Genomic DNA, 144179 nt, shown 5'->3' with positions numbered 1-144179 from the left:
TCTTTTTCCCCATTTCTTGAATCTGATTAATTGCTATGTAATCAGGTTATGGCACATTACTATGAAGTAACTTGTTTGAATACCTCTAGCAGACCTGCTAACCAAAAGGATGGGGCTTGGGAAAGGTCAGGGCTTGGAAAAGGTCAGGGCTTTAAGGGCTCACTGTCTAAATAGCCCTGGAGCAGAAATGTAAAGGTTGGGGCAACTGAGAGGCTGTGGAGCTCAATACTGATCATTGCCATTGACCACGAGGCCTCCTCTGCCTGTTCAAAATATAAAAATAAAGGCTACTGAGCCTGCCTTCATGTCCAGAAGGGTCTACAAACCCTTCTTGGACTTCAAGGGTGCTGACCTTCAGCCACACACGCTGGAAACCTACTTTGTGTTGAGTTTTCCAACTCTCCCTGGCTCACCATATAATATCTGCTCTGCACTGGGCAATTCTGTGAGAAATTCCCCATGAGAAGCTGGCCTGGTATATGATGTACACTTATGTGACTGTACACCTTGCACCATTCCAGACAACCCCTATAATATAGATTAAGTGAAAAAGAACCCCACAAAGTATTTATAAAAATATGTATTTAGTATATAATATTCGCTAACACATAGAAATATCTCCTACCCGGAGATATGCACCACGCACACAGTACTTTAGCAAAGAAACATAGTAAATAGCATGAAATACACAGTGCCCCTAGGGGGGGACCAAACCATATACTAAGAAAGTGGTATAAGAACCACGGCTCAGGTCAAGACAATGTCAAGAGGACGTAGAATTGCTGGGGACCCAAGGAACCACCCAAGGTGAGTAGAGAGGGATCCCATGGAGAGCGTGTGCAATGTAGGAACACGACCGCATGCTTCGTACAACTCTCCGTGTAAGACTCGGTTGGATTTTCAAAGATTAAGGACCCTTTCCAGTGGTCCCTGAAGATACTCCGTGGAAGACAGAAGGTTGGAGAGTCACCCCACCCGTGGATACCCTAGTACCCAGGTTACCTACACCAGGGAAGCCTGGTGCATACGTGTGAATTGGTGTCGGAAACCGCAGCCGAACCCAATCGAGGACTTCAGGAAAGTGCCGCTGCTGGGGAAGGTGAAAGTGTCCGGTATAAACCAAAGGTCGGTGTCCATCAGAAGCACCAAAAAGCCTTGGCAACTGCAAACAACGTGGAAAGCGAAGAAGGTGCAGTGTTGGGACCAGCAAGGTACACTAAACCCTATCTGGGAGGTGGTCACACCTCTCTGTGACAGGATATCTATTGTTCTGCCTTCCCTGCTTGAGCTTGGCTCAGCAGCAGGAGGGCAGATTTGTGTCTCTGGTCAGCAGTAGCCACGTTGTGCTGTCCGGGTCTAGAAGACTGGTACCAGGAGCACTGACGGCCTCCCGGAGGAACTTTACAGTGCATGGAATCATATCTCCCACACCCTTTACAGTGTGGTGTATGATTCCAACATGTTTGATACCAAAAATGATAGGGTACGTTACAGCCAGATTTGAGATGGTCATCACGTAATGACGCAGTGCCCCTCTATATGTAATATGGCTGTCTCACTTACAACCCGAGAGAATGGACTCCGTAGACTACGGGGTTGTTCTGCTCATGCAGGGGAACCCTCACACTTAGAACCAAGCACTCTGAGTTCAGGATTGAAAGGCCTGCTTTAGGGATGACTTATAGGTTTAAGTGCAGTGACTCTAGATATAGGTCAACCTATATCTTTTGCAAGTGGTGCTAGCACCAGATTACCCAGGCTGCAATGGCAGGTATGTAGTTACAAACTGAGTGGTCTCCCATGGGTGGCATAATATATGCTTCAGCCCATGGAGGACCCTGGTGTACCTATGCCCTGGGTACCTTTAGTACCATATACTAGGGACTGATAAGTGTACATCAGTGTCCAATCTGGAATGTACCTAAGTACTTAACAAACCAATTTAGGGGAGAAAGCACAGAGACTGGGGTCCTGATTTGCAGGATCCCAGTCATACTAGTCAGCAACAGCATTACATCAATCAAAACGTGGGGGTAATCATAAAAGCATATCCTACTTTCGTATGGAGGGCAATCTGTTTCAAGAGATAGTCTTCATTCTCTGTCCATGCGTAGCTCTTGGTGAGTCTTAGCAATTCCTGGTCCCTCCATGAGCCCAGGGCATTTCCGCACACCTGCAGCCCATCCAGTGACTCTTCTGAAGGTCGATCTGCTTTGGTCTCTGTGGATTTGACTGAGCGATTTGTGAGTGCCTATATCCTTCTCTGGACAGTAAGCAGTCTCCTAGGTTCCTCTCATCCCTGCCCTCAGAGTCTATTTAGGGGTGGCAGCCCCAGCCCCACCAGCCTGTCCAAAGCCAGGGTGATGATGACGCTCCAGTACTTGGTATGAAATGTGGTCCATAGATGCTGCAGGTATAGCAGTCCACACTAAGTGACCCTCATATGGAGCAGCCTTACTCACAAGTTAAACAGTCTGTAATAGGTGCATTGTCCCTGTTTGCTCCATGATTCACTTTTAAGCAGGTGGGCCGAGCGCAAACAGGGACAGAATGCATTATTACAAACAATGCACTGCCCCCAAGGCAGCTGCTAACTCACAGATGCCCTAAGGCAGCAAATTCAGTGAAATATGGAGTGACTGATTACAAGTTGCTCAGTGTTTCACAGTTCAGGCGGCATTCGCCTTCACTTTAAAGAGGGGTCAGAGATCCTCCTGTAGGCTGGTGAGGTAAGTGACTGCACCCATCTGCAGTCGGGTATCTTGGGGTGTATGGGTCTCCCTTTGCCCCTCCAGGGTACTGTCCTCAGGGGGCGCACTAACAGTGGACCATCCTGTTGTAGCGTGTGGTCAGTACACCTCCCAAGGGCATGCTTGCCTCTGCACCCACATCCATAAAGAGCGCAGACATCGAGTCAAAGTCCTTCCCTTATTTGCATGGGGTCAAGCCCCCATGCAAGCCCCCTTGCATGATGAATGCCCTCTGAAGATAGCTCTGCCACTACATGTGCACCTGTGCTATCGGCATTACAGAAGGAGCCGCACAAGTGTCAGCAGTCATTCTATAATACCATAGTGCCCAGGGGTCCACACAAAGCTGGCGCACATGCCCGTTGCACTTCCGGGCACTGTGTGTAATGGGCTCCAGGTATCAATGAATTACTGTTTTATATATCAATACTATGGGGAGGTTAAAGCTATGCTGCTGATGTTCTGAATCGGCTGAAGAGTTCAGTCTTAGAGATACTATCTAAAATGTCACGTCACAGGAAACAAGGAGTCCTGGGCCCTAAGTAAAGATGCTTTTTGCAACAAAAATGCGACTCATGGAATCTGTTCCTTTTGTATAGTGATTTCTGGAGAACACGATGTACTTGGCAGTGAGTAAAGATGCCGCTGAATTCTCTATGTACAGTACAAACACGATCTAAAAGACATTGCTAGGTCAAGCGATGGCACACACCTGGGAACGTCTGTTTCCATGCAGGCCTTCCTTGGCGGCAGTGGAATAATACTCCTGCTGCTGCTGTGCCAGCTGTTTTGACATTCTTTGGATGGGTGCCAGGTGCACTGACTCCCAGTGGCACGTACTCCTGCAGCAGCTGTCTGTGACAATATGGAGGTAAATAGGACCAATGAAGACATTTCCCAAATGCACTCAATCATCTAAGAACACAATGCACATAATAGAATTATGAGTTTTGTGTCTAACACCGCACTATCGCAGTCTCCCACGTACATTTCGTCAGGTCAAACCCAGCTAGGGAAAAATGCGCTTATTTTAAGCTTTTAGGAAAAACACCCTTAGCTTACTGTGTCATGTACAATGAACAAACGCGTCATTGGATGCTATTTATCGGTTTTGGGTTTCATTTCGCGCAATAAATATCGTGTGAAAACTGGCCCACTCTTAATGAGGGCCAAAGAGGGAAGTGTAGTTTTCCTATTTTGACTCCACCTCTACTTACCTTGACAATATGTTGTCAGTCGATGTTGCGGAATAGATCAAAGGGCAGGTCAATATTAAAAACTCAATATTGTAGCAAACACCATCTGCATCAGGGTTAATCTATTAGTCTTTTGAGTGGAAACGGGATCACCCCAAACATTGCTAATTACTGTTTTCTGGTTTAGCAAGAATTTGTGTTGATTCTCTGCCCTGGCCCCTATCATTGTCGGTTGTGGCAATTAGGCCCTGTAAGGTCTTGTTCTTGCCAAGTCAAAGATGGTCATCAGGGAAATGTTATTGCTCCTTTGGTGAACCCATATATAAAGTTGGCCTCCTGGTGAAGAAAATGATACCTTGGGCTGGATGTCTTGTCTCTGGGCCTGGTAGGAATACACACAGGTCGAATCGCAGACCTACTAGCGGGTACATAGGATGGGCAACAGCTGCCAGAACCAGACCTTCTAACTCCGATGACTTGCGCAAAGTGGGAAACACCAGCAAGTCACCACTAAGGGCAGCTTACAAAGGTGAGAGAGCTCAGGGCGTCCAGGGGGTTCCTAGCATACCGCACAGAGAGAGTAGGGCCTAGGTAACCACTATGGCCCTCAATTAGGGCTGCAAGCCTCATGTGTTCACGACAGGAATTCTTGGCACAGCCCAACATTTCAGCAGACCCAGATCCAGGGCAGGAGGAATTATCCACACAACTGCTTGCATGTCCTAGTTGTTGTCTCACAGGCCACAGATCTACTTCCACAGAACAATTAATTAATAACTGAATGAATCTTTATTGTTCAGTTAATTAAAACTTACAATTAAACAAGTTAAAACATTGTCTAATTGTAATAAAAACCATTAAAAAAGTAATAAAAGGCCAACTTGCCTTGATGTTTTTGGCTCCTCAGTGCCATAGTCAATGCCCCCGTCAGCAGGTCCTTTGATTGCAAGAAAGTGCCTAGTGCGCTACCAAGCTACAATATAAAGGAAAAGAGCAGACGGAGTGCAGGTATCTGAATGTGAGAGTTGAGCCCATGGTATTAGGATTCTCACTAAGTAAAGTGCAAGATGCATTTTGCAGATGTCCAGATAATAAGTAAAAAGTTAAACAAAGTGCAATCAATGAATTGGCGATGGAGCTCACTATATTAAATGCTACTTGCTTTTACCGATTGCCAAGTGGGTGAGCAAAAACAAACAAGCGCCATCAGAGCATTTAGTGATTACAATGATATAAGTGAATGAAAAAAAATTACGCAGAGCACCAACTCCTCCCCTTAACAACAGGCTACTACTCCATGTCGGCAGGTGTGAATTCCAATCCTGAGGAGGCGGTGTTTCACAAGTCTCTTTTGCTCTGCTTTCAATGCAGAACAGGTGCAAACAATATGGCAAATGTATTCCCTTGTATATTGCCACAGCCAACATGCAGTCACTGTGGATTGTCTCAGCCCCAGGGGCTAGAAAAGGACATTCCGTGCATTCACCACCAATTAGGGAGGAGCTGCTCCTGCCCGAGGTGGAAGAAAAGAAGTGATGCTGCTTCTCCAGAGTGTATAAGTATAAAGGGCTTGAGTGTGTGAGGTGTGGTTATAAGTTTTCCAAAGCAATTAAGAATGTACAGGGCTCTCTGGGGAGTCATTGATGTGTACATGGTTATGCTTGCCATGCTGTGCCTTTTGTCAGAGACCCTTTCAGAGGGCAAGAGGGCAGGCAGGGGTCACTGTTTCCAACCTAGGGGGTTGAGGCCTTCTACTCCTCATGTCCTGGGGCCGACCCACTATGGACCCTAAGCAACTCAGCTAAGTACCCCTTCTGAACTTGACTCGCAGTTTCTCCATGAAAATTAGTTATGGATAATAAGGGATGTTTTTTCTTCATTACGCAACAAAATGAAAGCAGTAATGATACTGGGTATGCTTCCAGGTAAACAAATGATATGTTGTGATAAATGTTGTATGATAATGTTTTATCATAATATGACTTGCACCACTATGGCATGACCGTGCGGAATACTTAACCCAGCGATGTACTGTATTACAATCCTCTAATAAAAATGTGTTTACATTTTTTTTTTAAAAACTTGACTCGCAGTGGTAGATATAAACGAGCAGTCTAAGGCTCCTTCGGGGGAAGGCATGGATATAGATTAGTGAACAGGGCTCATAAATTAAAAAGTGTGCACCATTATTCCCGACAGCCCCTCCTGGCATATGGGTTGCTGCACCACTGCCGTGCAAGGATTCATCCCTTACCGCATGGCAGTCCTTACCACTGTAGCCACTCCTGGTATACGGGATCACCACTTGTATCTCCCAGGCTTTGGCCGTGATCTCAAGGCTGTCTTTTCCACAGCACCTGCTCCTGGCTTCATGGGGTCACCGAAACAGTGCAGCACAGTCTTCCACCCTTAACCCATAGCAATCTTTTTAGAAAGCTGTCTTCACGGCTGTCCTCTCCTGCCATATGAGAGTTGCCAACTCAGTCCTGCACATGGACAACAACACAATTGCTGCAGCAACCTTCTCCTCACACCTCACAACAGGAGTCCACTCAACATGGTTCACCACTGGACCTCGCTCCTTCCAAGGCTCTCCTTTTCTTAACAGGGCACACTGGGCTTGGCAAGTAGGCAGGAGCTGTTGCTATAGCCTCTAGTGCAGGTGCCCTTGATTTCCTTGGATAATGTCCCCTCACCCAGAAGGAAGACCAGCTGGCCTTGGCTCCAGTCCTGGTCAGAGGCAGAAGTCTTACAGAGTTTTGCCCCTCACACAGCCTATATGGTGGCTTGGCAGATGACAGTTTTTGGGGTCTCCACCTCCCTTTGTTATAGTCCATTTCCAGACACTAACATTGATTTAGGGTCTGAGTCTTTGAATGTTGGGATTCTGCTTCTTCTGAAGTACATACTTCTCCTCTCCCTCTTCCTCTTAATAAGCTGCATGTCACAGCATATATATATATATATATATATATATATAAATATATATATATATATATATATATATATATATATATATATATATATATATATATATATATATATATATATATATATATATATATAATATATATATATATATATATATATATATATATATATATATATCCACAAAAACGAAGCGCCACAACACCGGTTTCTGGAAAGAGGCTTTATTTGATTGGCGCAGGGAACAGCATGTAAGAGGCACCTGATGCGTTTCGGCCAATTGCCTTTCTCAAAGGTGTTGCCCCATCAGTGCAGTGTCCCAGGTGTAGCTTGTCTCAAGATCACGTGTTCCACACCTACCACACTACAATTCCCATGATTCATCTGGGATAGTAGCGTAATGTTGCTGCAAAAGAAATGATGTTTTTTTCTGCTTTGCCAGTCCCGATATGATGTTGCAGGTAAGTGTGGCAGGTGGAAATAGACTGGTGCACAAAGTGAACCTGCTGTTTCCCTCGTAATGCCCATAAGCGCTGTGTCCAGAACCTGCCCTGGATAGGCGTCTGCCTTCCTCAGCTCCCTTTCTCTCCTTACTGCAAAATCACCGGAAATCCTTAGGCTTGCAGGTCAGGTGAGCGGGTCATGTCCCCCATCAAAATTCACAGAAAGAGGGCTGTCGTCGGGGTCCCCCAACCCTGCAGGGCGGTCGTGACTACAACGGGAGACAGCAATTCCCGTCAATAATATCCACAAAAACGAAGCGCCACAACACCGGTTTCTGTGAATTTTGATGGGGACATGACCCGCTCACCTGACCTGCAAGCCTAAGGATTTCCGGCGATTGTGCAGTAAGGAGAGAAAGGGAGCTGAGGAAGGCAGACGCCTATCCAGGGCAGGTTCTGGACACAGCGCTTATGGGCATTACGAGGGAAACAGCAGGTTCACTTTGTGCACCAGTCTTTTCCCACCTGCCACACTTACCTGCAACATCATATCGGGACTGGCAAAGCAGAAAAAAACATCATTTCGTTTGCAGCAACATTACGCTACTATCCCAGATGAATCATGGGAATTGTAGTGTGGTAGGTGTGGAACACGTGATCTTGAGACAAGCTACACCTGGGACACTGCACTGATGGGGCAACACCTTTGGGAAAGGCAATTGGCCGATACGCGTCAGGTGCCTCTTACATGCTGTTCCCTGCGCCAATCAAATAAAGCCTCTTTCCAGAAACCGGTGTTGTGGCGCTTCGTTTTTGTGGATATTATTGATGGGAATTGCTGTCTCCCGTTGTAGTCACGACCGCCCTGCAGGGTTGGGGGTCCCCGACGACAGCCCTCTTTCTGTGAATTTTGATGGGGGACATGACCTGCTCACCTGACCTGCAAGCCTAAGGATTTCCGGCGATTGTGCAGTAAGGAGAGAAAGGGAGCTGAGGAAGGCAGACGCCTATCCAGGGCAGGTTCTGGACACAGCGCTTATGGGCATTACGAGGGAAACAGCAGGTTCACTTTGTGCACCAGTCTTTTCCCACCTGCCACACTTACCTGCAACATCATATCGGGACTGGCAAAGCAGAAAAAAACATCATTTCGTTTGCAGCAACATTACGCTACTATCCCAGATGAATCATGGGCATTGTAGTTTGGTAGGTGTGGAACACGTGATCTTGAGACAAGCTACACCTGGGACACTGCACTGATGGGGCAACACCTTTGAGAAAGGCAATTGGCCGAAACGCGTCAGGTGCCTCTTACATGCTGTTCCCTGCGCCAATCAAATAAAGCCTCTTTCCAGAAACCGGTGTTGTGGCGCTTCGTTTTTGTGGATATTATTGACGGGAATTGCTGTCTCCCGTTGTAGTCACGACCGCCCTGCAGGGTTGGGGGTCCCCGACGACAGGCCTCTTTCTGTGAATTTTGATGGGGGACATGACCCGCTCACCTGACCTGCAAGGCTAAGGATTTCCGGCGATTGTGCAGTTAGGAGAGAAAGGGAGCTGAGGAAGGCAGACGCCTATCCAGGGCAGGTTCTGGACACAGCGCTTATGGGCATTACGAGGGAAACAGCAGGTTCACTTTGTGCACCAGTCTTTTCCCACCTGCCACACTTACCTGCAACATCATATCGGGACTGGCAAAGCAGGAAAAAACATCATTTCGTTTGCAGCAACATTACGTTACTATCCCAGATGAATCATGGGAATTGTAGTGTGGTAGGTGTGGAACACGTGATCTTGAGACAAGCTACACCTGGGACACTGCACTGATGGGGCAACACCTTTGAGAAAGGCAATTGGCCGAAACGCGTCAGGTGCCTCTTACATGCTGTTCCCTGCGCCAATCAAATAAAGCCTCTTTCCAGAAACCGGTGTTGTGGCGCTTCGTTTTTGTGGATATTATTGACGGGAATTGCTGTCTCCCGTTGTAGTCACGACCGCCCTGCAGGGTTGGGGGTCCCCGACGACAGGCCTCTTTCTGTGAATTTTGATGGGGGACATGACCCGCTCACCTGACCTGCAAGGCTAAGGATTTCCGGCGATTGTGCAGTTAGGAGAGAAAGGGAGCTGAGGAAGGCAGACGCCTATCCAGGGCAGGTTCTGGACACAGCGCTTATGGGCATTACGAGGGAAACAGCAGGTTCACTTTGTGCACCAGTCTTTTCCCACCTGCCACACTTACCTGCAACATCATATCGGGACTGGCAAAGCAGGAAAAAACATCATTTCGTTTGCAGCAACATTACGTTACTATCCCAGATGAATCATGGGAATTGTAGTGTGGTAGGTGTGGAACACGTGATCTTGAGACAAGCTACACCTGGGACACTGCACTGATGGGGCAACACCTTTGAGAAAGGCAATTGGCCGAAACGCGTCAGGTGCCTCTTACATGCTGTTCCCTGGCCCACTCAAATATAGCCTCTTTCCAGAAACCGGTGTTGTAGCGCTTCGTGTTTGTGGATATTATTGACGGGAATTGCTGTCTCCCGTTGTAGTCACGACCGCCCTGCAGGGTTGGGGGTCCCCGACGACAGCCCTCTTTCTGTGAATTTTGATGGGGGCCATGACCCGCTCACCTGACCTGCAAGCCTAAGGATTTCCGGTGATTGTGCAGTAAGGAGAGAAAGGGAGCTGAGGAAGGCAGACGCCTATCCAGGGCAGGTTCTGGACACAGCGCTTATGGGCATTACGAGGGAAACAGCAGGTTCACTTTGTGCACCAGTCTTTTCCCACCTGCCACACTTACCTGCAACATCATATCGGGACTGGCAAAGCAGAAAAAAACATCATTTTGTTTGCAGCAACATTACGCTACTATCCCAGATGAATCATGGGAATTGTAGTGTGGTAGGTGTGGAACACGTGATCTTGAGACAAGCTACACCTGGGACACTGCACTGATGGGGCAACACCTTTGAGAAAGGCAATTGGCCGAAACGCGTCAGGTGCCTCTTACATGCTGTTCCCTGCGCCAATCAAATAAAGCCTCTTTCCAGAAACCGGTGTTGTTGTGCTTCGTTTTTGTTGATATTATTGACGGGAATTGCTGTCTCCCGTTGTAGTCACGACCGCCCTGCAGGGTTGGGGGTCCCCGACGACAGCCCTCTTTCTGTGAATTTTGATGGGGGACATGACCCGCTCACCTGACCTGCAAGCCTAAGGATTTCCGGCGATTGTGCAGTAAGGAGAGAAAGGGAGCTGAGGAAGGCAGACGCCTATCCAGGGCAGGTTCTGGACACAGCGCTTATGGGCATTACGAGGGAAACAGCAGGTTCACTTTGTGCACCAGTCTTTTCCCACCTGCCACACTTACCTGCAACATCATATCGGGACTGGCAAAGCAGAAAAAAACATCATTTCGTTTGCAGCAACATTACGCTACTATCCCAGATGAATCATGGGAATTGTAGTGTGGTAGGTGTGGAACACGTGATCTTGAGACAAGCTACACCTGGGACACTGCACTGATGGGGCAACACCTTTGGGAAAGGCAATTGGCCGAAACGCGTCAGGTGCCTCTTACATGCTGTTCCCTGCGCCAATCAAATAAAGCCTCTTTCCAGAAACCGGTGTTGTGGCGCTTCGTTTTTGTGGATATTATTGATGGGAATTGCTGTCTCCCGTTGTAGTCACGACCGCCCTGCAGGGTTGGGGGTCCCCGACGACAGCCCTCTTTCTGTGAATTTTGATGGGGGACATGACCTGCTCACCTGACCTGCAAGCCTAAGGATTTCCGGCGATTGTGCAGTAAGGAGAGAAAGGGAGCTGAGGAAGGCAGACGCCTATCCAGGGCAGGTTCTGGACACAGCGCTTATGGGCATTACGAGGGAAACAGCAGGTTCACTTTGTGCACCAGTCTTTTCCCACCTGCCACACTTACCTGCAACATCATATCGGGACTGGCAAAGCAGAAAAAAACATCATTTCGTTTGCAGCAACATTACGCTACTATCCCAGATGAATCATGGGCATTGTAGTTTGGTAGGTGTGGAACACGTGATCTTGAGACAAGCTACACCTGGGACACTGCACTGATGGGGCAACACCTTTGAGAAAGGCAATTGGCCGAAACGCGTCAGGTGCCTCTTACATGCTGTTCCCTGCGCCAATCAAATAAAGCCTCTTTCCAGAAACCGGTGTTGTGGCGCTTCGTTTTTGTGGATATTATTGACGGGAATTGCTGTCTCCCGTTGTAGTCACGACCGCCCTGCAGGGTTGGGGGTCCCCGACGACAGGCCTCTTTCTGTGAATTTTGATGGGGGACATGACCCGCTCACCTGACCTGCAAGCCTAAGGATTTCCGGCGATTGTGCAGTAAGGAGAGAAAGGGAGCTGAGGAAGGCAGACGCCTATCCAGGGCAGGTTCTGGACACAGCGCTTATGGGCATTACGAGGGAAACAGCAGGTTCACTTTGTGCACCAGTCTTTTCCCACCTGCCACACTTACCTGCAACATCATATCGGGACTGGCAAAGCAGAAAAAAACATCATTTCGTTTGCAGCAACATTACGCTACTATCCCAGATGAATCATGGGAATTATAGTGTGGTAGGTGTGGAACACGTGATCTTGAGACAAGCTACACCTGGGACACTGCACTGATGGGGCAACACCTTTGAGAAAGGCAATTGGCCGAAACGCGTCAGGTGCCTCTTACATGCTGTTCCCTGCGCCAATCAAATAAAGCCTCTTTCCAGAAACCGGTGTTGTGGCGCTTCGTTTCTGTGGATATTATTGACGGGAATTGCTGTCTCCCGTTGTTGTCACGACCGCCCTGCAGGGTTGGGGGTCCCCGACGACAGCCCTCTTTCTGTGAATATATATATATTCACAGAATATATATATATTCTGTGAATTATCTACTGGCGGTCGCCAGTAGATAGTTATAGTTAGGACCGTGTTTCCATAGGAAATCCGCAACATTCTATTTGGAATAACTTTGGCGCCGGTTGACGAATCCTCGCGAAATTTTCAAAATAGGTGGGGCGCTCCGCTCCGCTCCTACCCTGAAAGTCTCGGGGGAATTCGTCAAGCGGGTGCTGAGAAAAAAGGGGGGTCCCAAAACGCGTTTTCCCCATGCATTTTCCCATAGGACCTTTAGTCCGAGCTACAGCCCGAACGGCTGAACAGAATTACTTGAAATTTGGCAGAGAGGTAGTCCTCAGGTCAGAGATGTGCCTTTTGCAGGTCTGGTGTAAATCTGTTCAGTAGGTCCTGAGAAAATAGCATTTAAATCAATATATATATCTGTAAGCGCGCTCCGTGCGCTTACGGTAAGCTTACCGTACGCGTACGGTGCCGTGCGAGAGCTCATTTCTGATTGGTGGTTACATGACTGTAAACATTCGAATCGGTCGAAATCAGAAAGTGTCGGCCGCCATTTTCTGTCTCTCGCACTGAAAAACAAAGGTGGATAACGTGAAAAGGGGGCAACGAAGAGAGTTGCAGACCCCCTAGCGTTTGTCAGGGGGTCCACGAAGGACCAAAAAGTACGAAAAATATATTTAATAATTTTTAAAAAAAATCGCGGAGTGCGCGTACGGTAAGCTTACCGTACGCGCAAGGCAAAAACAAAAAAAAAGAATAAAAAAAAAAAAAAAAGAAATAACAATCACATTTATTAAATAAATTGAAGGACCCGCAAGGGAGAAAAAAAAATTGTTACTGTGTAAAAAAAGGCGAGGCGCGCACGGTTTGAACTGCGCAACGTGGGCGCTCGGTGCGCAAAGCGCAGCGAGTGCCCACAGCGCGCGCACCGTGCGCGAAGCGCACCGTGCGCGCAGGGTGTGTGCACGGTGAAAAACCAGAAAAAAAAATAAAAAATAAATACATAACTTAGCATTTAAAAAACCGTACAAATTCACTGAAAAAACCATAGGTTTCACACACGTTATAGTTAGGAATTAGCATTTAAAAAACCTTGCAAATTCACTTAAAAAACCATAGGTTTCACACATGTTATAGTTAGCTGTACATTTCACTCGTAAAAAACCAATGAAATTCCACGTTATAGTTAGATCAGGTAACTATAACTTGCGTGACCGCAATGCACAATGTGTCATTTCAGATGTCATCATTGATGTGAAAAGTGATGTCACTGACCATGTCATGAGTGATGTAATATGTGACGTCATCAGCAGTTTATTGTGGGCGCGCAAGTTATAGTTACCTGATCTAACTATAACGTGGAATTTCATTGGTTTTTTACGAGTGAAATGTACAGCTAACTATAACATGTGTGAAACCTATGGTTTTTTAAGTGAATTTGCAAGGTTTTTTAAATGCTAATTCCTAACTATAACGTGTGTGAAACCTATGGTTTTTTCAGTGAATATATATATATATTCACAGAATATATATATAAATAGTTAGGAATTAGCATTTAAAAAACCTTTGAAATTCACTGAAAAAACAATAGGTTTTAGGGGTGTTATAGTTAGCTGGACATTTCACTCGAACAAAACCATTGAAATTCCTCCGATATAGTTAGTTGTACTAACTCCATCTCGCTCGCCTGCAAATCCACTGCTGATGATGTCACATATTACATCATTCATGACATGGTCAGTGACATCACTGATGACATCTCAAATGACATCACTGATGACATCATCCACGTGACAATCAGATACACCTCATCATACGCTAGTATAACCTTTTATCACTCACTGTAAAATACAGAGTGCCAGATTTAAAACCATTGACACACCAATACAACTTTCTAAACACCCACTCAGTGATTCCTAGATCTATACACACATCTAATCACTTACCTATAGATTCACTCATACATGCTGTCAATGATCAATAGAACACTATCAAATAAACTTATACACCTATATCGACATTACACACCAGCACACATCCTAATCACTTATGAAGACATCGTACTCACTTATGCACTATACACTTATAAAAACACCACTTAATCTATTCATATAGATAATAACTCATACTTAGTGTGTTATAAAAACACTATTACAAGTATACAGTTATCCATACAGTCACTCATACAATCACTGAGTCTTATGTATACTTATTTATATACAACAACTGACACACACACTGGCTTTTATTTTTCGAGTGTGTTGGACATGTACCATTGAGACATATATTGGCTCATCACCACACCCATAAAGATATTCACTCACCCAAACAACTGTTATAACATGTAGTTTTAACTTCATATACCTACTGAATCAACTATTCACACATCTTTGGGCAGTCACACACCCCCCACCGAACCACACACACATTCACTCTCCCATACAAATACTCAGTTAACTAATCAATAAATAATATAGACTTTCACGTAGCTAGTAACCAACTGGTGCAGCAGTTTACACAACAACTGACAAAGTGATGAAGATATTCACACAGTTTAGTCACTATCCAATATATTTAGTGAGACACTATAAATTAGTCAAGTAAACAGTCAATCACACTGCTAGTAAATCCTCCATCCAGATATTTACATTTATATATCCACTCATTCTTCAATGCAAATTGCTATATATATATATAATACATATTTAAATAACGAACCAAACCACATTCACTGGATGATGTCATCAGTGATGTCATTTGAGATGTCATCAGTGATGTCACTGACCATTTCATGAATGATGTAATATGTGACATCATCAGCAGTGGATTGCGGGCGCGCGAGATGTAGTTAGTACAACTAACTATATCGGAGGAATTTCAATGGTTTTGTTCGAGTGAAATGTCCAGCTAACTATAACACCCCTAAAACCTATTGTTTTTCCAGTGAATTTCTAAGGTTTTTTAAATGCTAATTCCTAACTATATCAGGCCTGAAACCTATGGTTTTTTCAGTGAATTTCAAAGGTTTTGTAAATGACAATTTTTAATGTATTATTTGTTATATTGATTTTTTTTATACTGATTTACTACATTTTTTAAACTATTTATTTTTAGATATTTTTTATTTTACTTACATTATAATTACATTATACATTACAATACAAAATAATACTTTCTCAGAATGAATTACTTTAGTTTAAATACTTTGCAAATAGGAAATAGACTTTTAAGTACAGTAGTTACAGTTGTTGCAATGGGCAACACAATTTCAAACAATGCAACATTGAGCTCAATGTGAATTTCTAGTCAAAGGCAATTAGTTACTTTATGGATTACTTTTCTAACCACAGGACTGGATCCTAGATTCAGTCCTTGGACATCTCCTGTAAACAGTTGAGTAAAAGCGTTTTGGTTACAGTAGTGATTTTTAAGGAATATTATTGTATTTTAAAGGTTGACACTTAGAAATGTTTTCACATAAAATCACCAATGTTATCCTACGGCAGAAAATTCACTTAGCAGGTAAGTAGTGCTATTGTTACTTTTACATACTCAGTGGTGGATCCTGGATCCAGCACTGGTGAATCTCCTGTAAACAGTTGAAAGAATGTGTTTAAGTCATACAGACGATTTTTTAGGAATATTTTTAGTTTGTGAAAATAGACACAGAAACTTTTCTGGTGAAAACCACACAATGGATTCCTATGGAAGGAAATACAAGTTACTGGTAAGTATGCTTAGAATTACTTTTCAGGGTCAGTGCTGGCCTAAAAGATGCAGCACTGGGTTCTCTCCTGATAACAGGTGAGTAAATCGGAATTCGTAGTTCGTCTGATTTTAGAGGAATATTTTTACGTTTCAAAAATCGAAACAAACTTTTCTGGTGAAAACTACACAATGGATTCCTATGGAAGGAAATACAAGTTACTGGTAAGTACGCTTAGAAATACTTTCCAGGGTCAGTGCTGGGCTAAAAGATGCAGCACTGGGTTCTCTCCTGATAACAGGTGAGTAAATCGGAACTCGTAGTTCGGCTGATTTTAGAGGAATATTTGTACGTTTCAAAAATGGACACTTGGAAACTTTTCTGGTGAAAACCACACAATGGATTCCTATGGAAGGAAATACAAGTTACTGGTAAGTATGCTTAGAATAACTTTTCAGGGTCATTGCCGGGCTAAAAGATGCAGCACTGGGTTCTCTCCTGATAACAGGTGAGTAAATCGGAATTCGTAGTTCGGCTGATTTTAGAGAAATATTTTTACGTTTCAAAAATCGACAGAAACTTTTCTGGTGAAAACCACACAATGGATTCCTATGGAAGGAAATACAAGTTACTGGTAAGTATGCTTAGAATTACTTTTCAGGGTGAGTGCTGGGCTAAAAGATGCAGCACTGGGTTCTCTCCTGATAACAAGTGAGTTAATCGGAATTCGTAGTTCAGCTGATTTTAGAGGAATATTTTTACATTTCAAAAATCGACTGAAACTTTTCTGGTGAAAACCACACAATGGATTCCTATGGAAGGAAATACAAGTTACTGGTAAGTACGCTTAGAATTACTTTTCAGGGTCAGTGCTGGTCTAAAAGATGCAGCACTGGGTTCTCTCCTGATAACAGGTGAGTAAATCGGAATTCGTATTTCGACTGCTTTTAGAGGAATATTTGTATGTTTCAAAAATGGACACTAAGAAACTTTGCTGCTGAAAACCACACAATGGATTCCTATGGAAGGAAATACTAGTTACTGGTAAGTACGCTTAGAATTACTTTTCACGGTCAGTGCTGGGCTAAAAGATGCAGCACTGGGTTCTCTCCTGATAAAAGGTGAGTAAATCGGAATTCGTAGTTCGGCTAATTTTAGAGGAATATTTTTACGTTTCAAAAATGGACACAGAAACTTTTCTGGTGAAAACCACACAATGGATTCCTATGGAAGGAAATACAAGTTACTGGTAAGTACGCTTAGAATTACTTTTCAGTGTCAGTGCTGGGCTAAAAGGTGCAGCACTGGGTTCTCTCCTGATAACAGGTGAGTAAATCGGAATTCGTAGTTCGGTTGATTTTAGAGGAATATTTGTACAATGGTGAAGGAAGGGGGCAGGGCCTGAGGTGACATGTGCAAACATGCCCTGTGGTGCGTTTTAAGTTGGAGAATTAATTACCCTTCAATCCTGCGGTCCCCTCTGGGCCAACTAGCCCACCAGGTACCTCCAGTATGCGCCAGGGAGCTGCGTTGCAGAGAGGTGTATAGAGGCCACGCCCCTTTTCACAACACTCTGCAATGCAGCTCCGAGGCACTTACTGGAGGTACCTGATGGGCTAGTTGGCCCCTAGGGTCCTCTGGATTGAAGAGGAATTAATTCCCCAACTTAAAACGCGCCACAGGGCGTGTTTGCACACATATCACCTCAGACCCCGGCCCCTACCTTCACCACTGTGCAAACGCGCCCCGTGGCATGTTTTAAGTTGGGGGATTAAGTCCCCTTGAATCCTGAGGTCCCCTGGCGGCCAACTAGCCCACCAGGTACCTCCAGTATGCGCCAGGGAGCTGCGTTGCAGGGAGTTGTTCAGAGGCCACACCCCTTTTTACAACACTCTGCAACGCAGCTCCGTGGCACTTAGTGGAGGTACCTGGTGGGCTAATTGGCCGCTAGGGGACCTCTGGATTGAAGAGGAATGAATTCCCCAACTTAAAACGCGCCACAGGGCATGTTTGCACACATATCACCTCAGGCCCCGCCCCCTACCTTCACCACTGTGCAAACGCACCCCGTGGCGTGTTTTAAGTTGGGGGATTAAGTCCCCTTGAATCCTGAGGTCCCCTGGCGGCCAACTAGCCCACCAGGTACCTCCAGTAAGCACCACGGAGCTGCGCTGCAGAGAGGTGTAAAAATGGGCATGGCCTCATTACACCTCTCTGCAACGCAGCCCCCTGGCGCATACTAGAGGTTCCTGGTGGGCTAGTTGACCCCAGGGACCCCCAGTATTCAAGGGGAATTTGTTCCCTCTCTGCAAACGCGCCAGGGGGCGCGTTTGCAGAGTGTTGCAAGGAGGGGGCGTGGCCTCCGGCCCGATCCCGTCTGTTTTTTAAATTTTTGTTTTTTAGAAGGGGGGCTGTGTAGCCCCCCCTTCTTTTTCTAATTTATTGGCCCAGGCGACCCCATCCGCCAGGGCCTGCCCCCAATTTTTTTTTTTTTTTTTTTAAATCGGGAAGGGGGCCGCGTGGCCCTCCTCCCGAGGCCATAATTTGCACCAAGCACCCCATCCCCCGGGCCATGGCCCTTTTTTAAAAAAAGTTTTATTTTGGAGGGGGCTGCCATGCCTCCCTCCTGTGGCCACCTATGGCCCAGAGGACCCCATCCCCCGGGCCGTTTTTTTTTTGGCATTTAAAAAAAAAAATGAGGAGGGTAGCCGCGTGGCCCCCCACCTGGGCTACTACTAGCCCCTGGGACCCCATCCCCCGGGGCTAGCTCTCTTCGTTGGGGGCCGTGGGGGGGTCCCCAATCCCCCCACGGTCCCAGCCGGTTCCCCACATCCTGCGGGAGCCGGCATTGCTTTTCCACATGGGGAGCAGCTAACATGCTGCTCCCCATGTGGGAAAGCAATCTGCTTCGCTTCATTGAAGCGAGAGCAGGTTTCCCTGCTCTCGCTTCAATGAAGCAAAGCAGTTTGCAATGGCAGAGTGGGAGCCGCGAGGCTCCCGCCCTGCCATTGCAAACAGCAGTGTCCCGGGGTGGGCACCCCGGGACACTGCAGGAGTCGGCCCTGTGGGGTGGCAGTCCCCAGGGCCTATACAAGGCTCCAGGAGGGGGGCCGCACGGCCCCCCTCCCACATTTTGAAGTTGCCTCGGGGGTGGCAGTCCCCGGGGCTGGGGGGGCCTGAGAGCCCCCCCACACCAAATTTTTTCAAGCCCCGAAGGGTGACGGTCCCAGGGCTGGCCACCCATTTTAAAGAAGCCCCAAAGGGTGGTGGTCCCCGGGGCTGGGGGGGCCGTGAGCCCCCCGCCTATATTATGTTAGAGCCCCGGGGGGTGGTGGTCCCCGGGGCAGTGTGGAGGGGATTGGAACCCCCCCACACTTAAATTTTCATTATGCCCCCAGGATTTGGCCCCCCGGGGGCCAATTACCAAAGAAGCGCGGGAGCCCGCGCTTCATTTTTTTAAAATATTCGGCCGAAATTTGCGCTGGGTGCGCAAATCTTGCCGATTTTTCTTTTTGTAAAAGCTTTTTTTGGCCCTGGGGGTCCTTGTGGGACCCCCTGAGCAGGCCTAGGGGGTCAGAGTGTTTCTACCCTGCCCCCTTTTCGCGTTTTGCAATGTTTTTTGGGGGGTTTCTTGTGCCTCGGTTCTACCGAGGCACAAGATGGCTGCCAACACTTCCTGATTCAGAGTGTTGGCAGCCAATTAAAATTTAGCTCGTGATCTGGAGGGTGCGCGGATCCTCCGAGGCCATAGATATATATGTACTTTTAACTGTAATTTTCTCAGGAACTACTGAACGGATTTACACCATTTAAGCAAAAGGCACGGGTCTGAACTGAGTGTCGTAAATTGGCTGCGATTAAATTAGCGTTAGCAGAATCCATCTGGTATTTAGAGGCTATCCTGTACATTTTATGGAATCCATTTTGTATTTCTGGCAGCCATTTTGTTTACCCTTGTGCTCTGTTTAAAGGACTGGCTATACTTAGACTCTGCTACCCTGCACATGCGCAGGAATATCTAACTGTCCATACATCTGTTTTTAGTCTGTAACTATCAGGTTGTTTCTACCAGAGTCAGCAACTGCTAGCTCCTCCTTTACTGTCGACTGTGCATTTCTGTATGACCATCTATGTATGTAACTCTTCTCATGTATGCTTGTACCGCCCTCTTTCTGAGCCCCTGTGTGGGTATAAAAGACCCATGGTTCTTCTACTCTGTGTGCTACCTTCATTCAGCACCACAGGGTGCTGGGTGAATGTGGTTCCACTTCATGAAGGTTTATTAAACTTTGTATTTTCTATTCCAGTTTCTGTGCCAACTTCTTCCCAATAGTCTGAGGACTCTGTGCAGAGAGGGGTGAACCCCTTGCACTGGTAGGCCTAGCTGAGGTCTCTTTCAACAAATTGGCGCCTCAACGTGGGACTCATCGGTGACTCGGATGCCCAAAGGATTGGTTGCGACAAAGGATTGGAATCTCGCCCTGGACGCGATCGCTGCCCGATGAGACCCGAGTCTTGGCAACCACGGCGTTTTTCCTTTCCTTTTGATCTGACCATCCAGGTGGTGCCGGTCCTCGACTGAGATCTCTTCTGTTGATTCGCCGTGCAGTGACCATTTGGTCAATTTTAGAACTTGGCAGTTGGAACCTGGACACCAAGTGATTGGTAAGTGTCTGTGGCGCTTGCTGTTGGTTTTGATGCCTGGGATTGGTAAGGTAGTTTAGTAACGCTTACTGTGGCTTTTGGATTTGGAGATTTGTGTTGGCCAACTTGGTTTGTTATGATATATTGATATATGGGTTGCAATCTATATAGGCAGGTAATGAGGAGAATTTTCTCTATCTGAATTGATTTGAACGGCACATCGTACTAAAGGTACCTTAAGTGCTACTTTGATTATAATACTGCATATACTGCACTATTTTTGGCATGCCTGTTTTTAGCACACTTCATTGGAGGTGTAGCTCTGGTAGTGGTACCAATTTGAATTTGAAACTAGATGAAGCACAACCAGGCCCCCGGAGGGGACGCCTAATAGGGATATGTATATTAAGTATGGTTTTTTCTTCTATAATGTACAGCGCATTATGGAATAAATACACTCGTAAGGATCCTGAGTTGCGTTGGCCTATGTATGGGTCATTTGATTTACGAAAGATTGAGTATGTGGAACAATGTATGTTTCAGCAAAAGACTAGGCAAAGAGATGTTTGATTGTGTACGAATGTGGGAGAAAAGGTGCGTGAATGAATGAATGTGTTGCTTTCTTGGATGTACCATTTCTTTTGTATATAATTAGCCGGCTCCCCTAGAGGGGATACTTAACTAGGTTTAGGTATAAAAAAGTATTTATTCTTTGTTGATTAGTACCCAGAGGAACTAAATATGTACATAGAAAGGATCCTGGTCTGTGCACTTAGTAACATTCATAAGTGGTGATATGCAGAGCGTTTTTTTCTTGGTGTTCTGCCAGCCAAATCTAGTGAATATGACTTGTAACTAGTATTTACAAATGGTTTGGTTTAAGTACAGTCTGTGGGCTGTCTTTTGTTTCTGTCTTAAGTGTTGATCTGTGGGTTAAATGTGTGTTTAAATGTTGTGGTGTGGTAAATTGTGTTTTAGATGTTGCTAGCACTGGAAAAAGCGTGTGATTGAATGACTGTGAATATGTGAAAAAATTCTGAGAAGTGAAATTGTTAAGGAGTAAGTTTAATTTAGGTCTCCTCACCATCAATGAGTCGCAAAAGGAAATTGAGAGGGGTGTAGCTAGAGAAAGAGCAACCTCTGTGATTTGATGACACCCTTAATGTACAAAAGTATTAATGAAGAGTAATTAGGGACCGGTTAAAAGTTTAGCTTGAGAAAAATTGTGGGTATTTCGAATTTGCAAATTGTTCCTATGCAGCTTTGTGTTCTTGGTGGTTCAGTGAGCCAATGTGCTGGGTCCAGATGGTTGTAGGTTCTGATTCAAGCTGAACCTGCTAATCTGAGAATTGAAAATAAAATTATGACCCCCTGAAAAGAAATTGTATATCAAAATTAATTTTTCCATAGGGTAAATTATTGCAGTTTAGGAAGGCTTTTTGTCTTTGACAGCTTCAGGGCTGTGCGAGGCAGATTTTGACCTTGCAGCCTCTAAGGTGGGGGCTAGAAATAGGAGCGAGTGAACCAGGAGGTGAAATCACTGCTTAGAAAGCTTCTCTGACATGAAAATGTGTAATGCTTGCAGCAGGAGAGCCTTGGAAAGAGGTGGGGGCCAGGAATGCTCGTGGTGGCTGCGCTGAGGGGCTATTTTTAGCTTCTCTGATAAGACAGGGCAGCTGAGAAACGAAACTCAAGGAGCCTTCCTTGTTCCTATTTTGTGCAAGACCAGTTAGAATTTCCAGGGAAAACTGTTTTTATTTCTTTTTAAAACGTTTGCATTAATCCTAGACAAAAAGTAAAATGATGCTCTTGCTTGAAATTTTAAGGGCTATATGCCTATATAAAAACGATTTTCCAATTAAGAATACATTTTCACAGTGGAAATTGTGGCCCAAAGCTAACATGAAATATCAGTTAAGTAATTTTACTTTTAGAAAGTTAAAATTAAGATGACCTGTGTGTCAGAAGCGACACAGTCAGTTCAGCTGACAGCTGGTCATCATAAAGATGTCATAAAGATGACCTACTGTCAGATGGGGGTGAGTAAAGCAAGGAAATCAGTTTTTGATTTTAAGCCTGACAAATTAAGCAGGCCAGAATATTCGACTCTGAGCTGTAGGCTCAGTAATTGCGCATCACTGCTCATTTATACATGTTATTGTAATTTGTCTATGCTTTCTGTGCTTGGTATACTGATGGCTTGGCATATGTATTTTTATTTTATATATGTTTTGTTTTTGTGTCGTATTGACAATTCTATTTTAATACTAGTACAAGTTCTCATGTGCGGTAAGGAGATGGTCGTGACGACGTCTATCTTTGCGCAGCAGTTGGCTGGAACTTGTTCAAAATTACTAAATTCCACAGATATGATATTATCATTATCATGCTGTCAAAATGGCAGACAACACGTTATCAGTGTATGTCTAATTGGTATGGGAGATGAATAAAAAAAGAAAGTTATGCAAGACTAAAATATGTGTCACCTGTGGTTAAGCCATGACTGCCCTTCTCTTATAGACAGGCAGCCGTCGGTCATATGTTTCCAGATTGGATATTATGGAACCATTATGATTTGTAGCCCCTGCAAAAAGGTGACCTGAATTTTTCTAAATATCGCACTAGCTAAATCCTGTTTTGTTTCCTTGGAAGTATATAAGTATGCCTTTGATTCCTTAAAGGAAATCAGGTTTCCTTTTTCATATTCTTTGTATGGGGATAAAAGGCCTCAAACAAAAAAAAAAACCGAAATTGTGTGTTTTACAATAGATTAAATTCAGATACAAAATGTCACAGCATTTATCCTTCTGTATTAGGTATTAAAAGGCATTCACATTATACAGAACGACAGATTTGTGTTGGCTTGAAAGGTTGACTTGAAAGGCGTGTGAATTCGACGCCTTTACGTGTCAAGCAGCTGTGTTAGCAAGAATTTTTCTATTTCTGACTCCGGCCACAGAAAACAGCTGAAATTACTACCCCTTAAAAACACGGAGTAAACATCCTGCATTTCAGACTACTGTTTTAAAGGTTAGAAATGTAGTTTCATTTTTTTCGATAAACAGAGGACAGATTGACAGTAGGGATTTCTTTTGTTAATGCCTTTTAATAAGGATAAGAGTGGGTTTTGATGTTCAATAATAAATGTGGCGCAGACTTAAGATGATTATATTAAAAATGTTATTTACCACAGGTGCATTAAATTCGTTTTTTACTATTCATAATGCCTAATCATGATGCTGTGACCTCCTAGCATCCAAATTGAATTTAAGCCATGCTATACAGCAATAGGGGGTCGCTTTCATGTGAAATGTCATTTTACCCAGGCGTACAAAACTTATTTTTATAAGGGTATACATTATACATTTCTGATGCCACATCTCTGGGATATGTAGAGGACATTCTGGGGATGACTATTATGCAAAAACATTGTAGGATATTAATTTTTAAGTGCCCTACACATCAAAGTTGAAATTGAGTAAAATTCACTATTTAAATGAGGTTTTTTCAGTCAGAACACCTTATAAACTGCCTTAGGCTCTAGTAAATGCACATATGTACGCATAGACTTAATAGCTGACATCTATACTGCTAAGACAAGCACTCGGCACACTGCTTATACATATAACTATATACAAAAATTGGCAGAAGTTATTAAGCTTACCTCTGAATTGCTGGTAGACACGATTGGAGTGGGTTGCCTTCGGTCTCTAGGGTCACTTTGACTTGAGAGCACCGCATGACAATCTTGCATACAAGATGGAACAGCTGCATAGGTTAAAGGCCAAACTCCTACATTTAGAAGCCTGGCAGGGCTCAGCGCAATATGTGTTTTGACATTTCGACATTTGAAAGACGAAATGGCAGGGCAGGGAAAGAAAGAGGTTTTTGCTCACCTTTTTTTTGGGCAAAAGCAAGTTTTTGTGCACTCAATGAACATAGTATAATGGTACATGTGACCTCTCTTTAAAAGACAATGTCTCAGCCATATATATATAGCAGTAATGCTTTTAGGGCTGAATTCAGGAAGCAATGGGATTTGGTTTGAATTCACACGGCCTCATGTCACACTACTACATTTGCTAAGGGAATATGTTCTTTAGCTAAGCTCAATGTGCTATTCAGCTCCTCAGAGTTTGTTTATGCCCAGTTGCTATAAATTGGGGTTGATAGTGTTGACAGAATGAAACCTATTATAGGTTTCCTACTGTCAAAAATGGGGGAGGAGGCTAGCTCCTCTACAAATTAAGGGTAGGCAAATGTATGTGTTGTCTCTCTTTTTCTTAATTTCTTTTGAGTCTGTCTAAACTGTCTGTGAAATAGCCATGAGACATTTAATTGGCTATTCAGTAGTACTGTTTCAAACATTATTAGCATTAATAAAATGAATAAATATATTTTGCTATCCTGTCTGAGGGAATTATTAGAGAATGAGTAGTCTAGATTGCTGCTTCCTTATTTGATCTTTAAGGGGAACTAGCTATGGGTAGTTTTTGTCCTAAAATTCTCAGGTGACAACACCACTATTGTTTGTTATTCTCATGCTACATACAGTTTTGCAAGGGCATTGCTAGTTTTTATTAGCTAGTCTGTGTACAAAATCTGACAGTCCTTACTAGAACTGATGTTGAATCGTTTGGATTGTGAAAAAGTAGAATGCAGGGAAGATGCCCATGTGATCCTTAGCAAACATTTTTAAGGAAAATATTGTTTTATAGGAGTCTGTTAGTCACAAGATGTTCCGCTGGAGAACATGTACCCATTATGTTGAAGTTTTTAGTTCTTTATGTAATAGGAATCCTTGTTAAATTAGCAGTGTTAGATTTTCCTGTTGTTCCTATAACATGAGAGCATGGTCCTAAGTATACAATGTAGGCGCTTTTATGAAGAGAAATCATTTTAGAAGTGTCTGCAGTCCTGTACAAGTAATGCAAAGTCTATGAATAAAAGTGTATAACGTTTCCTTTTTCTTGAGGGTCTTTAGATGATTAAGATAGGAATATACAGATGTAAGGATTTGGAGTATGTCTGTATTGTTTTTCTCTTTTCCTCAGAATTTGGTAAATGAACACAGACTTCCTTGACTGCTTGGGATTGGGTGACGTATTATTCTTGTTAGTTCACCAAAGAGTTCCTTTTATACTTGCCAATAGGTCCAGGCTGTTGTTTTTTTTACTCTCACATAGATGAAAGTGGTTCCAGGGTGCCTTGTTAATATATGGGGCGTCCCTAGACTAGGAAGTATTCTGAGACTATCCTCTCTGTTGATAGATTATTTCTGTGCCTTGTCTAAAGACCTTTTTGTTCTGTCCACCAATAGATATTTGCTGCTTTACAACCATTGCCAGAGGGGCGCGGACATCAGATCCAGCTTGAGGAGTCAGCACCAGTCCAGCTTGAAGTCAAAGTGAAGGTAACCAGCACAGGCATTGCTGGCAACCAGGACCTCACTGAAGGTAGAAGGCCGGAAGCACTGGGATGAGTGTACCCCTGCCACTATCTTGGGCGAAAGACGGGGTCACAAATCAGAAAGGAGAAATCGTGGATCAAGCTTTTGATGCCCAGCCGAGAGTCACAGACCGACCAGGAAGGCGAGAAAGTTTTTGCTTGAGGTAACCCCCTTTGAAACAAGGGTTGCTTCAGAGATCCTAGCATCAGGCCTCTGAATCCTGGTCCTAAAGTGGCTGTTAGGGAAGGACATGGGTTCAGGGTACAGGTGCTGTGTCTCTGGTGCCTGTTACATTGAAATGAAGAAAACTGGTGCACTGCTTGAGACACTGGACAGGATCGCTGAGTGCATTTGCCCTGGTGGGTGATTGCCCTATCCTGAAAGAAGAAACTTTTCCCTTGAAACTAGGCCATGATTCCTGAGTTGCGAGTTGTGCAACTCCACCGTGGGAACAACAAGAGCCTGCCTGTGAGGCTCAAACGGACACAGGGAGAAGACTCCCCTCTGGTTGGTTGTACAGCGGCTTTAATTTCCCAAGGACTTCTTTTTCTTTTTTGTTGAAAATGTACCCCATTGGTCGTCCCATTTTTGAGGAGGAGCAGCCCTTTGCAGCTCTTCGTCCTAATTCTCATGGCCCTGCTTTGATAATTGTATTGGGAATAATGTTTATTCTATGAGAGAAAAGTTCATCTGAGCAGTAGAGAGATGGTGTATTTCCTTAATAATAATAGATACTCTAGCCCTCATAAAGGAAACACTGGAAAAGTCTAGCGAAAATGTTTTTATTACATATGTACTATTGGACATTTTTTTAAATTGATGGTAACTGAAATGCATAGGAGCCTTGAAAATGTTTTTACTGGATGGTTCTAGGATTTGCTTAGGACTAGAAAGTTAATAGTTCTGTTTCTGATAATAGTAATTACTCTCTCCTGCTATCTGTATGACCCAATTCTCTGTTCCCTTTGTACTCCTGCTTATACTTTATACATACCCGCTTAACAATATTTAGAATGAGAAATTTAATTAAAAATTAATATGTATATTTTTCGTTTTCCTACTGGATTATGGGAGATGTCTTCAGCTAACGCTAAAAGGGTCGTCTGTCGTAAATTGGCTGCGATTAAATTAGCGTTAGCAGAATCCATCTGGTATTTAGAGGCTATCCTGTACATTTTATGGAATCCATTTTGTATTTCTGGCAGCCATTTTGTTTACCCTTGTGCTCTGTTTAAAGGACTGGCTATACTTAGACTCTGCTACCCTGCACATGCGCAGGAATATCTAACTGTCCATACATCTGTTTTTAGTCTGTAACTATCAGGTTGTTTCTACCAGAGTCAGCAACTGCTAGCTCCTCCTTTACTGTCGACTGTGCATTTCTGTATGACCATCTATGTATGTAACTCTTCTCATGTATGCTTGTACCGCCCTCTTTCTGAGCCCCTGTGTGGGTATAAAATACCCATGGTTCTTCTACTCTGTGTGCTACCTTCATTCAGCACCACAGGGCACTGGGTGAATGTGGTTCCACTTCATGAAGGTTTATTAAACTTTGTATTTTCTATTCCAGTTTCTGTGCCAACTTCTTCCCAATAGTCTGAGGACTCTGTGCAGAGAAGGGCGAACCCCTTGCACTGGTAGGCCTAGCTGAGGTCTCTTTCAACATGAGGACTACCTCTTTGCCAAATTTGGTGTAATTCCGTTCAGCAGTTCGGGCTGTAGCTGCGTCTAAAGGTCCTATGGGAAAATGCATGGGGAAAACGCGTTTTGGGACCCCCTTTTTTCTCAGCCCCCGCTTGACGAATCACAGTAAAACTTTCAGGATAGGAGCGGACCGGAGCTGGCCAAAAGTTTTGAAAATTTCGCGAAGATTCGTCAATCTCGCCAAAGTTATTCCAAATAGAATGTTGAGGATTTCCTATGGAAAATAGGTTCTAACTATATCTAACTACTGCGAACGCCAGTAGGTAATACATTAGAGGGTCCCTGGGGTCCAACTAGCCCACCAGGTACCTCCAGTTAGCGCCACAGGGCTGTGTTGCAGTGAGGTGGTCTGAGGCTACGCCCCTTTTTACACCTCTCTGCAACGCAGCCCTGTGGCGCTTACTGGCGGTACCTGGTGGGCTAGTTGGCCCCCAGGTACCATCAGGACTGAAGGGGAATTAATTCCCCACCTTAAAACGCGTCACAGGGCCTGTTTGCGCACATGTCACATCAGCCCCCGCCCCCTCCCTTCACCACTGTGCAAACGCGCCCTGTGGCACGTTTTAAGTTGTGGGATTAAGTCCCCTTGAATCCTGAGAGTCCCTGGGGTCCAACTAGCCCACCAGGTACCTCCAGTAAGCGCAACAAAAATGCGTTGCAGAGAGTGTAAAAAGGGGCGTGGCCTGGACCACCTCTCTGCAACGCAGCCCAGTTGTACTTACTGGAGGTTCCTGGTGGGCTAGTTGGCCCCCAGGGACCCCCAGTATTGAAGGGGAATTAATTTTCCAACTAAAAACGCGCCACAAGGCGCGTTTACAGAGTGTTGCTGGAGGGGGCGGGCACTCTGGCACGATCGCGTGCATTTTTATATTTTTATTTTTTAAGAAGGGGGGCTGTGTGGCCCCCCTTCCTTTTCTATTTTATGGGCCCTGGGGACCCCATCCCCCAAGGCCTCCCCCCTTTTTCACATTATTTTTTTTTAAACAGAAGGGGGCCGCGTGGCCCCCCTCCCGAGGCCATATTTGGCCCCGGGGCCCCATCCCCCGGGGCATGGCCAGTGGTTTAAAAAAAAAAAAACATTATTTGGAGGGGAGCTGCGTGGCCCCCCTCCTCAGGCCATTTATGACCCCGGGGACCCCATCCCCCGGGGCCTGCCTATGCTTGTTTTTGTTGCTTTTATTTTTTTATTATGGGGGAGGGGGCCGCGTGGCCCCCCTCCCTGGCCACTTCTGGCCCTGGGGACCCCATCCCCCGGGGCCTGGCCACATCGTTGGGGACTGGGGGGTCCCCAATTCCCCCACAGTCCCGCCGGCTCCCCACCTCCTGCGTGAGCCGGCATTGCTTTTCCACACGGGGAGCTGCTAAGATGCAGCTCCCCGTGTGGAAAAGCAATGTGGTTTGGTTTTTGGAAGAGAGAGCAGGTTCCCTGCTTTCTCTTCCAAAAACCAAACCAGAGTTTGCTGTGACAGGGTGGGAGCCGCTAAGCTCCCACCCTGTCATAGCAAACTGCAGTGTCCCGGGGGTGGGCACCCCGGGACACTGCTGGAGCTGGCCCTGGGGGGTGGCATTCCCCAGGGCCATCATTGGCTCCAGGAGGGGGCCACGCGGCCCCCCTCCCAACATCTACACAGCCCCGGGGGGTGGTGGTCCCGGGGCATGTGGGGGGAGTCCCCCACACAAGTGTTTTTTTTTGTTTTTTTTAAAGCTCCGGGGGTTACGGTCCCCGGGGCTGCAGGGGACCGTGTGCCCCCCGCAAATATTCATGCAGAGCCCTGGGGGTGGCGGTCCCCGGGGCAGTGTGGGGGGATTGGGGCCCCCCACACATTTTATTGAATGCCCCCGGGACCTGGCCCACCCGGGGGCTTTAATTAAACGAAGCACGGGAGCCCGCGCTTCGTTTTTTAAAATGTTTCAGCCGGATCCGCAGATCCTCCGCATATCCCTCGATTTGCGCATTTGTTTTTCTGTTTTCTTGTGCCTCGGTTCTACTGAGGCACAAGATGGCTGCCAACACTTCCTGGTTTGGAGTGTTGACAGCCAATTAGCATGAAGCTCGTGATCGGGAGGGTGCGCAGATCCTCCGCGGCCATAGATATCACTATCTTTATTTCTTAATTTCTCAAAAACTACTGAACGGATTTACACCATTTTTTAAAAGGTCGCTTTCTGAGCCAAGCAGTACCTTTTTGTCAAATTTGGTGTAATTCCGCTCAGCAGTTTTTGCTATAACCGTGTCTAAACTTTCCTATGGGAAATTGATTTTTTGAACTCTATTTTTTTATTTTCTCAGGAACTACTGAATAGATTTACACCCTTTAAAAAAAAGGTCTCTTTCTGAGCCAAGGGCTACCTTTTTGCAAACTTTGGGCTAATTCCGTTCAGCAGTTCGGGCTGTAGCCTGTTCCAATATTTCCTATGGGAAATAACATGGAGAAAACACGTTTTGGGACCCCCCTTTTTTCTCAGCCCCGCTTGATGAATCACCCCAAAACTTTCAGGATAGGAGCTAACCGGAGAGCCCCACCAGTTTTGAAAATTTCGTGAAGATTCGTCATCCGATGCCAAAGTTATTGGGAAAAGAATGTTACGATTTTCCTATGGTAACTAGGTCCTAACTATAACTACCTACTGGCGACCGCCAGTAGATGATATATATAGTTATATAGTTATATAGATATAGATATATATAACTAGCCAACTTGATAGTTGCTAAACGCCTATTGGCGTCTTCCTACTACCAAGACACGAGGGAAAGAAGTTTCAATACGACAGCCAATACTGCCTTATGCCCTCATTAAGCTTACCTCATATAGTTAGATAATGAGATCATCAGGTTATGGGGCATGATTTGAAAAAAATCAAGGGGCATTAATTCCCCTTGAACTCTAGACCATTCGTGGTAACTTTCCGCAGGCACCTGAAATCTGAAACCTTTCAGACTAAGAATAGGGACCTGAAAGAATGGCAGCCCTACTTCTGATCCTATGTATACGCATTCCTGGTTCCAAAAATTATATTCACATCTGCCACTTCAAAATTTAGTTGAAGGCCCAATTAAGAAAATCTTCATCTCACTAATTGTCCACTCTGACCATTTGTGGGAGATAGGAATTTTTGTTTTACCCTGAAGAAAGTGGTAACAATTTGTCAACTCCACTGAAACACATCAATGCACTTTGAGTGCAGAATCTGCTTAACGTTATGATAGCATAGATGATTAATTCTTTGAGACATTTAAGAGCGAGATAATGTACAGTGAGCTAACTTGGGCTCATGGAGTTAGAGGGAGAACTAAAAACATGCTGTAGGGAGTTAAAATGAGATGTAGTAGATGATATAAGCCTGATAAGAGTGAGTAAGGTAAAATTGAAAATAATAAGAAGGCAGGCTGTAAGGGAGGAGGACCTTACTTACCTGAGAGAAAAGCAATCTGTTTCCCATCTGTTAAGCTCATGGATGGTTGGTGAAATCTTTCCTTACCTGGAGAGATTGCCGAATATCAAGATGTGTCAAAGGTTCCTGAGATTTAAATGTGGGTTGAATTAAGTGTTGATATTCGGAAGACATGGTATGTTGTTAAAGGAAGGGAACATTTGCCTATGTGGCCTCAACATGATAGAGAATCCAGTTCACAACCTTGTGGATTGGTTGGCAGCTTTTATCCCAACATAAGTCTTTTTTGAAACCTGTGTAAAATATGATACTAGGGATTCAAGTAATTCAACTATTGGTTGAAATGAGATTCCATGATGTGACATGTGCTATTGGGCGATTTTTATTTTTTGTTGACAGATCTTTGCAGTCAATCTGAGATAAATTAATATTCTCAAGGGGAGTCCTTCATTTAGTCCACTGGTGTTTGAGATTGTACATATTTTATAGTAGGAAAAATTGTGTCTTCTTGTATTTTTTATGTTTGTATTTTATATTTCATGTTGTGTGTTATTTTATCATGTTGCTGTATTTTATAAATTGTTTAATAAGACCAAGGTCCACATAAACATCACATTTTACTACTACTTTTCAGACATCATGTATCTTGTGAAATGATTAAGAGCTGATCGGCCCCACTGCAATAGACACATGCTAGTTGTCATATCTCTCTCTCCCTTTTTATTCCTTCTTACCTTTTTCTTAACTATTGGATTGAATATTGTTTTTGTGCCATATTGAGGGGTGGTACTATGTGCTATTTTTTGCATTTGTATAATGCAAACTGTTGAAAAACAATATATATATTGTGCCTCAGTATTACCTGACAATTGCTGACATATACTATATGTTATTGATTTTGAATTGACATAGTGTTTGTGAACATGTTATTAAAGCTCTGTGCACTTCTTACTTCTGTGTTGCTGATTTGTGTATACATATTGAGGAATGAAGTATGTTTGATGGTCGATTGAGATGATACATGTGATACAGGTCTTTTATTATGGAAATTTGTTGTCCTAAGGGGAGTTTCTACTTTATCACTCTTAATGAGAGCCACAGAAGGAAGTGTTGATTTCCTATTTTGACTCCACATCTACTTACCTTGACAATATTTTGGTAGTCGATATTGTGAAATTGATAAAAGGGCAGGTCAATATTAAAAACTAGATATTGTAGTAAACACCAACTGCAGCAAGGTTAATGTATTAGTGTTTTGAGAAGAAACTGGATCATACCAAACATTGCATATTAGGCACTGTTTGCTGGTTTAACAAGGGCTTGTGTTGTCTCTCTGCCTTTGGCCCTATCATTGTTGGTTGTGGAAATTAAACCCTCCACGGTCTTATTTTTGCCAAGTCAGGCATGGGAATAAGGAAAATGTTAATACCCCTTTGGGAGGAACCCATATATTAAGTGGGCCCCCGGTGAAGAAAATGGATACTTTGGGTTGGATGTCTTGACACTGGGCCTGGTCGGAACACAGACAGGTAGAATCACAGAACTACTAGCAGTATATTGGATGGGCAACCACTGCCAGAATCGAATCAGACCCTCTGATTCAAATGGCTTGCAGAAAGTGAGTAACACCAGCAAGTCACCACTAAGAGCAACTTACCAAAGTGAGAGAGTGCAGGACACCCAGGAGGTTCATAACATATTGCATAGAGGAAGTAGGGTCTTGGTAATGCCTTTGGCCCTCAGATATTCCTGCAAGCATCATGTGTTCATGACAGGAATTCTTGACACAGCCCACTCCACTCTACGACCCTCTACTCTACAACCCTAATTTTGGCAGATCCAGATCCAGCGCATGAGGAATTATCCACTCAACTGCTTGCATGCCCTATTTCTTGTCTCACAGATTATTAATCGACTGCCCCATAACAAGTAAGCATTGGCAAAGCCACTCGGTATTGCCTATGCAAGAGCTATTGACTGCCATTGTGTTTTAGCCATGTTGTACACCAGTGTGGCTGCTCTTCAGCATGGCTAAAGTGTGTGAAGTACAGGAGTGTGGCGAGTGGAGTGGCGTAGAGTGGAGTGGGTCAGAGTGTAGTAGAGTGTTATAGACTGGAGTAGCCTGGAGTGGCATAGTGTGTCGTAGATTGGCATATAGTGGAGTGTTGTAGGTTAGCATAGAGTGTCATAGAGCGGAGTGTCATAGAGTGTAGTGTTGTAGAGTGTAGTGTCATAGAGTAGAGTGGAGATGGAGTGTTGTGGAATGTTGTAGAGTGCCATAGGGTGTAGTAGAGTGGAGTGTCATAGAGTGGAGTGTTGCAGATTGGAGTGTCATAGAGTAGAGTGGAGTAGAGTGCCATGGATTGGAGTGTAGTGTTAGTGATTAGAGTGTAGTGTTGTGGATTAGAGTGGAGTGGAGTGTCGTGGAGTACAGTTGAGGGGTGTAGAGTAGAGTGGCGCAGTGTGGAGTGATATAGAGTGGCGCAGAGGAGAGGGGTGTAGAGTGGAGGTGCATAAAATGGAGGGGCGTAGTGTGGAGGGGCATAGAATGGAGGGGCGTAGTGTAGAGGGGCATAGCATAGAGGGGTGTAGCATGGAGTCGAGGGGCACAGAGTGTCTCGGCATCGAGGGGAGTAGAGTGTTTTAGAGTGAAGTAGAGTAGCATAGCATGGAGGGAAGTAAAGTGTCATAGAATGGAGTAAAGTGCCGTAGAGTGGGGCAAAGTGGCATAGAGCATCACAGAGAGTAGTAGCATAGAGTGGAGAAGAGTGTTGTGGCGTGGAGTGGAGTGGCATAGAGTGGCGTGGTGTAGAGTGGAGTGTCATGGAGTAGCGCGTCGTAGAGTGTCGTGGAGGGTCATAGAGTGTTGTGGAGGTTCGTAGAATGGAGAGTCATAGAGTGTCATGGAGTGGCACAGAATGTTGTAGAGTGCACAGAATGTTGTGGAGTAGAGTGTCATCGATTGGAGTAGAGTGCTGTCTCATGGATGGAGGGGCATAGAGTAGAGGGGCATAGAGTGGAAGGGTACAGAAACGAAGAGCATAGAGTAGAGTTGAGTGGGGTGAAGTAGAATGGAGTGGAGTGGCTTAGAGTGGAGTGGCATAGAGTGAAGGGGCATAGAGTGGTGTAGTGCAGAGTGGAGTAAAGTGTCATAAAGTGCAGTAAAGTATCGTAGAGTGAAGTAGAGTGGAGTGCCGCAGAGTGGAATGGAGTGGCACAGAGTAGAGTGAAGTGGCAGAGTGGAGTAAAGTGTCATAGAGTAGAGTTGGATAGCTTGGAGTAGAGTGGTGTAGAGTAGAGTAAAGTGGTATAGAGTGTTAGATTGAGTGTCATAGAGTGGCATAGAGTTTTGCAAAGTAAAATGTCGTACAGTGGAGTAGACGGTCATAGAGTGTTGTGGAGGGTTGTAGGGTGGAGAGTCGTGGAATGGCGTAGAGAGGAGTAGAGTGTTGTATCATAGAACGGAGGGACATAGAGTGTTGTGGCATTTAGTAAAGTGTTGTAGAGGAGAGTGGAGTACCTTAGAGTGGAATGGAGTGGTGTAACATAGAGTGGGGTGAAGTGGCATAGAGAGTAGAGGCATAGAGGGGAGTAAAGTGGCATAGAGTGTCAAATTTTATTTTTCAAAGCTTTATTTGATTATTAAAAAACAATCATAAAAGCATACATTGTTAAAATACAGAATAAAATACAGAACATGCATCAGATATTACAGTAAACGAAGCAACTTAAATGGCATCAAGTATTTCGGCCAGGCAATCTAATGTTTATAGAAAAACCACGGTTAGAACACCAGTCTTTTCCTATGGGAGACAGCTTTTAATATAAAGGTAGCGGTAAAAAAAGCAAATGTCCAACATATCAAGACCAAATAACAATTTCATCGCTTGGGCAGTAGTGAACACAAAGTATTTCTTAAAAACAGGTTTGAGATAGTAAAGACGAAGATGCAGATAAAAAGGGCAAATAAGCATAAAGTGCAATGTGCTTTGCTTAGTTGAGCCGTCACAAGGGCAAGGGGGCTATACATTTTCATCTGTGGAAAGGCCACCAGGTTATGGGCAATGCCTAATCTCAACCTGGTAAGAACAAACTGGTGAGATTGTTTGGTAATGGCTTTTAAATACATAGGCAAGCCCGAGACAACCGACATGTTAGAGTGGTAAAAAACATGGGTTGACGAGAGGCTACATTGAACACTACGCAGGTTAGATTTGGTCCCTAGAAAAACGTTTTTAAGCTCCTTTTTAGGTATAGTGACAGCGCTCAGGGGCTCATCAAGAATGTCAAGATTAAAAATTTCACTGTAGGAAGATGAAACATAATTTAACCAGGGGATCTTACGGACATTATCCAACCGAAGACAGTCTAAAATGATTTGCCTGGTAAATCCTGTCTCATCCTTAGCCCAAATTGACCTCCAAGCCATAAGAGGTCTCAATCCCGTTAGATCTGTAAGATAATCAAGGCCCACCTCTCTATGACTTAGTTCAGAAGATGCCGAGGAGGGAAGGCAAAGGAGTCTTTTAAGGGACTGGTTCTTTGTAACTTGTAGATCCCTGTGTTTACAGTAGCCCCATATACCTGAACCGTATAAGGCAATAGATACACATCTATGACTATAGATGTTTAACATGTCAGGGATGCGACGACTGCCTAATTTGAATGCAAAGCGGAATACTCGAGAGGAGCTTTTGCCCATCTTGGCATTCACGTTTAAAATCTCAGGTGCCCAAGTTCCTCTATTATTAAAAGTTATGCCAAGATAACAGAATTTGTCCACTACCTCAATTCTATGATTATTAAAATGAAAAGGTTTAGAACGTTTCATCCGTTTCCCGCAGGCCATAATGAAGGTCTTAGAGTTATTTATTTTTAGTTTTCTCCCCTTGATAAAGTCGTAAAAAAAATTCATAAGGTTTTGGAGTCCATTCGGAGTACGCGAGAGTAGAACCGTGTCATCTGCATATAGCAGGACCGGGACAGGGTGTCCACCAACCTGTGGGGAATCTGCATGTACCCTCTTCAATTCGGACTCCATGGAGTTTATAAAAAGGGAGAAAAGCAACGGGGCCAACACACAGCCTTGCCTTATGCCTGATTTGACCCTGATTTTCCTGGTACATTCCCCGGCCTGGCCAAAGCGGATCTGGGCTGATAGCTTATTATAAAGTCTGGCCAGGAAATATATTATTGCTGGGGGGGCTCCCATTTCCAATATAGTGGACCATAACAAAGTATGATCCACTATGTCAAAGGCACTTGAGAGGTCAGCGAAACAGAGAAATAAAGAGCCCTGTTTCGCTTTAGTGTATTTCCCGATGATAAGATCGAGATTAATACACTGCTCTGTTGTCCCAAGACCCTTACGGAAGCCATATTGAGATTCAGCTAGAATTTTATTTTCCTCCGCCCATTCCTCCAGCCGCACCAGTAGGACCCTGCTCATAATCTTGAGTGAGGAATCCAGAAGGGAGATAGGGCGGTAGTTCTTAGCCTCTCCTCTATCTCCCTTCTTATAGATCGGTAAAATTATGGATTCACTCCAGGTGGATGGTGTACTATCCCTAACTGATGCGTTGAACACCTGGGTCAGGAGCGGGCTCCAAAGTGCCGGGTTAGATTTATACAGGTCAACCGGGACCCCATCTGGTCCCGGTGCCTTCCCCCCTTTGCTCTGGCTGATGGCCATTTCCACCTCTTGAAGGGTAATACCCAGGGATAGCTTAGGTTCATACAGGGCGGTAGAAAGGCTAGCACAGTCCTCCTTAGCCGAGTCAAAGATTTCTGTAAAATATAATACCCAATTATCTTCGCTAACCTGTGCTGATAATATAGGGAAATCTTCCTTTACAAGAAAAGGGCTATTGACCGTATTCCAAAAGAGCTTACTGTCACGCAATACTGCTGCTTTAGTCAGATCGTCCCAGGCAAGCTCTCTTAGCTCTTGTTTTCTACGTATTAGGTGCTTTTTGTATAACAGCCTGAGGTATATAATGGCCTCCCTGTCTCTGGGTTGTTTAGAAAGTGCCCGCTTAAGTTCTTGAAGGGATTTGGTACACGCATTATCAAACCAACCGGTAGCTGCCTTCTTCGTTAAGCCTTTGGAGATGGTGAGGGATCTTTTTATGATGGTACCCAATTCCACAGAATCAGCTATAATGCACTGGGGGGAAGCCTCTGAGTCCAAACATTTGAGTATCGCTACAGACCCCATTTCTACAATTTTATGCTGCAGCTTCTCGGAATTATCCACACGCCATTTGATACGAATACCATTCTGCCTACAGGGGGTTAAGTCTTCTACTATCATACGCTGGATGTTAACCGGAAACCCCCAAATAGAAATCAACATGGTGATGGCATTATGGTCGCTACTTCCAAAATCTACAACAATAGGAGCCATACAAAATGGAACAATATGAACAGAAACTAATAAATGGTCAATAACAGAAGCCAAGTTCCTTCCTACAAAAGTCGGTACAGGGTTGCCCTCATGGTCTGCAGCCGGGGAATGTATCAATAGATCCAGTTTAAGCATAAAGGAGTTGAGGGAGTCGCCATATGGTGAGTGTATAAAATGTGCCCGGTTTTCCCCATTATCCCCGTCGTACCCTCAAACTTTGGTGAAAGAGTGGGGGCAAGTACGAATATTAAAATCCCCTCCCCAGATGATATCAAGAGGTTTATGGATGCCTTTGCAGATGTTTCTCACTGAAACATCCAACTCATCCAAAACTGAAGTATTTGTAGCATCAAACAAATTGTTATAGTGATTAATCAGCAGGGTTACATGGCCCCTTTTGTGTTCTATGCTTAAAATTTGCGAGTGAAAACCCACAGTCTGGTGAGATTTCAGACGAACAGGGAGGTTCACAGAAAGTAGAGTTACTAGCCCCCCTTTAGCCCTGCCCATATTGGACCTTTGTGCCGGGTTGTTATATGACACAAATCCATCAAGGGTGATATCAGTTGTTACCCAGGTCTCTTGTAAGCATAAGACATCAAACTGGGAAAGAATTTCGCTCCAGCCCAAGGACGACTTTTGCCGGCTCCAGCCAGCAATATTCCAGCTAGCAAATTTGAAGCCGGGGGTACATGGAGCTAGTTCAATAACCTCCGGTACACTAGTAAATCCCAGTGATGGCCTATTAACAACAGGGGAGACCGTAGATACAAGAAGGTGGGGTGGGGCAGAGGGGTCAACTCCCTGGGATAGTAAATGTGCAGGGGTAGGGGCGAGGGGCATTACGGGGGCTGGATCGATAGATATACTTTTACCCATAACTGCTATTAAACTATTACCAGTAGCAGGGGGGATGCAAAATGGGAAATATAATGTGGATAGTCAGTCTACTCCATCTAAACCGTTAAGACAATTAAATCGGTTAAAATCACAGAAGGGAGTCTCCGGAGACAACAGGGCCGGTCTTGCTTTATACCCACGGAATCTACCCCTCCGCTCAACCCTCGTCCAATTATCTCGGCCTTGATCATGGTGCAAGTGGATAGGGGTAAAGAAAAAAGACACTGGCAGCGTCTGGATGGTGGAATCAAAGGATCTATTAAACCCGGCACATATGTGCGAGACTGTTCTGGGGTCTCTAAAGCTCACCATGATACAGTCCCCGATTATAGTCTTTCTAGTTTTACCCAGCTAAGGTACCCTTCTAACCAAGATGATTTCATTAAGAAGGTGGGCCGGGAGGGGTCTATTCCAGTTCAGCCATTTAATGACTTTATTTTTGAGAGATTGAAAATTCTTGGCTTCTCCAACTTCTAAGGGAGGAACACCGGCCAGGACTACCATGAAGCGGTTAGCTTCAGGGGGCAGGTCAGGCCTACATGGTCTAGGGACAATCTTATCAGGGGGTGGGGAAGCTATGTGGCCATTAATTGTGGCCCCGCTAGTAGTGGTCATAGATTGAACTGGACCTGCAGGTAGCAAAGGGGGAATGTTAGAGTTGCTATTTTGAATCGGGCTAGATTTCCCGTTGGGGGACGCAAAGGGGGAGCGGCATCATTCACTAAGGAGGGGCCTAGATTACCTAGGTTAGTAAGAGTGATTTGGGAGTTGGAAGAAGTATTGGACTTGGGGGATCTAGTTGCTAATATAGCAGCAGAGGTTTTCTCAATATTGGTAAGACGGAGTTCTATGTGTTCCGATTTAGACTCTAGGGGGAATAAAAGGGCTTTGAAGAGGGCTCCCAAAGTTTCTAAAGAGAGGTCCAAACTAGGTATGTGTTGAGAAAGACCTGGTGTGGGGTTGGTGGTATCATGTTTGTGTTTGGCTGTTTTAGATTTGCCACCAGGTTTCGAGTTATACGGCCTTTTACATTTAGTTGCGACCCCTTCAATAACTCCATTTAGTATAGTATCACAAGTGACAACGGAGTCTGAGGGAGTGGGCACATTAGTATCAAGGACCATATCAATTTCTGGGAGAATTTCGTTAACCAAAATGTCCAGATCAAGTGACGCCAAGTTGGTCACAGTAGATATTGAAAAAGGGCCCATCGCAGCATTGTTAGTCGACTCTGTAGGTCGTTCGGGGGTTTTAGCATTAGCCAAAGTACCAAGGGAAGATCTTTTAAAGGCCGATAATTCCTTTGATAAACGCTTCTCAAGAACGTTTATTTCAGTGTCAATGAGGGTATTAGCTCTAATCAAAAATTTCTCCATACCTCCAGAGATGGCCGCTCCAGGTAGGGATGACTTGCTCCTGGTTTCACGACAAGACATCTCCCCACGCTAGAGATAGCAAAATGTAGCAGCAGAAGCAAGAGGGGGGCCCGGACCGGACAAGATCGGTCACGAACGGGCACAAACGGGCCCGCCCTTGGCCCGGGCTTCGCCCGGCGACGCTCCCGCGCGCTCCAGCGCAGCGGGATGCTGTATCCAATAAGTAGGGAGGATTACGGGCTGTGGGCGGAGCAACAGGGAGAGCGGACCAGGTGATGTCTCTAGGTCAGGCAGGGGCTCCTGGGAGATGGAGTCCCTGCAACGCTCGCAGCCCTGATGCAAGCTTCCTGTAGGAGCCCATGAAACTCGGCTCCTTCTAGCCGTCCAAAGTGCCTCTGCCCCAGATCACGAAGCAGCACCCGCGGAGCGGGTGCTGCGAGGTCGGCAGGAAAGATGCAGAGAAATACAGCCACAGCCTCACAGGACCAAGTCTTCAAGGAAACACCCATAGAGTGTCATAGAGTGGAGTGGCCTAGAGTGGGGTGGCCTAGAGTGGCCAGCATTGAAGTGGAATAGAGTGGAGTGGCATAGAGTGGTGTGGCATAGAGGGAAGTAGAGTGGTGTCGATTAGAAGAAGTAGAGTGTTGCGGTGTGTCATGGAGTGTTGTAGGCTGGACTGGCGTAGAGTGGAATAGAGTGGAGTTGCGTAGTGTGAAGTATGCATGGTGTGATAGCGCACTGCCATTACAGAAAACACGTTTTCAATTCAAATAGCCATTACATTTTCACAGACACACAGTTTTACTGATAAAATTATACATCACATACGCAATAATGTATGGAAATGGCATCAAGTGTATTGATTGTTTTAATCGTATTAAAATATTTGTTTCCTGCACACTTCTGAATTGCAAAAAAATTGCTAAATTTAAGCTTTCCTAATTCTGATATATTCTGAAATATTTGTACAATTCATTTACTACAGACATTTACATTTTGTTATGTGCTAGAGAAAATAACATCCTACAGCCTTTAGTCTCATATGGGTACACAGCAGGATTGTCACATAAAGCCTCTCACTTTGCAGTCAGAGAAAAAAAAGTAAACACCATGGTCCCTCGGAAGACAAAGACTGCCATTTGACCTCTGTATTTGAATGGACAGCAAATGTGATAAGACAAGAACACAATGAAAAGGCCTGTTTACAGAAAGCGAGTTAGTGGAGGATACAGTAAACAGGGTGTGCTTCATGGGATTGACTAACTCAATCTGGACAGCCTAAAACAAATAAAGCCAGCAAATTGAAAGCAAGCAAATGTGAGTTACAAACCCCAAAGCCAATTATAAGCAATGCGTGAAATGCATTCAGAGGGAAGCTTTCTGAATGTCTACATGGTGTCTTCAGGTAGGCTTGGACCTAAAAACGGTATTTTGAGCATTCACTGCCAGTTAGAGAGGAGCTGTCCCTGCTCGAGGTGGAAGAAAAGAAGGAACTCTGCGTCTCCAGAGAGCACAAATAATAAGTGATTGAGTGTGTGAGATGTGACATGATGGCTTGTCAAGTTCCTTGATTGATTATGAATTTGCAGGGCCTTCGGGGGAGGGGAGGGGGTACTGGATGTATGCACATTAGCTACATTTGCCTTGCTGTGACAGGGGTTTGCAAATAAACGTTCACCATATGGTACTATTCCGTCTGTGCTTGTGTTATTATTCATCAAATGGTAGTTTCCAGAAAGTGCTTACCAGGATGCAGGCACTATGAACACTTACACTCTTTATGGTACATAGGCACACCAGACAAGGACAAGCCCTCTGCCATATAGGTGAATGCCAAATGTACACACAGGTAGAGCTATGCGGCTTGAAGGGTGAGTTTTTGCTCGGGACCCTCGTTGTGAGAATCCTAGGACATTGCTCGGTATTTGCTCTCCCCTAGAGTTACAGATACCAATGTACAGATTGTTAACAAAGGGTTAAATGGAGCCCATAATGAGTTTGCCCTTGAGGCTCCACTAAGAAATGAGGAATTTGATTCTGGGTTCGAATTCCCCTTAATTCGTCATTGTGCCCAGAGATTTCAGTTGCCTTCATAATTTCGATAGGGCCGGTAGTGACTATTTGTGGCTCAATTGGGAATAAATGTCCAGTGGCATTGAAACATCAAGGGGCTTATTTACAAGCCCCTTGCGCCACCAGTACATCATTTTTTCCCATGGTAAAAGAGACGCCCTGGCAGTGCAAGGAGCTTGTAAATAAGCCCCAAGTAGGCTAAACCAGGGTTAAAAATGATGCATTTCATACATTACTGCTAATGCATTGGTGTCATTGGTCGAACCCTCTGAGGGCTGTACCGTCTGAAACTTTTGAAATGTCTGCCGGCCTTCACAGACCCATGATGTCACATTACTAGTCACACTGCTTCATTCAGGGCCTTGTCGCAAGGTATAGATTGTCCTGCATATTGTGGTCCCGGGCAAAGGAAGCAATCAATGACCTCCAGGTGCACCCTGAGCTACTGATTTTTTGTTTTTCAAGAACAGGATCATCTCTAAATCAAGCAGGCGGTCTTCCGCAAGGGGAATGTGGGGCCATAGAATCCACCAGTCTGCTGGGCTGACGAGCCATCCAACCCTCTCTGAATGAGGACTAAAGTATTCTGTGGTGTTTTTTCCATTTCTGGATTTGTTAATTGGTAGTAGAGGTGCTGTGTTCTATCTTGTTTGTTTCAGTGTTTGTTTATTAGAAGGAAGGGGTGCGTGATATCTTGTCTTTAGGGCATTGTATCTGCAGTGTGCGCTATTTCTGAATGTATGTTGAGTAACAGAAGGGGAGGACAAATTGATTGGACGTTGTGTAAGGTAGAAGTTGGTGTCTATGAGCAGTCAGATGGTGGGAGGTGCTGAGAAGACCTGTCTTGCTGGAAATTGTAACACAACTTAGGACCAATAAAGAAGTTATAGCCCGAGTCACCAATCTGAATACTACAGGTAGGATATCCCTTCCATCGCTTGCATTGAAGGTAGAACCAGATAATACATTGACAATGGGACAAGGTTACTACAAACAGTGCTCTTAATCTCATTTCAAACATTTACTGATCATAGGGGTCTCTATCTTTTAGGAGCAGTGTTAGCTATCTGACAAGATCAGCGAGTTAAGCACTGGCCATCGCCTGGAGCTGGGTCACTAGTTTGAATACTGGCCAGACCAATTTCACATTTCGCCCTTCAAAGTTCGAAGTCGGTATCGGTAAGTAGGTACTGTTGAAATGAATGACGACAGCTGTTAGTTATGGTTCTTAAACGGCAGCGATGCTGTTAAAAAGCAAGAATGTCATCCGGCCTTGATATTCTGAGGTAGAAGTCGCATTCCTCTGGGATGCCATGGAATCAGAGCTGGCGAAACCTGGTCTTGGGCGAAACCAAACTTGGCGCCCCACCCCTCCCCCTTGTCCTCCTTAATAATCTATGTGCCCCAGGTCTCAGGGAGACTTCTGCCGGCAGCTTCTTTACCCCTCGAGGTCGGCCCCTGGCGTTGGCTCAGCTCCCACATTCTTAAGGTCGACCATGTATGGCGCGCTCACAGGCACCTTAAACAACAACTATCCATACATCCGGGATGTACACAGAACCCTGGTTGAGAAAATGCGCGGTTGCTGTCTCGAGGCGAAGAGTTTTTCTTGAAAAGACCCCTGTTACTCATTACGATCCTCTTTCTCGAACGTTCTCCAGCTCAGTTGACTAACCTTGCAATACCCCAATGAAGACGTGTCTTGGCGCCCCGAGGCCCGACGTGCATCGCACGCCCTGACACTACTGCACTGACCTACCAAAAGACTTCCTCATGTAATTACAGTTAGAAGCTCTGCAGGAATGTTTTCTGCTTTGCATTTGAGTGGACGGACGGTTAGTTGACAGGCGAGTTGTTCAGGAGCCTTGATTCGAACAATAGTTTCAATTGTGAACTCCGCTGAAGCTTCAGTGAATTCTTCCAAAAGTGCTTTATTTGCGTGACTAAATGTAAGGCATTGACAAAGTCTGGTTGTTAGCAATATGTCTTTGATATGTCTTGAGCCGTCGCGTCTACCTTATATCCTAATATGAAGAGAAAAAAGAGAAAGTGCGCCACGATCGCTGTGTGTTTAAGAAGAGGTCAAGGGCGTCTTTTTTTGATAGATGAGGCGTTTGTCATGGTTGTGGGACGGCTTAGACTTACACGAGAACCTTTGAGGGTTCCATTAACAAATCCTGGCAACGACCCTCCACACAGAAGCATCGTATAGACCCCTCCTCTCGATGCTCAACATCACAAGGTCCACAGTCGGGTAGTGGTGAAGAGAGTGATGGAGTCTGGCCGTCTTTGATACACCCCGACCAGAGCGGCTTTGTGCAGGGCCATAATACCTCCCTCAATATAAGAAGCCTTTTTCGGGAAACAGCATTTACAACGCGAGCTGAGCCATGCAAGTCTATTCAACGCAAGCGGGACAACGCTTGCCTGAACCACGCATATGCATTATCCACGCATATGCCTTAACCACGCATATGCCTTAACCACGCATATTAAGCCTGTCAGCGGTCTAGATACAGAGCAGATGGGAGGGGAGAGGAACAGGAAGGATAGGGAGAGGAAGGACCAGGACGCAGCTTAGTAAGGGGGGCTGGGGCCGGACTTTGGAGGGGTCGTTTTTTAGGGCTGAGAGCTGGGTATTAGGCCTCAGGGCTAGGGGGAGGGGCCGTTTTTAGAGCTAGGGTTAAGTTTTAGGGCGTAAGGCAGGGGGACTGGGGTTGGGGTAGATTTTTGGGCAGGGGGCTGAGTTTTAGGGCTCAGAGTGAGAGTCGGGGTCGTTTTTAGGGCTGGGGCCTTGGTGGATTGCAGGGCTGTGGTATCGGGTTTTATGGCTCAGGGAGCGGGGGGCTTGGATGTGATCTTTACTACACCTATCCCTTTACCAATCATGCCTTTACAGCAAAATTCATTGTAAAGGCATGCGTGGTAAAGGCATGTGTGGTAAAGACGCAGTCGCGGTTCAGATCGGGTTGTTTAGGAATGAGTTGGTAAGGCATGTGTTGTTGTATCATACAACCGCCTTTTTCACATCATGGAATTGACACCCACAAATCAGCCAAATCCATTAGAGCTTGAAGCAGATTTAGAGAAAGCATTTGATACGGTGAGCTACAATTCATGTTTAACACCATAAAAAAAATGGGCTTTGCAGAGGACTTACTGAAATGAGTCCCCCTATTATACCCCAGACCGACAGCCAGGCTTTAGAGGATAATTTCGGACTCGTGGAACATTGCAAAAGGCCTCCGTCATCTCTCGCCGTTGATCTTTGCCATTGCCATTGAACCACTGGCAGTAGGGGCTAGGACGAACAATGTCCAAAGGGGAATGTGAGCTATTGAAATACACCACATCATATCCCAATACGCCAATGATGTGTTCTTCTATTTGAGGGACGTTTGGGGAAACCTGTGCCCCACAACGGACATGGTCAATCAATTTAAAGGGATTGCAGAACTAAAAACAAACTGGCACAAAAAGCGTGTTTATTTCCGGTGGGGAATGATCAAACGGGGAGAGATAGGGAACAAATCCACAACCAAGTTAAATCAGAAGGGCAAATATTCCGATATATTGGAATTCAGATCTACCACACCGAGAAAGATGCATTGGATGGTAATATGGTGAGAGGACTTGCAATTCTTAGCGGTGACATCAGATTGAGTAATGCACTCCCAGTTTAGGTCATGTGGAGGGCAGTACTAGCAAGGATAGTGGTACAGTCCAGATACTTGCAATACATTGTCAACCTCCTCATTGGCAAACCAGTTTGAATATTAAAGAAAAGAGACACACTGCTGGGATAATACATTTGGGAGACACAGAGTGGTCCTCCCTATTTTACACCTACCCTCTGTAGAAGGCAGTCTGGAAGTCATTGTTACAAATATGACCTTGCTCTGCAATCGCAATGGACGAGCAGATGGATTTTTCTAACAACTGAATCACAGACCAAGGAGGTTACCTCAGTACTCTTTGGATGCTCTGCACCACAAACCTTGCACAACATACTAATAAGAACTAAGAAGTATTGCTTGGATAGGCTCAGAAGGAAGACTGGAGGGGATTGCCTATGTGGCCTCTATCTGACTGTGACACATGCCCAGGATGAATGAAAGCTGGCATTGAGATGCTGGAGGGCCTGTATACAGATGGGAGAACAGAACCTTTCTTGCAACTTGCCCAGAATCATTGATTCCAGTGGGCCAATTCCTGAGTTATAGGACACTAGTGTGGACCGTACAGTTTATATGCAACAGAGTAACATGCAGGAACTAGAGACAAGCCAGAAGTTACAGCGTTATTTACACTGGGGTGGGAAGAAAGGCTGTAACACTGATCTAAACCGCCTTAAATGAAAAAACAAAAGAGGTCCTCACCGGCCAACAGGAAAAGTGGTCAGAGGACTTAGGATTGGATATTGAGCAAATGGAAGTCAGTACTGTGTCCCCATAAAAAGTTTGTCATACAGCTAGATTCAGTCTCCTGCAGTTCAAACTTTCACTCTGGACTTATCTCTCCCCTAAAAGATTACACACAATTTATCTCAGGGTGCCCGCACACTGTTCAATATGTAATGAATCTGAGGCAGACTTCATGCACTCGATATGGCAATGCAAAGTTATTGGAGGCTTCTGGGATTGGATTATACCACTGATGAAAACTATCCGTGGGTGAGCTATGGTTACGACACGTACGCTGTGTCTACTAGGGCTGATGCCTGGGCCTGACCAAGAACAATTTAATCACAGTTATGGACTTGGCTTTTCTCCTTATCAGATGTCGAACTGCGACGGCTTGGAAGTGAAGCCCTACCTGTTGCACTGTAGATATAAGATGTAAAATAATGGTAGGGTTAGAGGGCAAGGCATTGAACTACGGTAGAACAAAGGGCTGAAATCCAGATGGGATGTAGAGAGAAGGGGATTGATACTGTAGGCATTTGCGGAAGATGCTTCTGGCCACTATTAACGAACGGCACCTAACTTCAGCAATACCGCTGATGGATAATAACATGGCAGACAAGAGTATACAACGACCATTGGAGATGAACTGGCTGGACGACTCGTAATACCACCCGCAAAGTATGGCTAACATAGATCTTATAGACCACCTGGCCTCATTTAGAAATGACACCTACACCATAGTGTGAAGTTAATGCTGGGGTATACCATAAAGCTTAGCGACCCCGCCACATGTTCTGCTGTTGTTGTTTACTCTTGTGCTCTGAGGAAACTGAAGCATTTCCCCAGTTTCTATTGGTGGATTAAGTTAACGGGAGTTAGGTGTAACTATTTATGTGGGTTTAGGCAAGTGGATGAAGGTATGCTTTTCTTCTCCACAAAGTGGGTTTCTGAGAGCATATGATAACCACTGTAAAGCATGACTTCTATTTGTTTCCTTAAGTAATGCTGGATAACTTCTTTTATCAAGGGCACGTCGATGCTTGCTGCTGCTTTTTCAAATGCTGTTAAGGGTGCGCCCATGTTTGTTCCAGCATGTTCAAAGGTCATTAAACCGAAATCAATAAATGATATGGGGAAAAATGAGGCCAGGACACATCAAAGAAACAATTACTTTTAGCAACTGTAAGAGCAAGTGTGCACAGGAATTAGACAGAATACTGATGGTATGGTGAGGTGAAGGTTCTTGGAGCCAGATGTATGAAAATAGAAATAGTGATTACCCAATTGAAATTTTTTGCGCATCACAATTATGAAATTGCTATTCCTTAGGTAGCAAACTCAAGTGATTCATAGTGGGTCGCAAATAGACATAACTTATGAATATTAATGACGAAGGTCGCAATTTGTAACCCACTGGTATTCCTTGCCATTGCAGGGATTATGGCCTGCTAGGGTCAGCAGACCACCGTGTCTGTGTTTGCTCTTAGATAAAGGAATAGACCGTTTTCCTTAAAGAAAAATGGGCTGCGCTTAAAAAAAAAGTTTCATTTTTTAGGAATAGGCAGTGGTCCCTCGGACCACTGCCCCTCGGATCACTGCCTGCTCCTAAAAAATATTTTTCCAAGCATTCTCAAAGGGGAAAAGGTCTCTTGGGGACCCCTTCCCATTTACAAAAGGGTTACCACCAACTTTGAGTTGGCGGTAAATTGTGAATGTTTTGCGACTGCATTCTTGTAGCAAAACATTCATCCATAACACTGCAATTCGGTATTAGGAAGGGATGCCCTCAACACACCCCTTCCAAATACCGAATCGTAAACCCAAATTGCAATTTTACATAGTTACTGAATCGCAATTTGGGCTTTGTACATCAGAAAATGCATTTTTGTGCTCATAAACAGCCTGATTCTGCAAATCAAGTAATCTGCACACGCAAATATGATTTGTACATATGGCCCTTTGTTACGGAACATGACGTGGGTAGTTTTGGTGATCTTAAAGGGCCTCACAATTTTGTTGGACTGCGCATGGAGGTGTTGCTTTCAGGGAGTCCGGGCTAGCCAGCTTCTGGTGTAACTTAAAAATTCTCATTGTTTTGTTTGGAGCTTCTCCAATGCATTCAGCGAGATTGCTTTTTATTAAGGTTGCCTTAGGAGCTCTGTAGTAGCTCCATACGTATCTCTTGAAGCAGCTTTTGTCCTGATCAGCCACTGGTTTCTAGGTTGCAACTCAATAGATTCAGCTTGGCCAGTTCCCCATTGTACCAGATGTTCGTGTAATTGGTGTGTCCTTAATTTTCTTGCACTGAGTGTGGAATGGATGACCAGTGGAGTGTGTTTATGATGATAAAGGTTGGTATGTAGCTTGTACGCTTAAGGATGTTATTTGCTATAGTACCTAACAGGGTTCTGAGATAGCTGTCACAGGGAAGAGGGTATTTGAGTAAGTTTGACAGGCAAGCTTAAACCAGAAAGTGGGCTCACAGGACCATGTTAGCACTGTCAGATGTGAAGTATATATGTCATGTATTGGTGCTATGTGATATACGTAATCAGACATGTTGCTTGTTTTGACAATGGACTGTTGCCTCACAGGTCAAGTCACTCATAAACAGTATTTTCTTTGATATACTCTAGAGAGGAAGGGTTAGTTCAAGGAACTTGTCCAAACAATGAAGTACTGTCTCCTGAATGCCAGAGATCACTGCTTTAATGGATGTAGTGTTCAAGTGGATTTTGTTGCAGATGACTATGCACTTGAAAGATGGGTACATGATATTAAGAAGTTCAGAGCTTTGAGTACAGGAGCTACCCGTCACCACTCTTAGGGGCTCAGATAATGTTTAGATGGGACCCGACAGGTCAGATGATGGATTTGCCTTCTCTTTCCCTGTGGAAGACCCCCACCATAGTTAGAGGTCTTTGGTTGCATGGCTGGGATTTCACTGTGTTCGATGGGTGGAGTGTGGATGTATCCACGCATCCACCCATGGATTTTGGGACATTCCCAGATTCACCATTAGTGGTAAACCTGGGAATGTGTCAAAATGCTGTGCATCCCAGGTGAGGCATAACAAGGAGAAACGTCTTTGTTTCTGCTCATTTTGTCCTCTTTCTAGGTGCGTTGCATTCTGCAGCACACATAGAAAGGGGAAAATGCCTAACAGGATTGTTTTTGGGCAGGAAGGTCTCCCTTCCTGGCCAAAAACACTCCTGCCTACAATATCTGTACCATTGCACCATGATGGAAGAGGGCCTGCATTGTTGCTAGGCAGCCAAACATGCATCAGCGCTAGGAATGGACAGGAATGCTCCGTATAATGTTGAATACAGCACATTCCTGCCCTTTCCCTTTCATGCCACACAGGTGACTAGCTGCATTGCGTTGCGTGAAAAAATGATCGATATGGGCCCTAGTGTAGTATCTTGATGAGGGTGGAACTGGAACGTTTGATATGCAGGGTTGAAATCAGAAGGGTAGAATGCTCTGTACATTCTAGGTCTGTCAGTTGAGACAGTACTATGGAGCTGAAAGGTGGATGAGGCCTCTGTTACCTGCATCTTATAATAAATGAATCTTAAGAAGATCCGTGTGGTGATAAATCATTGCACCTAGTATGGGGCAACTGTGATTGTGACCCAGCGTTTCTTATTCGCACGAGCATGCGGCACAGGGGTTTCCACCTGAGGTGACGCATTAGATTCCACTGGCACAAACATCATAGTTCTCTCAACTCTGAGTGACACACGGGACCCGCAGGTTTGGTGAGATTGATAACCAGCTAAATTCCATAATACTTAATTTCTGCCAAGCCCTAAATGCCTTCCTTAGTCTTTCTGGATGATTTTTGGTTCTTCATGAATTAGGCCATTACAAATGCTGACTAACTTGTCATTGTAGAATAACAACATAACTGGTGGTTTCGGATGATAAGGTGTTGGTGTGTACAGTATGCTTCCGGCAAGAGTGCGCTTTTGATGAGGTTCGTTTTTGTCTGAGTGCTGATTTTCCCTGGAGGACTGGGTTTGAGTATAGAACTTGGAAATTACTGATTATGTGTTAACACTATGTGTGGTGTAAGAGGTGTTGCAGACAGTGCGCTAATAAATGTACATTGCCATCCCAAGGTTCAAACTGACCTATAGGGCAATCAGGCAGTGCCCGAAGGACTGGTCTGAGAGGTCAGTGCGTGGTCTGGGTTTTTGGCCATTTGTGGGCATGTTTTCATGGTCTGGTGGTTTTTACTGTCACGCTCCCAGATATTACCACAAACATTGCTTACTGCAAGCACAAATGCATTCAGTCCCCCATAGCTTCCAAAACACCTACATAGCTAGTGTTTACAAGTTCAAAAGTGCCCTGGTTTGTAAATATGTGCCACTTTTTTAGGTATCTGATTTACTGATGGGTTCAACCTTTATATTGGTGCCTGGGCCTAATTTTCTTTCTCAGTCCTACTCTGGCCATCCCTATACATAGGGAATGATTACAAGTCTGGCTGTCCAAGGACCGCCAGACTCATGGGGACGCGGCGGTGATGGTCCAGCCACCACTGCAATGGCAGTCCGACTGCCCCATTAAGAGTTAGACGGTTGGACTGTCCTGGGACCACTGATGCTGCCAGGGAACTGCCATTCCCTGGAGATGGTGTGGCGGTCATGAGACCGCAATATGCTTTGCGAGACCGCCGCTGTCCCACAAAGAATATTACGAGTTTCCTCTCTGACGGCGGGGACATGGAGGTTCCTCCTCCAAGTCAACCCTGGCGGAGAGGAAACAAACGGGGCCCTACAGGGCTCCATGCGCCTCTTCCCCGTGTTGATGCACACAGGGGGACATAACATGGGCCTCACTGTGTGCATGCACCCAGTTCCTGCACAACATGCACTTTATAGTCCATGCCGTGAAGGAACCTTGAGTGGCGTTCCCTTTGCGGTGCCTTTTTCAAAGGCACTGCCGTCTTTGAAAGAGTATGGGCCTGGGACTGCCACGCTGCCCGCCCGCCGCCAGTGACTTTTGAAGTCGTAATCTGGCAGACGGTTGTTGCATGGGTTTGGTTGTGCGAGAGAGGATCGCCAACATGGAGATCCCCTCCTGAACTGCCAAACTCGTAATCATGCTCTTAGTGTCTTTCTAATTAAATTTAGTATTTCCTACAACACACAAAATACTTTTGGATGTACACCAGTTGCACAGGTATTTCTGCTGGTCAGCCATCAGGCAGTGCATGTTTAGGCTCCTATAAATAACTTAAACCATTCAGGGAGGCTTCCTACATAGGGTCATGTGTGAGAGGCGTACGAGGATTGGCAACACCTTTTTCTCTCCCATCTAACCCAGTGCTTTAAATGGGCTGGTAGTGTCTGGTACAGAGTACCTGCACTTCTTTATTTTGAAAGGGAGAGCATGTGCACTTCTCAGCACTGCTGCAATACATTTCATAGTAGAGTACCGGCACTTCTCAGGAGCAAACTGGTACTGTTTAAAGCACTAATCTAACCCTTTCAGTGCCAGGGTGTTTATATACCTGCATGCCAGGTGTTTAAGTGCATTTACCTCCCATGCCTCGTAGTTGCAAATATACTTTTGCTTGGTCTAATTAAAAATGTTTATTGATTCAAATGTCTGAGTGCATAACCAAGACATAAAGAGAAATGTTTGTTTTTCCTTCACAAAATTGTTCAATATTTTTTTGCGGTTCTCACACCGGCACATAAACTAGTGGAAAACAAACGAGTGTAGTGTTCTTAATCTCCTAAATCTCTCAGATCCATATTTGGGTATGTTTACATAAGGATGATGGGCTGCTCTTTCGTTAATGTGTACTGTAGCAATGTCAGAAAATGATGCCAGAATACCTCATAATGATGCACATTTCGCTCAGTGAGGTACATCAACCTCAAGTGTAAAGACAAACGCAGCAAAACCATGAGGGATATGTACAAGGAAGTGGTGGAGAGAGGCATTAGCCACTTCTGAAACGCAAGGCTGCACCATATTTACAAGAATGTGGTGCGGCCTTGCTTTTCCCCCTGCAATGGTGCTAAGTTTAGCAACTTAGCGCCAACGCAGGTACCCTTGCACCGTGCAGGGGAGGATTGTTTATGTGTAGGAAGGTGTTCCTTCCTGCACATAAACGATCCTAAAATGCCATTTTGTCACTGTCATGTGTGCTGCTTCATGTAGCACACATGAAAGTGACAAAATGGCATTTTTTTAAAGGATTGTTTATGTACAGGAAGGGACACCTTCCTACATGTAAACTATCCATGGCATTTTCTCTTTCCATGTGTGCTGCACAAGGCAGCACACATGGAAAAAGCAAAAACAAGGAGAAATAATGCATTTCTCCTCGTTTCGCCAACTTAAGACCAGGTTTTTCCTGGTCTTAATTTTGGCACTGCCTCCTATGTATGCCACCCTTGTACATAGGGGGCTGGGTCAAAATCAATGGGTGTTGCAGTGGAATACCAACCGCAACACCCACTGCCCACCCCTTTCACGCTAACTATAGCATGAAATGGGGCCTTATTTACAAGGCAGCATTAAGCCATATTAAGTGGCTAAACGCTGCCTTGTAAATATGGCGCAGCCCCTATCGGTATAAGTGACGTTGTGGTGGCTATAGGGGCTTGTACATATGCCCACGTATATTTTATGTTTCTGCAAAATCGTATCTACTGGTGGGTGGAAGGATGCTCTCTTCCTGATTATACGGTCATAAAACAGTGTCTCTTTAATTTTATTTGGTTTTCCACCAATATCTAAATTTGGAATTAAGTGGGAACATTCAGGATTTATTGAAAAACAATTAGTGCAAATAGAAAGAAGTCTGCACTCTGACCTCCTGCTAATGGGGTTGGACGTTTCCAGGGAGAGTCACAAAGGCATATAAAAGTACGTAAAAGAGTACTGCAGTACCACTCCCCTACTTCTGAATGCTTTTGTGAAGTAGTACTACAAGACTTTACATAGTCCAAAATGCCTTTGCGCATAGACCTTCTTATATTTTCTGATTTTGCACCACTGAAGAAATGTATTGAACATTGGCGATCTTTCTTGATCTCTATTGACTGCTCCCTTCCACATGGCGATTTAAGTTTATGGCGAATAAGCACAGTTGGTCTATGGCATGTAGATTCTTGAGGATAATTTTCAACACGTCTAGTGCTGTAGATCTGTGGGGACCTCCAGGAGCTTAATATTATCCCTCCGATTTCAGAACTGCTTTACAAGTACTGTTGCTTTCCCATCTTGATGGTGGTACATTCTGACCTACCCAAAGTGGCCATAGCACCTCTCACAGCCACACTTGCTATGGAAGGTCGCCTTGTCAAAGACACTAATAATTCTGAGCACATCTTACTTATGCAGAAACGCCTCCACTGGCAGCCAGTTTAAGACGGAATCTGCTTCAAAATGGCATTTACTATTCACAAAGCCATCCATCTTGGACTCCGCAGCTATCTCAAGGACAAACTTTACCTCCTAGCAGGACAACAGGACACCAGAACTACATCTTGCCTTTTCCTAGAAATTTCAAATAAGACAAACAATAAGAACATGAAGCAGTCCTCTTCCAGGTATTCTTACTCCAGAAATGACTACTAGAAGGTCTGCAGCTTAACCCCAACTTTCTCTCAGTCTGGAAGAAAGCTAAAAAACAAGTGTTCAGACTGTACCTCAATGTCTGACTTTGTTCTCTACCGCCCTGCCTTGGCCGCCTTCTTTTTGGTTACTTTTGACGTTTTTCCAAGTCTCGTAGGAAGCGCAATGCTCCAGTTGTGGCCAGGTGTTTCCTATACAAATTTCGTAAATAAATGAAAGCAATAATATCAAGGCAGCACAACCTTTTGGCAGAATTCCAAGTATCGGGTATGCTGTTAAGCAGTTCCAATATTAATACAGGAAAACATTGCTCCTAACTTGTTTTCATTCTGATAAAATTATTAAGGAACTGTTTTCTGAAATAAGCAAACGTTTGACTTGACATGTGTCATACCGACAGCTTAAAGTTAACGAAAATAAACCACGAGGGCACTAAACATTATACAGAAAAAATGTTACTCAACACCTTAAAATCGATTGATTCTTACTAACTCTACGTTGTGTTAAGTTTATAAGCAGAGCGCGCAAATCATCCGGTACGGTACTTAGAGGAGAGACTGCCCTCTCGGGGCCTACTGGACTAGCCAGGTTTCAGTGTATTTGGGAGTTCTAGGACTGTGGCTCTGATGTCAAGACCTGCTGTGCCCGCTTCTGGCTATTCGGATGAGGAAGCAGAAATGTGAAATTATCGAGCGCCTTTTCCAGAGGCAAATTAGAAGTCAGATTAATATGGGGGCTTCTCAATCAAGAGCATGTGGTCCAACGGCTAGAGTGGCGGACCTCGAAATTGGGGAACAGGGTTCGAGCCTCGGCAGGGATGCTGGGATTCAGAGGCAAAAATCACTTAACCTCCCCATGATTACAAACATGAATGCGTCAGTCGGAAACGCAACTGCTGCTTGTGTACAGCGCCTTCATACCTTCGGGTCGAGCTCGTGCTATATTTAAAAATTAATACGCTATTTTCATGCATCAGCATTGTAGTAGTGATGCATTTACATGCGACACCAACATATGGGTAGTCAATGATAAGTAAACGGAGCTGCCCATGAGAGGCAGAAAACGACAAGTATAGCAGAGAAACATCTATTTTCCACATTTATATTTAACGAGCTAACACCTTGTAAGCACAACGTTGAAGATATTTTCAGCCTTCGCTGAGCTCAGTAAATCTGGTGCATCATCCATATGGAAATGTAACATTTTTTAATTACTGCACCTAAATATAGTAAAAGAGATACTTCATTTCCGTGTAAATGCGTGCCAGTTAGTGCATGTATTTGCAAGTATATATTTGTGTCTTTTCATTTTTAGTTCGGTGTAGACGTCACATACAAGCCAACAGACCAGACTCAGGTGGGAGACTTCCAATTTTGAAAACGAAAAATTGATTCATTTTAGGTGTATCCCGTCTGAAATGGCCTCTGTTTCAATGGTAGGCAATGGAGAAACTAAATTACCCCGATTTTTAGGTCGAGCATGGGCAGCGCATGCGCTGCTGCGAGGCATGCATTAGTGGAGTATGGCTTTGAAGCAACCTACCATGGCTACTGGCCCTTTTACTTCTGTTGCAACAAGGTATATGTAATTTAGGGGTATATTTACAAGGCGGCGATAGAAAATTATCGCCGCTTTTGCGGCCGTTTTTGGCCGAAAAGCGGCGATAATTTTATCGCCTAATTAGCAAGGTCACGCTAACGCGTGAAACATTGCATTAGCGCACCTATTTTTAACGCCCAGCTTTGCATCTCTAATGAGATGCAAAGTGGGCGTTCCTGATCTGACATAACAGGAGAAATGTCGCTAAGCGACATTTCTCCTGTCATCAAGCCCCACGCTATGAAGCATAGCTTCAGGAAAAGTAGCGATAACCCCTGTTATCGCTACTTTCCTTACGCCTGCTTCAGGACTGACTTAGCCATGATATCCTATGGAAGGTGGATATCATGGCTAAGTTTGTGAGTCCCTATCAACAAGCTAACGCCACATTTCGTGAGATTATCGCTGGGTTTCCAGCGATAATCTCACGTTAGGCAGTTAGCGCTAGGATTTTTATCGCTTTTGAGATCAGCATTGCTAATAGCATGCTATCTCAGCGATAAAAATCCACGCTAGCCGGCGATAATTATCCTAGGGCTAAGTGCGCTTAGCGATAATTATCGCCGGTGGTTGCTGATATGCCCCTGTGTCTGTAAGCACTATTTTCTTTAAAGAGTTTCTCTTACTGCAGTCAGGACGTGCTTTCTTCGCCATGCGTGTTTTTACTTTCAAGCAGCCCGGACAACGGCAGCCGCTTCTTTGAAGTGTAATAGGTCTCGCATTTACAAGAGTTTGAGGTATTGCCATTGTAAATCACAAAAGCGTAAACTCTCGTAAATGCGAGGCCTATTGCATTGCAAATGCTTGTTTTTACTGTGTCCCTCCTTCCGGTTTCGAAACGTTGACACCTATGACGTCACCATCATGGTGATGCAGCAGGTAACAGGAATGGAGGCAAATTCCAGGCATTGCGGTTTGCAGGGTGTGTTAACTGGATGGTGGTGTACAATTACTAAATAATTCCTCGTTTTAAATCTTGGAATGGGGGATGCCCATTGCGCAATATTTCATTTCTTCTATGACGCGCAAGTTCGAAATGTGTGATGTTTGCCCTCACTATTTGTACCAGGTTTCAGCTTGCGAAAATCATTGAGAAAAAACTGTGCAGGTGCACATTTTCAGCTTCAGTTGGAATCCCGTCACAGGGGCAAACACCCATTTGCACCCACAATGTTTTTGTGTCCAAGCAATAATGAGGATGTAAATGTCTAAAAACAACTGCTTTAATCCATATCAAATGGTTCTCAAACCATCTAACTAGAGGTGGGTGGGCCAACAAATTAACAGGGAGACCCGAGCCAGAGTCGAGACAGGAGTCTGGCTCGATTCTTAGAGCCTGTGCACGAGCGGAGCCCTCAAAATGTTTGCTATGTAAATTATACAGCTAACATCACCTAAAATATTATAAAGTCTCTTCAAAATTTAAAAAAGTGTATTATTTTTAACACATGGAAGCATTTACATTAATTGGTTACATTATAGCAGTGCACCAACAAGCACTTATTAAAAGTGATAGTTTTTAAACCTGAATCATTGGTGAACTAAGAGGAAGACAGTTGTCGTGTGAACCCTTATAGTCTGTGAAATCAAACACAATAGGATTTTGTACAACCGGTATTCTGAACTCACATATTTGAAACGTGCTTTCATACGTGATAATAAAAAAGGAGTTTTGGTGGAATAAAATATAGGCCTAAAATAACACAATTTAAGTGGAGAAGCCACAATTTTTCAGGGATTTGTGGTTTCACTTTGTACAAATCAGACACCAAATGGTACTTTTTTCCCTTTAGTTATGCTAAAGCTTTGTTTGTCAATTTTCCAGCAGTTTTTATATAGTCAAACTCGACCCGAAGGTATTGGAGCACTTTACATGACCTCAAGTTACATTCCCAAAGGTCACATTTATCTTTTATAGGTGCAGGAAGAGGTAAGTGATTTGCCCAGAATCAAAGGATGTTGAGCTGATGCTGAGACTCAAATCGTATTTTCCAGTTCCGAAGTCAGCAGCTCTGGGCTGTAAAAGCATATCCTGGGTAGAGGAAGGGCGGCAGGCAGTACCCACATGAAAGCTCGTCTCTTTATGGGCTCCAAGTTCTGAATCATTGTCAATCCTGCATAACTAGGTGAAGATGAAATGCCCATAGCTGTTCCACACTTTTGGTGATACATTTGATGATTAAAGATGAAGAAATAATTATTGAGAAATATTTCAATCATTTTTAAAAGCATCTTTGATTGTTGGAGTTCCCCCTCTGTTCTCAGTCTTAAAAATATTCAAATGTTTTAGCCCCACTGAATGGGTAGTAGAAGTCTAAGGTAATCAGATAATAGTCATCTTGCCATTCAATATTTGGTAAGATTCTCAAAAAATCTGCTGTATCTTGAATGTAGGAGCTTAAGTTGATTTTTTACCATAGGAGACAAGTAAAAGTCCACATATTGTGAAGTAATTCCAAGCAAAGACCCACAGGTTGAGGCAATGGGTCTCCCTGGTGGATTCTGTAGGCTTTTATGTATTTCTGGGAGGAAATATATTGTCAGCTTGATGAGAATATCATCCTTGATACAAAGATATTCCTATAATTGGGTAATGTCTAATAGTACCATTCCTTCTGTAAAGTATCATATTATTGTTTAATGATACTGGTCGGACTGGTGGATAGTTTTTTTGTAATTGCTATTGTCATTGAGCTATCGCATGGCTTCATTTACATAGGCATTAGTATCCATAATCACTATATTTCCTCCTTTATCAGCTGGCTTTGTTACAATAATTGTGTTCCGTTGGATGCTAGTGATCCCTTCACGTTCTTGTTTAGTGAGATGCTCCTTCTTGATCCTTTTATTGCCCTTCAAGGAATCAATTTCATGACCTACGAGTCCATAGAAGAGGCTTATTTTATTGCCTCCAGTCCCTCCATCGCCTTCCTTCTTAACATGTGAGGCCCTCCGCCTCCCCCCAGACACACCACCAGCCTATAAAAAACACCACCCGTCACCCCCACCACCTCCTGTTCTTTTTTGTCTCGGGTGAGACTTACCTTCAGTCTTCCCCTCTGTGGCAGTGCTGGGGAGTCTTTGGTTCCCGGATACCTCCCTCTGCGACAGTGCAGGCTGCGATCATCCAGCAGCAATGCGGTCTCCTTGTTCCCGAGGGGCGGAGCACTGGCGTGTGGACACTGTGACGGAGTCCAGCGGTTCTTGTACGGCTGGGACTGTTGTTTCTGGGTCACGGTCGCGGTGTGGCTGGCTCGCCTGGAGCAGGAGCGTCCTGGAGACCTCGTAGGACGGGTTGGAACCCAATATATATTTTTTTTTTGCTTGAATTTGGTTGTTTTACTCATTGGAGGGAGACTTTCTGGCATGACCTCATTAGTTTATGGCTGGTTTTCCCTAGAGCTATATCTGGGCTACTATGTTGGTGGGGATTATTCTGCTGCCATGGGTCACAAGAAGATGTTTAAGAGGAACAACGTGTTGTCCTCCTCCTCTTTCTCCTCAAATGGGTCTCCGGTTCTCCTAAAGAGGCATAGGGTGCAAGGCCATGATGGTGGTGACGTGCCTCTCATGTCCAGGGAAGAGGGTTCAGGGTATGATTGACGAGGCTGTGTCCAAAGCCCTGAAGGCTCGTGCTTTGCCTGTTGGTCTTTCCCAGTCTCGGACAGTGGATCGCGGAGCTGAGTTATCCCCTTCGGATAGGGATGGGCCTTCTACCTTTTCTGGTGGAGAATATGTCTCCAGGGATTAGATGTGGGATGTTTTGGCTCATGTACAGGACAATTTAGGAGTTCCTCCTTTCTAGCAGGGAGAGGACGGTGGGACCCTTTTTCCACAGTATTTGAAGCCCTCCCGGTTGGGCATGCCTTTTCAGGGCCCGGTTGGGGAGATGGTGATGAGGAAATGGCGAGAGGTGGACAAGGTTCAGGTCCCTCGTTTCCCTTCAGAATCTATACTTATTGGAGGGAGATGACCCCTTGCCCCACACTGTGTGGTTTGATTTGATTCTCTCTAGTCTAATCGGTAAGACTTCCCTTCAGCCGGAGGATTGTACCCCGACTGATGCTACTGATAAGAAAGTGGACTCAGGCCATAAAAAGGCATTTGCTGCTGCGAACTTGCCCCTTAGGGCAAGTCTTTTTTCTGCCTACTCTGACTAGTCCTTGGTGCAGGATTTTGACAAGTTGGCCATGGCAGTGCAAGATGGTTCGGAGTGTTCTGAGCTTCTGACAGCCATGGAACAGCAGGCTAAGCTGTTGACGGACATTTCTTCTGATAATATTTGAGCATTGGCTATGTCCACTGAGGCCTTGGTGGCTGCAACGTTCCATGTGGCTCAGGCAGTGAAAAGCGGATCCTGGAGAGAAGGCAGCATTGCTGAAATTGCCCTTTGAGGGACAGGCTCTCTTTGGGCAACAGTTACCGGCCATGATTTCTAAGGCTTTCAAAGAGCAGAAGCATGCCTTGCCTTATTAAGGTGGTACTTCGTCTACTGGTAAACCTTGGAAAAAGGCCATCCAGGCCATCCAACTTCACAATTGGACCATTTTGAAATCAGTACTGGGAACTTGGCACAACTCCACAGACTTCCTGAGTTAGCTTTCAGATGAAATCTGTTTTTTTTCTATACCTGTACGCCTTTACATTTCTGGTGTTTCTCTTCATATTGCTTATATCACAACAAAACTACCTTCCCTGCCTCTAGGCACTGAGACATTGAGTAGCAGTACAAACAGTCCCAGTTGGAGTTAATGACTTCTGAATGATGGGGTGTGCAATAGCCAACAGAAGCATACTACAAGGTAAAGGTACATAGGGGCATATTTAGAAAGAAGTGACAGATAGTGGCGTCAGCCTTCTTGGCATAACGCCACACTCTGCCATTTCTGAAATGCAGGGCTGCACAGTATTTACAACAATACAGTACAGCCATACATTTCCTCCCGTGGTGGCGCTAGTTTCAGCTACTTAGCACCAACGCAGGCACCCTTGTACCACGGCCTACGTTATGGGGAATGATTGTTTATTTGCAGCAAGGTGTCCCTTCCTGCACATGAACAATCTTAAATGACAGTTTGTAACTTCTATGCGTGCTGCTTAATGCAGCACACATAGAAGTTGCAACCCGTGATTATTAAAATGATTGTTCATGTGCAGAAAGGGTCACCTTCCTGCACATAAACAATCAATGGTGTTTTGTTGTTTTTATGTGTGCTGCACAATGGAGCACATATAAAAACAGCAAAAACGAGGAGAAATAAAGCATTGCTCCTCGTTGCGCCCTGTTAAGACCAGGTTTTCCTCCGTCTTTATGTTGGTGCTACCTCCAATTTACTCCACTCCTGTGACTATGAGGTAGCGTCAAAATCAATGGGTGTTGCTGGACAACGCCCACCGCAACACCCTTTGTCCACCCCTTTCACGCTAAGTTTAACGTGAAAGGGGGCCTTATTTACAAGGCAGGGTTAAGCCACCTTAAGTGGCTTAACCCTGCCTTGTAAATAAGGGGAAGCCCGTATCTCCACCACGACACCAAAAAAAGTGATGTTCTGGTGGCGATAGGGGCTTGTAAATATGCTTCATGGTTTAAGATTCACAGTTAAACTGGATATCTAAGGGAGATGTATAATTACCTAGATAAATTATCTTGGCCAAAGAGAGAGGAGCCGTACCTGCATGGTTAAGGCTACAATAACTGTGTCCAGATAGCACTTGCTAGGGCCAATATACATCAGACTGGTGAAGTATATATAAACATAGGCAATGCACACTAAATAATGTTAAAAAGTAAATATGTGGATTATAAGAGGAATTGGTCATAGATCATGTCCTCACATGTGGATACTGAATACTCCCAAAATGTTCTAAATATTAAAGAAAAAAGAATTCTGGAAGCACTTGAAAATGTTTTTTCAATATTTTCGGTTTTAACAATATTCATCATTGATCCCCTCATTCCAAAGCATGGACGACCTCCTCAGGGCCGTCATCAAATAATATACAAAATAAAAAAGGCTATGCTATAATATTTACTGTGTATATGGGTGTAAGATGAAGTTGTTCTCTGTAATATTTGGCGCATTTCTGGGACTTTCAGATGTCCCCATGAGAAAGCGCTCTCGATGGGCTCTTCACCTTAGAATCCACATTTTTGATTTTTGTTTTTGTTTCTGGTTTTGTGAGTATATAATCTTTCTTGAATTGTGTTTGTGACACAGTAAGTCAGATTAGCTCCAAAAATACCAAGAACCATCTAAATCGCTCAATTGTAATTCAAGTGTTGGAAGTTATGGTTTGATCATGATAAACTCACAAGTTTAAAAAAATATTTTTCTTAAATTAGAGAAAATAATGATGAAAGAATGATCTGAACCGTGGAAAGCCACCACATTCTGATATCCTCTTGATGCAAAAAGGATCCTCAAAGGTTTCAGAATAAAGATTTGCACATTCTTAGAAACACTTGATGAGTCCCAAGCAGAAAGACAGGAGAAGATCCTCCAAGAAACCTCTTTTTAGCATGATGTTAATGTATATAGAGCAAGTGGACCGACAGAGAAAAGTTAAGGGAAATCAAACAAGTGAAGAAATGTGAAGTGAAGTGAAGACATGCACACAATAATGATAAATATTAGTATTATTATCATTAAGATAGTTATAAAGTGCACCCTCATTCCCTAAGTGATATCCTGGTGCTAGACCTCATACTTGCCCAGTTTTAGCCTTTAACAAGTCACTAGAGCGGAAACAACAAAGTCTTCAGCATTCTCTGAAAGACTAACAAATCCTATGTCAAACGTAGATTCAGAGGGAGAATAGTCCAGTGGGCTGCTGTCCACAAATTGAAAGAGCAACCACCTATTCGAGATTTCTTGATTCGTCTGCAATATATACACGCCTGATTAGTGGATCGGAGATCCCGCATGACTTATAAAATGTAACTCTGTCCCCTAGGATTGCTGGACCATTGCCATAAAGTACTCTGTGCGTGTGGGACTCTGGCTTACAAATTACTCTGTTATGAACTGGAAGCCAGTGAAGAGAATTGAGACAGGCCAAAGTGGAACTCCTGCCAAGCCTGTTACAAATCAGTCTTGCTGCCGCATTTTGAATAGACTGAAGACACGTGAACAAGTAATACGACCTACCCACATATAGAACGTTCCCGTAGTCTAGCCTACTCATAATTAAAACTTGAACGATATTCCTATGCCACATCGCTGGGACACACTGAAATAATCTACCAAGAGTGTGTAACAGTCCAAAACATCTCCTTCACACTGTATTTACCTGTTCCTGCACTGGAAGAGAGTCATCAATTAAGAAACCCAGATTCCTTGCCACCATTTTAGGCCTGGATAAGGGACCAAACAATGAAGGCCACTAAGAAACATTCCAGACTTGCAGGCCACACTAAAAAAGAAAGATTTCTGTCTTGTCTGCATTAAGTTTTAAACAATGTGCCTGCAACCACCTTGCTACTTCTGAGAAGCAGCCAAATTAGCTCCTCGGCATCTCACAATACTTATCGTCGATGGAAATAATCAGCTGGAAATAATCACTAAGACAACTAAGAATAGTTTTCTGCTTCTTGATGAGCAATTGAACAAATAAGAAGAGTAATTAAAAATAAAAGTGGATGAGCTTTACGAGAGACAAAATAAACTACTGATTAGGAGGAACTTTGACACAAGTGGCATACAAAATGCTCATAGTTTCCATAGTTTCATGAATGTTAGTCTCAGACTGATACAGTCAGTATAGTGACCAGGATGCTGACTTGTATATGCAACGGAATCCTTCAAATATGTCTTCCAAGAGCTCTTTTTAGAAGAACTCAGGCGATAGAACTCCAGCAAAACAGATCCATGACGTCAGCGCCCAACTGGAACAGGAATCGATCAAAACATTTAGAAAGAAATGAGGGGAGAAGAAAAAAATTCTCTGGTGCTAACAGTAGTTACAGAGTGCTCACAACTTGACCACGTTAGATCAAAGAAAAGTGAGCTTTGTGGTAAATCTTTCTGACAGAGCTGGTACTGATTAATTATGCTTTTGTTAAGCTAAAGGATTGGAGCAGGACTGTGCGTTTTGAAATATTGAATGCTGTGCATTGATTCGGTCTGGTGATTTTTTTAGGTCTTGTCTGTGACTGAGCATGTGCTATCGCTTGTGACGATCTTGTGTTAAAAAAACACGATCTCTAAAACAGGGCTTTTAGCTCACCCATTACTTACCATTGGTTTGCTTCTTTGTCAGTCTTATTTTCTTACTTTTCATTGGTGAGCACATGTCAGTGCCTGTCAGCTTCACTTTGTCTCCGTGTGTTTGTTTCCTTCCCTGGAACATGAACCAAGTACTGTTTCCTTTCTTCCTTAGTGTTCTTTCATGCCGGTTGCTCTCAGATTGCAACTTTTTGATTATTTTGCTTTTGCTTGCAAGAAAACTTGAATGATCAGAGTTGAAGCTCGTACTTCCCAGTACTTCCAAGTGTTTAACGAAAACAACTAGCAATAATGAAACTTGGTGGCATGTGACTATTTTCTGAAACATATATTTCGGCAGCTTGTCACTTTTATCGATGATGGAGCAGTAAACATACTCGTTTCGTTTAAGACTGTTGCCATACAGTATGTGTTTTCCTGAATTAAAGTTTGCAGATGTGTAACATTTATTTATTAGTTGGCTACATCTTTTCTAATTTAGAGGATGTTTTATTCATCATCAAACATTCAGTGCTATCTCTCTTTCCCTTTACCCTCCCTTGAATCCTCAAGTCACTCTCACCTCCCTTTATATCTATCCCCTTGAACCCTCAATTTACCTTCAGCTCCCTTTACCTCTACCCACCCATGAGCCCTCAAGTCACCTTCACCTCCCTTTACCTCTACCCACCCCATAAACCTCATCACCCTTACCTCCCTTTACATCTACCCACCCCTGAATCATAAAGTCACCCTCACCCTTATGTACCTCCAGCTATCCTTGAACCCTAAAGTCACCCTCACCTCCATTTGCCTTAATGCTTCCCTCAACCCTAAAGTCACCCTCACCTCCATTTACCTCTACCCAGCCCTTAACCTTCAAGTCACCCTCATCTCACCCCCCCTTGCCTATACCTACCCTTGAACCCTCATGTTACCCATACCTCCTTTTACCACTACCCACCCCTGAACCGTACAGTTGTCCTCAAATCCCTTTACTGGTACCCATCCCTTAACCCACATATCACTGTTTTTAGAATAACAATGATAGTATGTTACTTAAATAAATAATATTTACCTGCATGGCAATGTACTGCTTGGTAATGGTACAAATACTTTCCTGTGAGGTAAAGACTGTATGGTAAAGGTCCTGCTACGTAAAAGCTGCGTGGCAAAGGCTGTTTACCCTCAGGCAGGACACATCCCTGCCCCTTCCTTAAACACCCTACTGACTTCACTCTAGCATCCCAAAATGTTTTGCGGTCAGTTTTATGCCCTTCAGTATGGTTGGCAGGCACCTTTGCCTCTTTGACAGATTGCCCTCTCCCTCCCAAACCACCCCACAACCTATACCATAGGTCGTTCCTTAGACAACACATGTACTGTTTCTTGCAAGACATTTTGTTTGCTTACAGCGTGCTTGGACCATGTTCATTGCTGTCCATTGGTTGGCTTCATCGTCACTCCCATTTCCTTGCTTCACTTTGGTCAGCAAGAGTTGGCTTCAGTTCCTCTTTGTGCATGGCCCAGGTACTGCTTGCCTTGCCCAGTCTCCTTCCACTGCTCACCACTTTCAGGGGTACTTTTTCCCCTTTTATTTTCACCACCCTTCCTCCCCCATTGTTGCTTGCCCTGCCCCCCACTCTGCTCCTGCATTGTTGCATGTTCACCCTACCCCCACCCCTCTCCAGTAGTTGCTTGCCCTGTACACCCCACCACCCCTTCCCTCTTCATTGCTTGCCCCCTGCTGTCTTGCCAGAAGATAACCCCCCCAAAAATCACGTTAACTGACTTCAAGATACTACAAAGATGCAGACTGCGCTGCGCTTCCTGCCCTACATGGCCTTTTTGGTGCTATCTTCATGTCGGGCCAATAAAACAAACTTCAGCTTGGACCTAAGATAATTAAACATTTTTATTGTGAAGGCAGATAATAGTCCCATCCTAAAAAGACAGATTGCACCTTCTGGTGAGTTTTGGCCATGTTATAGAGCTTTTTTGTTTCAGCCATGCTGCGCAGCACCTATGCTGCTGCACAACATGTGTACAAGAAATTAACAAAGCAAGTAGCTCTTCCATTGGACATTAGATGAGGAACTCAACACAGCTGGGTAAACATGTCACTGCCTCTTTGCCTTGCAAAGAGAGCAGGCTGTTCTGCTTGCCCAAAGATAGCCTCTCAAAGTTAAATATTAAACCCGCGCTTCGGAACATAGTTATCTCAAAGGTTTATCAGGTTTTCTCATTGTAAATTAAATGATTTCCTTCTACATTGCAGAATAATTGATGTGATGTGCTTAATTAATGGCAATCAGTTTCATACATTTATTGTGAGGTAAACAGCATGTTTGATTTGCCTTTCGGATAAATAAGATTGACTGCACACATTTAAACAACTATGATGAATCTGCTGTCACCTAAACTTCTTGTCTGTCTGTCTCATTATATGCTTAACCTGTGAATAGATGCCTCACATTTAAGTCACAATGACATAGCAGATGTGCTACTAGTGTAAGCATGGAAAATGGGCCACTCATCTGACCCATGTGGGTGGCAAGAGACAGCCACTTGGGGTGCCGTGGGACTCTTGTACACCGAGGCCCTGTTGCCATCTCACCTCCTTTACTAATGGCAGCTACAGGCCTGCAGAGGCTGTGTCTCAGAAAATCAAGGGCACAAATATCAACCTACAATTGTATCAACTGTATAATATCAACTACCACTATTAAGTCAAGGAGAGTAGAAATGTTCTATTCTTTGTGTAGATAGTTAAGCATATATTTAATAATCAGAACTCCAACCCTTTATACTTTGAAAAAATCAAGGTACCTTGGGGTGGAAGAATTTTAAATCTATGCCTTTATGAACTGTTCTCTGTGTATATAGGCAGGCACAGAGATTTATTTTGGGACTATCTCTGTGTAGTTGACTCTCTCTAATTTTATATGGGATGGAACCTGCTGGCTTTGGCGCATGTGAAGGGACGTGGTGAGTCCTTTCTCTGTTTGCCCTCCTCTGGTGGACGACCTGCCTGACGTCCCTTGATCTACCTCTGCTGGGAAACCCTTACTCGCCCGACATTCCTCGACCTGCCCCAGATGGCATCCTCTCGCCTTTCAGAGGTGGTGTCCTCCTGCAATGATAGCTTATGCGCCTGCTGGCTGGGGAGGGTCCTACACATGCCTGCAGCTCTCCGTTGATGATAGGGTGACCAACTGACAAATTCAGGATGGTAAGTGTAAAAATTCAGGACAGAGGGTCAAAATTCAGGACAAAAATTCAGAACAGAAAGTCAAAATTCAGGACAAAACTTCAGGACAAAAGGTAAGTTTTACAGACACATCAGAGGAAGTTGCTCGATAGTGTAAAAGTAAGTAAACAGACAACCACTTAAGTACCAGCCAAAATAAGTTTTATATTAGGTTGAGACAATCGTGCACTTCACAGTTTTTCCGTATGCGTGCAGCTTTGAGCAATTGTGCTGGTCTTTTTGTGGTATTTCATATGATAATAATCTATTTATATGGTTACCGCACTGGGTTGTCCAGTCCAATATTTTGTTTGCAACTCATGGTCCTGAGCAGGCATGTTTGGTGAGAGAAGTGGTCCGGAAGATCTGCTCGGATAGACTTTGTTACTAGCATCTCATATCTGAGTGCCATTGTGAGATGTAAAGCGGCACGCATAGGTGAACTAACGGGAGGATTGCTGTGATGAACCCACTATAGGGGACGCATTATGGGTGTTTCAGCAAGTGGAACTTGAAATATGGAATCTGACTTTGCTTATGGGGGCTTCGCAGAGAGTTGCACAAGCTGACAGAAGTCACAAAGGTAATTTTCCCTGCAGCTTTCTTCAAAAATGCACCGTCGATACACTGTTACACAGTTTATTTTTGATGCCTTGCCTATTGCTACAAACACAATATACATCTCAAGCACAGCTCATGGCCCTATGAGCCTCTCCCTAAAACCTTACACCTAAAACAAAACATGCAAACATTCACAACTACTAGTGTAACATTCAAGTAGCAGCTTGGAATCACTCAAAACGTCATTTGCATGATGTATAGATCCCACACATAAGCACACCGCAAATACAGAATAGTAACACATAGGCAAGGGAATAGCCAGAAAATGTAAATACCTCCCACTTTGAACTAAAGCTCTTATGGCACCAACAAAGCAAAGTAAGTCATCACAACCCTCCCCAGAAGAGCTCTCCTGTCCAAGGATCTAGCCATTCCTTCTTTTTTTTATTTTTTTATTTATTTATTTTGTGACATACAGTAGCACAGGCATACACCGCTGCTCAATTCTTATAGGCATTACACATTGCAGCTTATCCCACATCCCGGGGGCCGGGCATCGCTGCATTCCTATGCAGTAATTTGGCAACTCTATTATGAGGTTTAGCCTATCTCGCCGTTCCTATGTAACCTGGTCCCATTGAGGGACAACAAAGTTTTATACTTAAATCACCACAAAAAACTTAACCGCAAACCCACCCCCCAAGCCGCCCCTGTCGAACAGTCCCATCAGTCGCTCTCAGGGCCTCCCCCACCCGGTAATCCCTGCGTATGTCACTCTCCCTAGCAAACCCCCCTGCGTACCACCCACACGCTCACAGTTGGGTATGCCAGGTAGTCTACGTGACTACTAGTTCTCAGAGCATGGCCTGAAACGCACGCCCCCCCGTCCGCAAAAATGGTCGGATCCTTACCAGCTGCAGTAGGACTTGACTCAGTGCGCCCCGACACCCTCCGCGCCCAGGGACAACGCTTCTTCATCCCCAGCCCCGGACTTCTCCCCCGTCCCATCCCTCTTGAGGTATTCAGCATACAGTCCCCAAAAGTTCTTTGGCCTGCTTCTTGGGGGAAGCAGCTCGCTATACGTCTCCGACTGCGTACTGCAGTAGAGCACGTCTCGTTTCCACTGCGCCAGCGTGGGCAAAGGGCCCCGCATCCAGCATATAGCCACCCTGCGCTTGGCAATCAGCATGCCCATGTCTACCAGTCTGCGCGCCACCTTCGGGAGTCCCCTTGAGTGTCTCAGCAGTGCCATCGCAGGGTCTGGAAGCAATTCCAAATCAGCTTTCTCTCCAATCTGGTGAAATATTGCCTCCCAAAATTTGCCCACGCCGGGGCAGTCCCACGCCAAGTGCATAAAGTCTGCCACCGGGTGCGGACACCGCTCGCAATTTGACCCCTCACGCAGGCCATATCTATGCAGCCTTTCTGGCGTGCAATATGCTCTATTAATGAATTTGAAATGAATAAGTCTATGCTTGCCATGCAGTGATATCCGTCGTATACCCGCACACCAATAAGTCCACATAGCATCGTCTAACAGTGTGTCCAGGCCAAACGAGCTTTAGTGTATTTTTGGGATCTCTGTGACATAGCTATGCTGTATAGCTTGGACATCATCTTATGTGGGCTTTTGTGCTTAAGTAAATAGGATAATTCCCGAACCTCAGGGGGTTCGGCCATATCCTCACCTAAGTGTCGTCGCCACGCGCCTCTGACCCTATGAAATTGAAATCTCTGTAGCGGAGTGTAGTTCTCCGATGTTGGCTCCACGTCGTCCCATGTTTTGGCGACACCGTCCTTAAATAGGTCACCCAACAAGTGGATGCCCAATCCCCGCAGGGACCGCACAACGCTGCCGTCCCTACAAGGGGACAGCCAAACCGCCCAGTCAAGGGGCATGGTCGAAGAGTATAACAACGCTCCCGCAGTCTGCCCAAGTAGCCAGTTCCAAGCATGCCGAGTGGCATTTAACGAATCTAAGAAGCCAGTCCTGCGATTGGCCGGCTCAAACAGTACCGCGGGCAACGGGAGCGGCGCTGCAAACAACCTCTCGAGTTTTAGGTACAGAATCGTATCATCACCGTGTACCCAGGCGTGCGCCTGCGCCCCCTGTGCGATCCTGTAATAGAGCTCCATATCAGGCGCCCCCAGGCCCCCTATATGGTATGGCAGCGTCAAGACACTCCAGCTCACTCGCGCTTGCTTCCCCGCCCAGGCCAACCGTAACAGAGACCTGTTCAACCTGGCAAAGAAGGTACGTGGCAGAACTATTGGGATGTTGGAGAACAAAAATAAAAATCGAGGCAACACTACCATTTTAGCGATGGATATCCAACCCATAAGTGACAGAGGCAGGCCTATCCAAGTCTCCACGTCTTCCTCCAATTTATTTATGGCCCTCCCATAGTTCTCATTAAAAACTACATCAGAATCACGGTGCAGCTGTATCCCAAGGGATCTGACCGAATCCTCCGACCACTGCAGTGGATGTTCCATTTCAAACGGGGTAGTGGAAGACGTCAACGGAAACGCAATGGACTTGTTCCAGTTGACCTTCAACCTGGACAGTGTCCCGAACTGCACAACCTCCCGCAGCACTGGTGCTAAGTTACTCTCCGGCTCCCTAATATAGAGCAAGGTGTCGTCCGCATACGTGGAAACAATTATTCGATATGACGGGAAGCTAACGCCTCTCAGGCTGTGATACTCGTGCAGGGCCCGCGCCAGCGGCTCCGCCACCAACGCGTATAGTATGGGGGAGGGGGGGCAGCCCTGATACGTCCCCCTGGAGATCGTTATGGTGTCCGTAACCAAATCACCCAGTTTGATCCTCGCAGTAGGGCCCATGTAAAGCACCCCAATCATTTGCAGAAAGACCGGGCCCAATCCCAACCTGGTCAGGACCTGTCGCATAAAGGGCCATTCAACCGAGTCGAAAGCTTTCTCCATATCGAGGAAAACTGCAAGGGCCCTCGAATCTTGTCGGACGTGCTGCAGCACGCCGAACACCGTCCTCAGATTATACGTGAGGTTTCTGCCTGGAACAAACCCTGCTTGTTCCGGTGCAACCAACTCCGGGGTGAGTAGCGCGAGTCGCGTGGCCAACACCTTCGCAAATAGCTTAGTGTCTACGTTCAGCAAAGATAGTGGTCGGTACGAACTGCATTCCTCCAAGTCCTTGCCAGGTTTGGGGATGGCGACCAGTATCGCCTCCCTCATGGAGGGGGGCATGTGTCCAGTAACGCATAGGTCGTCGAACAGCGTGGAGAGATGCGGGAGCAATAAATCAATGAAGGAGCGGTAAAAGGCCACCGTGAGGCCATCCGCACCAGGGGCACTGTTTGCCTTCATTCCGGCTAATACCTCAAGGATTTCATCCCGCTCAATAGGCAGGGCCAGAAATTCCCTGTGCTCATTTGGGAGGAAGGGCAGCTGGATATGATCCAAATAGTCCTGGATATGATCGTCCATATTATCCTGTTTAGATGCATACAGGTTAGCGTAGTATGACAGAAAGCGTGCGGCGATGTCTGCCTCCTCAGTCAATAACACCCCTTCTTCCGATCGGACTTTAGTGACCGTCGCCTTGCATCTGTGTGCTTTTAATATATTGGCAAGCACTGAGCTAGGCCTATCCCCTTCACCATATACTCTGGCAGTGGCATACTTCCCTAAGTGCAGCACTTCCGAGTCAGCCACTTCATGGTATTCTGCAAGCAGCGCCTTTAGCTGTTCTGCAATATCATCCGATGCATCCGACTGCTGTGCAGTCTCCACTTCCCGCAACCTACCTTCCAACGATGCTAATCTCTGCCGTATAGAACGCAGCACCCCGGAGTGTTTAGCGATTGTCACCCCTCTGATGTAAACTTTAAATGTTTCCCACACCGTTTGGAAGCTGTCCACCGAACCTATATTAGTTTCAAAGAACGAAGTGATCTCTTCAGCCAGCTCTTCTTTAAACAAAGGATCAAGGAGGGAATATTGGGGGAACCGCCACCCAAAGGGGGCATGGTCTTACTAGGCGTGGCCAGCGTGAGCAATAGGGGAGAGTGATCCGATAGGGTGCGCGGCAGCTCCTGGCACGCGCGGACCTGCGCCATAAGTCCTGAGGACGCCAACCAATAATCTATATGAGTGTGTAGGTTATGGTAGGAAGAGTAGTGCGTGAATCCCCCCTCTTCAGGGTTGAGTGCCCTCCACACATCTGTAAGGCCTATACAAAGCATCTCCCTACTGATCGTCTTAGCCGCAGCAGACTGCAGTCGGGTCTGGCCACTGGATCTATCCAGACCTGGATTCATAACCATATTGAAATCCCCCCCCCAGAGCGTGGAGGCAGGACCAAGGTCCTTGACTCTTTTTGCAAGCTCCGAGTAGAACTCCGGACAATCGTAGTTAGGTCCGTACACATTAACCAGGGATAAATCCAGTCCCCTCCCCTGATAGCGTGACAGTGCAAACTGGACCCCACTATCCGCATAGATCAGTTGTGCCGTGCCACCCAGCTTAGGGTTAAACCAGGTTATCACCCCCCTGGCGTGCGTGGTGAAGCCGGCCGCATGCGAATTACCCACCAAACCCCGCACACGCAGCATCTAACTACGGCAGGGAAGGTGCGTCTCCTGAAGGAGAGCAATGTCAACATTGTGCCGCGTGAGGTAGTGCAGCACCTTGCGCAGCTTTCGGTGGTCGTTAAGACCCCTAACGTTCCAGGTCATCACTCTCAGGGAGGCGCGCACCCCACGGCCCGTGGCATTGCTAGCCATATCAACTCCAGCTACTGCCATTGTTATCTACTAACGTAAGTCGTGTGCAACAGTTACTTGGATGTGACCCAAAGAAAGCGAATAGGCAGTTCGACCCCTGAATCAAAAAAACAACGAAATATAACCCCATCCCCCCCCACCACCCACAGCAGACCCCCTCCCCAACTTGGCCATGCCGCGCCCCATCAAGAGCTTACCCCCCCACCCAACACCCAACCCAAAACAACTAAACCCCCAGGCAACGGGTGAATTGCACACGCAGGCGGAGGTCGCTCAGTCCGTAATATGTGGTAGCTATTGCTATAACCGCCCGCCCGGCTTTCCCCCGCAGCAAACACATCACGGCCCCGCCCGCTCAACCCACTGCGCTCATTGCCCTCTTTTCGGCATCATCTGCATCGCACCCCTGCGCCTACTGCTGTCGCTCCCCACTTTCAAACCCCCATCAAGGCAAATAGTTTGCGCATAGCAGGGGCAGCAGACGCGTCACAACTCACTTGGCTGCAGGATAAGCAGAAACCAGGGGAAATCATGCGTACCACTTCACTGCGTTACTCCCAACTGTCCTCTCAACTCCATGAAACCTTCCCCGCACCCCACGCAACCCCCCTTGAGCTCACTGTACTGGCCTGCCGTAGGGCCAAGAAGCGAAAGTCAGTGCTTGCCAATTCATCCGAGTCAATCCTGCTGCTCAAGGGTGCTCTTCGGCTCCTCGCTCCGCTGTCATTTCTCCGAACTGCCCCGGCTGTCCTTCTGCCAGTCTTTCAGCGCTCTGCCTTCGGGTCCGTGAAAATGTGCGACTTCCCCTGCCAGTTAACTCGTAGTTTGGCCGGGTACAACATCGCATAGTCCAGCCCCAGGTCGCGGAGCTGCTTTTTAGCAGGGACAAACTGTTGTCTCGCCTCCTGCACTTTTGCAGTGAAGTCCGGATAGAGTGAAATGTTCGACCCCTCGTACACTAGTGTTTGTTTCTCTCGCGCCAGTCTCAGGGCGGCATCTCTGTCACGATAGTTCAAAAGTTTCGCTATAATTGGTCTCGGCGGCGCACCCGGAGGGGGCCTCGGCCCGAGCGATCTGTGCGCCCTCTCCACCATAAATAGTTCCGGCCAAGAAGCGCAATCAGCATTGTCTCAACAAAACACTCCATCCGTCCCGTCGCAGTCAACTCCGGAAGGCCTGTGATGCACAGGTTACAGCGCCGCGCGCGCGCCTCCAGATCCTCAGTCTTGTCCTGGAGCACCTGCATGAGTCGCCCCAGCTGCTTGTGATCCGAGTTCAGCGAGGACTGCGCCTCCTCGACTTCCACCAGGCGCTGTTCCGACTGATCAAGCCTCTCCACGTGTTTGTCGAGTCGCTCCCCCATGCGATCCATTCTATAGGAAAGCGCGTCGATCTTAGCGCCAAGGGAAGTAATACTCGACTGCAGACCCCTCTCCATGGAGAGCAGCAGACCACGCAAATCCTGGTCCTCCGCCGGCGGGGCCGCGGCTCCGCCTGCATCATCACCCGTCGGGGTCTTGGTCTTAGCGCGCTTTTGCTCGAACGACAATTTCGGCTGCGACTTATCTGGCTTGCCCATGGTGTCGGGTGCCTGGGAGCCGCACCCCATCTAACCACTCAGCTCGGGTCAAGTGGCACCCACAAGCGCGCCAGAGACGGTGTGCATGCGTCACAGCCCAGTTCACAGTTGTCCCAGGTCACCACCAGCGGTCCCGAGCTTAGGCGCCTCGCCCTTCTCTGTTCCTCAACCGTCACGCCAGGCGACCAACTGTAGGGCAAATCCGGCGTCAGCGCCACAAATCCACGCCAGCCGGCGCTTGGCCAGTGTTTCACGCTCTCACCGACTGTTGGGGCCAATGCTTATCACTGCGACCCATGGGGCTTCCAATGTTCCTCTGCGCAAACCCCAGTAGTGACTCTCACTTCACTGCCAGCCAGCCTCGTCCACCCCAGCTCTCCGGAGCTGCCACCGTATCACCAAGCGCCTCGGCGCGGCCGCTCCGCCGCCTGCAACAGACCGCCGCCTTCTGTCCCAACAGTCTCCGCTACTGCACTCTCATTGGGGCCGTGTCTCTAGCCACCCAGGTCATCAGTGCCACAAGTGAAGCTGGGCGCGGTGCGCTCACCCCAGGGTTGCCCCAGGTCGTCCCAGGCGCCCGCTCCTCGTGTGTGCGCCCCCGTCGTTCACCGCTGCAGTCCCCGCATCGGCGCTGCGACCATCAGCCCCCTGGGCGCCGATCCAAATAAACATCCAGGGCGCTGTCTGTTACGTGCCTTTCCGGCTGCCACTATCGATGGAGAAGGAGTACCCCCCTCTCACCCTGCTCACAGCGCTTCTGGAGTCAGCAGCCTAAGCCTGAGTCGCGAGGTCAGCTCCGCAATCCGGCTCCTCCCACCGCCACAGGCCGCACGTAGTCCGACGCCAGGTCGGCCGCAGACCACGCAACGGCCGGGGATCCAAGGCCCAGCGCGGCGCGATTTTTCCGTCGAAGTTTCTCTGCCGTGGCTTCACTTCCCGGACTGGGACCAATGGTCGAGGTAGCGCCAACGTTCCGGCGCCCAATGCACTGCAGTCGCGTCAGTTTCAGGCGGCTAAGGGCAGGACAATTTACGGATTGATGTGCTGCAAGTCGGAGCGCCGGGCTCAGGCAGCCATTCCTGTTGCGAGCCAAGCTCCGCCCCCCCTAGCCATTCCTTCTTCCATCAAACCCTGATAGCCACCATTTCAAATTTACATTCTATAACCTTTCATCCATCATTCAGTCTTTCACCATTCATTCTGTCCTTCCATCTGTGTGCCCATCCATATCCAAACCTTTTCAACCATTTGCAAACCTATCCATCATCCATCCTTCCATCCATCATTTCACTCAACCATCCCTTCATCCACTCTTTCACTCATCTATCTATCCACCCTTTCACTTAATCCATCCTTTCACTCATCCATTCACTCTTCCACCCATCCATCCATTCACTCATCCATGCAACCATTTGCCCTTTAACCCATCCAGCCATCCTTTCACTTACTCATCCATCCACCCAGTCACTTATCCGTCCACCCATTCACCCTTTCACTCATCCATCAATCGATCCTTTCTTCCAGCTCTCCACTCTTCCTTTCACTCATGTATGCATTCTTTCACTCATCCATCTTTACATTCTTCTTTTCACTCATCCATGCACCCATTCGCCCATCCATTCTGTCAATCATTCATCCATGCTTTCACTTATCCATCCATCCTCCCTTTCTCTCTACATTCCCCTTTCACTTAGCCACTCATCCTTCCATTCACCCTTCACCCATCCACCCACCCATCCAGCTGCAGACAGAAGAGGCCCATCAAGAACTTCACCCTAGCTGTAGTTCCTAAATCAAAGGGTGGGGTGGGGTGAGGGAGGGTTCACTCTGCCCGTGCACATAGGCAATTTGAAAACATGAAAGTCATGAGCCATGCATGAAGCACAGTGCCAGGACGTGAGGTGACTGTGACATGGTGTTGTTTCCGGGGCTTTAAGTGGGATGAAAAAACTGGGGTCCCTCCAAGGGGCGTGTCTGGCGTAATTAAGGGCATAGATTTAAACACCTCACCTAAAAATATGTGCTGTGCATAATGTGCCACCCAACTGGTATTTTGCTGTTTCTATCATTGCATCCAGTAACATTAGACCTACAACAAGCCATGACAAAACTTCAGCTCTGAAATGATGAGACTCTGTAAGAACTATAACCTCTTCTTTTTAATTTTGTACGTTTGTTTTGAACAGTTCTTCCATCTAACCCTAACAGGATGCCCTGCACTAGATCAGGGCAGGAGGAGGCGTTTCGAGGGTTGCTGCACTCCTCCGGGGATGGCACTGGAGATTCCAACTCACATTCGGCCGTGTGGGGATGTAGATGACTTGCGGAGAGTGCGACCCCCCTCCTGCTCCTTTTTGTCAGATTTCTCGAAGCACCTTTGACTGCACTGGCACCAGCATCATTCTTCATGCCGCTCTCCCTCATGATGGTCATTATGGGGGCTGTCCTCTACTTGAAGGAATAAGAAACATGTGTTTTGTTAGCTGTAAGGATAATTTAGCTTCGATAGTCATGGATAATGTCTGCAGGAAGTTTCAGTTTGAGGCTTAAGCAATGCTCCCCTCCATATTAGAAACCTCCCCCCCTCGACATTTTGTTTTAACTGTTCCTGACTTGTCCTAATCATTCCTAGCAGCTAACCTCTCTATGTTCATCGAGTCCGCTCGAACCGAAGATGCCTGATCCAAGTAATCTTGTGTTGTTGCAGGGTTTCTATGTTTAATGGGGTGGCACTGGACTTGACTAGCCCTCCATTTTTCAGGGGCCCTTTCTCCCCTTACCACCACCAGTGTTGCCAGATTTTTAGACCCGTCCCAAGCCCAAAGCCGCTCAAATATAAGCCCAAAATAAGCCCAATCAGACCAGTTTCAGCCCAAAAACCAGCCCAAAGTAGCAAGTCTCCAATTATGCACAAATTGTCATCAGAAACAATTTTAACGACAAACATACATTCTATTCAATATACAGATGGTGGGAGGGTGTTAACTGGGCACCTGCCTTAATGCTATTAATTTTTAAGACCAGTTCTCACTGCGACTTCTAAGAGCCCCTGCAGCTCCACTCTGCCTATTGCTTAAAGATTCAGCCCCCCCCCCCCCCGAAATCAGCTCCAGTTCGAGCGGCAAACAGTGTGCGTCAGTGCGCGCCTTGGCATCAGCAACGTGGTGAATCACGGAGTGTCAGATCCATGCCAGGACAGTGGTAAACAGACGCACATGGTGCTGCCAGCAGGTGCGTGCGAGGTTGGGTGGCCCCTGCACGACCGTTTTCGAAGCTGGGCTGGCCTACGAACAACCGATGTGGTCAGTTTTGGTTTGGGTGTTAAAACACTCTCTTTACCTACGTCACCTTCCTGGCATCTATCAATATTCATCACTTCCTACAAATAGGGTGACCAACTGGCATGGGTGCAAATTCAGGACGGTGAGTGTAAAAATTCAGGACAAAGGGTCAAAATTCAGGACAAAACTTCGGGACAAAAGGTACGTTTTACAGACACATCAAAGGAGGTCGCGTAATAGTGTATAAGTAATTCCATCTATATCCAAACATTCATTCATTTGAAAACGTTCGTACCTTTCCATCCATCATTTCACTCATCCATCCCTCCATCCACACTTTCACTCATCCATTCATCCACCCTTTCACCCTATCCAGCCGTACACTCATCCATCCTCTCTTCCACCCAACCATCTACTCATCCATCCAGCCATTTATCCACTCACCCATCCAGCCATCCTCTCACTTACTCATCCATCCACCCAGTTACTCATCCTACCACCCAGTCCCCTTTTCAGTCATCCATTCATCCTCCCTTTCTCTCTTCATTGACCCTTTCACTTAGCCATCCTTCCTTTCTTCGATCCACCCATACTTCAACTCATCCACTCATGAATCCATCCATTGACCCTATCACTCATCCATCCACTCATCCATCCACCCATTCACTCACCGATCAGCCACCCTTTCACTCATCCATCCATCCTTTCGCTCATTATCCATCTATTCACCCTTCCATTCATCCATTCACCCTTTCACTAATTCATCCAGTGAGGGTTCACTATGCACCTGCACATAGGCAATCTGAAAAAGTGGAAGTTATGATTCATGCATGATGCACAGTGCCAGGCCATGAGGTGATTGTGACATGGTGTTTCCAGGGCTTTAAGCGGGATGAAAAAACTGGGGGTCTCTCCAAGGGGCGTGTCTGATGTAATGAATGGTGTTGCTTAAAACAACTAAGCTAAAAATCTGTGCTTAGCATTGTGTATCGCCGGACTGGTATTTTGCCTCTTCTGTCACTGCATCCAGATATATATCACAACAAGTAACGTTACACCTACAACAAGCCAGAACCATTTGCTTTGTTAATGGTTGTTAGTTTCATAAAATAAAAATGCAGCAACCATGGCTTAATTGAATATAATATTGAAACTGCACTTTTCTAAAATGATGAGACGGAAAGAATTCCCTGCCCCAATCTCCACTCTGTCTATTGCTTAAAGACTCAGCACCCCCCCTCGAAAAAATTTCTTACACCCCCCCCCCGAAATTTGGCTCTAGTTGCGCCTCTGACTCACTCACCTGCTGCTGTGCTGCGTGACTCCAGGCTGTGCTGTCGACTGGTGGTGGGCTCACTGGGCTGCGCAGAGAGCGCTGCCTGCGAGCACCACCCGCCGCCGCCTGTGGCCTGGGTGACCACCAGTGGACCACAGTGGGCGGCAGCAGCAGCGACACCACGTGCATCCGACTCCAGTCCGACTCCTCATGAATCCATGATGATGATTGATGATGCGTCCTGGCGTCCACCGTTGAGCCGAGCCGAAAGTAAGAGCTCCGTCAGGTCACGCACCGTGACGCACGCACGCAGTCCCAGCATTATAGAGAACCGCAGGGGCTGGCCAAAAAATGATACCCAGGGCCGTCATTGGTAGCGTTTTCGCGCACTACTGGATTTACGGCCATTGGCCTGCACACGCATGTGCAAAATAAGAGTGAGTGCACTGAACGCGACGGACTCCTCGTGGTCGGCGCCCGCCCAGGCCACAAAATTGCGCACAAGCTTTTAAATCTAGCCCAAAAAGTAGCCCCCCGCCAGGCATGGTTTTTTCCCGCACAACTGGGAAAAAAGTCGCCCAATTGTGCGGGAAATAGCCCAATCTGGCAACATTGACCACCACATAGGCCCCAGCTTAAAATGACGCCCTATGAGCTTAAGTTGCAACAATACATAGAAAGGAAAGAAGGACTTTGTTGCACAACTACAGGAAAGTAACTCTAATGGGGCGGCCATCTTACAATGGTATTGGGCCTACCCCAAACCTATACTGAAGGGACCTGCTAGCCCTAATAGCCAGCCTTTTTCTCATGACCACCCAAATCGTGCCTATCTGAAGTGTTTTCAGGGGCTGATCCTCATTTTCATTTGAAAGATTTTCCATATGAAATGTGCTTTTAAGGGTCTGAGCCTCATTTTACTGACAAACCTATGTTGGAAATGGCCCTTTCTAAGGTGCTTTCCCTCGACTTTTTATTTTTCTTCTTCGTTGCATATTTATATAGCGCGAACTCGACCCGAAGGTATTGGAGCGCTTTACATAGCACCGTATTTACATTACACATTCAGGCACAGAGAGATTAAGTGATTTGCCCAGAATCACAGGATGTGGACGCGACCTCGAGGCTCGAACCCTGGTTTCCTGCACCAGAGGCGGCAGCGCAGCCGATGGACCACATCCTCTCCCCGGCTATCCACGGATCCAGGTGCTAGCCTTAGGACTTTGTCACTGTAATTCAGTGCCAAAGTGCTGTGCTTGTCATATACATACTGGTGATTAGTGTATACATTTTCTTTTTTTTTATTTGAATTTTATATAGCGCTGGCTAGACTCGGAGGTATCAGAGCGCTTTACATAAGGAACAGCGAGTTACAAGTTGCAAAAATGTTACATAAGTTACACAGTGATTACATAGTAACAACAAAAGTTACTAGCGAATAGCACATAAGGACACATGATGAAGCCACAGTAACACAGTAGTATGCATTACTAGTGTGTGGCATAACAGACAGAGGGAAAAGAAAACAGGGGAGGGGACTGCCGATAGAGTCAAGGCAGGCAGGAGGGGGAAAGTGCATCAGGGGGAGCCAAGCGGTCAGTGTGAAAGACAGATAAACAAAGAAGAATGATTGGCTGATTCGAGTTAGGTATAAGTCCCTTGTCTAGCGGTAAGACATATACCAAGAGCATATACCTTGAATGGGCCTGCAGCACTGGTTGTGCCGTCCGTGGAGGTAGCTCATTGATCGTGCCACAGGTTTGCCCTGGTGGGGCCTGTGTGCACCGGTTACTGTGACTTCGCTTGGAATTTAAAAAGCTACGCGCCAAGGTTCTGCATGGCTTTCTAAATTGGTGTTCTCCTTGGGGACAGGGTGCAGTGTTGGGAAGAGGTAGGGCATGTGCGCGTGTGCGTTATATGTAAGGGTCGTGAATGGCACAGGATGGTGTGTTCAGTACGACAGGCCTGCTTCTCGCATTGGATTAGCATGGGGTAATGTAGGAAAAGGCTATTGAGCAGTATTTCCTACGTGCTGAATAGTAGCAGTATATTGTTTGATAGCCATGAGCTCGTTATGACGAATCCTTTCCGTTTGTGCAAGTGAATCCGACATAATGTATGTGGAAATGTCACTTTGGGAAAGTGGACATTTTGATGCTTTTGGCTCTGTGGGCCTGTTGGCCTGTCGCCAATTCACATCTGGGTGCTGGGGGGACAGCTACACCTGTGCATTCCTGATTGAAGGCCACAAACTAGGGGCTCAAGGGAAACTGCAGACCTCTGACTCTGAGGGGCCTTTCTGGGATGGTCACGTGGGGGTTGAATTGGGACCTGTATTCCAAGGGGCAGGGTCTTAGCAACCATCTCCCTTTACAACAATGGGAATGTTCTCTTACAATTATCTGATCAGACACTAGAGAAGTTTTATGATATCTTTATGAAGATTTAAAATATAGTATGGAACACTGCCCCTACTGACTCCATAAGTTAACATCTCTCCTCCCGCTCCAATACTGATACACAGGCATCATCTATTCTCACCCCTACATGATTACATATGCCTCCTTGCGACAATTCTCTCCACTGTAACACTGGAACCACAGCTGTTGGCCCAGATCAACTTTTCTAAGCGAGGAGTCTAGCCATCCCCCACAATCCACTTATCGGACCTGCCCGTTCCCTTAGACCACAGTAGGGTGGGAACTGATACCGATACAAAAAACTATCCCCATCCCGAACCCTGAGATTTTCAGGGATACTCATCGCTCTTCATCAATCAAGGGCTCCCCGTCCCATTTTCCATCTGTGACCGAACTGACGGCCCATTCAACCACTTCGACCCCAACCTGCTCCCATCAACCTTCCAACATTACATGAGGCCCATCACAGGCATACCTATGAGCCTTCCTCCTACCCCTTTCCAGAACCTTTTACACATCATGCAGAAGCTTGAGAAGCATTGGAGTCCCACCCTGATTGCTCGGAATAAAAGAACCACTCATTCCAAACTATATATTTCACCCACAAGGAGAAGGCTGAATTACTCCTGGCATAGGACATCGATCATTGAGAACTCACCAATCTTGTGCTGGAGAGCTAGACCTCTGCCCAATCCCTCCTCCAGACCCCAGAGGAGTAAATACCATTTATCTGAGGTTGACATTCATTCCCTGCTGTCATCATATACCAGTACACATTAGGACACATCACCCTCGCCGCTCACTATCCAAATTATTCCCTCTAACCTGCTCAGAGAACCGAGACTCAACCACAGAGCCTTGAACAAACACAATCTATTGCATGTCCCCATAGCACACCAAGCGACAGTAATAACCAAATCTCATAACAAGTCCATGCTTCCTAACTGCAGGTCTGCGGTCAGAAACACAGCTGGCATCACCAATCTCATCCTTGGTCATTTGAAAAGTTTTATATAGCGCGAACATGCTTGCATCTACTTTTCAACACTCACCTTAAAACCTGCACAAACTGCTACATTGCACTCATCTGAATACCTACGTATTGACATTTGTAACATTGACATGTCTGTATGCATACTACACACAATCTACCAACCACCCGGAAATTACTTTTCTTTCATCGAACAAATAATGGAGACCATCTTTCCAACACACCAATTGGATCTTCCTTGGGAATTTCAATATTCACTGGAATGACTCAAATGGCCCCATATTAAACACCTTCGAGGCCTTCCTCTCGATCTCAACCTTGCCCAGTCAAGTAATAGCCCAACACACAATAGAGGCTCCACCCTCATTTTAATCATTGCCATGGATAATGTGATACAACTGGAATCCATATACAAAGTGATTGGTCAGATTACCACCTCAACTCCTTCCTCATCTTGGAAAAGGTGCTGATTAGATAAGGCCAACCCCCTAAACCCAGACAATGGTCCAGTGACTTGAAAATATTAACCCAACTGATTTATCCTTTATTTGTAACAACCTTCCACCTCCTCCCACATACATGACGAAAGTGAACTATCTTACAGAATATTACATACATCCATGTCAGACATTCTTGATACCATTTCCCCCAAACAACTTAAAAGAATACCCAGTAGACACTCCAAACCCTGGTTCAATGGCAACCTGAATGAGGAAAGGCACAACTTAAGGCTTGCCAAGAGATCATGCAGAATCTGTCCCTCCTTAGCACACCTCAAATACCTGAGGCCGACAAGAAGTTCTTGCAACAAACTCAAAAGCAGATTACTTTAGAGTGCTACTTGACACCGCATAAAACAGGCACCCAAAAAACGACACAAAATTGTTAAACAACAAACTATTTGCACATCTAACCACCATTTGGTAGTCAATGGGTCACTTCCCAATGAAGTTAAATTATCCTCCCATTTCATTGAAAAGACGTAGAAGATTTAATCAGAACTGCAACTCGCCTCACAGTGCCTACTAAGCCATGTCCAGCCCATTCTCCTCCCTGTGCAGTCCTTGGTGAGATCCCCTCTTACTGCTTATACTACAAAAAGAATGCTATTTGGAATGCCTTCAAACTTCAGGATGAAGGCAAGATACTGTAAACAATATCATCAATTTAACCCCCCAGTTCATTGATCCTTACCCTGCCAACCACATCAAGATCTTCCATACTCCCGCTGTGGGCTAATATTGTGAATGCTTCTCTCTCAGGGCTTCATTCCCGATTGATTAAAGATAGGTCAAATCACCCCCATATCCTAAAAAATACTAGTGCTGACCTGTCCGACCTAAACAATTTCCATCCATTTGCCAACATCCCAACACTAGCAAAATTACTTGAGAAATAGATACACCTACAACTCTGCAACCACATTAAGTAGTTTCACCTCCTTGACCATTGCCTATCTGGCTTTGGAATGGGGCTTAACACTGAAACAGCCCTCACACATGATGCCCTGAGACTGCTTGATCAGAACTATCTTGCCTGCTTTTACTTCTTGATCTCTCCTCTGCGTTCGACATGGTGAAACACACAACAGACTGATGGACCTTCCAGAGTGAAGAATGGGGCTACCTGGTCCCGTTTTAAATTGATGTGCCTCGTTCCTACACAACAGAGCTCAAAGAATCTAAGTAAACCAAACCCTTTCTGACATTGCTCCAGTCTTGATTGGAGTGCCCCAAGATTCCACACTCTCATCCACTTTATTCAACTTGTTCCTGGAACCTCTCACTGAAATACTGAAGCAATCAAACATTCACTATCACATGTGCACTAATGACACACAATCATACCTGAAAATCTTCTCAGCCAAGGATATCAAAACTCTCAACTATGCCCTACTGAAAGTGAAAACCCAAAAATGGTTAACCCGCAATCACCTTATGCTCAACAAACTCAAAACGGAATTCCTCTTGATCACCACTCACAATCACTCTGCCTCCATAGAAGAATGGCTAAACAATTTACAGCTCTCAACTGCGCCTCTCACTTTACTGGCTCCACTAAACCACTAGGTATATTGTTGGACAAATATAGGGAACCAGAGATAAAACATAGCGAACCACTACATACTTGAATATGTCAGATCATAGCAGTGCAACCACCAAGAGAGCCAATTTCCAACTAAACACACTAAGGAAACTCTAACCCTTTTTACACCCAGATGACTTTCAATTGACAGTCCAATTCCTAGTCATCTCCCATTCAGATTATTGAAATGCAACGCTTGCAGGCTTACCCAAAGTTAGACTGGCGCCACTAAGGGCCACACTAAACTCAGCTGTGAGGCTCACTAATGAATCCAGAGGATGTAGACATATTACACCATACATTCATGTAAAATTGCTCCTGTTTGAAGCAAGGATCCAGCTAAAGATAGTCTGAATGACACACAAGGCCCTTCACCATAATACTCTTGTCTACCTGGCTAATAAACTCGAACTGTCTGGTGGTAGTCATGCCTTAAGAAGTGCTAACTCCTTACTGTTGACACCAAAGAATTTCAACAAAAAGAAAACATACAAGCACTCCTTCTCTGGCCTAGCCCCAAGAATATAGAACACACTGCCTCCTGGAATCAGTTCCAACCCACTCGACTACCGCCTTCATAAAAGAAGTAAAAATGATTATGCTGAATAGATTCCTTTATTAGCAGCCTGGAAGCCCCTCAGCTTGACTATGTTCCTGTGAGCACCTAAGGATCTTGAATCAGCCATCTGTCTGTTATATTGTAATTGTATTGCTGCCTGCTTATTCTTTATTGCCTGTGTACTTGTATGTACAACTTGTCTGCTGTTTGTACTACTGTTTGTTTTGTACAACACTCCGATACCCAGATGGGTCACATTCGAGCTATTTAAAACTCCTCCATTTTTTTTTTTTAATTCAATTCCTGAACATTTAGCACACACAAAAAATATCTCAAATATACAAACATATGGGGAGAGGATGAAGCCTTACGGCTAGAGCGGTCGACGTCGAAGCTGGGGAACCTTGTTCGAGTCTCGGCAACGACGCTAAACATCCTGTGATTCTGGGCAAATCACTTAATCTTCCTGTGCCTAACAAAAATAAATATGCCCTTCTGTAACGAAACTGGTGCTATGTAAATCCCTCTGATACCCGATGTCTCGGGTCTAGTTCGTGCTGTATAAAACTCTTTAAAAAAAAAAATACACTGGCATTTCTCCTTATGACTTGACTAACTACCTCAAGCTTCAATACAATGCGATTGCTTGTGGAAGATCAGTTATAGTTTCTACTTAACTCTGGTAGAACTGCAAAGTAACCAAAAATGTTAATATTCTGTTGTTCCCCGGGCCTCACATTTCATCTTTGCATACCAGTGGAGAAGTGGTTGTGCAATCAGTTCATGTTCAGTAACTATAAAGTTAGAGAAGAACCAGATTTACAAGGAAGTCCACAGGGGGTGAAGTATTGGAAGTGCTGAAAGACTACAGCATACAATCACTTGCATGAACACCAGAGAGAAGTATGACTAGTTGGGTTTAATACAAATGATAAAAATTTAGTTTTGAGAAAACAAGCGAAGAAAGAAGCATTGGCGCATATAATATAAGTGCCACATTGAAAAACATTTGACGAGTTGGGACCATGAAAGTCGGACATCTAACCTGTTGGAAATAAAGAGTTACAACTAGATGCTTAAAAATGCCAAATTTGAGACAAGAGTAGTGAAAGAATTGCAAGAAGAACTGGAAGGCATGCTTCCGAAAGCATGAAGAATGAATGAGAGTCCTCGAAGAACATTGTGAGTGAGATCAAAGCTGACACTGAAATTAAAAGGAAAAGTGGAAATGTGCACTGCAATGATCAAACCAAAAGGGTACTTGAGAAAACGTATATATCATTGGAAATAATGTGAGATTGAAAAATAGTGAGATTCTGTGTGAGACTAAAAAAGATTATATAGTTTTAGATTAGTCTCAACATACGACCATGTGGATACAAATTTACACAAATTAACCCCGAGTTATGTAGTCTTTTGAATATGGAGAAGAAGATGAATGGGAGTTTTGAGCTTTTCCATAAGTGATCAATACGATTTGTTGTGGGTAGCTATACTTTTAAATATGATCCTGTTGCAAGAAAGAGCAGTGCTAGTAGGAGCAAAAGTAAGGTACATTCTGATTTTTTTTTGGGATGCTGTTAAAGAAGGCACAGGGAGATTCTGCAATTTAGGGAAAATAGAAGCCTTTAAGTGAGTCCCTGTAGTGGTAAAGATTAAGAAGCAGATAAAGGTCATTAGATCGCATCAGGACCACAGGAGATTGTAGACAAATGGAATGGTGGATAGGCATCCTTCCCAAACAGAGGGGAAATAGCTTCTCTTGTGTATAATTCCAAACTACTGGTAGGGTGAAGAAGTGGACGGGGTGATTAAACTGTGTAGGGTCCATAGGAGGATGAATTAAAATGATGTAGATGATAAGCATCACTGCAAATAGAGGATAAATCCTTCTGGATAATTAGAAATTGCCACCATTTGTGGATCTTTTGTTGGTATACTACCAGACCATGCTGCATCGTGGCACTAAAAGTGACACCACCTTTTTCAAATCAGAAGGTATCTAGAGGTTCTGTGGTATGTCATTTGGTTTGGTGTTGTCACTGCTAGTTTTTCAAATAGTAAAGAATCACCTACATTGTGGTATTCCCTGCTTACATTTTTCTACTAGGGTATATTGAAATTAGAATGCAGGAACATGGTTAAAGACAGAGGATGGGGCTGGTTGGCAAGAAAAAAGAGAAATGCTGATTTCATGAGGAAACAATATAATTTCTAGTTCATGTCGTGAGTGTGAGAGAATGATGCCACCAATCATCAGTGCCTGTACACCACATAACCAAGAACAAATGTTATGTTGTCTCGGAATGATGGATTTTGTACTCCAGATTTAGTCAAAGTATTGTGGTAGTCTCAGTGAATATTGAGTGTTTGGAGTAGGTTGTGTGTAATGCCGGGTCTGGTTGCTCAGTGGACTAATGCCTCCACCTCTGTGTGTTCGACCTCATGGTCACAGGTTCAAATCCTGGCGGGTCCACCCAGCCTTTCATCAATATGAGGTTGATAAAATGAATACCATTGATTTGGGTAACAAGGAACATCTGTTATTCAGCGCTAAGATACCTACGGATGAAAGTGCGCTTTACAAATACACATGTTATGTGTGGACTAACAAATGTGCAGAAGCATTCAAGAAGCTAAAAGGTAAGTTGAATCAAGCACCCTACCTTTGTTGTGATTGTTTGACCGTCATTGGATGTGTTTTCGCTACTTATGCCATTATTTATGATGACGATGGTGAAGCTGATGTTGTGTGATTCAGAAAACATGATGTAAAGAGGAGAACTAGAACAGAATGGCACATTTTTAGTACTACCTATGTCCTTGTACTTAATGTTGACTGCATCATTTTAATAATGAAGTCTGATGAAATGCAGGTATGCTATGAGGAAATAGTGTGATTGTGCAACCTCATCGTGTAATAAACTCACAAACCTGCCTTGGGTCCTGTCAGGCTCACTTGCAAAACCTTGGCTTAACCCAGGGTAGCTGTGGCTATGAACAGCCAGGGTTTAACAAAGGAACTTGAACAAAGCATTTAGAAGTACCAAAACAATTGAATAAGACAGAAACGCGCCACAAAGGAAATCCAACACCAAATTATAAAAATTGATCTAATTTTTGTGAATTTTTAGACACCAAAATAAAAACAATCCACCTGAGGGTTCTAGAAATATGAATTTTTAAGTAAATCGTAAATCACAGGTTTTTATCAAAAATTGAAACAAGCATTGGCAACTATCGTCGTTAGCAGTTACTTTGAAAACTTGAAAAACGTTTTATGAAGTTGTGTTCGGGTACTTCAGCCCACTTTTGGTGCACAACTCCAGCAGGGAGCAAGTCACAGGGACCAGTAAAACTTACTAGGACAGTTACCTTTCAGTCAAGGCAGTCTCCAGTCGAGTTCCGGGCTCGATGTGCCAACTACTGGAGACATCTTTGGAATAGTCTTTATACAAGGGATACTGGATGCTGAAGACCCTGAAGATGCTGATCCAGCCAGCAGGGGCTTTCTGGGCCATCCCTTGGTCGACAAACATGGACTTCACCTGGACTTTGAGGGACCTCGACACCTGTGGCCAGAGTCCAAGTGAAGTCCAGCCAAAAAACAGTTGCCACTAGTCTACTGGTTTCCAGTCAGAGCAAAACCAACGGTTCCCTTCAACTGAGGCTAGTATCAACCTTGGGTGACCAAATTGAACTTTTACAACTTTCCTTGGTCTAGCAGACTTGGGTGCAACTTCTGAGTGTCAGAGTTTGATTTCCCGAGCTGCACTTCGACAGTTAGCAGCGAACAAGCAGTTGTGGCTACCAAGTCTATCAAGGTGGCTTCTTCAACTTTTGTGGTCTTGGTGCTGGAAAAGGAACTCTCTCTTTCCAGTGCAGACGAGATCTGAGTGCCAGTGGGGCCACTTTTATGCCCACAATTTGTCCTCGGGATGCAATGACCAGTAGCCAATGGGCTTACAGCTCCCCTCCCACCTGATGACGACCTAATGCACATTGTGGCTTCTACTTAGTGCAATGTTCAGCCCACTCCCAAGATGGTAGGACACCTCTCTTGGTGTGTGAAGCTACATGATCATGGGAAAACCGGTTTGACAACTGTTTCCGCCTCCCTGGCACCAACCTATCTATCAGAAAAAAGAGCTTTTCTGTGTCATTCGCCCATCAAGGGCAGCTTCCCCATTGAGGCTCACCTTTTGGGCTCACACCCTGTGTGGCTTCCTGCCAGATTGAGGTAACACCTCTTCCATGGCACCCTCTAGTGTGCCCCTTCCTGGGAGTTGTTTACATGTCTCCTAAGGGCGGAAGAAGGCTGTCTCGTGGCTAGCAACTGTAAATGGCCACTAGAAAACTTGGGCAAGAAAGTGGCAACTTTCTAAAGTTGGCTTGTACTCAAAGTTACAGTAAGTTCGACTTGGGCATCAAGTTTCGTTTAATGCAATGATTCTTTCAATAACTTGAAGTAACAACTTTTGTAGTCCCATTCAGTTGTTAGCACAGCTGAGTTGTCAGCGTATAACCCTGCACTCATCAATGGGGCCACTCTCCAACACCTACGTGGCACATCGTTCCTTCCTGGCGTCCCGGACCGGCGGATTTCGTTGCCTGCTCCTGCTGCCCTGCTCCCTGCAGCTGTCCCGATCTCCCGCCGCCGCGTTGACAATCATCGCGGCCGCAGTGGGGAGACGGGACCACACGCCCCAGCAGCCCCAGCGGACACAGCCAGCTGACCATTAGGAGCGCGCCAGGAGGCGTTCAAATCTTCGGCGCTGCTCCGGCAGAGCGGGTCAACTCTCCAACACCTACGTGGCACATCGTTCCTTCCTGGCGTCCTGGACCGGCGGATTTCGTTGCCTGCTCCTGCTGCCCTGCTCCCTGCAGCTGTCCCGATCTCCCGCCGCCGCGTTGACAATCATCGCAGCCGCAGTGGGGAGACGGGACCACACGCCCCAGCAGCCCCAGCAGACACAGTCAGCTGACCATTAGGAGCGCGCCAGGAGGCGTTCAAATCTTCGGCGCTGCTCCGGCAGAGCGGGTCAACTCTCCAACACCTACGTGGCACATCGTTCCTTCCTGGCGTCCCGGACCGGCGGATTTCGTTGCCTGCTCCTGCTGCCCTGCTCCCTGAAGCTGTCCCGATCTCCCGCCGCCGCGTTGACAATCATCGCGGCCGCAGTGGGGAGACGGGACCACACGCCCCAGCAGCCCCAGCGGACACAGTCAGCTGACCATTAGGAGCGCGCCAGGAGGCGTTCAAATCTTCGGCGCTGCTCCCGCGTCGCGGGACCGCGCGCGGGTAGCGCCGGGAGAAGCCCGGGACAAGGGCGGGACCGTCTGCGGCCGTCAGAGGCAGGAAGAGGCAGAGCAGAGCCACCTCCCTTGTCTGGCCTGGAGGTACTGTGAAACGCCATTATTATTATTAATGTCCACTCGCCCATTGCCAGTAAGAAGTTCAGTGTAAAGAAATTATACTATTACTGCGGACACTGGCTGCACGCTTATCTAGGAGACAGAAAGTGACAGTCCTGCTGCTACCTGATAATACGTGACCTGTGATCATTACCCCGTGCCTACTATCCCCACTTCTTGCACGGGTGGGGTTCACTTTGGTTTGTTCAACTCAGGGAGCGAACCTGTTCATAATTGATTGTGCATTGGCCAGCTAAGTCACTATTGCCTGTTATTTATTGACTTCCGTTACAATTTTTGCTATTACCATCAACTAGCCGCCCCATTTGGTTTCGTATATCACTAAGTCATCATGACCAATCGCGTAAGCCACACTAAGAAACCAGCGGCGGGAGGGTCAGTTAGGGGGACTTTAGACCATTTTATTACCAGGGCTGCCTCCGTCCTGGAGCAGGAGATAGCTATTACTGAGCGCCGTCTATCTATGGAGCCCCTCTTTCAAAGACGCTCGTCGCTAGGCCACATTGTAAACGCTCCTTCACCTCCTACGACTTCTATACCTATCACCACTACAATCCCCGCTTCTGATGTAATTTCTATCTCCCAGACCTCTGGTGCTACAGATATATTACTAACGTTGAACGATACTACAGGGCATACTTCTGATACCTTATATACAACGGACAACTCAATAACGGAAAAGATCCCGACCAAAACCGCAAAGAAGGCCAAAAAAAAACATGCCCCTAGCAACACTCCTCTTATTCACTCACCAACTACACCTGATCAGACTAGACTTCGGCTGAATGCCGATGCACCACTATCAAAGGGTCCTTTAACACGAGGGAAACGCAAAAATCAAACGAGTACTGGGACGGGGACACACAAAAAAGGCCAGCCTTGCAAAGGGGGAAAGTCCACACTAACCCCAACTACCCGCGATATAGGCATACAAACAGAGGAAACTGACCCTACCCCTACCCCTCAAAACCAAATATTTACCCTTGGCGAGAAAATCAAGCTATCAGTGGAAAGTAACGTAAAGACATTACAGCTAGCTGTCAGTCAGGACATTGAAAATAAACTTGAGGAAATGATTTCCTTACTCTCTTCGGTATTCGAAGATAAATTTGCCCAACTGACCAAAACGCTACTTGATGGCATAACCAAACAAAACTCGACTAATACATCGCTGGTAATCAGTCACCTTAATCCACAATTAAATCAGATTCCACTACCTCCAATTAATCACTCCAACAATCCCAGTGCAAATTTTCCTACTTCTCATTCAACAATTAGACAGATGAAGACCCATGTAACAAAGGGAACCTCAAGACCAAACACCGAACCCGATCCACCTTTGAGTTCAAATGCAGCCCTAAGCCAAAACAACAGGGCTGACAACGCTACTATCCCTAACAACGATCATTTGCATTTACCACCAGCTGCTCGGCCATATGTCTTGGTCCTGACAAACGACCCCTTCCTACAAAAAGAATTCACCGAATCATGGGCCTCGCTAAGGAATAAGGTCACCCACTGGCTCACTAAAAACACCTGCTTCCACCCAAGACACACAAATCAGATCTTGATGGTGAGGAGAGTGGGCTGGATCGGTGACTCTATCAAAAAAGCCTTGGAGACTGCATAGTCGTAAATTTCAGATCACCAGGCTTAGTTCGCTCCTTATTGAGAATCAACAGGACAACAATACACGAAATCGACCAAATTAATATGGTGTCACTTGATTATTTCTATCAAAGTGAGCAAATAAATACTCACAACGGGAACGGGTGCATTCTTACTCAAAACCGTTGTGAACAGCTCAATACATTAGAAGAGGTAGATTGACAGTTACCAACAATGAGTAACCCTGAAATTTTGATTTCCGTCCCCTCTCTATTTCTACCAACTGCCCAATCCAAGTCACACCAAAGGAAACAACAGATTTCCCCTCTTTCAACCCACTTAACACCTATAAAACACCAAGGGATCAAACCCAATGCTAAACAGATCAATACTCCCGAAACTATTTCCCCAATGACAATTACACCTGATAGGGAGGGTGACACCAGTACCAATATTATCCCATTGTACATAATCAAAACACTTGCAGGTCAACCCCCAAACAAAAAAAAACAAACTCCTTTTTAAAAATAACTTTTTGGAATATATCAGGCCTTCGCTCAAAGATCCAAAACGAAGAATGGATAAAATTCATTAAAGAATCCAAAATTATCGCTCTTCAGGAGACATGGTCAGTAACTCCTCTACACATAAATGGCTATAAGACCTTTTTCAGCCCAGCACTCCCTTCTACATCTGGGAGAGCAAAGGGTGGACTAACAATTTATGTAACAAACTTAATACCATCCTTGGAGTCCCATACCCTTAAAGCCGAACCACAATACCAGATCATACATATCACCATAAGCAGAATGCCACCCATTCTAATCATTAATTTCTATAACAATCTCCCGGAAGATAGCTTTGCAGGGGTCATAAAAGAAATCCGTGCCTCCTTACATAAACAACTAACCTCTATCAAAGGCAGGGAACCAATAATAATCTGGGGGGGAGACTTCAACTCAGCACTATGTAAGAATGCCTCAAACGGTAACTGTGGCTACTTGGACCACACACAAAACAACATTCCCCATTTTTCACATTCTCATAATGGGTCTGTCTTAAATGAGAACATGATCCATCTACAACTGTCCTTTGCAAACGAATTCACCACCCCTATAACTCCCTTTGTTCCAACTTTCAATGGCAGAGGCCTATCCTCCTGCATCGACTTCATCTTAGTAGGGAATATCACCCCCAATTTGATTACCGACGTTCATACCCATGACAGTGCATTCAGTGATCACTTCCCATTGACAGTCACAATCCAAACTACTGCCCCAAAAAAAAAAACGGAAACATTACTCCGCGCAGATCTCATTTCTATGTCTCGTCCAAACGGTTATGCACTGAAATGGTCAAAAATCAATCCCACTGATATCCTGGAAATTATAATTAACGCAGCCCGCCCTGCTTTTGAAGTCTGTTTAACCGAGTCAACTAACCCCGAGGAGATCGTGGCTAACTATGACCTAATAACATTACAGGTCAAGAATGCCTTGACAGTCCAATCCCGGGCACAGAAAACATCTCAGGATAAACCCAAGTTCAGGTGGTTTAATTCAGTATGCTCAAGAGCCCATAAAACCCTCAAGATTGCCCTTAAAAATTCCACAAGAAATGTTTCCGAAATTCTAACAGCTAGACAAAATTACAACAAGGCAGTAGCATCCAGGAAAAGAGGACTTAAAGAAGAACACTGGATCGCTTTACATAACAGCTGCCAAAATAAAGATTCGGTAACATTCTGGGAGATTATAAATTCCTCTTTTCTGTCAGGACCGAAAGCAACTGGCACACTTGAGACTACCATCTCAGAACAAGAGTGGGTCACCCATTTTTCAAAAATCTTTTCAAAACCGGATGGGCCCCAATCACACAACCATCACGCATCTACACCCCGAATGATTCCCCCAAATATGAACTTCGAGCTTGCAGAGGTTGAGAATGCCCTGAATGCTAGTAGATCAGGAAAGGCCCCGGGTCCTGACGCGGTCCCGATGGACCTATATAAATCAAACATCGACCTCTGGGCCCCCCTGTTACTAAATGTCCTAGATGCACTGGCCCACGTAGGACTGCCAACCTCTTGGTCTGATTCAATCTTAGTGCCCATATTTAAAAAGGGTAACAGGAATAACCCCACGTGCTATAGACCCATCTCATTATTGGATTCTTTTGGTAAAGTAGTAGGCAGAATCCTCTTAGCACGTTTACAAAACTGGGCCGAATCAAATAACACCCTATCCGACCTCCAGTTCGGGTTTAGGGAAGGTAGAGGTACCATAGAGCAGGTCCTTAACCTCACACTCTTGAGAGGGAAGTATGTTCATGTAAAGGGTGGCAGTCTTTACATGGCATACATTGACCTATCCGCAGCTTTCGACTGCGTAGATCACACCAAGCTCTGGGCCGTAATGACACAACTGGCCATTGACCCCAACCTGGTTAACTATATAAGGGAAATCTACTCGAATACCACTACTAGAGTAAGATATGGCATCGGGGGACAGCTAACATCGTCATTTGCAATTGAACGAGGAGTAAGGCTAGGCTGTGTCCTGGCTCCCTTTCTTTTCAACATTTACACTAACGGACTAGAAACAGCTCTGTTAAAAGGCAGCCAGGACCAGCCACATATTAAACAACGCCCAATCCCCACACTCCTATATGCGGACGACGCAGTTATACTCGCCCGCACCCCCCTTGAGTTACAACGGGCCCTGATCAGATACACAGACTTTATGAAGCAACTGGATTTAAACATTAACATCAAAAAAACTTTTGTGATGGCATCGGGGAAACACTTACGCAACAAGAAAAACATTTATCTACACGACACGAAAATAGAGGACACTATCACTTATCCCTATCTAGGAGTCGTGATAGATAATAAATCTACCTGGAAAAGCGCAATAGAGAGCAGAAATTCGCAGTTTTTAAAAGCAACAACGGCCCTGAAAGTGTTTGGTCGGAGGCTGGGCAAAAGAGCATCAAAGGAAATGTTAGATATTTATAACTCAAAATGCCTTAGCACAGCTATTTATGGGGCTGGGATTTGGGGAAATGCACACGTCACTTTACTCCAAAAGACAGAAAATTCTTTCATGAAATTCCTGCTGGGAGTCCCATCGTCCACCTCAACTTTCAACATTCATAACGAACTGGGCCTTCCATACATCACGGACGTGATACGCATGCAGCCTATCCTCCTATGGCACCGCATCTGGACGACACCAGAACTAAAATTTACCCAGGAGCTCATAAATGACTGTATGAACTTGGACCACGGACTATCAATCACTTGGCTTGCATACGTCAAAAAGTTTCTAACGGACTTAGAACTTGAGCACCTCTTTTTAAATCCCCAAAATAACACTTCAATCCCCAGAAAAAGGCTGCGAGACATTTGTCTAACCCATTTAACTGACCTGCGCCTGGCTCTTGAACTAAATAAAAATTCTGTCCAACTGTTTTTCTCAATACAGACAACAGACCAAATCGAGCCATATTTGAACTCTAACCTGAGCAACTACGAGAAATTTTTACTTAATAGATATTCCATCGTTTAATTACTTTCCCTGGGCAAAACGACTGGAGTACCCAACTGATGCCGTGCCCCTGTGACGATCTCTCCTCCCAAACTACCATTCATGTGATAATGTTTTGCAAATTTTACGTTGAGCCAAGAAAGCTATATTTGATCCCATTTCTGAAACAATTGGGCCTAAATCAGTGCCGGCCAGCTTTCATGGCCCTCCAACTGCTAGAAACAGAATTACTGGCAAAAAATATGGCAATGTTTTTAAAATTCTGTGTACGACCAACCTTTAGATGAAGATTTCTGTTTAAATAACTCACTGACAGATGCTCCCTGCGAAACACTTAAACATACCCTACGATGAACTGGGATTAGCCCCCCTATGCATCTTAAAATTGCTACTGGGGGGTTTGTTTTCGTACTGTTATACATTGCCCTAACTCTCTTAATCTATTCTTATCTTTTTTAATGTTATATCACCTTTTTTAAACTTGCTCTTGTCATTTCGCACCTGTTCCAATTGCTTAGGTTAAACAAATCAATTCTGTAAAAATGAAACGTGCATAAATGCTAATGTATTTTTATGTGTAAATACTTTTATGATATGTAATTTCCTTACCGAATAAAGTTTTCAATCAATGGGGCCACTAACCGTTCCACAGTAAAAACAACAATATGGGGATTTTACTATTAAGACATGTGAAAATACATGTCCAACTTTCTAATATACAGCATCTTGCTTCAGGGCTTAATAGGCATACCTTAAGGTTGACTTATATATATCTCAAAAAGGGGTGTATGGACTGTGTCATTAGTTTAAATGGCAAAGCTGAGCTAGCAGTTTAACACTGCTCTACTAATCTGTAGTAGCAGGTTGGGAGACACGTTTTACTTTGTCTCACTCAGGGTGGCACCCAAAGTGCTGCATCCCCTAAGGGATACTTTAACTTACAGGCCCTGAGTATCCCTGGTACGATTTACTAGTATACTGCAAGAATGTTAATTTATGCCATTTGGGTATAGAACAATCAAACACACTCTTTTAAGGGTCAGAGCACCGGCACTAAGTTATGGTTAGCAGGCCTCAGTGCACTCTCAGAGTTGAAAAACCAACAGCATCAGTACAGGTGTTCATGCAAAAGGAAGTGTTCATGCAAAAGAGGCATTTTTTTGCATGTGGGTAGCAAACTACACCAATATTTTTGGATTCAGTACCTTGATAACGTACTTTATTTGTGGAACAGTTGAACAAAGGCTGCTCATTTGATTTCACGTGTGATTTTTATTCTTTATTAACATTGTGAATTCATGTACTACATCACTCTAAACTGTTTCAAGTTGACACTTGTTTCACTCTTTGCAGCTGTGTCGGGTTAGGACATTTTCAAGGCTGGTGAGTTCTAAGTACGGATTGGTAGGAACAATCACGATTATCCATTAGGGTTATGGACGTAGTCGTATTGTCATTGTATATCCCGGAGTTTAGTCAGCCTGTCTTTTGTGTCTTATATAGAAGTAAAGAAGGTTGGATGAGTGGTTGACGAAAGGTTGTAGTTATGTGTTAGTGTATTCAGCTATTTTAGGCCATCTGCATTAAAGTATCAAATATATATAATCAGAATATTAGAGCCTAAAATATTATTGGCTTCTGCTGCCCTCACAATCTGTTGCAAAACTGCCTGGGTACAAAAGTCAATACAAGTCCTAGCAGATATGTACACCTCAATAGTAATTTTTGTACTCAAGTATTTTCTGGTGATGCCTGAAGTGCACTGTCCATTATGGTCTCTCGTTTTGATATAGGTTTTTAAATAAGGAGCGAGAACTGTAATGGACATAGGTTGGCTTTGAAAAGACGTTCAGAAAGGCCTTAAATGACTTAAATGTCTTGAACTCAAGCTTGTGAGGATGTTGTGTTTAAAATCACAGTCAAGAATCAAAAGAACTAAGGGCCATAAATCTGCGACCCATATCGGAATAACCTAGCATCATAAATCACAGGCATATCATCAGCAGGAGATAGAGACATTCATGTATTTAATCATTTATTAAGGAGTTTTTTAAAGCTCCATGTGCTTTCTTTCGGGCACTTCAGAATGCTAATTAAAACAGGAGACTAATGGCCTGATTTAGATCTTGGCAGACAGGTTACTCCATCTCAATCATGACGGATGTCCCATCCACCAAAATATAAATCCCATTGGATGTATCCCGTCCCACAAGATCTCAATCAGGCCCTAAGTCTGATGGATATCTGTGTTTATGGGAATCCAGTCAGGTCAGGGAGATAATCAAGACTGATATTCTTCAATGATGACACCTGTGCTTTGTTGATTTCAGTTTCAGGCCAGCATGATGAGATCGGTTCTCAAGAGTTTTTTCTGAACAACACATTGTGGGGGTCTGCTTTCTGGTTGTGGCTAAAGGCATTACAGAGACTCAGTCCCTTTTCCCCCAGAGATCTGCCATCAAGTTTCAACCTCTTGAGGGAATGATGAGTAAGTGGCCTGACATGGAGCAACGGTCCCTGGTTGGGGTCAGTTCCTACTGGTTTTTAGAGCCTTTCCCACAATTGGCTTCTTGGACAGTGCATAAGGACTTAAAATTAACACTGTTACCTAATGGGATCCAGTGAAGTTCTTTAAGGACAAGTTTCATGCGAATAATCTTCCTGAGGTTAACGCATATTCTGGCCGTCTGATTCCGAGGTCTCTGAAGCCTGATTATCGGTTTACTAAGGCGACCACAGTTGAGACTGTTGCAGTAGTCAAGGTGGACCAGAATGAGGGCTCTCTTCAGCTCTAATCTGTGGTCATTGTGAAGAAAAGGGATAGCTGTGTGTTCACTCCCTTTACAACTGTGTTGATTTGGGAAGCAAACGTAAGCTCATGAAAAAATATTGGGAATATTGGGCCAGATGTACGACCATTTGGAATTGCGACTCGCAAATTGCAAAAGATAGCGACTCGCAATTTCAAATGTTCAACAGTGTCATAAACACTGTTAGCGATTCCCAATGGGGTCGCCAAATGCGAAGCTCATCAATATTCATGAGGCACCCCATTGAGAATGGCTGGCCCTCCCAGAGATGGTGGCCTGCTGGGCTTAGATGACCACCATGTCTGGGACTGCTTTTAAATAAAGCAATATTTTTTTCAAATGCAGCCCATTTTCCTAAAAGGAAAACGGGATACATTTTTTTTAAAAAAAGAAACATTTCCGTTTTATTTTTTAAGGGCAGGCAGAGGTCCCTGGGACAACTGCCTGACCTTAAAAAATATTTTTGCATGCATTTGCAAAGGGGAAGGGGTCCCCTGGGGACCCCTTCCCATTTGCCAATGCATTACCACCTACTTGAAGTAGGTGGTAAATTGCGACTGTTTTGCGTCCGCAATTGTGGTCGCAAAACAGTCATACATAGGGTTTAGAGTCGCAATTTGGAAAGGATGCCCTTGAAACCCCTTCTCCTAATTGCGAGTTGCAAACACTATTTAGCGAGTCGCAAATAAATTGCGACTCACTAAATAGCGTTAGCGTTTGTACATGGCCCTGTAGGGTCTTTGCATGTGCAAACGGGTCACAGACCCGTTTGTGCATTCAAAAACTGGTCATACATCTAGCCCTTTGAATCTCGAATATTGATGGGACAGAATATCTTTATTACAATACTGAGGGACAAAATAACAAAAGGTACGTTTCTATACATTTTTTACCCCCCTAATTCCACACATACATGTCTTGATGATGACATCAAGACATGCATGATCTGTACATATATATATATATATATATATCCAAGTACCGCTAAGAAAATTGAAGACGACGGTTGACGCCACAACTTCAAATAAAAGGCGGACACGGACCTCCAGTTAAGTGCTGATTTATTTCATTCGCAGTGTCGTCTTGACGTTTCGGCTCCAACGAGCCTTGTTCACATATATATATATATATTTATCTTCAATGTATGTAGATGTGGAGTTAAGAATAGGAAATCCTTCCTCTATGTACTTACCTATTCATATTTTGTCCCTTTTGTAACAATGTTCTGCTCCAGCGATATTTAGGATTCGATATTCCCGGCTACAGACGAAAATATACACATTCAAGAATAAATATATCAGAAGGTGCCACGGTCTCCAGCCGCATGATGAGACACAGGAAGAGTAATATGATAAATTGCTTCATTTCATATTTTTATGCATATTTTCTGTTCTTTTGAGGCTCCCTGTAACCCTTCTGAAGTTGTGTACGCTTGGCTTCAGGTGCCTTACGCTTGTCTGTACTATCCCACCACCTTATCTCAATTCCCTTCACTTGCACGCAAAGTCACACTAATCCAAAATTAGAATAAGCACATTTTCAAATTGTAGAGGTTGAACAGCTTACAGCCTCATTGCATCCAGCCTACATCTTAGCCCCTGCAACTGCTCTCCTCACATCCTGCCCTGTAGGGACTAGGACTGCATCATGCACCTCAGATCACAGCAATGGACATTTCTGTGAAAGAACAGTGTCCTTGATGCCCAGCCTCAGTCTTGTAGGAATAGAGCACCTTGCCCTCCTGCAGATCGGCGCATATAAATTCTCCCTACTTCCACGGACAGAGTAAATCCACAGTCAGACGCACATACACTCTTCATACGCTAGGGCCCATCACACTAAAATTCACACTATTACTCTATCCACACTGAATATAGGAGAGAAAACCTAAACCAATCTGCATCTAAAACGAGGTCAATGTGACCCTAAAGACATTGTCCAGAGTCGTGATTTAAAACATAGGAAATACATTTGGAAACTCAATAAATGACAAAGAAATAATCACCCGACACAAGAGTTCTAATAAATGCTTATTTATCTAAATTAATTCAAAAATGAAAGTCAATCATTAGCAAAATCATTATTCTCATAGTTACCCATTCTAGCTAAAAGAGTCAGGACAGGTCTCTCGGTAAAGTCTCTCGAGCCGCCGTCCTCAGCATAGGTTCAGGAAGAAGTCCAAAACGCAACGACCACGAGGAACGCGATGAATGTAATGAGCGCAAAGAACATGGACCCTCTCTAGTCTAACATATTTATAGGAAAAATAACAAATAAAAGTTACAAACAAACTTTAGATATCCATTGAGCCGCTGAGCAGAGCGAGCAGGAAAGGAAGTCTCTTGGTTACATTTAGAAAACCTCCGCTCAGGAAAAATCACAAAAATAAAAAATACGGAAGAAGGAAACTCGAGTTTGCAAATGTTACTTTCGTAAATGCTCTTCCTTGGTATCATAGCAGAGCCACCGCAAGTTATCTGGGTTCATTGTGGCTTTATTCTTTTCCAAGGGCAATTGGCAACAAGCCTGGAGCTGCTGTCCTCACGAAAACTTTTAATACAGACAGAGGCTGTGGTCAGGTGACTCTCGACCATGTTCAGCAAGGCCTCTCGTCAAAATTCAATCACTCGAGTGCAGGCTGTAAATGGCAGCCATCTTGTTTTAGGCCAAAACGGACCATCTTAATTAAAAGAAACACAAAACAACGTTACCACATCATAATGATTAAACAGTGTTAATCCCCACTAATACCCCTATGTGTATGTAATTATCTAGCCTTCTGCAACACAATAAAGCATCAGCACACGTTATTTTAAACGCACAAACACAAAACAAATTGCACTTACGACACACATTTAATAAAACCGCACATTATTATTAAGCAACATTTATGCATCCCACGTATAATTTCTCTCATTAGTAATGTTGATTAATCCAGACAAAAACAAACTATTAATTAATCATTACAAATTAGTAATTTTAAATCATAACATATACACGAAACTGGAGCATAAAACTCAATAAATTTTCAACAGAAAACTCTGCTCCAGCAATCCCCCCTTTGGTGATATCTTATCACCACAAAAACCACCCAAAATGAAAAAATTTAGTCCCAATCTTTAGGAGAAATTGGAAATGTCTTTTATGAACATTAAACACCAGACTCTCTCACGTCATCCCTCTTAGACTCCAAGTAAACACTCTCCCTCAATTCTTCTAATTCTATTTCTTGTGGGTCTCTCCTTGACCTCTTTTGTTTCTTTTCAGCATTCCCTCTAATTATTCTCTTTTTCCCTCCCCTGTTTTTACAACACAAACACCCCAATCTTAGTATCAATAAAGCAACAATTACACATGTCAATGGAAATAATATTTTACCAATAATGGTACTACCTATCTTAGCAATAAAACTCTTAACAGCAACTATTTTATTAGCTATTTTAGTCCAGATACTTTCAGCTTCCAGTGGTGCTAATTCTTCATGCAAATCAGTAATATTTTTGATATAGACCTTTAGGTCTCTGCTTTCGTCAGGAATGTAAGTGCAACAATGTTGAACTTTCAGCATTCCGCAGACTCCACCCTCTTTGGCTAATAGAATATCAAGGGCAAGTCGATTTTGCATAGACATGGCACGTACGGCAATCATTTCCGTATTTACCAAAAGAAACCCTCCAGCGGTACTTGTCGATAAGCGATCCACCACTGTTGACAGTTTCCGAATCCCATATGCATTTAAAGAAATTCCCACTGCAGGAATTAAAGCTCCAAAGATATCCCCTACAATTTCTGACCAAGTTTCTCTCTTAAAACGTGTTAGTAAATTAATGTGTTCAACATCTTCTAATCTATCTATATGAAAAATCTTTGGAAAGACCAGGCCAACATAACATGTGCCATACCAATGGTCAGGCAACTTGTAATAAGCCTTGTTCCCACTGCTGTACCAGGTTAGAACGTCTCGGTTTGTTTACCTGCTCATCATTGTAGAATCCTGAGTCCTGGTTATACTTTTGGGACCCTCTATTCTGCGGCAAGGGCGGTTTTGGCTCTTGACTCTGCTGTCTGACAACATTCTGTTGTTGCTGCTGTTGATTACACCCCTCGTTCTGCACCTGTTGATTTAAGGGTTTATTCTCATTACTCACTAATGGTGGATTGATACACTCGGATCTCCAATGCCCCAATTGTCCACAGTTGTGACAAGGGAACTTTTTCTTTGCTTCCTCTAAATTCCCCTTTCCTTTACCTGCAAATCTAGGTCTGATTCCTGGATTATTTGCCTGTTCCATCAACTGTGCTTCTTGTCTCTCAGCAACTTTCACCTGCGCCCACATTGCTTTCTCTTTCAGCTTTCTCTGTTTTGCTTCAATTTCATCACCGAAGTATTTTGCATGTCTCAAGATTTCATCAATCTTTTTACTCTGCCAATCAACTGTGTGCTCACGTATTCTTTCACTGATTTCAGGTCTCAGGCCATATACAAATCTGTATACAAAATGACTCAAATCCTTGTCACCCAGATGTTCATCTCCACTGAACTGTTTAAAAGCCAGTATCAGCCTTTCGTAAAAAGCATGAACTGATTCTTTTGCCTCCTGATGTGTTCGATCTATCTTAACCCAGTCTGTCTCTTTCGGGGGTACCTTATTTTTCAGAAACACAATTACCTGTTCGTACTTCTTCATTACCTCTGGATCTGGTGCTCCTGTTTTCGGGTCTCTTGGATACTCCTTAGCAGGCCAATCTACAACTATTTTACACTCTGCCCACAAGTCTGCTGGAACAATTATATCAAACAGACTATTCAGGTCAATCCACAGCACTTTTGACAATTTCACAAACCTGTCTACCTGCCTATACCACTCGACGGGCTTCTCTCTCAGTCGAGGGAAATCATTTGTAAATGATAAAATATCCTGTCTAGTCCATGGGACATGTACATATCCTCCTCCAGGAATCTCTCTCATAGGATAAGCATCCACTGTTTTCTCTTTTTCTCTCATGGGAAAAGCTGAGTAACTCCTGTCCACTGAATCTTCCCTTTTCTTGTACCACCTATCCTTCCACTTTTCTACATCACCCCATTTTCGCAATAAGGCAATCATCTCTTTATTCTGTCCTGTTCTGCCAGCACCATTTAGATTTTCAATATCTTTGTCTGAAAAATCCACCCTGTAAGGTTTCTGCAAAGCTTTCACCTTATCCATGTCAACTCCTTGTTCACTCGCTATTGCCTTTAACCTGTCATGTGTACTCTTAGCCCTCCAAGTGATACTTTTGCACATAAATAACAACTCTCCATCATGATGGTTTTTGAGTATATCTGTAGGAATTGTCCCTGCAATAAGCTCCTCCAATTCTATGCGCAACCTGGCTACATCAATTGCCTGTGAATCTTTATCCTTCTTTTGAAGAACTTTCAACCAATCATTCAAATATTCAGCTGTTATTTCAGTAGACTTTTTCACTGCACCCACTTGTTCTGCCATCCTCTGTGGTTCCAAAATTGTTCCTCCTAAACAACCAATATTCAATCCTGAATTAGGCTGTACATCTGATCCTCCACTACATGTGTCATGTCTCGACTGTCTCGAATCAGTTCCTCCTGTTCTCATTCTTGATTCCTCCAAAGTACAAGTACCAACCAAACCATTTCCAACATAAGGAACTGTCAAACTATTTTCACCCATTCTTTGTTTATCAAAAATAGGCACAACTGGACCTATTGTTACAGGCACTGTAACTGCTTCAAGATTTTTCGTCAGCTCTCTGATTTTCTCAGTCAGCTCAGATGTTGTTCTGGCTAATTCTCTTGTTTTCTCATCACTGACTCGATTCTCTCTCTCTCGCTCTCTCTCTCTTTCCATGAAAGAGCTACCACCTTTCAGATCAGGTGTCACAACCTCAGTTTTAATAATTTGCAAAGTATCTCTAATAGGAGTAGCAACTGGCGTGCTCTCTTCCGGTTCTGGTCTATACGGAGGTGGTCTCTTGTAAATCATGTCATCCAAGACCTCATCCTCATAATCATTAACTCCATACCTTCTCACTTCTGTATCAGGCACCTTTTCTGCACCTTTCCTCCCTTCCGCTTCTTCAACAGTCCTCATAGGATATAATCCCTCTGACATACTAGCATCTCGCCATCTCCTCATTCGATCATGATGAGTCTCACGATCATATTTTCTACCAAAAATGTATCTATAGTTGCCTCCACTCCTCTGCTTTTCTCGCTCATGTACCTCATCTTCCCATTCCACCAACGCCTCAAATTGTGTCGGCCTTGGTCTAGGCTCTAGACACATCATTTTCTCCCGTAAATTTCTCAACACGGCCAGATTAAATGAACCATGTTCCGGGAACGCTAAGACACCATCTTCCTTAGTATACTTAGCCCAGTTATCCAACCATATACAGGTATGATACCCATATTTCGCAACCATGAAGGATGCAGGAGTTCTCGTCGGAGGTAGCAATTCACCCTCTCTAGTTATCACGTTTTTATCCTTGTCGAACCACCTTTTTATTTTACCGAACAAGGATTTTTTCTTCTTTTCCTCCGGTTGGTAATACATTTTAACGTTTACCAATATTTTCTAGTCCCTTCCGCAACTGTACAATCTTTTTGTCCAATAACAGCGCGACTCACACCAACGCACCAATCCTGGAGCGTCTACGTCACCCTGTATTCCTTCCAATCCCTGCGCGGCTCACACCAATGCACAAATCACAGCGCGAGCACTATTCTGATTAACTACCCAATCACAGAGCGGTCTGTATGACGTCAGCAGTCGCTGCAGTCGCTTCTGCTCCTGTCTCCTGTCACTCGTCTACCCCTCCTTTACAAAGCCTTCTCAGTAGACTTCGTTTCAGATTCTACAAAATCTATTAGTTACAACATATAAACATCTCCATTGTCTGCTTCGCTAACCACAGAATAGTAAAGAAAATCTTTCTCACAAGAATCACGCTTCTCTCTAGAACAGCGCTTGCCTCTGCTCTATCACGGAATATTTACTTTCATTGACACAGTAGCACATCCCTCTACTCTGCCCGTCTAACATGCATCCATTAACTGTTTCCTCTAGGACTGCTCCAAAGAGTCTTACAATCAACTAAATGCTCATACATTCACACACTTTCACACCAGAAAATGTAGCACATGCACACAGAATCCTGCCTTTCCCGAGAACAGCAAACAGTCTGTCCCACTACAGAATTATAATACGCGTTAACCAAGCAGTGCTTACCTCTGCCCAGTCCTTCAGACAAGCTCAGAGAATACCTATTACTCCTCCCGCGATAAGCTTTAACGGCAAACCTTACGGATCCCTGGGACTTAAGACCAGAGTTTCACAGATAACCTTTGCTACCATACGCACTCCTTTTATACTGGAAATATGTCCCTAATAGTAACACACGACGATGTCACTGATTCCGAACCCAGACAATGTGACGCGCAACTTCAATTGTCACACGTTTTTCCCCGCATACGTACAGGGCCAACAATCCCGTCTTTCCGGAGAGCAGCACTCACTTCCCTCTGCCCTACTACGGAACCGTCACCAGCTCCCAAGTTCCAGAAGCCGTACAAACTACATAGAACTTAATACGACGACTTCAACATATAGTATTAGTACATATACCAACATCAATCCAATAAATCAATGAATCAAAAGCCTTTGTACAAGCAATCTAATCAGATCAAGACAATAATCAAACCATCATATTGCTACCAGGAAACTGCTGCAGATCGGCGCATATATATTCTCCCTACTTCCACGGACAGAGTAAATCCACAGTCACACGCACATACACTCTTCATACGCTAGGGCCCATCACACTAAAATTCACACTATTACTCTATCCACACTGAATATAGGAGAGAAAACCTAAACCAATCTGCATCTAAAACGAGGTCAATGTGACCCTAAAGACATTGTCCAGAGTCGTGATTTAAAACATAGGAAATACATTTGGAAACTCAATAAATGACAAAGAAATAATCACCCGACACAAGAGTTCTAATCAATGCTTATTTATCTAAATTAATTCAAAAATGAAAGTCAATCATTAGCAAAATCATTATTCTCATAGTTACCTAGTCTAGCTAAAAGAGTCAGGACAGGTCTCTCGGTAAAGTCTCTCGAGCCGCCGTCCTCAGCATAGGTTCAGGAAGAAGTCCAAAACGCAACGACCACGAGGAACGCGATGAATGTAATGAGCGCAAAGAACATGGACCCTCTCTAGTCTAACATATTTATAGGAAAAATAACAAATACAAGTTACAAACAAACTTTAGATATCCGTTGAGCCGCTGAGCAGAGCGAGCAGGAAAGGAAGTCTCTTGGATACATTTAGAAAACCTCCGCTCAGGAAAAATCACAAAAATAAAAAATACGGAAGAAGGAAACTCGAGTTTGCAAATGTTACTTTCGTAAATGCTCTTCCTTGGTATCATAGCAGAGCCACCGCAAGTTATCTGGGTTCATTGTGGCTTTATTCTTTTCCAAGGGCAATTGGCAACAAGCCTGGAGCTGCTGTCCTCACGAAAACTTTTAATACAGACAGAGGCTGTGGTCAGGTGACTCTCGACCATGTTCAGCAAGGCCTCTCGTCAAAATTCAATCACTCGAGTGCAGGCTGTAAATGGCAGCCATCTTATTTTAGGCCAAAACGGACCATCTTAATTAAAAGAAACACAAAACAACGTTACCACATCATAATGATTAAACAGTGTTAATCCCCACTAATACCCCTATGTGTATGTAATTATCTAGCCTTCTGCAACACAATAAAGCATCAGCACACGTTATTTTAAACGCACAAACACAAAACAAATTGCACTTACGACACACATTTAATAAAACCGCACATTATTATTAAGCAACATTTATGCATCCCACGTATAATTTCTCTCATTAGTAATGTTGATTAATCCAGACAAAAACAAACTATTAATTAATCATTACAAATTAGTAATTTTAAATCATAACATATACACGAAACTGGAGCATAAAACTCAATAAATTTTCAACAGAAAACTCTGCTCCAGCACCCCTGCTACCTTATTCCTGCCACAGACGCAGTACATCTAGCGCTTGAAATTGCCCTCCTGTGCAAGCAGGATCCTTTGCGAACAAGTGTGAGTACTTGCTGACAGTAGTTATCATGGGTGAATGATGCTGCAAGACACACTATTTGATATTACTCAGCTTTACGCCTACATGTGCGGTGATCTTGCTTCCATCACGCTTCTGTTCAAGCTTACCACAAGTATTGGCAAAGACAATAGGTCTCACCTTTGCAAAAGTGCTATTGGCTTTGCCAGTATGTTTTAGGTATCAAACTGATTTGTATATAAACATGTTCCTAGTTTTAATATTTTGGTTTAAGAACAAAATATATTTCATATTCAAATAGATTTTAAGAAATTCACAAACCTGGTCTATTCACTAGCTACCCAAACCCAGGTCTCTTTAAAGTGAAAATGGTAAGGAGTGAAGAGCAAAAACTGCTTGTGTTTTTTTTTATTTAAGAATTAAAACAAGTAGATGTGCACAGATACATGTGTATGGTTCTCGAGTTTTTTGTGGGGGCAGGTCCCTTGCCCAACCAGCAACGGCCCTGGATAAAAAAAACACTTTAAAAGGATGAAAGGCCATGTTCAACTTTGTGTAGATATTAGTCGCCTCGCAAATGTGCTTAGCTGATGCTTGAGAGCTTATGTTAGATGGTGTCAGCTCATAACAAACCCGAGGCCCAGCTTGCAGTGTCGCCAACCATTTTGAAGGGAATGCGACCTTTACATAACAAGAAACTTTAGTATAGGCCCTGAATTGTTTACCTAATCCTTACAACAGCAGACCTTGAGCAGTGGGAGAAGAGACAGGGACAAATATCTGCTGTCATTTGCAGAAATGCAGTGGGCACTTCGCCAAATTGCACAAGTGAACAGTTTTGAAAAAAACACACAGAGTAAAGCTGAGATGCTTGCCCGTGAATGTATGGCCCTGCGAAGATGCACTTTCCAAAGGATGTAACTTTAAGACCAGGATGAGCAGTGAGAATTCTAGTTAAAGTATACTGTCGCCAAGTTAAGAAAAAGTGGTGGAATAGTTCAAAAAAGGAAAAATACTTTAAAAGGGAACCTGGATATTCTTTTTAAACATAAAAGTGAAGAACTGATGTATGCGACATAGGAAAACATATAAACTTCAGCCTTAGAGCAACAGAAGCAGCTGAACAGGAAACCTGCATAACATATTATCCAGGGAGTTAACTTTGTTTATTGAAGTCTACGCATAACAGTGAAGAATTACCACGGTTTGATGCATTCAGAGAAGAAGCATGTGAGACAATAAAGTGGCACAGGCCCTGGTGCACACAGCAGCCATCGGAGCCTACTTTCTGAACTCTATATTACCTTTACCACGCCTCGCGCGACTTATGCTGTTTAGCGCTATGAAGCAGGACTGTGTACAGCCCAAAAAAGCACAGACTAACATAGGGGCATATTAACAAGCCAGGCGATAAAATTATCGCCGCTTTAGCGGCAGAAAACTGCAGCTAAAACTGTGATAATGGGCTTGATAATATGCTCTATGGAATTCCAATTGAAGCCCATGTTAGATGTCCTTCACATCTAACATGTGCATGTTGCATGACTATTACTTCATATCTAAATCTGCATACATTAACAGTTGACATTATATCACTGGGATTTTGGAAGAGACGAACCGCAGGTGACCAGGCAGGTGGCTGACCTCCATGCAAGTGTGACAACAGGCAGCGCCTCCGGCTGGGATTCATGTTCTAAACAATTCTCGTATCATAAAGATTTTTACATTAATGTGGAAATTATAAGTTACACAACCACTCTTGCACCTACACATACCTTAGTGCATGTGCATGGACCACACATGCTCTGGGTACAAATTAACCTGAGCTACACTGGTCCTGAAGAAAGCCAATGAAACTGGGACAAATTGACTGAAACATGTAGACCATCTCACCTTTTCGAGGACTTGTGATATCATTTCTCCTCACTCACATGCAACCCTACCCCAGGAACTGCATAATAAATAATCTGGTTTACACCATCTATCTTAGTATCCTGGAGGTAGTTCTTAAGAATCAAACTCATTTTATTCACCCCCTCCCTTAAAAAAAACACCTCTCTGCTGTAATAAGGAGCCAAAGCACACCTAGGAGGTACTCGGCCCCCTAGATGGGAACCAAGGGGCAGATGTATCAAGCATTTTTGTCTTTGCAAACAGGCCGATTTGCAGAATCGGCCCATTCGCGAATGCAAAAAATGCTTTTCAGATACAGCAAACCTCATTTTGCGATTCAGTAACCTGTTAACGAATTGCAAAATGGGTTTGAGATTCTCTATTAGGAAGGAGTGTGTTTAGGGCATCCCTTTCTAATACTGAATCGCATCGGGTATATATGAATGTTTTGTGACCGAAATGCGGTCGCAAAACATTAGCATTTTACAACCTACTTCAAGTAGGTGGTAACCCATTCGCAAATGGAAAGGTGTCCACAATGGACCTCTTTCCCTTTGTGAATGTTTGTAAAAGCATTTTCAAGAGCAGGCAGTGGTCCCACGGACCCCTTCCTGCTCTTCAAAAAATTAAAGGAAAAACTATTAAATTTCATTTCTGTAAAGCATCCCGTTTTCCTTTAAGGAAAATGGGATGCTTTACAAAAACAAAGATTGCTTTATTTAAAAGCAATCATGGACATGATTGTCTGCTGAACCCAGCAGGCCACCATCCCTGTGATTTTTAGGTCGAGGGACCGTCCGGTCTGCCGAAGGCAGAACTAGAAGTCCGGAGATCTTATGTTTCTTAGAGTGGCTATTTAGCCCGCCTCTCTTTTTGCCTCTCCTCCATTGGCTGGCTTCCTAAACGGAGGCCAGCCATTGGAGGAGAGAGCCGTCCCTCCAAATAGGCTCCGTCTTTTTCAGATTCGGGGGCGTGTTCCGTGCTGTTCTTTCCACTTTTTAGCCACGCCCTTTTTTAGGCGTGTTTTTCTCTCCTCCAGCCAATGGCAAGAGGAGAGAAAAAGAAACACGCCCCCGAATCCGAAAACGCCACTGCGTTTCTCCTAGGCATTTCTGCTTTGCCTCGGAGAAAGGCAGGGGTGTGCTTGTTTAGGGAATGAGCCTGTGGATGCAGACCGCAAGGAGACAGACTTACGTGGTCGGTTTTTCATGGCGGATTCCAGCCTCCTACGGAGCCTGCACTTCTTGGCCGGGGAATCAAGGCTCTGAGGGTGGTGCTGAGAGTCTCCCGGTCCCCCGGAGCTCCGCCTAAGGCGCTGCTGCTGCACTGGTTGCCCTTTCGGCGATACTAGGACATACATGTCAACATCTTAAAACTAGGAAGAGGTTCATTTTGAAGAAAAAAAGAGACCGATAAATCAATTTTGTCTCTCTCTCCTGGACAAATCCTGAGCGCTGTGTTTCAGAGCCCGTACCTGTATTTTCATTCCTAAAGCGTGTTTGAGTTGCGAATTGGGAAGAAAGCGCCATACTTGACCAACACCAAGCGCTGCCCAGAATCGTTCTCCTTTGTCTGGAGAGAACTGGCGTTGAAAGACTTCTGTCTTTAGCCTCCCTTTCGCCATTTCGTATAAAACAGTCCGACTATACATGTACTAAAATCATCTTTGGTTTGGCGTATTCTTGCATTATGGAGATCGTAGATATTTTTTTTTCTGTTTGTTTATTTTTATAAATGTATGCCCACGTGTAGCCGCGAAGTTCCACAGTCCTGCTATATAATGGATTAAACAAGACGAGAGGGAGGTAAACATACCCCATTAAGGTTTTGCCAGGAGGCGGGGTCTGCTCATTAGTATACAGGAAGTACCCCCTACCTACTTTCAGGCACTTCCTGAACAACAGAGTATCCCGTTTTCCTCATAAAAAGCCGACCACAACAGAGAGGTCTTTGTGTATTTTGGTCGCCAAAAGGAACCACAGGCTGTGGAGCTCTGAGAGCATTGCACCGTCATTTTCGATCATATCTAGTGCATTTTGGGTGCTGTAGTCTGGTTTTGATAACTATTTGCAGCAGAAAGACAAAGGTCTGAAACGCTGTCAAGGTGGATAGTCAAAGTTTAGGGAGATAACTTAAGTGTTTGTAGAACTGTAGGTGGCGCTAGAAACTCGTGGCCACAGTCCCCCGTAAGGAAGAAGCCTCAGATGTCCAGGCCACAAGGGTCAGGCAGCTGTAGTCCTGAGACGCGTCATTCTAGGCCGCAAAGGACAGGCTGGTCCTGTCCGGTTTTAGATTTCTCGAGTGCCTTTCAGGAGGGATAGGTCGCACCTTTGCTGTGGGTACAGTGCATCAGGCCTGTTGGAGGAGGCTGGGGAATAGATCTAAAGATCGCCAGAGGCATGCTGTCCTGTCATGGGGGCGTGCGTATATTTGCTAGTCACACGTGCCTTACTTTTCGAGTCTCTGAGGGAAGATAACGCTCATAGGTTGCAGCGATAACCACAGTTCTCTGGCAAGCCATACGTTTAGTCTGTATTAAAGATGTCCCAGAATCTTCCGGCAGCCTCACTTCCCCCCTTTGGTCACTCAGCAGCCCGTGCTCAGCTTCTTATGACTCACCCTGATTGTCGCATTATTCCTTCTTTGCGGTCATATGACTGGGACAAACAAGGCCACGCGGTGTGAGTTATTATTTGGAAAGGGTGACCTGTGTACCCTCCCGGACTGGCCCTGGTCACCTTTTCCCTTTGCCTCACACAGGCCAGTGTGGAACGTCCTTGTTAACAAGATAAGCGAGCAAAATAACTCACCCAGGCAGGGATGAGTGTCAGGGTCACATAATTGCACCCTGGTCACACTCACACAGCTGTATCTCAGCAGGTTCATGCATTTGCTGCAGAGTCGAATGTGTATACACAGCTTCCTTTCCTTCTAAAACAGTATAGTGAGCCTGCTGCGTTGTTCCCTGTGTATTCTACAGGGTACAGAATCAAATCCTGGTTCGTTAGATCAGTGGGTTAATGTGTTTGCTGCAGAGGTCTCTGTGTGTGTGTGTATGTGTGTGCCTCTGTGTGTGTGGCTCTGTGTGGGTGGCTTTTTTTGTAGGTGGCTCTATGCGTGGGTGGCTCTGTCTGTGTATGGGTAACTCTGTGTGTGTGTGTAGGTGGCTCTGTGTGGGTGGCTCTATTTGTGTGTGGGTTGCTCTATGTGAATAGCTCTGTGTGGGTGGCTCTGTGTGTGTGGGTGGCTCTGTGTGTGTGGGTGGCTTTGTGTGTGTGGCTCTGTGTGTGGGTGCAAATGCAATAGGTCTCGCATTTGAGAGAGATTAAGATATTGACATTGTAAATAACAATGCCGTTTCTTTAAATGTTTTAAAAACAAAAACATAAACCACAACCTCACAACTTCACTCTCTCTCTCACTCACTACCTCAATCACTCTCTATCTCACTACCTCACTCTTTCTATCTCACTAACTCACTCTCACTCTCTCTTTCACTACCTCTCTCTCTATCTCACTACATCACAACATCACTCTATGCTTATATATCACTACCTCACAACATCCCTCTCCCTCACTACCTCACTCTTTCACTACCTCACTCTCTCTATCTCACTACCTCAGTCTCTATCTACCTCACTACCTCACTCTCTATTTCAATACCTCACTCTCTCTCTCTATCTCACTACCTCACTCTCTCTCTGCTAATGCAATAGGTATCACATATGCAAAAAAAGCTATTGCCAATAGAAATGACAATGCCATTTATTTAGGGATACAAAAATCATAAAAAAATAATGATCAATACCAATAGCTCTACCTAGAATATTGCCGAGACCATTGCATTGTAAATGCTTGTTGGGATTCCTATGGGGTCACAAATTGTTACCTACCTCATTAATCTTCATGATGTAGGTCGTTTGTGATCCCCTAGGAATCGCAGAAAATGTTCAACACACTTTCATGCATGCGGCTTTGTGATTTCCGAATTGCAAATCACAATGATTCACAATTGGGGAATCGCAAAATGGTGTATTGATGCATCTGGCCCCGAATGATGAAGCATGCCACCAACTAAGTTGGTGGTGAGGTTTTAAAAAAAATCTTAATGGGTTTTCTGTAAGGGAGACTACTTTAATGACCAAACCTTTATTGGTCTGTCCAAGTTCACCCTGAGCTTGTTGTCTCTGTTTACTGAGCAAGTCTTGGGGAGACGAAAAAGCCCTACTGTTCCCTCCTCTCTCTCTCTCTCTCTCTCTTGATAGAAATTATATGAAAACAACATTTTTGGAACAAACGCTTCACATTTTTCTATTATTTCTTGATATACTTGTCCTCGATATTCATTTACGATTGTATGGAGCCGGAGAAGGAACTAAACCCCAATGCGAATGGGAAACAAAGCAGGAGATAAAATGTTAGTAAATATTAGAAAGAAAAAAGAAGTTCATGCTGGGTTTTATAGAGAGCCAGTGTGAAGTCCAATTGGAAATGCAGTTGAGAAACCAATTTTCCAAAAACGAAAAGATTGCGAACCCTGATAATATACATTAATTTGTGGAAATAAACAGATGCCATTCTTACGTGCATCTATTTACAAATGCAATTTTGTGCCTGCGCACATGGGCTGCAATGAGTTGTGCAGCGGGACCAAGATGTCTGCTGCTCATAGTTAATACAGCATGAGTGGCCCCATGTGCAGTGCCTGCTACTGCCCAGATGTGAGCTGAACTTTGTGATCCTAGACAGATATGAGCCCCTCATCACCTTTCAACTCCCAAAAGAGAACTAATGTATAACCCTGCACACTCCAATTCTCAAACCAGATTCAGGCATTCATGCAAAGATTGTCTTGCTGCTTATCACTGCTACTGTAGACATGGCTGGGTAGATGGTGATGCAGATTACAGCAGCTGCTCTGCTCCAAGGGTTACTGATCTTGCAACGAGTCTTCCATTTTGCACGCCCTCGTGGATCTTAACGTTTCAGGGCTTAAGGCTGCACGCATGCGACAGGCTAAGTTAAACAGGCAAATTATCTGTTCCTCGGATGCCATGATAGGGTCAGGCAAAATATTTCATTCAACTTCGCTAGCAAAGTGGGGAAAAGGAATCATTACTCTTGGTGCCTGACCGCAACGTGGAGAGTTGATTGCGCAAGCTACTTACTGCAGAACAAGTGCCCCATAGAGAAAAGAGGTTCTGCTCAGGGCACAAACACAGAAGTGGAAGTGGTGGGTCCCACATGTGACTAAAAGTAGAAAAAGTTAAAGTCGCCTTTTCTCTGCTGCAATACTTGTGAGAAGTTGGCCTGGTATGTGATGTCCACTAATTAAACTGGGCACCAAACAACCCTTATGGTGATTTAAAATGTCAAAGATAAACTTAAAAGCTATCCAAGTGGTAGCTGTGGAGAGCAGCCTTCAGGCTTAGTCTTGAAGAAATGTTAAGCAGCTTGTTTTACCAGAATGCAACCTTATTGTATTGGTTAAATGAAAGGAGAACCACACAGTACTTATAAGAATATATATTTATTATTATAAGACCTTAAATACCTCACAGTACCTGCTACACACAGATAAACACAAAGCACACAATACTGTAGCACAGAAACAATCGCAAGCAGCACTAATACACAGTGGGCTGCAGGGGGAGACCAAACCATATACTAAAATAGTAGAAAAAGAACCACAACTCGAGTCAAAACAGTGTCTGGAGTGTGTAGAATCGCTGGGACCCCATGAACCACCCAAGGTAAGTAAGTAGGGACCCCACGGAGAATGGGTGCAGTGTGAGAACACGACTGCGTGCTACAGCAATTCAATGGGAGAGTCATGGTTGTAATTTTAAAGTTCAAGGACCCTTCTCTGTGACTTACAAGGAAACCCTTTGGAACATAGAAGGTTGGAAAGCCACCCCACCCGTGGATCCTGAAGTACCAGAGTTACCTATCCCAGGGAAGCTGGGTGCATAGGACTGAAGTGACATCGGAAACCGCCGTCGTTCTCAAAGGGAGTCTTCAAAGAAATGCTACTGCTGGGAAGAAGAAAAGTGTCCGGTGTAATCCGCAGGTGGATTTGTGATGGAAGGAACCTGAAAGCAGAGGGGACAGAGTCTGGGTCACTCAGGAGTGACCAGGGGCTCGGTAGACGAATGCCCACCGATGTCGGGTGTGAAGAAGGAGACCTTGACTGTACAGCTGCAGGGACCAGGAGATGTTGAGGACAACCAGGAGCTGGATACGAGCTGTCCCAGGAAGGATGTCGAGTGCTGAGGGGACGGCATCCGGCGGGAGCACCAACAAGCCTTGGCAACGGCAACCCATGAATAAGGTCAAGAAAGGTTACGGTCTGGCCCAGCAAGGACCAGAGGACTCACTACAGCAAGGAGAGTCAGGGCAGGCCTGGAGCAACCAGGGGAGCCCAAGAAAATCAGGATTGTCCCTCAGATCTACCTACAGGCCGAAGGCACAGGAGTCACAATGTGACCTCTAGTAGTTTCACAAAACAACAGCTTGCAGGGCACAGAGTGTGAGGAGGCCAAAGTCCTTTGTACAAAATGTGCACAGAGGTTGGGGCTATCTACAGCCCAATGTACAAATTTGGGGAACACCAACAAGCATATGCACTTCCAAATGTACACGGTCAACAGGGGTTCAAGTTATGCAGTCCCCACGAGGGATACTGACCTTAAACTTGGTGAGAGGGCAGCTCAACTCCAAGGAACATAGAAACCCACCTCCTGTGTTGCTGGAGTCTTCAGAGTCTGAAGGAGCTCAGGAACAGCAGACTGGTCAGTTGTGTTACAGGGCCTGCAAATGTAGGGGAGTGACTCCTTCACCCCAAGGGAGATACTTCAGTTGTCCTTGATGCTTCACAGGTCCTGCATGGTGCCTGTTTGGTGCACGGTCACAGACGATGCTTTGGATGGAGAGGGAAACAACGCCAGGCCCAGTCGAAGTCCAGAGTGTGCTGACGGTCGAAGATCAGTGGTGTCTTGTTCAGAATCTTGTCCACATCGAATCTAGGGTCCTACAACCAGGTAAGCCCTTTTGTACCCACGGTAGAGGGTTGGGAAGATTCAGGGGACCCTCCCAGGGGAGGGTCAGGACAGTGGGGAGGTTACTCCCATGTCCTTTGTCCAGTTTCGTGCCAGAGCAGGAGCCAACGGCTCCCAGAACAGGTTTGAGCTGGACTATGCACAGGGACACCAAATGTGCCCCTCGTGCAGACATTCAGGCACTTTGGAAGTGCACCTACCCAGCTCCAATACACTAAATCCTGTCTGGAAGGTGGTCACACCTCCCTGTGACAGGATGCCTATTGGGCTGCCATCCTCTGCTTGAGCTTGGCCCAGCAGCAGAAGGGCAGATATGCATCTCTGGTCGGCAGCAACCATTTTGTGCTATCAGGGTCGAGACGGCTGGTACCGGGACGACTAGGGACCCACGAAGCTTGCTTTAGAAGGGTAGAATCATACCTCCCACACCGGTTACCAGTGTGGAGGTATGATTCCAAGATGTTTGATACCAAACACGACATGGTTTGTTGCAGCAGTTTTGGAGATGGCATTTTACGCGAGCATGTAATGCACTTCTACCTATATGTCGGGCTGCGTCAAGGACGACCTGGGAGAATGGTCTCCAAAGGCTACAGGCGTGCTCTGCTCATGCAGGGGCATCCTCTCACGTAAAACCTAGCACTCTGCCTTCAAGATTATTGAGGCCTGCTATAGGAGTGACTTATAGTTTTTAAGTGTCGTGACCTATAGATATAGCAAACCTATATCTAAAGTAAGGGGTGCATGCACCATCTTGCACAGGCTGCAATGGCAGACCTGTAGTTCCCTTTTGCATGGCCTCTCATGGGTGGCATAATACATGCTTCAGCCCATGGGAGGCCTCTGGGGTACCTATGCCCTGGGTACATGGGTACCATATACTAGGCACTTATAAGGGCACCCCAGTATCCAATCTGGAGTGTACCTAAGTACATGTCAATACATTTTAGGTAGAAAGCAGATAGACAGGGGCCCTGATTAGCAGGATCCCAGTCAGACTAGTCAAAAACAGTGTAAGATCAAGCAAAAATTGGGATTAACCATAAGAAGAAGATCCTACTTTCCTACAATACTTTCCTAAATAAGCAACGGAGTGTGCGGAAAAGATGAAAGGAACAAGTTAAACAGAGGTAAAAAATGTAACAAGAAAAGATCATGGGAGAGAGAGCAACATGAGCTGAAGAGGCAAGAGAAGCACACAAGGGAGTCAGCTGGTGAACACACGGACTCCTGGAGTGCTTTAAAAAATAAACAGCTTAGCTGCCAGTGCAAGCAGCAATGGGTACGGGGAGGGCAGTAATATGGGGGGTCAGTAACAAGAAGAAGATGAAGGAGAAACACAGGAGGTAAATAAATAGTGCCTCAATGACAGCGCGAACGCACATTAATCAACCAGAATCAATCTTCGTCCACGAATCAGATTCAGAACAGGAAGAGCCGCTTGGCGGGCGCTGGTCAATCAGTAGACAGCAACGAAGAGCGACAATGGAGCCAACAAATAGGATGCAAAGGCGGGCTCCAAGCCCCTTATTGTAAACAATACCCCTCGCAAGCACCGCACATGCGCTGTGTAGGCGACAACTAAACAGCACTCACTTTTTGTTTGCATTGCTATAGTGCTGCACTTGTCAATCCAACCAATGACATCAAAATTCAATATTAAAAAAGTATTACAGCTTTTGGATTAGTCAAAAAACATACAAGCCACCTGTACTAATTTGAAGTAATGTGTGCTCTCATTAGAGCTCTTGAGAATATGATGGCTTATTCCACATGTGAGCAAGGTACCCAGTACTAGTGAAACCACTTTTCTCAGACGTTTATGGTGGCTCTCAGCATGGAATACTCCAAACATACAAAAACAATCTAGGAGGTCTGGGAACCTCTTTTTTGGGACTGGTAACAATCCAAATTAATTAAATCAGAACTACAGTGAGGATTGTAATTGTTTGCCTGTGCTTTCTGAAATACATTATATTTGCATCGGTAGAATACTAAAACTTCTCAGTCATGGTGTAACAAAAGCTTTTAATCATTATAAATAAAAGCATGAGCAACGCCTGAATTGTGTTTTGCTCTCATTAGAATTTATTTGGGAAATCGTTCTGGTCTGCTACGCCTTCTCAGGCGACCCGCAACTGTTTAGGACCTGAAATAATATTAACAGATTATAGCGGTGCACTCAAGTAAAATATAGAAAAGTCCATTCAAGTTGTCCAAGTTTTCTCGTTTCTTATTTATTTTTTATTCCACAAAGCTTTTATGTTGTCATTGTTCACATCCGAAATGTGACAGCCTTAGTAAATGTGTTTCGATAACAACAGTGAACTTCTTAAGAGCGTTCCAATTAAAGGGCCACACGAATTCATAGTAATTCCACAAACACCATGATAAGGAGTCCTTTTCTTTCTCTCATACAGGGTGTTTCTTCCATTGGTAATTCTAGAGTGCATATGTTCTACCCAATCTTCCTATTCAGGATTAGGTGAACCCCTTCATGGACGCTCAAATCCGTGTCCCATAAAAAACAGTGGGGTGAATGTATGATTTATTCAGCATTTCGTCCATCATTTGTTGGCGTATCACCAGAAAAAACAGGCCCAGGCACATAGGTAGTACACAACAAGGAAGTGGCCTCATTTTGTAATGAATGGAAGCGAGGGAGTAGAACTCAGAATAATACAGTTACTGGTAAGTAATTAGGGCTTTTTCTTGTGTGCACAGAAGAGCCTTCTCCAGCCTCTGCCTCTCTTCTCCTGAATCATACCCACGCCTGTGCTCCATCTTTCTAGAAGTCAATAGTCACATCCAGCTTGATTTCAGTACCTTGGGATGTTGTGACAGTGGCTAACCACATGTACCCTTTGCTACCCTTCCTCCCTAGAAAGACTGTGAAAGATATCAGTAAATTGGGTGAAGTGGGCCCCTCACACCCAGGGTCATGGTGACTTTGCACCTCCTGCTTTTATGATTACTGCATTCCTATCTTCAGCCATTCATCCATGTGTTTTTGTCTCTTTCCTTTTACCCAGAATTCCTTACTGTTGGACCTGACATTCTTGGCTTGGTTTCCCCAACATTTTACCTTCAATCCTTCTGTTTTTGCTGACTTAATTGTTTTTGCTGGCCTTAGGACTCTACCCAATTTATCACTGCTAAACAGTGTTAAAGTGAACGCTCCCTAAAACGTGGTAACATTGGCTTCCCCACCATTGGAACATTTAATTTAATGTCCATAGTAAAGTGGTACTGCTTGTTCCCAGGGCCTGTAAATACAATGCTACTAGTGGGCCTGCAGCACATTTTGCGCCACCCACTTAAATAGCTCTTTTAACCATATCTCAGGCCTGGCACTGCAGCCTGTGGTGCAGTTTGAACTGCCATTTTAACTTGGCAAAAAAAATCTATTTGTCAAGCCTAAAATTCCTTTTTTAAATAAATATAAGTCACCCCTAGGGCAGGCCCTAAACAGCTCATAAGATAGAGTGCAGTGTATTTAAAACTCTGGACATGTACTTTTAAGTTTTACATGTCCTCTTAAATTCATTTTTCACTACTGTGAGGTCTACCTCTCCCACTGGGTCACCTTATTACATTTAAAATGTCATACGTTTCAATTTGGAGCAGGTATGAGTGTCAAGTTTGGCGTCTAAAGAAATCTACTTAAAAATCTTCTTTAATGATAAAGACAAATTTTATGTCATAATTCTGAAAATGTCACTTTTAGAAAGTTAGATTCAAGAGTAGTGGATGCACTCCTTCCCGTCAGTGTTTTAATTTGATAGCTGTGACTGCCAAAATGAATGCGTGCAAACAGCGCTGTGGATCGTCCCCTCACAGCATGTTAAAGACACTGAAAAAAGTGACGCGGAAAAAAATCTTCCATATAATCAATTTTTTCATTTTTAAACCAAGTAATCCATAGTGAACCAATCTAATTAAACCTGTTGTACTCATCATCATCTTAATCAATGTGTAGAGTCAATCTCACTAGGTAAAATGGGATAATTTGGTTGCGTAATGGTAAAGGTTGTTTTTAGTTGTTTGTCTGCATTTTATGTGTTAACATAGCTGGGGTATTTTGAAAGGGCACATTTGATTTTCATATCTTGTATAAATTTCACTTATGAGTGGAGACTTTTGAGTGTTTGATTCTTGTTTTCATACCATTGGGGACACAGTGAGGGTGGCTAAGGGTGGGGATTTTCGTAGGTTTAAAGGGATGACAATTTTTGTTTTTGAATCATTAAGTCTGTCACGTTGGAGTGGATGGCTAAGAGCATGCTTTTAATCTTTTACAGTAACCCCTGACGAAGAACCTTATTGGTTCGAAATGCATTGGGTCACATGGAAAATTGCAAAATTGCACACGTTTATGTTAAAGCTTGGATGAGCTGCAGAAAACGTTTGAAAATGCATAAACAAACATCAAGTGAACTTCAGCTGTCTCTGGATTGACTCTACATATTGATTAAGATGATGATGAGTACAACAGGTTTAATTAGATTGGTTCACTATGGATTACTTAGTTTAAAAATGAAAAACTTGATTATATGGAAGACTTTTTTTTCTTCGCAGCAGTGCAACAGCAGTGGTCGCAATCCGCGTCACTTTTTCAGTGACTTTTAGAAAGTTGGCATGTTCTTGCCCTGACCATTTGGTGCCTGCAGCCTGTATCCTGGGTCACATGACTAGGTGTAGCTGGCCGCTGGTCTTTGTGTATGTGTTTTTCTCAGATAGTGAGACAAAGGGGAAAGAGGTATTGGCAGGATGGGCCAATTCTGCAGATGACGGGGAGCAGCTGTCACCTACAGCATTTGCACATCACAAAGACTCTGCCTCAGCACACTCACAAAGGGTTTCACACTAGTCTTTTGTGCCCCCAGACTAGTTGGAGTGGGGAGGAAGGAAATTCCAGATACCTTTGGGGGTGGTAAACTCTATAAGCTTCTTCCACTTCGAACCTGACACCAAGTATAAATATTGGACCCTCAAACCCAACTCTTTAGTAGACTTCTGGACCTGTGGAAGACTCAGAAGAAGGACTGCTGTATGTATTTTGGCTTCTCCGAGGAAAACACTTTCACCTCTGAAAAAAAAGTCACACAAGGAAGCCATCTGTTGGAGGACGAAGCCAGGAGGGAAAAAAGCCAGGCTTGTGACACAAATTCCTGAAATTATGCCTTGCTGCGTAATTGCATTGCAGTTAGCAGCAAAATTATAGAGTGGTAGTGCAATAACAACACGATCAACAAGAATGCAAACTCCTACTTTTAGTAGTACTTGTTTTTACACGCTGGTTTTTAGGGCAAAATGCATGCTCACATCAAAAATTGATGCAAGGACTCATTTGCTGTAGTCTAATCAGACATAGGTTGCTGAGTGCAGAGGAAACAAGCATTGGCATAGCCAATAGGTATCACCTTTGGGACCTTATAAGTATTTAGTTATGCAGCATAATATCCTTACTGCAACAACATTAACTGTTGCATGGCTAAACACTTATAAGGTCCCAAAGGCGAGACCTATTGGCTATACCAATGCTTGTTTTAATCAGGAGTTTAGTACAGACTAAAAAGTGCTCATTCTTAAAGGACAAGGAGAGAAAGAGAATGGTAAAAAGGAGAGCTTACGAACTGAACAACTCTATAGAGCACATGAACTCTAAGAGTAGAAATGCTTTTTTCACAGGAATAAAATGTTGTAAAATTTGTCAATACAATATTAACAATTGACAACACACAATAAAAGGAAGGAAGTTTCTAAAAACAAGTGATGGGCACCTTCCTGAAGCAGCTGTTTATACATAAGGAAGTTGTGCCCCCCGTGACCTCACTTCCAACTAGAAGCTACCAGAACATATTACTTTCAATAAACATAAATTTAATTTTTATGCCATTTTCACTCTAAAGTAGTCTCTATAAGCCAGGGTGCATAAAAGCCAGTGTACCATGGAGTCAATCACTTTTTACCTGACTCAAAAACTGTTTTTTGCAGTCATTGTTGGATCTTTAACATATGTTTATCTTGCTTTTACTTTTTTTTTTTTGTGCAATGTTTTTACATCAAGCTTTTTAAAATGTTCATAGAAATCTGACCTATACTGGTGAAACTTAGCAGCCACCTCGGTGCCAAAGTGTCGGTTAATCTTTGATTTTAATATTGCCATCTCTTGCAGTAATTCCTGCCCATCCAACCGTTTCAGTAACCTGCGGGTAAGTCCCTCCTTGGCAAAGGACAACTGACTATAAAGGGCCTGAGTTTCATTGTGTCTTAACTTTTGTTGGTATAAACAGAGGCGGAGGGTCTCCCCTCTAACCCCTGCCTTAAGAGCATCCCACACATGGCCAGTTGGGGCTGTCCCTCTATTGACTTCCAAAAACTGCCTAATCCATTTGCGTATATGATACTGATATGCTATTTCTGCCAGAATCTTCATGTCAAAGTTGCAAGACCTCCGAGGCCTGGTTATGCCTGCTACTGGTACTTCCAGGACCAATCGGCTGTGATTGGATAGGGCCTTGGGGAACATCTCTATCCTGACTTGACCAGCCAGAGCGGCGGACACAAAGAAATAGTCTAGGCGAACTAGTTTATCATGCGGGAATGAGTAGAATATGAAACCTAGATCCGGGGCCTTACACTTAGCCCACACATCTATAGGCCCATGATCCTTCACCAACAACTGCAGAGCGATAGACACCCCGGGTTTCCTTCCAGAATACGGTTGGCTCCCACTTAGATCATCATGCACATCCACATGAATGTGCGTCTCCTGCATACATACCAAATCTGGCTTCATAGCTCTCAAACCCAAAGCAACTTTACCTCTCTTGGCCCTATCATTAAGGCCATAGATGTAGCACAGATATAGCTTATAACCTGCCATTCTGCATTGTACAAAAGCCATCTTTTCCTCCCACAAACCAACAGGCCACCGTCAACCCCCTTATACCCATATATCGGGTCCACAGGGAATGGGATACCAGAGGGAAAAGAGAACATGGGGTGGGATACCCCAAAACACCTGCATCTGCATCCTGTTGCTGTTACTGCCCTGATAGAACATTAACTTCATTGTTGCTGCCCAGATCCTATCTTTTTAATCAACCCTGTCTGCTGTGAACTTCAATCATAAAATTACCACTTTTCACCATAACCAGCCCAATGAACAGCCCACAATCCCAGCTCCAATCCCCCTTCCCACCTCTCCCTCCAGCCCCTCCTCCTCCACCTGCCACCTCCTGAAAGCTGTTGGACCAACCAGGTCCTTTGATGGTAAATTGTTGCCCTCCCCCGCACCAAGCACATTTTGTCCTAATGCACATACAAGCCCCATTGAAAAAGGAATCCCATAAATCCATACATCTGACCACAAACAAGCATTATAGATAATTCTTTAGAGCAAACCTTTTCAGAACATCAACCTGAGATACCATCAGAGGGGATTATACCTAATACATTGTAGCCAAGCTAAGGCATCCTTTCCAGAATTTAGGTCCTGCAAGAGTTCCTTTGCCTTAACTTCTGACATAAAAAGATGAAACTTGTCATGCCACACCACTTTAGGCTTAGGTGGTGTCTTGGTTTACACTCCCAAGTAAAAGAAATGCAGCACTCCCCAGTATAAGCAATTGGTAAAGCAAGAAAACGCCTGGAAAGGGGGTGCTCCACACTCACCAAATAAGGCATGTCAAAAGACAGTTTCAGAAGAAAGCGTGGGGTTTATTAATGCAACACTCTCTAACAAAAAGACTTTCCCAGATGTCAAATGAATCAGACAAAACAATATGCAAATGTGAATATACTTATAAATATGTGCAAGCCAATAATACAGCAAATGTATGGGATAAAACACAAGCAGATAATTATGGTAAAACACATGCCAATAATAAAAACACACAAGTCAGTTAATAATGAAACATTCACCAATGAAATGCAAGGAAGTATAACACAAGCAGATAATAATAATAATGGAACATTCACAAGTGACATGTAATAGAGCAAAACCTAAGCAGAGAATATTCATGGAACATTCATAAGTGAAATACAAGGGAGAAAAACCTAAGCAAATAATAAATGTATAGGAGAATAACTGTATGTACATGAATATATAGTTAAGAACAGAAATACTTCACATGCTGGTCACTCAGCACACAGACAAAAACACATGTAGAAATAATTCTATATCTATAAATATACTCAAAACCAATGATCAGAGAAAATACTTCACCGGCTGTAATATCTTCATCTTAGCCCACAAAAGACTGGGGGATCCCAAATTTCAGTCACTGGTGTCAAGAGACTCGTGAAGTCAAGAAATGCAGCACTGAGCAGATGAGTCCACCTCTCAGGAGAGAACCCGGTTTTTGAGCCAAGAAACCTGTTTTTATAATATTCTCAGTGCATGAGAAGACACCCTCTGCGCCAAGGAAACTTACTGGTGCTAGCCAAGCTCCTGCAAACATTCTGAGGCAAAAGATTTCTCACGCATTCTCCTTGTGCTCCCACCCAACATGTTCCAGCCCCTTATCTCTCTGAAGCTGCGAAAGTAGAAAACAACTCAAAGAGTACAAAAAACACCCTCAAACCATTCTGCATGGGAGTGAGAGGGATACCTGTGAGTAATCTGGGGGCCTGCTTGTATGTGCAGAACTCGAGCCAGTCAGAGTCAGATTCAAGAACATAATGAACATTTGTGCACTACTGCCTACAGCACTACATTCTGAGACAGAGAAGTACATTCCACACATTTCTCTCGCTCTCTCATGTTTTCAAAAGCACATCCCACACATTCTGTTCAAGGCAAGGCTGCTTCGTTATGTGCTGAGGAGGAGATAAACACTCCTACTGTGAAGCAATAAGGAGACACAAAATGAAATCACAGGTTAAAATGCAAGTGCAGAAAAAATGATGTTGTACATTCAAGGTATAGTAAGTGAAAACACATAGAGTCAAATAAAAAAAATGGTAGTCCAAGGTTATCACACTATCCCAATACATATGAGTGCATATAGCACTACAGCCGGGTTCACGAAATAGACCTGCGCTCCCTTATCTTGAAAGGGTTGTAGTAATTGATGAAGGCACCACTTCCCTCTGCCATAAAGTGGCAAAAATCCAGCCCAACAAAGAATATCCACATCTCAGCTGGACATTTTTGAACTTGACGTGCCAGATCTAAAATTGCTTGTCACAGCAGAAAATTGCAAAAGTAGATAAATGTTGCCCTGGGCTTCGCACCTCCCTGTATGCCCCGAGAGGTTTGCCTAAAGGGGAACCTATGCGCCCACTGAACCTCTACAACCAAGTTCCAGTCAGAGAGTTCTGGGAAAGCTCTCCTAAAGATTCCCACAATGTATTTATGGGCATCTTCTCCCTCCAGTCGTTTGGAGATACCCAGAACTCTCAGGTTGGTTCGTCTGAGTCTGTCCTTAAAATCTTCCAGTTTCCACTGGGGATCCACTATTTGTACCTCCTGGGTTCCTACTGCTTTCTTTTGCATCAGCGATTCACTCTCTAATGGCAAAATTCCATTCTTGGCTTCCTCCATCCTTTCAGTATATTCAGAGCAGGTCTTAGTGAACCGACGAATGTTACTTTGCAATTTGCGGCAGACAGACTGAATTCTGTGGCTTTCTGTCTGTGTTTCCTCGAGGTGTGCCATTATGCTCTGGTAAATGGCTTCAAGTGATGCTGCTTCTAAGGCCTTGTGAGTGGTGCTCCCCTCCCGAGGCAATACTCTCCAAGTGGGGCAGAACAGAATAGTCCCAGAGAAATCCTTTTGCTTTTCCCTTTTCTTTCCATGATGCTGTTTTCTTCCTAACCCTGCCAGTAACATCCGTGCCTGCATCAAAAAGTGGGGACCCTCGTCTCTCATCCAGACAGTTTATATCACTAAGCCTGCTTTCTAACATTAACATCATAGAGCCCGTAAAAACTACTGCCCTTGTCAGCCCTCATGCTCCTATCTCCGGGCTCCGCCTATCAATCAACTTCTTTGCGGGGGGCTAATGTTGGTGTCGCTAGCCTGGTTCCGTCCTCGTTGCAGCACCTCCGCAGGTCCTTGACTCTCTTGTGACCTTCAGGGCATTACTATTCATTGTGCGGTGTGGTGTCCTGAGCATCCTGATGCCCAATGAGCCGCCCGAGAAGCCAACCAAGAGACCATCCGCCTCCAGGTTTGATGTAGCGGGGTCAGTGCCTTTGAAGAAAACAGCCAAACAGCTAGTGTGACGCCAATCCTCGCTTTCATTCCCTCAAGCTGGCTGCCGTGAGGTGGTTAAAGATGCAGCAGACTCGGTGGGGAGGAGAGCATAGAACAGCCATCCTCACACGACTGCCGTCTTGCTTTCAACACCAGACTATGCATGAACATGGAGAGAGTACCAGTTGGCTATTAACCAAAGGGATTAGACAGAGGGAGATTGAAAATGGGATATCTGCTATAATGGATCAGGAAGGGCAGACCTCCAGTAACCGCCTGACATTTTGAGGGCTTTTGAGGGTTTTGTACGCAGCTCTCTATACGGAAGAGCTTGAACGCCTTGTAGATGGATAGGAAACATTTTTAATGGGCCTAGACAAGGTTATGTTAAATAAGGAGGACCGAACCATTTTGGATGCACCAATAACTCTGGAAGAGGTAGACGAAGCAATAAAAACTTTAGCCACTGGGAAAGCTTTGGGTCCCAATACCCTCCCATTGGAATTTTTTAGAGTCTTTTATGGAGCGCTTCGGCAGGACATGCTAATATGTTTATGCAAGCACTAGTAGGGACAATCCGACATTTCTGAGAAACTACCGATATAATCATGTTAAAAGAAAAGACAAGTTGTCACTGCTGCCTGGCTCTTATAGGAAGATTTCCGTAATAAACTGTGATTGGGAGATGTATGCCAAAGTACTAGCAAATAGGTTAGGGAGGGTCATTTCACCATTAGTTTCAAAATTCAATACGAAGATAACTTATAACCACGCCTTCTCTGATCACCCAAACTAACATTTATTTATTTTACAGTACTGGTCTACCATACAACTATGCAATTTTTGTTACTTTCTATCCACTGTGCTGCTGGCTGTTTTTTTTCACGTTTTGTATGTTTAATTGCCTATATGATTAGTATTTACACATTTACCTGCTTATCTTGTCTGCTTCTATGTACAGCTCTCTGATACCTTGATGGGTCATGTTTGTGATCTATAAAACCTTTCAAATAAAATCTTGCCAAGATGGCTTTTAAAAGGGTTATCAGGCTGCTGGACATGGCTAAAGCCCATAAATCACCGCTGGGCTTAGCCTTATTGGATGCCAAAAAGGGTTTCGACCATGTGTCATGGGGGGTTTGTGGGCGGTGCTAGAGTGGTAAGGCTTTGGGAACAGCTTTTTCCAGGCCATAAAGGCCCTGTAAAAGTCACAGAGGGCTACTGTGCGAATAATGGCACAGGAGTCTGATGCTATACGAATTTTAAGAGGCACTAGACAGGGCTGCCCATGCTCACCGTTACTATTCGCCCTATACATTGAGCCCTTTATAGGAAAGTTGGAGAGGAACTCCCATATTAAACCTGTCATTGTTAATCAGGTGAAATATAAGGTCCTTGCATATGTGAATGACATCACACTGATAAAAAATTTCTCGGCAGCAGCACTACCTTAAATTGTAGATCTAGCTAGGCAGTTTGGTGCACTCTCAGGGTATAAGCTAAACGAGGGTAAAACTCAGGTACTATGCACTGAGGGAGTAGGATTTAATGACCCACGGGTAGTGGTTGAAACGTTGTACCTGAGCAGTAAACTTACAGTAGCCCTAGGTAAGCTGGTGGAATTGAATATGGCACCAATATTGGGCAACATTAAGCAAAATCTGGATAGAATGAATCATCTACACCTGTCGCTGTTTGGGAGGTGCAATTTGCTGAAAATGGCCAACTTGCCGAGGGTGCTCTATATTTTTAGGACTGTCCCACTGGAAATTAGTACATTTTGGCTGTCCAACCTGCAAAGTGTGTGCTTTAGCTTTCTGTGGGGATATCAGAGACCAAGGAGGGAGGCCAAATATATGATTTTGCCAAGGTAGCACGGTGAATGGTCGGTCCCTAATTTTATGTTCTACTACTGGGCCTGCATGTTGCTACACATGGGAGTGTTAATTTTAGGTGGCTCAGGTGGGGTCAAAATGGCAGAAACTCCAACAATATATGAGTTAATTTTAGGGAGAGAAGCTAAAGGATACCTCGTTAACAAAATGGAACCTAGCTGCTATAAGAAAACCTGGTTCCAGATTGTAAAAGCAGAATGTAAGATCTGGATTCAAGTTAAGCGGAAATTGGGTATACCCAACATTAATCGGTGTACACCTATGATAGCTCCATTAGTTCTCCCTTCTCTATTTCAGGATATGCAATTATGGTTAGACGAGCACAAAAGGGTCTCACAGTTTTGGGAGACTTGTATTTTGATGGCCAACTTCGCTCCTTTACTGAGCAGCAAGAGGCTTTTGCAGTGACCTGTTTTTTTTTATTTATTTCTTCAGTTGCAAGACTTTCTCTTCAAAAGCATAAAGGATGTAAAGGCAGAGGTAAGCATCCCCTTAGTCAAGGTGATAAGGCGGAAGAATAGGATTGACTAAATCTACGATTTATTGATACAAGGTTCACCGGATGCTTTAGAGCTGGACAATTCGGAATGGGAGGCTAGGTATGGGATGGCTTCATAGCAAGGAATCATTGGATCTAGGCAGTAGGATGAGGCTGACAGCTAGTTTGAGAATTCAACACTTTAAAACGATTTGTAATCTATATCTCACCCTGGCAAAGGTAGCAAAGTGGGGCGGCAGGTTTTGAGGTAAACGCAATCGGTGTGGTTCTCAACACTCCAAAATTAGTCAAATGTTTGTTTTGTGCCCCAAATTTGATGTGTTTCTGCAGGAGATTGGAATGTTTTAAGGAATAATTATTGGTGGACAGGTTAAAATTACCCCTTCACTAATGATTTTAGTTGTGATTGACAGCACGGAGGACAATGATGAACTAATAGCCCACCGAAACGCGTCGATGCTCTAATACGAGGAAACCACACAAAATCTGTGATTATAATTCTTTGTGACATAATCATTGGGAAGTAATATTGACTAGGGTCACAATTAATGAATTGTTGGTTTGGTGATTCTCCTCTGTCAATAGGACTATTTTTGTCCTTTTTATGGTGTCCCTAACCTTACATTTTATGATATATTTTGTTTTCTTTGATGATGTTTCTTATTGTGTATTGATATGCTTATACTGTCATTGCTTCCTTAAATAGCCATATGACAATATATAATACTGTGTTTACAGCTTTTTTTATGTATGAAATTGATAATAAATTATCTTGATGTAACAATTTTTTCTCTCAATTATTGTGACCACATCTGTGCTGTCCATTATCGCCATTGCAGTGTGAAAGGTACGTTGACTGTTAGGTATTGATTGCTTTGTATTAATGACAAGGAGGCTCTGTTTTTTGACTACGGTCATATTTGGTACCCCTCTCCTTTGTCTTTGGGGTCCCTCTCTCCTCTTTTGAGAACTTAGGCGAGAAACATGTTTATTATTTGTTGCTATGGCGGTTGATCGACTGTGCATTGCGACAAAATGGTTAAGGCTGGACCCCCCAACATTTTCAATGTGGAAGTCAAGATTGTTAGCAATTTATCATATGGAAATCTTCCTGTATAATCGCAAAGGGTGTAAGAAACAGAGATGAGGGACTAGGATATGGGCCCAATTACTTCTTGGATGGAAGGATCAGCAGTGTAATGCATCTGAAGTTTATAAATATATTGGTAATCAGGGACGAAGGAAATGCTGCTTCTTTGTAAAAAAAAGTGCTGCTATGACTTTACACTTTATGCTTTAGGTCAAGTATATGTATTTTTAGATTCTGATTGAGAACCTATCTTTTTAGTATTTGTGGCACTATGAGTATCAATTGCAATCGCTTGCTGGTGGTGGGGTATTTATTGTTGCTGCTGCTTATGAATTATGAATTAGATGCTGCTATCATTTTGTCGGTTTGGTCATATATTTTGACTGTTTGCTTGTATTGCTACTGTACTGTCTATTAGCATGTCTGCTGTGTATAAGGATCAATATTTGGGTAAAATCAATAAAAAAAAAAAAAATTTTAAATGAAAAGCTTTTCAAAAGTTTCTGTGACTGTAATGTTTTAGAGGCATGCAGCCATTTTATGACCATCTAGTATCTTCGCTTCCTTTATGTGACACAGGGTTCGAGATTCAGAGGGCAAGGGTTTAAAGTAATTGTATTACAAGACTGAAAACTCATAATAGGATTTCTTAACGTGCTACCTTTTTATAGCAGCCACAAATCACACAAAAAATCTCTTCCCAGCAAACTCTTTATTACAAAGGTTATAGGGAAGTGAAACCACCAATTTGTCATGAGCTGAGTCTACGTATTGGAGTCACTAGGAAGTTAGAGCTTCATTTTTTACTGCAAAGCTACAACTTAATTACTCCATATTTCTTCTTTTTGTATTCTATTGGTAAACAAATATCTGAAATGTTTTTGTGATTGCATACCTAAGTTGTGCTTCTCATTTCTTGTGTTTATCTGTATCTAAATGGATTTTTGGGCACTGTTTTCCCTTTCCTCCCACTTGTGCTCATACTACTGGCGCATTATATTACATACAGAGACATTTTGTTTAAAGACATGACCTAGACACTACAATGACCAGCATGCATCTCTGTTGTAGAGTAGATTCAGTACTGGAGCAAATGACTAATTATAAGTCCTATGACTACCCAAATGCATTTATGTTTTGCACTTGGGATGTCTGTTTACATCTTTCTTGAAGAAAGCATTGGCAAAAACATTTGAAAGGAGAATGGTTGATGATATTGTGATTATAAAAGTCAGATTGTTTGGCGCACAACATAGACAGTAAAATGAAAATTACAGCTTAAGGAGCGTGGTCCTTCTTATCTGATTTCTAAACCTTACATCTCAATATATATGTGTGTGTGTGTGTAGGTGTGCTTGCGTGTGTGTGTGTGTGTGTGTGTGTGTGTGTGTGTATATACTGTTGGTGCTTTTCATGAAAATATGAGAATATGAGATTGTGATAGCAATAGGCATGGTAATTTTCATATGATTTGAAGATGACATATTGATGAACCAAAACCTATATTTCTTCCTCGCTATTTTTCTTTTAAAGTTCATAACTTAAGAATTTGGCTCCACTAAAATGGACACTCTTGATGACTACCATTACACAAACACCATCCCTAGGGATCTCGACCACTAACATGAGTCCTCTCGCCTGCCCCCTCCCCCCACATAAAGATCTTTCCGTATAGGATTTGTCCCAAGATTTCCTTATAATGTATCGTATATAAATTGTTATGTCCTCTATTGTATGCCTGCAACGTAACTTTATCATAGAACGACTGAAGAATGTGATATATATAGACCACCTGTATATCTCTCTAACATAATTGCAACTCCAACTGCAACGTAATTGGTAACCTCCTGGCATGTTCTTCTTATTTTGTAATTCTTCCTTGCTTTCTACTTTGTATGATTTGTCAGTATTATTGCTATTATTATTATTATTTTTATTATCATTTATAATGTTCTTTTCCTTGAAAACTCAATAAAAATAATTTGAAAACAAAAAAAAAGAATTTGGCTCCTGCAATACTGAAAACCTGATCCTCACCTGCTAAAGTAGCAGGCTGTACAGATCCCATTGTGAAGGTGTGCACTCTTTTGGTGAGTGTGTCTCTGTATCCTGAGAAATTCCACATTTAACCAAAGGAGGTAAATGCTCTTTAAATTGAAACATGCGTTCTTATAGGATCCAGAAGCCTGCTGTATATTGGATTTCTTACTATCGGTATTGTGATTAGTGGTTTTCAACCGCCCACATATATTGACAGTCAGTCTTTTCACCCTCACATCTGGAGGATGTAACATGAAAAAATGGCAATGTTGTTTTATAAAATGCACAAAAGGATGATAATGATATTTATGATACCACAGATTCAGACAATAATGATCGGGATGGTGCTGATATTTCTTGTATTGTAGTAAGCATTGGTTATCATTAAGAACTTGCAGAGTCTAGGGATTCAGTAGACTGTCTTGTGTAACTGGGCTCAATTCGCTTTGTGTTTTGTGGAAAAGGCCAATATGGTTATTTCACAGGAAAGAGATAAAGGGGCTGATTTATATTCAGGTAGATGGTCTGTGGGTCCACCATGTGGGCAGAGTAAATCACTTCGTCCCCATGGTGGGGAGGTCGGACTACTAATTTATAAATGACCGCCAAGTAGGCAGTCATTTATAATGTTGTATGGCTTATACTGTCTCAGTAAAAAATGTGCGCTTGTTGGACAACATAAATGTCAGAATTGTGCAAGACTGTTTCAACGCAAACCATTGGGATATGTTGGCCTTAGTGCTACTAGCTTACAGTGCACCATCTGTACCCACAACCTGGCAAGGTAACACGTGGAATGTGCAACCTCAGAACATGACAACTCTGACTCCTTGAAGGAAATCGTGGTAACAGATCTAGAAACCTTTTCAGTCGATTCTTCATCCATACCCAAAGAGATACACAAGAAATAACCAACATTGGGATTCCAATATTTATTGAAGTAATGTGATTCTTGAGGAAAATACATGTGCTGCAATAATCAATAGAAGGAAACAGTATAACATGATTAGCATTATGAGAATTATGAAGAATATAAACAATGTAACCGTTTCGCTGTTACAGAGAATATATGCTTGGATACAAGTACTGTAATATATTTGTACTCATACCTAGCACTACCTTTCCTAGTGTGACTGGGTGGGTCAACCTGCCAAAGTCCCTGCAGGGTGATCTAACTTCCCCATGACCTGTGGGTCACTGTCATCAGGGTGTCCGTTTTAGTGGAAAGCGGGACAGCATCCCTCGCAAGAGGTAAACAGGAATCAGCTGGGCTGGAATTCTGGCATGGGGCGACATCTTAGAGCCAGTGAATTGCTCCTCTACCTAAACAAGGGAGTGATGTCATTTATATAATAAACATTATCCTGCACAGCCACACAAGCAAATGTGTGCCAAATGTCATTGTGTTTAAAAAAAGAAGACAACTCAAACAGGTAGTATGTAAAATGGTGATGTTTCTATTCGGGCTTAAAATGTGATCACATGGCAATAAAGGCATTAGCAGGAACCACTGTCACTGTGGTTTCTGTCAATGCATTTTACTGTTTCCTACAGGGCTGCTTCGGAAGGATGCAGCTCTGTAGCAAACAGTATTGTTTTTTTCTTTTCAAATAGAAAATTCAGAAAAGAGATTTTCTTTTTGAAAAGGAAAAAATAATGTTCCCCTCTCTATGGGAGGCTTCTCCCATGGCAGGGGGAACAGTATAATGGTTTTAATGTTCCTTAATGGCATGTTTTACTTGGCAGTAAGAAATAGCAAAAAATGACTACATGTCCACCTATCTGAAGTGGGCAGGTGGACATGTAGCCATTTTAACCACAGAGGAGACAGAGTAGTCTCCACCATGGCCAAACTTATGGTCTGCCCGCAGTTAAATTTGGTGTGCAGAATCCTATAGTGTGGGGAGGAAAACTCAGCTGCTGCTGCAACGGAGTACCCTCACCACCTATATATAAGTCAAGCGCAAGTCTTAAGATTGATTACAAATTGGGTGAACTTGCAAGCTCAGAGACTGGTCAAGAAGTTCCAGAAAATGGGGCTAGAGGTCAAGGCTTTTACTCTCTGAATAAAATAAAGAACTCTCTGAAGAGAATATTTGACAAATCCAGAAGATCTAAGAGCTAGTGTCCCAATCATTACCACTTAGTAACCAGTTACAACAGTACCCATGTGGTGACCTGTTTCAACAATATCAACGACCAAAGAAAAACAGGACAATATTACACCTACAACAGAGGATAAAGGAGAGGGTTTTTCAAAGTCAGCATGCCATTTAGTTCCCCTCTTTTAACTGGTTGAAAATGTTTCTTAAAATTTAGCAAGCAATTTCAGAGGATCCCTGGCTACTTCAAATTAAATAGTGGAGTTGTGTCTAATTTATTTCAAGGCCTTTCTTTAAGGCGAATTAATTTATGTGTGCATGAATTAGATTTCATATATAATATCATAAGTTTCTTTCCACGCGTTCAATCCATCCTATATGTTTTGTGATCAAATGTGTTTAAGAAATGGAAAAGAGAAGAACAAACAAGAACAGTCACCTCAAAATGGAAGCTCTTCTTTGTCTCAGGAATTAATCTTCCAGGAGAATGGATGAGGAATCTAGATCATCAGGACTTTTACCCTGTTCCAATTTTTATGGAACACAGGAGGTTCCTATAATTTCATTGGTACTCCAGGGTTTACCCATTTATGCCACACCCCTTTGATTCTGTCTTCTGTTCTATCCTTCACCAAATTTCACTGTAGATTCCAAAAACTTCTAGAGCCCAAGATAACTCTTGCAAAAATATATAAAGATGATGTCACACTCTGACACATCTCTCAGGCAATTGGCCTGAATTGTAGGGCTTTTGTCCATGGCCCCTTCATTGCTATGCACACTATGTGTCATGATCAGACATTTACTGAAGGGTCTCTCTTTAGAGACAGACTACCCTTAGACAAGGATACTTAAGAAGAGTTGACATGGTGGCATTTAGTTGGTTGTAAAGGTCATATCATCTTTGATCTAGTTTAAGTCACATGTCAATCTGTGAAGATGAGGTCCTTCGAGTTTTCAGTACTCAACTGGGGAACATGATCAGTAAAGCAATTGTCAATGTTCATCAGTTTGGAACTTTGGCAGGCTTTTTTCCCATTCAGTTTCAACAAGGGCAAGGCACATTTCACTGTATCTTTGCAGATGGAAAATATTACTGCAGTCCAGCACATAAAACATCTGGGAGCTTCCATGTCTAACCACCTGGTACAGTTGGCTAAGGCATTTTAGGAGTTTTGTCCTCATTAAAAATTGTTATTGGGATAGAAGTTCTTCCTGAATTTCACATAGCGGCAGGTTGGCACTCTTGGGACCTTCATGACAGGAGACGTCATCCAGTAGTTTTCCAGTCCCTGAATGATCACTGGGGATTGTTGCCAGTAGATCTGTCACTTAACCTTTACAGCATTCTCTTGCCACAGACTTGTTCTTGCTAGATTGATAACTCCTTTTGTTGTGATTTCCAGGAGCCAGGGTTCAGAATCTTAGACAGACGGTATAGGTTTCTCTAATTTCCCCACTGTGGGTATCCCAGTCCTGGTTCCGATCTCGCCTCAAAATGGCCGCAGATAATCTTGAATTGCTTCAATCTCACCCTCACCTTCTCTAAAATACCCACGACAAGAGTTACAATCTGATGGTGTCTGCTAATCTGCAGCTGATGGATTCAAAACGTTCTGGTATTCTTGGTCACTGATGTGTTGTTTACCTTCACTTACTAGACTCATAAAGTCTTCCTTCCTGGGCCCCAGGTAACCCCAAGACTTACGAGAAAGCTAGGCGCTTTTGGAGTTGGTTGGCATGTTGAATGGAATCACTATCTCATTTTGGCAAATATGCTTTCACTACGGAATTTCCTTGCCTCTTTGGTGTCTCAAAGGAAGTCTTGCAGGACCATTGATTGTTAGGGATCCACTATTCTGGTGTCCCTGAGCTGTTTTGAGGACAACCTCATAGAGGAGCACCATTTAGTATTTAGTAAATTACTGATAGAGATCAAATAGTCCGCCCTCTAACCTCTACTATTTCTTAACATGGGGAAATAGACTAATTCTACAGTTGTTCACCGCATGGCCTGACAATGATGTCCTATCTTTGCAAAACTAACCGTACTATTTAACTATAATTTCCTTTTGAAAGAGTCTTAAACATGCTCCAGGTATTTCTACAGGATAATATTCTCCTTCAGGGGTGTTCATTTCTGTAAACAATTCATGAAGAATGCCTCTACTAGTGTTATCATTCAAAATTGTGTGCAGCGACAGGTGCAGGTGGGCAGGGGGAGACCCAGAGGGCACGGGGCTCGCTGAACAGGTCTGGGGGGAGGAAGGGGTCGGGGGGATGTCAGGTGTGGCAAGGAGGGAGGATCCGCGCTGGGGGCCCATGCCGTCACTGGATGCCGGGGGATGGCTAGAGAGGGCGCCAGAAGGCCTGCGCAATCGGTGGGCAGCCGCGGGGGATTAGGGGGTGCCCTGGGCGGGGGAGGTGGGTCCGGGGCCTGGCGGTCTACCCATTCACGGCAGGGGGATCATTCCTCCGGTGCATCAGGGGCGGGACGGAGATGGGGGGACTCAGGAGGAGGGTTGGGGGTGTGGCGGCTTACGGGGCAGGATTAACCCCGGCATGTCGGACTCCACTTCTTTTTGGCAGGACAGTATGGCAAGGTGCTTGGGAGAGCGGTATGCGGCTCCAACCAACCGAGAGGATGGGCCGGCTCTGCCTCATGCGGGCGGCCGCGCTCCCATGAGGGACCTGAAAGCGGCAGCATACAGGAGCCAGGGAGATAGATCCCCGGTGGCTCCACCCCAATGGGTCGATGTGGCCACCGGAGGACGGAATCAGGGGTCCGATGGCATGGAGCGGGACCAAGAGGAACAGCGCGCAGGGCAGCGGAGAGGGAGCGTGGACTTGGGAGACTTGGTACGCACTTGCAGGGAGCGGGCAGGATTGAGCAGGCTGAAGCCCACGCAGGGCGGCCTGTGGCCAAGCCGGGCGGGGGTAGAACACAAAGGGCTGACGGGGCTGTAGTCCAAAGAGGACGGCCCATTACTTTTGGACTACGATGAGGAGAGCGTGGAGGAAGGTGAAATAGTGGAGCGGGGCGGAGGCGGGGGGGGAGGAGAGTCAGGAAGGGGGGGCTCAGAGTAATGCTGTGCCTAGTCTTTTACAGGGAAGTGCGACCATGTGGAACAAAGTGGATAGAGTGACGGCCCCACCTGCACGACTCCTTAGGCGGCGGGATCCGGTGTGGACCCCGACCTTGACGCCAGGTAAGGCACGGAACGGGCCCCAGGCCAGGGTCTCGTTTGGGACTGATGCGAGGAGGGGGGGAGGACGGGGGGTGCATTTGAGTAAAGGGACATAAGTGAAGGTCACGGGGGTGGGGCATGAGGAGGCAAGTCCCGGGGAGAACAAGAGTGAGGCTGCAGGGGGAGGGAATGAAGACTAGGGGGCGCCCAAGGAGGGTAAGGAGAGCCATGACATCCCTGTGTGAAAGTTGCCATATATGGGCATCATGAAGCCCTTGGGGGCCCACTTGTCGTTGGCCACCAAAGAGAAAATTTGGAAGGGCGATTACGTGGATATCTTGAAGCTCCTCCATCGAGAGCTGACAGCGAAAGAGGGCTCCAAGGAAGAAGAGATAGAACTGGCGAAGAAGCCTAGGGTGCCCCTGAACATTGAGAATTGGTCGGCTGGATTTTTGATTTTCCCCAGCGTATACTGTGAAAAGTACTCTGACAGGTCCGTCGCGCTGTTTAAATACATGGACGTGATCAGGCGGGCGCAGGTCACGAATGGGGGTACGCTTGGTCGCTCTATGACGAGGAGTTTCGGGCGCGGCTGGCCTGGGATCCAGAGGCGAAATGAGGGAAATTGACTCAGACTTATACCAGCAGACCGTGGGAGGGGCCAAGTTTGCGAAAACGATATACACAGCCAGCGGACTACCGCTTGTGCCTCGCCCCTTTCTGACATGCCCCACCCGCAGGGGGGTGGGGCAGGGAGGGAACACCACCGGAGGCACAGTGGGAGCGTGCTGGGATTTCAACAAGGGCGCTTGCGCGAGGCAATATTTCAAGTTCTGGCACGAATGCTCCAAATGTGCGGGGCGACACCCAGTGGTGCAATGTTGGGGGACGGGAAACAGCGGTCAGGGCCAGCAGTCCGTGCCAGCGGGGCAGCAGCCAGGGGTAGAGGGGGTAGGGGGGACAGGGGCATCTGGGGAAAGGCTCATACTCCAATTAAGCAGGACCTGCTGGAAACTTTCTTGACGTCTTATCCATGGACAAAAGACACCGGACTGCTACGGCAAGGCTTTTGGGAGGGTTTCCGGCTGGGGTACGAGGGTCCGAGGGCCGCCAGGTAAGCTGAAAATCTGAAATCTGCCAAGACACACGGGGCAGTGGTGAGGGGCAAGTTGGGCAAGGAAGTCTGGGAAGGACGGATGGCAGGGCCGTTTCCGGATACCCCTATTCGGGACCTGATCATATCCCCTATCGGAGTAATGCCGAAGAAGGAACCCGGACAATACCGGCTGATTCAGCATCTGTCATGGCCGGAGGGGGCGTCGGTCAATGATTTCATAGCGGCCGAGCTGTCGTCAGTATCTTACTCCTCCGTGGATGTGGCGCGGCGGTTGGTCGCGACGGTGGGGACGGGCGCCCTCATGGCAAAATCTGACATCAAGACGGCTTTTCGGCTGCTGCCGTTACACCCGGAGGACTATCAACTGTTGGGCATACAGTTTGAAAGGTCCATTTACGTGGACAAAGCGTTGCAATGGGGTGTTCCATATCTTGTGCCTTATTTGAGCATTTTAGTACCTTCTTGCCGTGGGATTTTTCATGGCACACGGGCAAGGAGACGGTGACGCACTACCTGGATGACATTTTCCTGGTGGGACTGCCCGGTTCCGCGGACTGCCAGCAGTAGCTGGCTAGTTTTACAGAGCTCATGGGCTACCTGGGTGTGCCCCTGGCGCCAAAGAAAACGCAAGGTCCCAGCACGGTGCTGTCATTTCTGGGTATCGAGCTTGATTCAGTGGCAATGGAAGCCCGTTTGCCTGGAGATAAGAAGGTGCACATGCTGCTGTTGATCGACGCCCTGCTGGCGAAAAAGAAGGTGACGGTACGGGAGGTCCAGGTTATCTTAGGGCACTTTAATTTCGCGTGCCGGGTGGTGCGGGCAGGGCGAACCTTTTGCAGAACACTGGGCTTGTCCCTGTCCGGCTTGACGCTACAACATCATCATATGCGCTTATCGGCGGGCACAAAGGAGGACTTGCGCATGTGGCGAGCGTTTTTGGAACACTTTAATGGTATTCCAATGGCCCCCTCGGAAGAGTGGGAATGGGATGTGACCATCTCATCAGAGGGGGCGGGGGTGGGAGGTTTTGGACTGTACTGGCAGGGGAGGTGGTGCGCAGAGGACTGGCCGTCACAATGGAAGAACGGAGGGAGAAGCATTGCCTTTTTGGAACTATTCCCACTGGTGGTGGCAGTGACTGTATGGGCACGGGATTTGGCTCATAAGAAGGTGTTTTTCAAGGTGGATAATATGTCTGTGGTGCAGGTAGTGAACAGGCAGTCAGCCAGGGACCCGCTGGTGCTCAAGTTATTGAGAGTTTTTGTGCTGCGATGTTTGGAACATGATATTTTGTTTCAAGCCCGACATGTGCCGGGGGTGGACAATGACATTGCAGATGCTTTGTCTCATTCACAGTGGCAGAGGTTCCATGGGCGAGCCACGGAGGCGGATGAATGCAGGACGCTGGTGCCAGCAGGGATGTGGTCAGTAGGAGAGAAAGGGTCGTGTAATTGGTAAGAGGGTCAGTGGCCACTTCCACCTGGAGGGCATCCGAGCAGGCTTGGTGGGATTTTCTGGACAGTGGCGCGATGCGACATGACAGTCTCTGGGTAAGGGACGAACAGGTGGTACAATTTTTTCTGGCTATGATGGGCAAAGGACTATCCAAAGTGACGATAGCAGGCAAACTGTCAGCCATAGCCTTTATGGGGAAACTGTGGTGGGGTTACGCGCCGTCTGCAGGCGAACTGGGTGCGCACTTAATGGAAGGATGGGTGCGGGAACGAGGAACCAACGCTCAGCAGTGAATGCCCAGAACGGTGGGTATTCTCGTCGGCTTGACATGGCTCATGCCGCAGATATGCCGCAACCGCGAGGAAACGGTTCTGTTCTCCACCTTGATGTCATGGATATATTTCGGGGCTTTTCAGGTTTCGGAACTCCTGGGGGCAAGGGGGGTGCGGGGGTCAGTGGGGGGAGGTGGAGCGGCAGGTCAAGGAGGTGGCAGTTCTATTGCGGGCTCGAAGGCAGACCAACAGGGTGCAGGGAAGTGGGTTGTCATGGGACCTGTGGCAGAACAGTCGGTGTGCCCTGCAGCACGGGGTACGATCCTCGCAGCGGGGGTGAGTCTCGATGCTGGGGAGGTTTTCCACCGGGAAGATGGTGGCAGGGTGACAGCGTCTCAACTACTTTGGGTATTGAGGCGTGCCCTTCAAGGTGTGGGTGAGGACCCCATACAGTTTGGGACATATTCTTTTCGCATAGGTGCGGCAACGGACGCAGCAAAGAAGGGGTGGAGGAGGGAAGACCTTATGCGCTTGGGGCAATGGAAATCAGACTGTTATAAAACATACATCAGGATGCGGGGCTATGGAAAGGGGGAGGCATGATTTGACTTCCCTTTCTCACGTATGTGTCTTTTCAGGTGCGGTGGCGGGGCCTGCCTCGGAAGGATTGTCCATCCTCATCAAACACAAAAGTTTAAATTTAGAATTGGATCCTAGGTTGTTTCGTTGTCTTTGGCAGGGGAAAGGGGGCATGAGGTGGCACGAGTTGTTTCTGGCATTGAGCAAGTCAGTCAGGGGTGGGATTTGCCCGGACATGTTGATCATTCACTTAGGAGAGAACGATCTAGTGCAATGTAAGGGTTTGGCGTTGTTGAAGCAAATGAAGCGGGACCTGTTGGAGATTCAGCAGCAGTGGTCAGGTTGTCATGTCATATGGTCCGAATTTATACCCAGGAGATGCTGGAGGGGGGCAGAGGGGCCGGCGGCCATAGATAGGGCCCGTCAGAAGATTAACAGGGATAGGAGGATTTTGTGCGACAAGGAGGGTTTGGAAGGATGGAACATCCATTGTTGCGTTATGCGGCAGTATATTTCTTTCGGGAAGATGGGGTTCATCTGTCCCGCTATGGTATGGAATTGTACATAGTTCAGCTTAAGGAGGCTTTGGACAGGTCGGTAGGAGTTTACAGAGAATATTTAGTGAGGTTTAGTTTTGTACGGCACAGGCCAAGGAATTTTGGATGTAAGGTGCACCTGTTTCCAATAAAGTGGCCTTTTTCACACCAACAAGCTAGTCTGTGGTCTGTGCTGCACCCCTCTTGGCCCAATAATATTCTCCCTTTAATGTCTATATCTTGTTCGATGTTTTGTGTCCCTCCCAATAAATTTTCTGAGCTGCAAGTGTTCTTGATTCTGTCTTTCAGCTTCAATTGCTACAACTCCTAGTGCTTCCTAAGGCTTGATCTCAGCAGGGCACATCTGAAGGCCAAGCGCCCAGGCTCCTGGATACTACTGACTACTGATCTTGGCCTTCGAAAGAAGTTGTTCTATTGTTTATGTCGGGTTCCTTCTAAGTATGTTCTTTCATTTCATTCATGGAGATGAATTTGCCTTCACATCAGGAAATAAAGGCTGGTACTTCTGGTAACTGCTAAATATAGACTAATCTCCTGAAAGGTGCTTTCACTTCCCCTCAGCCTGTAGTTTGTGATGGAGGATCTGCAGGGAAGTGTACTTTTTGTAATTTATGGCTGCTGTAATAAAGGTATCAAGTTAGGAAAGTATGACATTCGCCTCCATGCCTTTAATAAAACCAGACTCAACAGGATCTGGTCTAGTTTGCAATTGGTTTAGTCATATACTTATTATTCTTTCTGTTCACTGCTGCTACTCTATTAAGTAGAAGTATTATCTCTTGCAATCTCTTTGTCTCTGTACCTCTAGCTCTTATTTTTACTAACCATTGTATCAATCTTACCTAGTGTCAAAAAATGCTTTCTTTTTTCGTTGTCTTGTAATGCATCCTACTAATGGCTAAATAAAATGAAAATTAAAATAATAAAAAAAATAAAAAATAAAACCAGAATGTGCAGTCACTATTCCAGCTAGGAAAACCTGCAGTTGTATTAATACAGGTCATCACGGACTGCAATAGGCGTACATTTTAATTCCTTGAATGTATATGCATTTCAAGAATTATATATTGGTTGCAAACTTTTTTAACCGCATGGCGTAATCAGCCTTATTGATAATAAAAGACTCTCCTGGAAAATCCTGATATCCTACCAAGGAAAGAAATATGCTTTTAACATGGAAAGTGTACAGAAACCCACTTAGGGATAAAGACTGCTCGTAACTTGGACTACCAATCCCATGCAAATTCGGACTACCAGTCCCATGATGCCACTGAAAATATAAATGCACTAAGCGGGAAACCAACTGATGGTAATTAAACAATTAATTAAAGGTAGTTACTAAAAGGAGCGTCTCTGGCACTAACCTTTGCAAGCCTATGAATAAGATGTCCTGCTACTTCGAAACGCGTCAGGCACTATAATTTACTCGGGACTACGAGGAGAGTCACGGAGAGAAGACCGGATGGTCGGCTGGTTACTGAGTGCCCACCTAAGGCTTTCGTGGCATTTTGGCGATTCATTGATGACGCGGCGGCCCGCGCCGTGGGGAGGCAGCACCATCTCGTTGGAATGCAGTAGAGAGGCCGTGGTTGCAAACTTTTTTAGCCGCATGGCGTAATCAGCCTTATTGATAATAAAAGACTCTCCTGGAAAATCCTGAACTCCTACCAAGGAAAGAAATATGCTTTTAACATGGAAAGTGTACAGAAACCCACTTAGGGATAAAGACTGCTCGTAACTTGGACTACCAGTCCCATGCAAATTCGGACTACCAGCCCTATGATGCCACTGAAAATATAAATGCACTAAGCAGAAACCAACTGATGGTAATTAAACAATTAATTAAAGGCAGTTACTAAAGAGGAGCGTCTCTGGCACTAACCTTTGCAAGCCTATGAATAAGATGTCCTGCTACATCGAAACGCGTCAGGCACTATAATTTACTCGGGACTACGAGCAGAGTCACGGAGAGAAGACCGGATGGTCGGCTGGTTACTGAGTGCCCTCCTAAGGCTTTCGTGGCATTTTGGTGATTCATTGTTGACGCGGCGGCCCGCGCCGTGGGGAGCCAGCACCATCTCGTTGGAATGCAGTAGAGAAGCCGTGGTTGCAAACTTTTTTAACCGCATGGCGTAATCAGCCTTATTGATAATAAAAGACTCTCCTGGAAAATCCTGAACTCCTACCAAGGAAAGATATATGCTTTTAACATGGAAAGTGTACAGAAACCCACTTAGGGATAAAGACTGCTCGTAACTTGGACTACCAGTCCCATGCAAATTCGGACTACCAGCCCCATGATGCCACTGAAAATATAAATGCACTAAGCAGAAACCAACTGATGGTAATTAAGCAATTCATTAAAGGCAGTTACTAAAGAGGAGCGTCTCTGGCACTAACCTTTGCAAGCCTATGAATAAGATGTCCTGCTACATCGAAACGCGTCAGGCACTATAATTTACTCGGGACTACGAGGAGAGTCACGGAGAGAAGACCGGATGGTCGGCTGGTTACTGAGTGCCCTCCTAAGGCTTTCATGGCATTTTGGCGATTCATATATATATATATATATATGTATATTTATATATATATATATATATATACATATATATATATATATATATATATATTTTTTTTTAAATAGTGGCTTAATAGAGATAGATTTTATTTAACCCTCTCATATTTCAATACAGCAAACAGTTTTGAAATCACTACAAAAATCCTAATATAGATCTACAATATTATTTACTACATTCCAAAGTACACAAATACACAAGGTAGGAACAACATGGTGTGTTTTAGCCTAATAAGTGTGATGTCACGCAACAATTTTGTGAAATTGATGGACCACTAAAAAATGTTTTGCCGTTTTACACGGTTTGAACTCAACCTGAAGGTATAGCAGAGCATTAGACAAGTAACAGTTACATTACACAAGAACAAATTTATTTGTTGTAGGCACGGAGAGATTATGTGATTTGCCCAGAATCAGAGGCTGCTGAACTCAGCCAAGACTCGAACCCGGATCGTTCCCCAGTTCCAAAGTCGGCAGCTCTGTTTGTTGCACCTCACACTAATAGCCGGAGAGGGCAGGGTATGTGATTTACATGTGGTTAAGAATGTTTAGACCTATCCCTCGTTGAAATAGATTTTTTATGAGAACTGACTATAGGTGTTAATTTGTGAAACATTCTCATGAGTTGTCAGGTTCTTGAGCATTCAGGGGCAGATTTACAAGCCCCTTGCACCACTTT

Source organism: Triturus cristatus, chromosome 4_1 (genome assembly GCF_964204655.1).
Source record: "Triturus cristatus chromosome 4_1, aTriCri1.1, whole genome shotgun sequence".
Classification (NCBI taxonomy): domain Eukaryota; kingdom Metazoa; phylum Chordata; class Amphibia; order Caudata; family Salamandridae; genus Triturus; species Triturus cristatus.
This window is presented reverse-complemented; position numbering follows the sequence as displayed.